We start from the raw sequence: 144,179 nt of genomic DNA on the forward strand, positions 1-144,179 counted from the left end.
CCCCAGTGAAACTTGGATCGCCACCCCTATCTGTGTTTTTACCATGGAGATATCAAATATATTTTCTATTTGAGAACGAGTATGATAAGCAGTGTCACCTTTATATTAATCCAGTAGTATTTTAACATAATATGTACCAATTTTGAAGGAAAACATAAAAAATACTATACTGACTATCGATTTGAGCTGCTTTGAATCTTATCTGAAACATTTATGCTAGTATCCAGGTGGATGTTTCATAAAGCTGTTCGTAAGTTAAGAGTGACTTTAAGAACGACTGGTGAACTTTCCTTACGCTCTAACAATGAACATTTAATGGTCAATATCATTTACCACAAGAAAGGATCACCAGTCGTTCTTAAAGTCGCTCTTAACTTACGACCAGCTTTATGAAGCGGCCCCTGGAAAGAAAGTGGTATTCTCAACGATCCAACATATAATATACAGATGAAAAAATACATTATTGCATAGGTGAACCTCTTCGTTTCTTCATGACTTAATTAGAATAATCATGCTCTCATTAACACTAAAATGAACATCATCCGCTGTCCATCATTAGAAAATACACAGACATGATTGCATTTTTAGATATGCAGTTCTTCATAGTCCGAGTCTGCATCCCATATGGTGGATATTTGCATTCGTTTTGGAGGGGTTGTAGCCATTATTACCGACGATTCATACTGCGGATGGGATTTATTGTTCGAGTGACTAAGATCATGGTATTCGTGAATGAGTTTCCTGGTGCTTCTTTTTGCCCGTTCCCTCGCAAACTTCACGGGATCTGCAGACTCATAGAAGGGGAGACCCGTTGATAGTCCTGATGGCGTGAGGTAGCCAGTCTCGTCTTGGCTGACATTTAATGAATTGCTCTTTGGTGTTGTGTTCTTATCGCTTTGGTCTTCTTTACCGAGCTGTGCATTTTCATAGTCCCTGCGGATGGATTTTCTGGTATGGGATAGCTCTGTGTATCCTGGGGACGACCAGACATCGCCGCTGACTTGTATTGTTGGGGGTATGATGCGAGGAATATCGGGAAGTGGCATTGTAGGTGTCTCTGGAGTGAGAGATTCCTTGCGCCTGCCTGTTGGTGGCACAGGAGAGGGCGCTTCTGGCGTGAGGGACTGCTTGCGTCGGCCCGGAACTAAAATGGTGGGTTTATCCGGCGTCAAGGGTTGTGTGTCGGGTGTTAATGATTCTTTTCGTTTACCAACATCTGGAAATGCTTCTGCGTCTTTGGGTATCAACGATTCCTTCCGTTTGCCAACCTTCGGTGCAACTGGTGTTTCTGGGGTTAGCGATTCTTTGCGTCTGCCAGTGACTAGCATGACGGGGATCTCTGGAGTCAGGGATTCCTTTCTTTTGTACAGTGGCAAAGGGATTTCCGGCGTCAATGATTGCTTTCGTCCACCACCTTTAGGAGACAGTGGCAGGTCAGGGGTCAATGATTCCTTTCTCCTACCACCAGGATTAAAAATCACAGCCTCCGGAGTCAAAGACTCTTTCCTACCGCCTCCTCTAGGAGACAATGGCAACTCAAGAGCTAAGGATTCTTTCCTCCTACCATGAAGGTTAAATATCACAGAGTCTGACGTCAGTGTTTCCTTGCGAAGATTCGGTATCAGTGGTGGTTTCTTCGGCGGTGGCGAATCGGGTTTTCCGTCATCAGAGCGCAGAGACAACACTGGTTTCAGAGGTGCTTTTCGTTTCACGGAATACTCCCTTGGAGGCTGGTCTTGCTCCAGAGAGCTTATCGTCTCACCTCCCTGTTGTCGGTTCTCCCATGACCCTTCTTTCGAGGACGTCCGAACAAGTGACAATCCGGTGTAGTGCGTCTCAGAAGATCTATTGGTGTCGCATGAAGTGGATGTGTCCATGAAGGAATCGCATGTATTCTCCAAGTCGTCGGTACAGAAACCTTCATCGGGTACGATATAGTTGTCTTCATCGATGTAGCGCTTCTTCAGATGATCTACAGGGATGGGGTCTTTCTTGATAGCCGATTCGGTATCGTGCGGCTGTTCGATTTGGGCTTTGCTCTGGCGCCTCAGACTTGCCTGTCTTCTTTTACCATTTTTTACCCTGAAAAAAATAAATAACGACAGTTACCGTTATGAAATATGTATCAGGAATGTGTCTGTTTTTTTTAAATGTAAATGCATACGTAATTTGGTTAGTCTAATCGGTCCAAGGAAAAGCTTGTCTTAAATTCATTGGCGTTTCGCATCCGCGTTTTTGATAACTTTGTTTGACCATTTAACGTCATCGTAAGTCTAAACTTTAGATAATTCCCTTTCTGTTTAACTACTAATATCATAGTCTTTCGCCACTTGACGAATAAAAATGTAAGATATTCCTCTTTTCGCATGATATAAAAATAATATTCTCTGCATTTGAACTTTGTATAGCTCATAACGTGTAGCACTGGGGCTCTGGCGTTGATGCTGGTGATTGGAAGGGGGGTGAGGGACTGCTGCACTTACAATCTTCACAAAATCATAGTTTCTTGTGTTCGTTGATTTATCATTATATTGCATAATCAATATTATTATCTTTTGAACTGCTTCCCGATATAAAATTTCACTGTCACATTTCCACGTGCAAAAGCTAAACATTATTTCAACGATCTTCTTGCTCGCTTATATTGTTTAATATTACACCGTATCTGTCTTTTGCCTACATCATTCAACTGTCCATGATTAGCTGATCCGTGCTTTTCCAAACTCCAACTTTTCCTCAAATTCTTCCAAGTCACTGTTATGAACTCACCACCATCAATGTAATCAAGATGACTTCATTCGAATCTGATTATAAAACCTAAAATTATACCAGTCACCATGGCAACTTATGGCAGTATAATCAATGACTTACTTGAATCTGAGGATGATGAAGATAAGGAGATTGAGTAGGAGGATGACGAGGATGATGCCGACTATAGCTCCGATAGTTGGACCAGATACTGCAGCATGGGATACAAACCAGTTGGGAATAAAACGAGTATTAGTTACCGTTCTTGGGGGCATTTTGTGAAAAGCTTTGTCAGAGATCTTCACTCACCTGACAGACTAGAAAACCTTGCATCTGATTAGCTGAGAGAAAAGCAGCTAGTGAAAATGTCTGACTAAACTTCTCATGAAACCCTCCCCTGATTATACCTAAGTGAAGTTTCTTTAGGATTCCTTGAAAATTAAGTTGGGATTATCTATCAGTTTAAACATTAATGTCCTTATTAGGGAGACTAAAATAATCCATTGAGCTACTATTTTGAAATTGGATATACAGTATTGTCCAACAACAAATTTTCACTGCAAAATATATAATTATGAGGGTTGAATGGAGGGGAGGGGGGGAGCACCCAGGGGCGGCCCTTGGATATTTTGATAGGGGGAGGCGATTAAAATATAATTTCTTTGCAATTTCAACAACCATCGTGATAACTTATATAATTTCATTACTCAGTTCTATTATTAAAATTCGTCTATTAAAAAATTTCTTTTCTTTGGTTTTAATTTTGTGTTTTTCCCCATTTCACTAGGCCTATTTGAAGGGTGAGGTGGGAGCAGTGAAGACGATTCGCATCATGTCCAACTGCGGCACCCTTGTTCTTACTCCATATGCCATTTTAGTGGCTTTGACCGATTATAAAGTGAATATAGGTAGAAAAAAATATATAGGGAGAAAGCATTGCTTACGTGTGATAAGAAGGGACCTGTCGATCGTGTTCCCCTCTGTCGTTGTAGTAGGAGGTGATGTGAATGTTTCGTCATAGTGGTCGAAGGAGGATGACGTCACTCTGTTCTGAAAATGGTCCTCTATTCGCAGGAAGGGGGTGGGTGAGAGAAAAGGAGCAAAACAATGTGGAATAATGGAATTAGACCAAATGAAGATTATACTTATTGGGTGATAGATCATGTCTTCACTGCAAAAACTCCGGTGTTGATTTAACACAGGCCGGAATCTATATGTCCACACCAGATAAATATTGAAACAACACCAGTTTGTAATCAAACCGATGCTATTTTAATACATATTGGTGTTGTATAAACACCTTTCTGGTGTTAGACCAAAACGAAACTGGTGTTGTTTAACACTTCGCTGGTGTAGACATATATAGATTCCGGGCTGGTGTTAAATCAACACCGGAGTTTTTGCAGTGTATTGTAGACCAACGACACTTAGTAGGCCAAATTGTGGCCTACTAGTTGTGGTATTAATTGTGGTATTAGACAATCTGAGAAGTAGACCGGCTGCTTGCCAAAGACCAAGTTATCTAGACCGATAAAATGACTGCATGTATAATGATTCTTTTATAATTATGAATGATGAACTTGGACATTGACCCGTCAATAAAATTAGCTAACACTGACAGGAAAATTTGCTAATGACTGTTACTAATGACTAGTTATGACTAGTCATTAGTACTAGTCATGGTTATGGGACAAGGATGGTGCGATAGGTAACAGGGATCTCATTAGCATTATCTTAAAAAAAAAACGTTTACACATCATTTTTTTTCAAGGGGGGGCGTTATAGAATCACACACATTTGTTACCTTAGAAACAGTCAATTTGCCCTCGGTTATGCTTCGGACGTGTTAGAACAGTTCCATAGTTATCTCGGTTATATCCTTACTAATAGCCTCGATGATTAGCATTTTGTATTGTGGGCACGTCGTGGTCTAGTGGTTCTGGCTCTCGCCTTTAAAACAGAAGTTTAATGGTTCGAATCCTAGCCATGGCGTATTTTCCCTCAGCAAGAAATTTATCCACACTGTGCTGCACTCAACCCAGGAGAGGTGAATGGGTAACTGGCAGGATTAATTCCTTGAATGCACGAGCGCTGATAGGCATCTCGAGCTCAGGCCGTGGTAATAATGATAATGACAACGCGCCTCGGAATAGATTGTTTCTAGATAAATGGCGCTATACAAATGCCTATTATTATTATTATTTATTTTTATATTATAGGGAATTTAACTTACTCAGATCAAGCATACTTGTGACCCGGATATCGTCCACAGCTACACTTGACCCCGGCATCCGGTGAATGGCCTCTAACACCAACTGTTGCAAAGGAGGAAAATGAAATTAATCATAATATATCATGTTGTCTTTATTATTTCAAAATGTTGAGTGAAATAACAGCAGGTATATTTCAAGAAAAAATGTTACAGTTACCCACTCTTTCGTATCCTATTTATAATTTTATTTCACTATAAAATCAATAGACTTAAATTTTTTGTCAATAGTAATATTAAACCGAACGTTGACCAATGTGGTTCAAATATTGTTTCACATGCTTTGTAATTACCAATTGGTTGCAACAGGTTATAATTGTTCCATAGGGTCTATAGCCGATCTATAGTATGGATAAAGAGAGTAAGGATAAGCCTCATAGAGTATTGGGTAACGATTGTGTCTCACATTGAGTTGATTACTTGGTTAAGTTAGCTACTGGGCAGACGTTATTTAAACTTTTTACTAAATTTTCTAATAGTAGTTTATTCTCAGTATTCTAGATAAATGTAAGTAACAGTTTTTCGTATCATATACGTGTACTTTGAACGTTAACATAATTATGATTAATACACAAGATTATTTTTTAACATAATTATGACTGTAATATCGTTCGTTAACATTATTCTATGTTATGTTATAATCATGTAAATCCTTTGTAAATGTTGTAATTCTTGATGATACATTTTAATAAACACTTGAATATGAAAAATCATCGCTCGTTAACGAGAAGATTAATTACAGGAAAAATACCAAACTGATTTAATCACATTACGCAATAGACCGCTGATTTAATTTCCCTTGATAAAAATCTGTCAAATTGGGATCGGAACTCATTCACCCCCCCTCCCCTATGTCTTACATAAATCATCACGGTGATAACGATGAAAGAGTGACAAACACACTATTTGTCACACCTGGGCCACATCTTACAAAGAATTACGATTGACCACAGCCAATGGAAAGCCAGCAACACCAACATCTAAAATGGACATTTGTTTAAATTGTTTTCCAGATATGATGCATATTAATACATTCATCAGTGTCTTGATAACTAAGTGTGCTCCTCTTTGTTCACAAAAAAATAAACATTGTGCATATTTCCTGAAGAAAAATTTCTGACAATGATGGATTTCCATACGGTGGACATTAGCGTACCTACCCCCTGACGAGTCACAACCCATGCAAGGGACGTATCTCTGCTCCCCCCCCCCGAGGAGCCACCAGTCTCCCCTCATTTTAAGTTGAAGACCTTTTTTTTGCTTGTAAAAATTTTTTTCTGGTGCGAAATGTCCTTTATATCCTGTTGGGGACCTTTTTTTTTGCTTGTCAATTTTTTTTCTGGTACAAAATCCTTTATTGGTGGTAGAAGACCCTTTTTTTGCTTGTCATTTTTTTGGCGGAAGATTTTGCCCCCCCCCCCTGTGGAAAATCCTAGGTACGCTACTGACGGTGGATGTTGATCGGATCAATCACAACTCTTTCTAAGACGGGACCCAGGACGTTTAGGCACCGTATGTCTAGTCTCTATTGGTGACCAGCCATTTTTTTTTATATCATTCCATTCTTAAAATCAACGATTGCATTTTATTAATCACATTAACTATCGATGATTTACCTTTTTATATGAAAATCCCCCTGAGTTTGTTCAATAACAAAATATATTTCTTGATATCAAGATATTTGATTAAATAAGCGGCTTGCCATACGTGCGTCGGCACAGGTTGGTTAAAACGTTCGAGATTGACAGCCACTTTAGTTTGCTTAAAAAATAACGGGATCGGGAGTTTGAAGAGAAAGCATTTATGGGTTGTTTAGTCTAAATACTATACCACTGGTAATGATTTCAAGCCTATGACATCTACTCCTGTGATGGGTAAAGAGTAGATTTTGAGTGAAAAAAATACTGACAAGACGCTTCATGGCAATATATTTGCACCGATTGTATCTGCTAGGATATTGTAGCAAGGATCATTAATTATTCACTTAATTAGATAAAATATTTTCATGTAAGTGAGGGGTAGATAGACTATCATAATGGCAAAAGTTACACGGAATTTCTTATGAAACAGTCTCCCTGATGATAGAAACAATAGAAAGTCTTTGCTCCACAACGCACGACAGATCAAAGAACATAGAAAATGTATTCTCAAATGCTCTTCAGGACAAAGTACAACCAACAGGTCTTTGTCGAAAATTGGTGAATCAAATCAGCGTCCTGGACTCTAGACAAACGGCAGATTTGCATTCCGAAATTTATGACGAAACTGCTATTACGGTTCACCAATTTTTTACAAAGACCTTCCAGCTGTTCTTTATCATTTGACGGGCATTGTCAATACAATAACTGTGTTCTTGAATCCGTCATGGGTCGCGATGTGTGTAATTGAGTTTTGTCAGACGTGTATCAATCAGATATGATTAGTTACGTCTGGGACCGACCTTTAGCGTCATCATCCGAAATTCGTGACCAGGGCTCGAACCTCTGCATCAATTTGTGACTTCCCCAAAGCTTGGATTACAAGCGCACGCTAAAACGCCCAGTGTGAAACTCGTTTCTTCCTTTACCTGAAACGTCTTGTTGCAGTTGATGGTTATGTCCACCTCCTGCCAGGCCGCTGTGCGTCCCTGCAACGACCAGCTAATCTCGTCGCCACACCCTCGCACCCGGAACGTTGGTAGGTTGTCCGCTTTCCGTACGGGGTGTAGGTGGGTCCAGAGGTAAGCGCTGAAGCTCAGTCGACCACGCCCACTCGACAGGACCAGACTCGGAGACACTATCATCACCCGGAAGCTGTAGAAATACCTTCCGGTTTGGTTCGTCGCTTTGGTGTACCCATAGGACCCTGGGGATATGTAAAACAATGTATGTTAGAAATGCCAATATAGAATGGATTGTCCAGCTCAGAGTTTATGAAATCAAAATATAAAATCGAGTTTTAATGCATATGGTATTTTAAAGACACAGATAATACACTATCAAACTATCTTTTAAAAGTTATAGTGCACGGTGGAGACAAACTGAGACAAAATAAGTTTTGGTGCATTTTTCATGCTAATCTCTGAAATATAATTTATGTACTGGCATAGCAACGAATGTGATTCATAATCATTAAATAAGAGACTGGATGTACTTCAGCAGCCAGAGTGAACAAAATGGTGTATTAGTAAAACTCTTTGACCTATCAAGAGATATAGAACAATGGTAGTAAGTGAAGCATATCATCATTGTCTTGTGGTATTCTGTGAATATATTGTTTACATGCGGCTCAAATCCATAGCCTGAATAGAGGGGCTTTATCGAGGGGAAAGCTGACGATCTATCCTGTTTCAACGTATCGTATCGTATCTTGTACGGCGTTTAGCGACTTTTGAGAAGCAAGATATCCCAGGAGCATTCAGAAACAGTCGTCTGTCAGTAAATTGAAACGAAGTAGTAATATTACAGCGATCTGACGCGGAAAATAATTATTCCGTGATCCACGTCGTGAATGTATGCGTCGTTTATCAATACGTCGTGTATTAATACATCGTGTGTCCATACGTCGTGTACCAGTACATCGTGTTTCCACAATGTCGCGTATCAATACGTCCTGTATACGACGTGTATCGTTTTCATGTACGACGTATATATATCAATATAGATCGTGCATCTTTATGTTGTCCATCAATATATCGTGTGCCTATACGTCGTATATCAGTACGTCGTGCCATACGTCGTAGATCGATACGAGAACTTTGATTAGTCGATGGTGAACTGCTGTTCTTGTTTACCTTATGGAAAGCCTGTATGTTCTAGATATGCAGTTTATATTATACGAGAACTCTTTCAATTCGGACGAATGCAGAGAATGATGATCAGCTTTTCTTCTGATCAGATGCCTTCCAATTATAATGGAGGATCAAGTTTCTACGGATTCCTCTATGGCACAGGTAATTGAACACTTTCTTTCGAACTGCATACATGTACAAAATATCATCATCATCATCACCATCATCATCATCATTATTGTTGTTATTATTATTATCATTAAAATTTCTATTCTTATTATTATCATTATTATTATTATAATTATTATTATCATTATCATTTTCATTATCATCATTATTATTATTATCATTGTTACTATATTATTATCATTATTATTATGATGATGATGATGATGGTTATTATTATTACTATTATTATTATGATTATTGCTGTTGCTGTTGTTGTTATTGATGTGACATTTTTGTTGTTGTTATAATTATTATTTTCTAACAAACATCGATAACTATATGCATACAGGCTTTCTCAATGGGGCAGGATCTCGGAATGATTCATATATTTCTTTAAAGGAAATTGCATATTATTAAGTGAAATCAGTGCCAACCAAAATAAAGAAGCACAAAAAATATGTACTGGAAACCATACATTATGCACCCGCATCTGGAGTCGATGTACTTTGCATATATTGAGATTCTGTAGAAAGTGAAGTACAGGTCTAGACTATAACTCTCGTTAATGTAGGACTCGGTTATTTCTAAAGGATATTACAATAAATAATTCTTAAAAAATAGAAGGAGAATAATGATAATGACATTCAAGAGGGAGAGTATTAAAATATATTTAAACAAATGGAATAAATTTGGAAGGGCATTACTGGATTCGTCAGACATAATACAGTGGAACATCAGAAACAGAAACGACATTGTATAAGTGGATAATGTAAATCTATTTTAGAGTATTGGAATGCAATATACGAACTTGCTTTTAGGGTCTGTCATGACTCATTATATTCCCACGTTTAACAGTGTTGCATTCTCAACTGGCGATGCGCTAATTTCAACAGTCATTCTGAAACATGACATCATTATCCGTGTTCATCATTTAAACTGAAGGAGCTTAATTGACGGGTTCCCTTCTCTTAATGAGGCTAATGGATCCGACATACAAACCTGATTGATTTTCAGATTGGATGGAAATCATGTTTTAATGGCCCATTTTTTGTAGATTGATAATTTCTACTTTCATAAACATAACGATTCGCCGTGAGATAAAGTGATAATGACGAAGAAATTAGCGTCTGTTTTGGCACCTTCCACGAAACACGGGCTAAGGTGATTCACCAAAATGGAGCATGGGCGAAGGGAGGGGGGGGGGATGGGTTGACTTACCCCTTTCCCCCACGATTATCCTTCTTAGTTTGTATAACAGACGTTGAAATAGTATGAAAACTACGCCGTTTCAAAGTGTTAATATTTCTAGCAGGGGAGGAGGGGGGGGGGGGTGAGGAAGTCATAATCACAGGCGTCCCGTTCCTTTGCAATATGATTGTTTTTAATGATAAATGATTTGGAATGAATAAAGTGTATGATTCTGGGCACGAAACCATGATACCAGTGAGGAACTCCCAAATCTATCAAAACAGATTATACTCCATGAGAGATCGAAATAAAGAGACGGAGAGAAGGAGGAAAAGTGCGTGTGTGTCTGTGTGTGTGTGCGTGGGTGTGTGTGTGTGTGTGTGAGGGAGGGGGGGGGGAGGTAGTGCACATGAGAGAGAAGGGGGATTATTTTATTGAAATTTAATCTTCAAAACTTAAAGAATATTTTATATTCTCAATTAAAATTCACCTTTTTTATATTTCAAATATATCGACTTCAAATATCACTCATTAATTAAATGCAGTTAGAAAGTTTGGGAGCAGGCAGAAAGCCCATCGAAATAAGCTATTTCCTTTTAATTTCTCATAAAATGATTATACAGTTTCCCATGGACTTGAGAGTCCCCTTAACTCACTTTAAAGTTGTCAACAATTACGTATCTTCCAGAGGGATGAATATTTATGGTCTAGGCCTATATTAGACTTATTTTGGCATTTTGCAATAAAATTACCTTCTGGAATGAGTAGATAAGGTCTCTAAATGTATAACTTGGATAATAAGTACTTAATTATGACGGGATATAATTCCCATTTTATTGAATAATTATTTGGGCAATTTTGAGATTGTGTTAGGCAATTGATGCTATTTCAACAAATCATGGACCTGCATGGTTATGAATAATCCCCACATGCCCCGGTGTGTTTGTCCTCGCCCGCGTTTATGGCGACTTCCTCCCAAATATAATTTTGTTTCTAAATATACGTTTCATTTGAAGTACCGTGCTGCAGTTATTTGGTCTATTTGAGTTAGATAGATTGTTTCCTTCCCCTCTCCCATATTTTCTTCTCTCTCCTTTCTATCTTCCTCCCTCTCCTTTTTTCATATTTTCATCATTTTCTCCTTGGTGTTTATTATAGTGTAGTTTGAACACCTACAATGACCTACATCTCTTCTCTTATTCTCCTAATTCATCAAATCCTTCTTCGTTTCCTCTTTCTTTCTTTTTTTTTCTTTCTTTCTTTTTTCTATTTCTTTTTTTTCTTTCTTTCTTTCTTTTTTCTTTCCTTCTTTCTTTCTTTCTTTCTTTCTTTCTTTCTTTTCTAAATTTCCATCCTTTTTTTGTTCTTTTTCTTTCTCCTTTTCTCTTTTTTCATTAATTTCTTTCTTTCTTTCTTTCTTATTTTCTCTTCCTATTTTAATCTCATTCATTCATTATTTTTTGGGGTTTATTTATTTCATTTATCTATCGTTTATTTACCTTTTAATCTAATCATTCTCTCTCCTCTTTCCCCCTCTCACGCACACACCATAATACCCCTTATTATCGCTCGAATATTTTCAATATCGCTGACTTTTTTTGTAGCTTGTTTATTAATAACCCAAGTATGTGTCATATCCATGGCAACTAGAAAGCCTTCGAAAACAGTAGTTCTATATCCATGCCAAACAATCTACTTCAATCACGGGTCTAAAAATGAAGATGTTCCAGGGCTTTACCCGACGAGTGTGCGTCACGAGTGATTTAAGTTGTCACCTTGTGCCCTCGAAACAGATTAGTAAGACTCTAAAAACTTTGCCGATTCTTTGTAAAGATCCCCGCTTGACCTAGACACTTCGCCTAGATTTATTATCTAAACGTCGTTGTCTAAGGTCTGATATAGTCCAACTTTGAATAAACAGATAGCTCAATTCAATGTCAACAGCAATGATAAATAAAACTGCATTATCTTAATAATTACATGCGTGTAGATGAATAAAGACGTAACACTTACATTTAACTACAAGTGAATCTACAGGTTAAACAACAAACAAACAAAAAGTTAATATACTTTAGACTAGAGTTTACAATGATTACCGTTTGGGCACAATTTTTGCAACCAATACACAATATCAATTCATACTTATACAAGTATGACTGAAATGTTAACTATATTAAGAGTTAATTAAGAATAGTGATTTTTAGTAAATCTATATCTAAAAATACCTTATCGATTACTGACGACCCCCATGGATCCCTAAAGTCAATCATATACTCGCAAATATACAAAATCACTCTTGAGTCACTCTCCTTTAAGAGTTAATATTTTTATTCTTTCAAGAGTGAACATGTGACTCTTTTCTGAGAGAAATTAATTATGTACTCCTAGGAGTGAAAATTTTCACTCATTTAAGAGAAAATATTTACACTTCCTATAAAGAATTCAAATTTTCACTCCTTTAAGGAATTAACATTTTCAATCCTTTTAAGAGTGGAATTTCCCTACTCGTCTTTTAGAGTAAATTACCTTGCGGGGTGTTGAGTGTAGTATCGGTAGTGGGCCCATCTCGTCCACCCCTGCTCGCCCAGGCACGCCTCACATCCCATTGTTCATCCCGATGCTCTAAGCTCTTCTGGGGGAATTGAACCCTAAACCCGCAGAGTGACGAGCGTGGGTCCTCAAAGTCGCATCTGAATATCTCTGGAAATATACAAAAACAAAAGTCGTATTGATTTTCGATGAATGTAAAGTAGGTATAAAGATATGTGATAGAAAGACAGAAAGTGAGGAGGGAGGGAGGCAGTGTGTGTGTGTGTGAGAGAGAGAGAGAGAGAGGTGGGGGGGTAGAGAGGATTAGGGCGGTGGGGGAGGGATGTGGAGCGGTAGATAACTTGTTTTAATTATTCAATTATTAATCAATAATAATCATTGTAATGATAGATTCATAATGATATCATTTAATTGTGATATTTTCCAGTTTTCCTATCGGGCCTTAAGTGGATAAGTTGCGAATTCCTTCAGATCCTTTGAAATATCTACCCTAACAACCACTATCACGGCATATTGGAGGCAGGGGCACATCGCCCACCCCCTCTTCTTTACCTGAATAGTGTAACTGACAAAAATGGGGTAAGAGCCCGAACGAAAGTAACATGTATGGAAACAGGTCTATATTGCCCCCTCCCTGCTGGCGCCTGGACATGGTTTCCACAACCTCTGTCCACACCCGCGTTTCTTTTTCGTAAACACTTGTTGACAAAATGCTTGAATGTATGCGTGCAATCGGAACATAACAAGAACAATCTACTTCGCTTCATCTCAACTCACGGTTTGATACGTGAAAGGTTCAGTCAGTGTACGTCGGGCAAGGCAAGCCGATGACTGAATCCACGTTACGGTCACACACTAACGAAACCGACTCAAGCCCGACCCATGGCAGGCCATTGGTAATAATATAATATCTTTGGTCGGTCTGAAGGCGGTTGCACATAATGTGACTGGGGCATTAACGATAGAAAGGGAGTCTTAGCTTGGGAATAACTTTCAGGTGAAACACTTAATCTAATCCGGAAGTGTGTGTACGCTGAATAGTTCGTGCGTGACGCCATTTTCCGGCAAAGAGTTATATGTTTTAAAGCATGCTTCATAAATACCTCTAGCTGACCTACTTAAGGTGTCAGTCACACCGACGAAACGAATCCAAACCGACCCAACACATGTCATTGGTTATAACGTATACTACAGTGTAGCTTTGATCGGTCTGGTGTTGAATTCACCTGTGTGACTGCACCGTCGAGATATATTTTCTATGGACTGCACATACTGCAGGAGTACATGGATTACATGGAAGTCATGCAGTCGCATGCTGTGACTGGATTAATGATTATGTTTGTCAGACGTTTATAAATCGGATATAATTATTGATGTATGGGGTCGACCTGATACATCACCATTTGAAATATAAGATTTCGGCATGTTTGGACCACTGCTTCAAGTTGTCACTTTCACAAGTCTCTGGATGTTGGGTGCATGATATTTCGCAACTGCAATTTTAATCACACTGAATGATATTTTTTGATGATATCAAGCATACTGGGAAAACATTATTAGATTCATGCTTTTAGCCAGTCCTTCTTCCAACTGACTACCTATGCTTACTTGTTGCTAAATCAACTTAACGAATCCCAATTCAAAATTTGGATAGCAAGTGATATGAAAAATGCAGGTTAGTCCAAACAATATAACAAAAACCTTTGCCAGCTTGAGGATTGACGAAATGTCGGGCAGAGCTCCCATCTCGACTTGCCAACTTCGGTTTCGTCAACAATTCCACTTGACGAATTAATGATTTTTTTCAGTTTGTCCAATATCCTGTAAAGTCAAGAAGTTGATGCGAAGTAACATTCAGTTTTATAATGATAATTGTAAATTCAGACTATTGTGTTTAGCTTTGATTGTGCTTTACCCGGTATTTAGTTTCATTACTGTGAATGAATTTGATGTAGCCTTATTTTTTTGTAAGTTTTTGTTTCGCTTGGGAATACTCCATCACATTTATTCTTCATATCTCACACTGTTTATTCTGTTATTATTTGGGTTAAATATCGTTCCGCGGCGTCACATTCGTGTTGACGAGGTGCACAAGCCAAAGGGACCCGCCCCGCCCACTCGCGGCATCTCAGCTGAACTTGTGACCAATCACAAAGCGGAAATGCGGTGGGCGGTGAGTGCACGTCGGCGAAATGGATGAGGGCTCCGATAAAGAGCGAGTCACCATCAACGGTCCCATTAACCCTCGATCGGGTTTCCCGTGATGGGCATTCGGCCAAATCCGCAAGCTCCCCGAGTCTTTCCGATGACCGGGACATTTACGCAAGAGAAGTGCACCTTTCTTTTCTCAAGTCCTACCTACCTCCCCCTACTTCATCATTAACCCATCCCCTTCCCGCATCTGCAGTTGTTTCAATCATAGACTATTTTGTCGTGATTGTTTTGCAATCAGCGGGCGAAGAGCCAATTCTGGTTTAAAAAAAAAATCACGGGCGAGGACGGGATTGGTTACAGGGCCACGCGGAGTTCAACGAGACCGGTTTACAACGGCGATAACTGTTCGGAAGACGCTAGGCAGCGTCTCGGGAATACCTTGTCCGGGAAGAAACCCTTTAGATGTATTGATACTGTGTCCCCAAAAGACAGATCTTGACTAATTAGGCCTTGTTTGGGGAACTGCCTTGACGTGTTAACATGGTTAACGACTAATACTGTCATGTTATACAGAGGCTGTTTAAACCTGTTTGACCCTTACAAAGAACAGACGGTCAAATACATTTTGGGTCCTGGATGTTTCGTTAATTAATGCAAGACTTTAAGGACGCCTACTACGTTTATTGTAAAGTGAGATGTCCCCAATATCCTAACCAATTGCCTACTGAAACCGGTTGGTTGCTGTACAAAGCCTATAGAAATTACAAAATTCAGTCAACAGGTTAATAATGGCAATCATGGTATTGTGTTGGTGTATTTCCAATTATCCAACTAAATCTAACTATTGGTTCCAATTACACCCATGCATCAACAATGATTGTTGAATTTGGTGTGACGTAACAAGTCAAACGTTAGACTAATTTGTTGTCAAAACGTACACCGATAAGTTACACATTTTTATAGACAATATGCATAATGTGAAAACCCTTAGATCACGTTATACAGTTGTTTGTGCTTAAAAAAACATACATGTAAAAGAATTGTATATAGCTCACCTATACATACATCTTGCTATGTGCTCAATGTGCACCTATATCACCCCGGTTATAAGCTAGTCTACCGCATGACCAATTCCGGTGCTCACAGCTCTTTGAAGAATTACTCACTGCCCGTACCCATTTACTCACATGGGTTGAGTGCACTAAAAGATGGGTAAATTTCTTACTGAGGGAATCGAACCCACGTTCCTCAGATCGAGCGACTAAAGTCTTAACCACTAGACCACGACACCTCCACAGATTTAATGACAAATGCTGGAATGACAAACATTGTGTAGCTTTAAGCCGTTCAACAGCAAAAGGTTGACTGATCATTTACTTGGCGACATATTGTATCATATTCATTAATAGGGAACATGAAACAAAGGATTACAGTAATCAAATCGCGCAGACAAGATGTAGCACTACCCGTCTGAATGGAATAAATGTAATTTGAGCCAGTTTATCAAACTAGATCTGAATAAAGCACGTTGTGAGTTTTTGTATCTGAACTACATCTAATTCCGTGAAAACTTTGAATTACTTGGCAGCGAATTCATTTTTTTTAAAGATAGGCGATAATCTGTGTTGAAAATCCAGCAATCTTAATCTTTACTAAGAAGTTCTAATATAGGACTTTAACAAAATCGTGTAGGTTTATAACAATACGTGAAAAGATTTAGCAATTTGTGGTCAATGAATAATCAGACCCTATATGCATGATAATGTGGGTTGTGATACCGTGTAAGGGGAGGGGGGAGGCACTAATGAAAGAGTTTCGAATTTTAAAAGGACAAGTCCACCCCAACAAAAACTTTATTTGAATAAAAAGAGAAAAATTCAACAAGCATAACACTGAAAATTTCATCAAAATCGGATGTAAAATAAGAAAGTTATGGCATTTTAAAGTTTCGCTTATTTTCAACAAAATAGTTATATGAACGAGCCAGTTACATCCAAATGAGAGAGTTGATGACATCACTCACTCACTATTTCTTTTGTATTTTATTATATGAAATATAAAATATTTTTATTTTCTCGTCATTGTCATGTAAAATGAAGTTTCATTCCTCCCTCAACACGTGGAATTCCATTATTTTAACATTTTGTGCTTCAGGCAATGAGGTCCTAATCATCAAATTCGTAAAAATTGAAATATTGTATAATTCAAACAATAAAAAACAAAAGAAATAGTGAGTGAGTGACATCATCGACTCTCTCATTTGGATGTAACTGGCTCGTTCATATAACTATTTTGTTGAAAATGAGCGAAACTTTGAAATTTCATAACTTTCTTATTTTACATCCGATTTTGATGAAATTTTCAGCATTGTGCTTGTCTGATTTTTCTCTATTGATATAAATCAACATTTTTCTGAGGTGGACTTGACCTTTAACAACCAATGGAGGAGCGTTAAAACAAAACAAAACAAAACAAACAAAGAATATCTCAGGGCCTCAGCCCTACACACGTAAAACATGTAAAATATTGGGCAACATACTGTCAACTTTTTTGGGTAATGTATGTTGGTATATATTCTGGGCAGATATTATATATATATATATATATATATATTCTGGGCAAATATTATCGAATTGAGCAAATATGTTACCTAATTTGGACAGATTTTAACCAATAGTTGTGTGGAAAATTTGGCTTTTTTGCCTAACCTTTTACAAAAAAGCTTAACATGCTTCTGGTAGTCTCAAATAAAAAGAACGACGGTGTTCTGATCTCTTTCGTCAGAATGGATTAGAACTCCCGTATGCTTGTCATTACAGATCTATAATGGTTGTTGATGTGCAGTTGGCAAAGTCAGGAGCAAAGTCGAAACAGTTGCCCATTCAAACAATAATTTGTAACAGCCAGTGCACAAATGCTTATCTAATTTTGAAAGAAGTCTGTTGTTCATATTTCTTTCCAAAACTGACAGATATATAAATTACATTAAACAGTGAGAGTCCAGCCTATTGTTTGAAAATGAAGCAAGATATTTTTGATGGGGGGGGGGGCTGTCGGCAGATTTTTTCAGTTCATGAAGATTTGTAAGCAAATCTTTATAATATTAATTGATATTCAAAATATACATAGAGAGAGGTGTTCAGGTGAGGAATACAAACGCAATACTGCAATATGAGATTTCAAACACAGCTAGTGCTTTGGATATGGAAGAATAACTCAATGCTTTGAGAGTTTAAAATTTTTCGGTGAATAGCGTTAGACCTATTCAGTTCCTGAGAGAAAGTGGAGATTAGCAAGTGGCTTCTTTTGCGAGTTGCGAGACCCAGAGCCTCGTCGCGGGCAGATAAAAAAATGAATATGAATTTAGGGTCTATGTATACTATGAGAATAAGAATTAAACCATCTACGATATCATTGTACCCTGCGCGAAGCGATGGTGATATATTTTATTAATTCAAACAAAATATATATGTATTCACGAAAATCGTTTTAAACACGAGTCTCTTATGACATGCCATTGAAAAGAAAAGATATTGAATATATTTTAAGCCATTTTCATAGGTGTACAAGGACAAACACATCAGACAAACATCACCACGGGCAAACACAATTTTCCTGCTTGTTTTCAAGCCGTGATGACAAATGAATATAGCAATGTAAACTTCTGGCACGTTCTGTGTAATCTATCGCGGGGCATCGAGACTATCCTTGTGTCAGACAATAACTTTGAAAGAAAATTTGGCGCGAACTTTGCAATATGATACAGTTGCACGAGAATCCGACCGATTATGTGACAAATGAGATGAAAGAGAAGAAGGTTTTTTTTTCAAACTTTGAAGGAGATTATTCTGATAGAAATTGTCTGTTTTTTTTTATTCCGATTCAGCATGTTCAGTGTTCTGCCTGTGTACCCCTCGAATGACACACCTGATGGATGGGAGTCATTAATGTGTCAACTAAAGAAACATATATCAAAATTGAATATGTACAATGACACAAACCACACGAATGCAATCATCTTGTCATATATCTAAAATCATCTAATATCTTCAAGGCATTTATTAGGCCTATGAATAATGAAGATTGTATTATTTAAATGTAAACAGAACTTTTGGAAAACAATTTTCAATAACTCAACATACCTCTATTTAAAGAAAACAGAAAACAAACCGATAAATAAATGAATGAATGAATGAATTAATTAATCAATTCATATTTAAATAAAGTATAAGACTACGTTTTGCTACAAATTCCATGTAAATTATGTACCAAATTTTCATCCGATTTCACGGGAGACCACCTTTTTGTAAAAAGAGTGATTTCTTTTAAAGATGAAATTTACGGCAGTTTTATTGAGATCGATTTTATTTTGACACATGCAGAGAGACAGTTCGAAACATTTTCAAATCTCATGTTAGTGCTTCAAAAATACATATCACAATCCAATTGTATTTAATGTTTTAGGATTTCAGTGTCATAATGTTATGAATGAAATCATCTACCCGTATCCTTATCGATATTTATCGACAGATTCTAATGATTCTGCTTTAATTAATACACAGCAAAAACTGTTATGTTAACCGGTGTACAAAGAGGACCACACCAATTGTTTTACACCGGTGTTAGTTTTACACCCATAGGTGTTATTACAACACCTTTGGTTGTTACATTTACACTCTTTGGTGTTATGTTCAATCTCTAGGGTGTAATTTTAACACCTCAGGGTGTGACACCAACTGGTGTCAGTTTTAACACCACAGTTTTTACAGTGTACAGTTATGATGCAGCTAGGCAATAACTAAAGCACATGAATAAATCTTCCTTATTTGAAGAGTTATTTGTCCATTTCAATGTTCAAATACGTCACAAAAATAGTACCTAACAAGACAACAGGTAAATTATTTTAACCGACCCTCAAATGACAAAATATGAATCTACCAACTGTTGGTTAAGAGAATCTCAAATCACTTTGCACGCAATTTGTTTTAACAAACAATTTGTAAAGTTCATATTTGACAATTTCATAGTGTTATTGTCAAATACGTTACACAATTCAGTTAGTCAATACCACGTAATGACAACTGTTGGAGACTTAAACACGAGTGGACAGAGAGATTATCTGCAACTTCTAAACCAAATGTCACCGCTTGCGTCAAGTTCATAATACACGGAACCAAACAGGGTGCGTTGTCAGGCCGTTAATCATGTCTCTCTCGTTATTGTTTTGAATTGCACACAATGCGACTCTGGTGAACTTGGAGAGGGATATATAATTTGGTTGGGGGTACCGCAGAGATGCTATCTGGTTTTGTTTTCTAGAAAGTCTTGAACATGTGCCCATTAAACGTGGAAATGATCAATGAAAGCCCTGACTCTGTGCGATGACATGCTAGGTACATCGTCAGCAAGGACAGGCCAGGGGGCCGTTTCATAAAGCTGTTCGCAAGATAAGAACGACTTTAAGAACGACTGGTGAACCTTTCTTATGCGCTAAACTATCACCAATGAATATGCATTTATCACAAGAAAGGATCACCAGTCGTTCTTAAAGTCGTTCTTAACTTACGAACAGCTTTATGAAACACCCACCAGGTGACGGTATCGTTTGTTTTTAACCAACGCACCATATTGACTACAATTCAGTGGCCGACCCAGGGGAGGGGGGTTCACATCTAGGCTAGCCAATGCCCCCCTTTGAAAGCCATAATCATTATTTTTAATGTAAATTTGCCGTTCTTACACAAGTGTGCCACCCTTTTAAAAGTTACAACATACAGTATATTTTTAATAGGAACATTCATAAAGAAACGAGGACCTTTTTTCTGCTTGTCAAATTTTACATAGAGAAAATAAAGTTCTTTTTTTTTTTCAATTTTTGGTGAATACCTTTTTTTGCTTGCTTGTCAAATTTTCCATGGGCAATAATGCCCTTCTTGGAAAATCCTGGATCCGCCCTTGCTACCAGTCTTTACCCAATTCTCTCTTAGACGTATCAGGAGTTTATGAGATTTGATTATGTTGATCAGGGAAATTAATTGCAGACGGTGTCTCACAAGATCTTCCTCATGATTATGTCATTGCAGGGGTCGTGATACAGGGGGAGTCCGGTGACTCGGTCACAGGCCGCCATGATATCCATGTACTTATAGTGAGGAAAGTAAAAAAAAAAGGTAAAGACGAGGGGGGGGGGGGTAGAAAGAAAAAGATTTAGAGGAAGTGAGAAGAAAGAAGAGCATGAAATAGCTTTTTTATTCCTGTAACCCTTTTACCCCTGTAATCAGATTAAGTAAAAAAAAAATAAAAATAATAACTAGAATTTAATTCGTCATGCGGACGAATTAGGTGGTCTGTCATGATTTTTCATTCAGAGTCGGCTAATGTATAAAATGAATCACTTAGATATGATTGATAATCTTGATTCTAGACATCCTAAGAATAAATTTTGACCATTGCTCAATGTGATTATTAATGTGGTGATGACAATCGTCAGACATACATATTCACACAGATATATAGAAGATAGATCATGACTATATATATTGATGGATGGCGCGATGGATGGATCAAGTGATGGATTGAGAGATAAATGATAGGTGGTTATATTAATAAAACATAGATAGACAGACATATAGATAGATTGATAGATAGAGACAGATAGATTGATATAGAAAGATAGACATATTCAAATAGATATATATGATAGAAATAGACAGATAGATAGATAGATATATAGATAGATAGATAGCCAGACAGACCGACATACATATAGAAAGATAGATAGACAGGCAGATAGATAGATGGATATATAGAAAGATAGATAGATATACATATCTAAACAGATTGATATATTATATTAGACAGAGAGAGAGATAGATAGACAGATACATATGCAAAGTAGGTAGATAGACAGATAGACATATATATAAATAGATAGAGTGAGAAAGAGAGACATATTCAAACATGTAGATATATATTTGACAGTGAGATAGACATGTCATGTAGGTAGATAGATAGACAGACAGATGGATGGATTGATAGATAGAAAGAAATATACATAGATTTATAACAGATAGCGGATGGACGGATATGATTAGATAGATATAATATGAAAAAAAAGTGATTATAATCTGTTTTATTTTGCAATATTTTAGCTATTATTTATTAAAATTGTTATAATTGATCGTGCGCAAGATATTAAAAAAAATCATGTTCACCCGCGGACTCAAACCCCTGCCCGCATGATTGAATGAGATGCAAGTCTGACGCCTAACCGATTGAGCTAGAATATTTCCCATAGACTTTACACGTAAGCAATTTTGAGAATTACAATTCCAATATTGCAAGTGAAAAACGGGCATGATCCCGGCATCTGATCAAAAAGTGAAGGGCACGATTCCGAAAGCCCAGAATCTCAGCTATAACATATTAAAAGCTCAGGCAAAACTGACACGAAGAAATGGAGATATGGCTCACGAAATAGAGGAATGTCGAATCTAGTTTTGAGAAAAAGTCATGTCCCATAGAGATTACACGCAAAATACATGTGATATCAAAAAAGCAATTATAATCTGTTTTATCATACTAAATTTAAACTTTTATGCCTTTTAATTTATATCATAAAGGATCATGTAAGAGGTGGCAAAAAGAAAAAAAAATTGAAAAAAAAATCATCTTGTTCACCCCAGGACTCGAACCTCCGCCCTCGAGAAAGCAAGTCAAATGCGTTATCCATTGAGCTACGATATTTCCCATAGAGATTACACGTAAGCAATTTTGAGAATTACAAGTCCAATTTTGCAAGTGAAATACGGGCATGATCCCGGCATCTGATCAAAAAATGAAGGGCACACTCCCGATAGCCCAGAATCTCAGCTACAACATGTTAAAAGCTCAGGGAAAGCTGACAAGAAGAAATGGAGATATGGCTCACGAAATAGAGGAATGTCGAATCTAGTTTTGAGAAAAAGTCATGTCCCATAGAGAATACACGCAAAATGAAGAAAAATGGCATGCCTCTGTTCATTGCTGTTTTACGCAATGATGCGATTCTCAAAACGAAAATTTATGAAAACTGATCAGAAAGAGTACATTCTAAACTACAACATATTTAAATCTGGGCGAAAAGAAATCGATATATGAGAAGTTACAACAAAATTTGCATAAATTTGATGACGTCATTTTTAAAAAAATGAAATTTCTAGTTTAGGCGCCATTTTGATGACGTCATGATATAATTTAGGGACATTGATGACATGAAATCAAATCTACAACTCATACTCTATCGATATATGAAAAAAAAGGTTGGGGGTCAACGGACTATTTAAAGAGCTACAGTGAATTTACAATAGGCATGTTTTTGCCCATACATGGCCTATAGTGAGAGCTCGCGCGCACACGTGCTGCAAACTTTAACGGGTGTTAATTTCGTTATTAATGGTTGTAGAAGGTTGATCAAGGTATCAAATTGCTCAGAATTTTATTAGCAATGCAATGATATTAAAAGAAACGGTATTTCTGCGTTGCGTTAAGGAGTAACGCGCAGAAACGCGCGCGCATACGTGCGCGCGCGCAAATTTTCGAAATGCTTAAAATGACCTGAAACGTACCCAAAAAATTTTATAGGTCATTTGGACGATTTTTTTACCTTTGACGCGCGCGTACGCGCGCGTCATGACCTCTACATGACCTTTGATGACATTGACAGTTGACCCTTGACATGAAATTAATGTCATGTAAATATTGTTAATTTTTGATAATTGATAATGAAGATATGATCAAATGAAGAATTTTACAAAATGGCGCGTAGATGACGTCATCATAACCATATGACCTTAGTTTGCCGTCTCTATGATAGATTCTATATATGACGAAAAAATCAGCAAAATTGATTCAGCCAATTTCGAGAAAAGTTGGCGACAAACATAGGTGCCAAGAATAAAGAAATAAAGAAAGAAAGAAAATTCTGACGAAATCAATAGGTGATCTGTTAGAGACAGAACACCTAATAATCTCACACCCCCGTCTTGCACCCCGTCTATTAAAATATATATTAAAAGTCATTGTGGCTGTAAGCTTAGATTCATGAAGACAAAGGTCTGTTACTACTTTGAACGATCTGACGGTCGTAATCTTGAATTTTAACATGTCTTTTAAGTCTTATTTTGCAATATACAGGGGGAACTGTATAATAAACTCAACTAAAGGTAAACATTCTATTTTTTATCGTAGAAATAGTGCAAGCTAAAATAAATCAAAGGACATATTGGTATCCAAGCAATTTTTTATATTTTTTTTATCAAATCAAATTGATGAAAATTGTGCTGCACTCAACCAAGGTTAGGGGAATGGCTATACCCGACATGATTGATTCTTTAAAAATGCCCCCACCCCACACCCCCATCATCTTTTCCAAGCTGCAACTGAAGCAATAGCAATACACAATGCGTCATGTAATAGGCAACTGTGATTTGGTGCCTCATAAATGCCATATATCATTATCATTAATGACCATGAATGCTAATATTATTTTTTCATTCGTCGTATTTACGTCAGCCTATATAGGCTTTCACTCTTTCGCCAATTTTTACTGAAACACCACTCTTTTCGCCAAAAATTGAAAGCCTGCCACGTCAAATTTTGGTAGACAGACAGCAAGGTTATTAATTTGTGACGGTTTTGGCAACAATCATTAGGCTTTGAAAAACGTTTATGAGCTTCGTATAATGATTGGAGTGTAGATTCGTTAAGATTGGTTATATATATTTATTGAAAGTCATGATTTACATGACATGATTGATATATATACCATGGAAAACAGGGGCGGAAAACTCTTGCAAAAGGTAGAGGGGACAAGGGGCTGGAAAATTTGACAAGCAAAAAAAAAAGGTTATCACCCAAAATTAAAGGTCATTTAGACGAAAATACATGTTTTATATCGATTTTGAAAGATGTATTTCTTACCATCACAAAAGAACAAAAATAGTAGGGGGACATTTGATATTGTGTCCCCCTACTATTTTGAGTAGGGGTGACACGTCCTTCTGCCCCCCCCCCATCCTGGGATTTCCGCCCATGATGGAAAATGATGTGGCTTGTGCAACAAGCTAGGGCCCTATGGTTCTAGAGGTTATTTGAATACGGGATATTTTCATGCATCGTGAAGAATCGGAAAATTTCCGATGAAAGTTGGATGAGATCGGTTATTAATTCCATGGATATGATTGAGGATTTATGACACATTGGTCTCAAAGTTAGGAACACAAAATCCATATGGAGTGCGGAGTAGACTACTATTAGAAAAAAGACCATTGTGTCCCATTTTTTTTAAAGCTGCCTTCCCTTCTGAAATTGATGATACGGTCCATTGGTGTTTAATCAGGTTAAAAGGTAGGTAATAAAATAGTTTTCCATATAGTCATTCAACAGGTGTTTAAATCGGCATGCAGCAAGTTTCCATCGGTCGTTTTGTGTTATTTAAAAAAATGAGAGCATCCACTTCCCCGTCAAAATACTAATTGATGTGAAAGATATGGACCGTCTGATTAAAGCAAACACGTGTGCGCCAAACTGAACGTTAGTCACTACGGCGACTAATTAACACATTGCCGCAGTTGTTTTACCGCATGGATCGCGGGAGTGTGCAAGGATATGAGTAACAAGTCATCGTTTAATAACTCAATGAATGTTTCCAATATTAATTGATTGGGCACAAAGTAGGAAATTATAATTTTTCTACTTAATTCTCTGAACTTATCGTCACTTATACATTGTGGGTGCCCCGGGTGGGTGCGTCTATACTTTTCCAGCTATATGAGGGTGTGGGGCACTTTGAACGAAAAAGTGGGCCAACCACATGACCCGCCTTGTAGGACAGTGCCCTTACACAGAAAAAAACTGTGGTGTTTACCGGTGTACATAGAGAACCACACCAGTTATTTTACACCGGTGTTAAATTGACAGTGTTAGTTTAACATTTATTGGTGTTATTACAACACCTTTGGTTCTTACATTTATACTATGTGGCGCTATGTTCATTCTCTAGGTGTAGTTGTAACGCCTCAGGGTGCATGTGGTCCTCTATTAACACCAACTGGTGTCAGTTTCAGCACCACAGTTTTTACAGTGTACGTTTCTAACTCTCACTGGAGAAGAAGAGGGTTGTGGGTTCGAATCCCATAATGTTCAATGTTCTGCACTCAATCAAGGAAGGCATGATGTAATTCCTCAAAACAGTTATGAGGACCGGAATTGATAGCCTTTATAGCTTAGCCTGTGTAATATAGGAGCACCTCGACCACCTTACAATGTGGATATGTGCGCGAAACAAATGTGACGTATATTCGTTACGCTCTAAACTGCAGGGATTTGAAATAAATCCAGTTAGACTGTAATTAGAACCAATAGATTTCTGGATTTTGTTTGAATCCTAAATTCACATTTTCAAATTTCAATGGATATGAATTCAGATCCTTCGAGATTTCAAATAAGCTACAGTCTACCTGTATTTATTTTAGATCCCTGCAGTTTAGAGTGTAGTACTGTCATAATTATCAATATATCATCTGAACTGTGCGGGAGAATGAGCAATAAACCTATGTATCTACATACATGCTCCATCATCAAACTTATCGGCAGACATCCGTTTTTTAGTGCATGAATACGATTAAAAGAAAAGAAGAAGGAAAATCTGCAGTCCTGCGAAATACGATTTTAGAAATCTTAATAATGATTTAACTTTACGATTAGTAATAAGGATCGTTGGATCGTTGTTTTTTTTTTTCTTCAAAATATTCTAAACACTTTTATTTTATGATATTTGCACTCCAATGACTATGATTACTATTCAAATTTTATATAGAACGCTTTCAAAAGATCTTGATACTAAACTTCTTAATATTCACAGCTTCATTCATTTTATTAAAATGTATTAAAACACAAAGGGTCACATCGGGCTAACATTCAATCGAATTATGACTACGTTGCTCTAACTGAAGCAAATGACTAAGAAATTACATGAGTTAATTCTTCGTAACTATACTAAAAGGAAATTTATTGCAACGTAATATTCACTGTTGGCTCCACTATAACGTAATATTTGGCTCGGTAAAAGAGATTGCGCCATTTTTAGCCTTACCTCTCTTGGCGGTAACATTCTGCACAAACAAACAGAGAAAAACAACTGCAAACACGTATTGAGACATCGTGGATTTGGTCATCATAGCGAACAAGATTAATCCATAAATGTCTTCACAATAAAGTTGCAGGAGGTTGGTCACATGGATTGAAGTAAAGATGAACAGAGTTTCAGAACATTTGAGTGAAAGTTAATCCAACTCAATTTAATTGCGTGTATTGTAGCATCCTTTCTGTCCTCAAAACGTTTCGCCCCCTGTCGGCTTGAGAAGCATTGGTGAACATCCAAACGATACAGGCTGGATCGAGAGAGGGGGAGAGTTTCGAAGAAGAAGGGTAATCGTTGGCTAGCAACCCTTACAATGAAACTAGCCCGCTTTTATGACTCGTGTGCCCCCCTCCCGTTGTTGGCTTTTGAAGGGGTGACGTCATCCGTTCTGGCGGCCGTGTTCCCACGAGGACCATTTATAAGTGTCTCGATTCTAAACACGTTCTAAATGGTTTGTTTATGAAAATTTAAATTCTTCCATATTTGACTAAAAGGTTGATTTTCGATTTTCACAGCTATTACTTTAATATGAATTCATCTATATTAAGTGAAAAAAATATTAATAGTGATAATAAACACTGATAAATTTTAAAGCAATATTCGGAATTTTATGATACAGACTGATTTATATGCCTGTAAAGACACAGTGAGAAGGCAAACGCTAATTGAAATCAAATATTAGGACAATAAATTAACTTTTAGTTGGTCTTTTTTGTATGATTTAAACATACCCTCCTGAACTTAATCATATGATGTTAATTTGATCTTGAGCTACTCTCTCTAATAATAATTCAGGTATTCTATAAAAATTGCATTTTCGTCAACCGTAGCATGAAAGTATATATTTGGTAGGAGGCAGGAATAACCAGAAGAAGAAGATTCACATTTCCACGCGATTAGGGGCGGATCCAGCATTTTGCAAATAGGGGCGTTTGACCAGTTGGTTTGACATAACCTAATCATGAATGGCGATAAGCTGCGACGCGACAGACTGCGTCCTAACCTGGCCCTAATAACCCTCCCCTCCCGTAGTGCTTAGATACGCCACTGTCCTGCTTACTTGATAGCAGAGTAGGGGGCGTTGGGGGGGGGGGGAGACGGTGATCCCTCTCCTTTTTAAGACAATATGCCAAAAGAGATTTCATAAGTGTAATGTATCTTAACAGGTATTCCAGTCTCGACAAATTCTACCTTAATTGCTGGTTTTGAGGCATGTAATTGCAAAACAGTACATGGCAACCTGCTATTTTATACGACGGTTATATCTATTATTAGTTTTTGGTTTATATTTGGCGCTGCACCAATCAGAAGGCCGGAAAGACGGTTGAAGCTCTCATGATGGGTGAAATCAATTTGATTTGAAGGCTATTAATCACCTGATTAAAGTCAGAGATCTTTAAGGAAACCACAGACCCTGTTAAATTGAAGTCACCATTAGTAGCGTACCTGAGACGGAATTTTTTTTTCTTGTCAGAAAATTATGTATGGTTTAAACATGGATCCCGCTTATTTAATGAGAATAAGCATTTAAAGGGCACAGATAGTTTGGCACCTGTATTTCTTAAATATAGATCAGGCAGTCGCCTTAGTTCACCAGCTGTTTTCCGAGTAAGAATTTCAAGTCACATTTCCCCCAAAAGTCTTGAAAGAGTTCATTTCCCGCCTACAGTGTATGGGATCGTTATTGCTTTGTGTTGTCTAGAAATCGGGTAATACGCAATCTACATCTTCTTTACATGACTATGAAAGTAAAATCGAGGCCTTTGAATGACCTTTTTCTAAAAAAAAAAAAATCATAATTAATTTTGTCTGGAGGACATGAAAACCGATTACACTGGATACATTGCCCGAGCATGGCCCTGAGAATTAGCGGGATTGCTTGGGGTGTTGATCATGTTATACACCAGATGCAGCCCCCCCTGGAAATCAGGTTGGTACGCGAAATAAAAAAAAAACCTGTCCAAAATCACTGTCATTTTTAAGCGAAATCCTCTTTTTAATGCTTTTCGATTTTTTTCTTAACAAAATCACCTCCATTTGGGAGTAAAAACCTTAAAGAATCCTTTTGGGGGCTTATAAGATTACTTCCAAACTAGCACCGCATTTAAAAAAATCGTTCCAAGGTCCATGTGCCTGAGCGATGTAAACATCTTTATCACCTTTATGTACCCCTCCCCCACCAAAAGAAACAAACAAACATACAAACTAAAAATTAGAACGAACGAAAAATAACAACAAACAGAAATAGTCACCTTAAAAAAAACGCAATCAAATTGACTGTTGATGAAAGCAGGTGTGGTAAAATAATTCTAATTATTTGAAAATTTGAGGTATGTATACAAAAGTAGAATTTTTGGCGCTTTTAGAGTGTGGGAATTTTAAGAGAGTGTTACTCAAGTATCGCATAATTAAGAAGAATAATAAAACCTAAACTTATTTTTATACAATTGCTTTCGAAAAAGGAAAGTCGTCAACAGTGCCATCACTTAAACCATAAATTTACCTTTTTTGCAGATTTCCTCCTTTTGACGTCGACTTGGTGTTAAAGAAAAATTGAGAAATGTGGATAAAAAATGGTTAAAAGCTTCTGAAATCCTTTAATTTGATTGACGATAAAAGTGTTATAGAAAATTTTGCATTTGTTACTATAACAAATCTTTATGAAACAAGACACAGGAACTCATAATAAGTGGCATACTATATGCATGGAGCTATCTGTTGATAGCTCTATACTATATGCATGCTATAGAGAGCTGTGTGTCGTCCCAAATCAAAACTTTTGAACCATGGAACTAGCTCTATGTTTAAACATTCTTAATGCTCTTTGATGGGGTATCAACGTACTTTCATTGCTATTTTTTCCAATGCAGTTCTGTGTCCCCCATCTATTAAAGAAAGAAGAAAAAAAAACACCTTACGTAGACTCTTATTCTTTAAGGTTTAGCCCAGTATAACGATGAATGCATCATATTATACAATTAAAGTGCTGATCCAAGAGTATTTTTGTCTTCGAGCGGTTACGTGAGAATTAATTCTTTGGAAAGACCTGGCGCTCGTGTTTGGCGAAATCCTCTGTTATTTTAGACTGACCAAATGTATAACTCGATCAATGCCAATAGAAGCCAACCATCCGGGGCTCTTGAACAGACACACCAACGAAACCGACACCACACCAACCGATAGTATATCACTGGAAATAATGCAATAGATTTAGCTGTCTGACGTCAGCCTAGCTGGTGTGACTGGGGCCTCTAAGTGGTTATTTTTAGAGGTTTGGACTCGACGAACTTGGAACAAAAACTGATGAGAGATTGAGTTGTCTTGTCTGATTCAAGATCACAAGATGAGAGGTGGAGGATATCAGTGATGTCTGTTTCCGAACGATCTTAGCTTGACCCTTCCTAAAACCAATTACCCAGCTAGATCGAGTGATCTGAGCTTTCATTTGAGCCAAGTGACATGTTGGAAGACTGAGGGACCCATGATGGAAAGAACAACGCGTTCTGCAGTGTGCTCCACAGTGTATTCACAGTGTATTTGCACTATGCAGAGATGCCAACCAGTACGATTTTATCGTATTTAGTACGATAAAACAAGTAAAATACGACAGTACGATTTTGGCCATCAAAAATACGATTTCCCGACTTTCTGTCATAGTCCTGTTTTTTCCCATATATGTGTGTTGTGTATGTATGCGCCCGCCCGTGAGAGTGAGCAGTGAATCCATATCATACATGTAATTTAAATATCTGAAAAGCCAATCAAGTAACTTTAAATTTACGATAAGCACAGTTTCAAATTGCCAAGTGCGTCTTTTTTTCAGTACCATAAAAAGTGAGCTACGTCCGTCTTTTTTTTTCCTGTAATACATGTACATCATACTACTTCATCACGTGCAATTTCTAATGCACACATTTCCAATCAGGATATCACAATTCTGTGATATAGTAGTTCGAATTGAACAGGAGATAAATCCCCGTTCACAACACAGGATATGCGAGTCTTGTATCCTCACAGTCGCCGACTTTGCTTGTCAAAACGGAGCCTTATTAATCCAAAATCAATAGTTGTGAATTATAGCTTTTTAATTTCTTTCTTGGTGAGGGGTAAATATCAGACAATAAATCATCAGACAAGGCTCCATCTAAAAAAAAAAATAGGAGGACGCCGTGCACGTGAGTGTGGTACTTGGATGCTGTTAGCTAGCCAGTTTGAGCTCATATTCTCTGCCAGAGCTCTGGGTGAGAATTCTATCAGTAATGGCCTAAGTGATGGTGATTTTCTGTTTCAGATAGAGTTTAGATTTCATGTTAATTTTGAAAACTGTAAAAAAACTTCATGATTTCTTCATTGTGATGAATATTTAAGTTATTAATGAATACATTTTTGTCTCACCGGCGAAGCAGAGTGAGACTATAGGCGCCGCTTTTTCGACGGCGACGGCGGCGTCAACATCAATCTTAACCTGAGGTTAAGTTTTTGAAATGACGTCATAACTTAGAAAGTATATGGACCTAGTTAATAAAACTTGGCCATAAGGTTAATCAAGTATCACTGAACATCCTGCATGAGTTTCACGTCACATGACCAAGGTCAAAGGTCATTTAGGGTCAATGAACTTTGGCCGAATTGGGGATATCTGTTGAATTCCCATCATAACTTTGAAAGATTATGGATCTGATTCATGAAACTTAGACATAATAGTAATCAAGCATCACTGAACATTTTGTGCAAGTTTCAGGTCTCATGAGTAAGGTCAAAGGTCATTTAGGGTCAATGAACTTTGGCCGAATCGTGGGTATCTGTTGAATTACAATCATAACTTTGAAAGTTTATTGGTCTAGTTCATTAAACTTGGACATTAGAGTAATCAAGTATCACTGAACATCCTGTGCGCGTTTCAGGTCACATGACCAAGGTCAAAGGTCAATGAACTTTGGCCGGATTGGGTGTATCTGTTGAATTACCATCATAACTTTGAAAGTTTATGGATCTGATTCATGAAACTTGTACATAAGAGTAATCAAGTATCACTGAACATCCTGTTCGAGTTTCAGGTCACATGATCAAGGTCAAAGGTCATGTAAGGTCAATGAACTTTGGCCATGTTGGGTTTTTTTGTTGAATAACCATCATATCTCTGTAAGTTTATTGGTCTAGTTCATAAAAAGTGGACATAAGAGTGCCATGTATCACTGAACATCTTGTGCGAGTTAGAGTAGTATTCAAAGTCAGCACTGCTGCTATATTGAACTGCGTGATGCAGGAGTGAGACGGCCAGAGGCATTCCACTTGTTACAGAATTTAGACTCTCCCAGAATGAAAGGCATTTTCTGTGAAGATCTGCATTTTCAAATAACTTGTGAAATACTTAAGGTACATGATCCTACAATACATGTACATTTAAAAATTTGCATGTGGCCTGTGGCTATGTGCTGGAATTTGAATAGACTGAGTTAGATATTGATTTAATTTCTTCATTTCTTTTAACATAATTTATATGCAATCTAAGTTCACCTCACAGTCACAATCATACACAAACACCCACATTCTAACCATGAAAAAAAACCTTAAATTTTTTTTGTAAATTTATTATTTGATCTGAAAAGACTGAATTCTCTCTTTTTTATATTTTTATTTTATTCATTTATTTCGATTTTTTTTTTTTTTTGGGGGGGGGGTTAATTGTTTGTGGTTCATTAAAGATGAAAAGTAAATAAGCCCATGTAAAGGGGATGTGGAGTGAGGGTGTCAAAACACACTTAAACATTTAAATCTGATTTCTTAGTTGTTTGAATAAGCCTATTACTTAGCATGCTATTTCTGTACTAATTGAAAAATTGCAGGAGCTGCGCTTACTATGAACAAATTTGGAGTGTGGTTCACAGTTATATTCTTTTTCTTTTTAATTGCCCCTGGTTCCAAAAAAAATTGCCCCCGGTTCCTGTAAAAAGCTCGCGAGCCGGGGGCAATTTTTTTTTAAAAATTGCCCCCGGCCTGCAGGTGCTTAATTCAAGGCTTGCTCTGGTCATATTGAGTTTTCGTGAAAATCTGATTTTTCACTAAAAAATATGATTTTTGAGGATATTCAGTCTGATTTTTTGTGTCAAGAGGTTGGCATCTCTGGGTGGGGCACGCAATCTGAAATCATATTCCCGTATTGAAATTGTAGAATATTAACGCAGTGTGTGTAACATATTTTTTCACCTGACTTTCTCCCAATAGTCCACCATGTGAATACTGTCAAGTTGTTCACGGTGTGAAGTCACTCTCACATTGTTTTGAATCACACCCTCTCTCACAGTCCTCTATGTAAAGACAATGTAAACACACTGTGTGCCATCGTGTTCTGTCCACACACCGACTTTGACTCTGTTCTGTACATACACTGTCTGCAGTTGTATGCTGTCCACATACTGTGACACAGTGTTCTGTCCACAGACCGTTTGACAGTGTTGTGTATACACACACTGTGATATAGTATTCAGCCCACGCAGTGTGTAACACATGATTCTATCTACACACTGTGTGATATAGTGTTGTGTCTACACACTGTGACACAGTGTTCTGTCCACATACTGTGTGACATCGTGGTCTGTCCACAAACTGTATATGATACAGTGGATTGTTCACAAACTGTGTGACATGGTGTTCTGTCCACATACTATGTGACATAGTGTTCTGTCCACATACTATGTGACATGGTGTTCTGACCACATACTGTGTTACACAATTTTCTGTCCACACACTGTGGAACACAGTGTTCTGCCCACATACTGTGTGACATGGTGTTCTGTCCACATACTGTATATGATACAGTGGATTGTTCACAAACCATGTGACATGGTGTTCTGTCCACATACTATGTGACATAGTGTTCTGTCCACATACTATGTGACATGGTGTTCTGACCACATACTGTGTTACACAATTTTCTGTCCACACACTGTGGAACACAGTGTTCTGCCCACATACTGTGTGACATGGTGTTCTGTCCACATACTGTGTGACATGGTGTTCTGTCCACATACTATGTGACATGGTGTTCTGACCACATACTGTGTGACATGGTGTTCTGACCACATACTGTGTTACATAGTGTTCTGTCCACATACTGTGTTACACAATTTTCTGTCCACACACTGTGGAACACAGTGTTCTGCCCATATACTGTGTGACATGGTGTTCTGTCCACATACTATGTGACATGGTGTTCTGACCACATACTATATGACATGGTGTTCTGACCACATACTGTGTTACATAGTGGTCTGTCCACATACCGTGTTACACAATTTTCTGTCCACACACTGTGGAACACAGTGTTCTGCCCATATAATGTGTGACATGGTGTTCTGTCCACATACTGTGTGACATGGTGTTCTGCCCACATACTGTGTGACATGGTGTTCTGCCCACATACTATGTGACATCGTGGTCTGTCCATATACTGTGTGACCTGGTGTTCTGTCCACATACTATGTGACATCGTGGTCTGTCCATATACTGTGTGACAAGGTGTTCTGTCCACATACTATGTGACATCGTGGTCTGTCCATATACTGTGTGACATGGTGTTCTTTCTCCATACTGTGTGACATGGTGTTCTGACCACATACTGTGTTACACAATTTTTTCTGTCCACACACTGTGGCACACAGTGTTCTGCCCACATATTATGTGACACAGTGTTCTGTCCACACACTGTGTGACACAGTTTTCTTTCCACGCACTGTGTTACATAGTGTTTCATCTAGACACCGTGGGACACGGTGTTCTGTCTACACACCGTGTGAGATGTTCTTCTAAACGCTCGCCTTTAATGTTTCTGTAATTTCTGCAAGGTGATTTTGTCAGTGACATTGATAATTTTATTGATAGTTTTAGTTGATATGGGAAGTAAATTTCTGTGTGGTTTGCCATTTTACTCAGCAATTTTCTTTCTTCATTCAATTCACAATTTCAACATTGTCTGCGTCAATCTTTCAAGGCTGGGGAAACGGCTTACATATCTTCGGGCCCGGTTGATCAGAAGGAGTGCCGGAGAAACAAGGTTTGTTCTTCCGTTGGAAGCACACTAGAAAATCCCCTCATAAGTGTGTGTCTGGCCGTTGACACCCGGGACAATGAACGAGCACTTTTTATTCCAGTTTACTTCCGGTTCATGGGAAGTTAACTCGGTTGTCAGTTCCCTTGGTTCCTGTCACAAATTTTTTATTTTGCATTCTTATTGTCAGATGTTTATTTCCTGTCATGTAATGCAAGTCTAAAAAACAAGAATTCATACACTAAGATCACGGTTGGTTCTTGACATTGGAAATTTTCGGACTTTTCGCGTTTATTACGGGGAAACTCTCTACAACGCACCAATTCCTTTGAAAATACAAGTCAAATCACAACGGAGAGCTCAGAGGCTTTTTTTGTCGAAAGTTGGTGGACCGGCACAGCATCGGAATCTCTTTTCTCTGGAAAACGATTTGCAATTGTTCGTCCGGTGCAAATCTTCGGATGATCTGCGGTCCCAGTCCACCACCTTTCGACAAATGCCTCTCAGCTCTTCATTGTGATGTTAATTGCATCTTCAAAAGAATCGATGCGTTGTTATAGAGAGTTTTCCCGTAGTGAATGGGAAAATTACCTATTGAGAGTAGGGTGAAGGGGGAGGAGTTGGGTAGGTCAGCGACAGTAGAGTGTACCCGCCAAGCATTGGTATCACTCTCCCATGAGAATAACCTCTTTAAAAAAGTCGTATTTTAGGAATTCATTATAAACATAATATGCTACTGACATATCACCATAATTTATGACATGTTTAATTTTTTTTTTTTCTGGGTGCAATAATTGTATCAGGAATAAATTGGCACAAATTTCGAAGCATCAGATAGCGAGTTTTCTGGTGCAATTTTTCTTGGCACGTTGTTTCACTCCGTCATTTTAAACTTTATATAGTTGTTTGAGTGACGGGCTTTAACAACGTGCTAAAATTTTAAACAGCGTTTTTAAATGTTATAGCCAATGGCTCAGAATGTTTTTTTTTAAGTCAAATCGATGACTTTGATTATACGGGAAAACAGAAGAAGAGGATAGGAAAGAAAATTGCATGTGTAAAGAATAGGGGATGATCTTTATCGAGGTCAGCATATTGTCATCACTATACTGTAGAATGAGTCACCCATTCTTAACAAACTGGGGACTTCCCATTTTCGACACCCCCGGCCGAAGTTAATTCACGCCGCGGGTCCATTCTTTTTATCTTTAAATGACTTGCCAATCATTGTACACTAATAATGGTGTTCGATTTGATGAACGGATGAGTAGGAGTTAAAGAGCGGAATGTATTGTTATGAAACAATATACTCATATCGCTAAGTAATTTAGTTTATTTTAACAATAGTGAATCCAATTAGAGTCCCTTATCCACTTAGCGTGGTAATGTTTCCCCGTGGCACTTCGTTAACTCTGTTTAACCAATCACCATGATTGCTCTGAGCATGAAACCACATGCGTACAGATGGGGCTTGGGGGCAATGGACCCCCAATTCTTCACGACCAAGGAGGAACAAAAGAAAAAAGAAAGGGAAATTTAATATAATTTTTTTAAAAAGTAGGCCAATGGTTTGTAGAAATTTTGCCCCATACATCATTGTGTGCCCCCCTCAGAAAAGATTCTGGCTCATAACGCTACTGAATGAAGCTATTCTGTTGATAGTATATCCATAATTTGGATAACTTTTTCACTGCTCAAAGTCGTAATGACGTGGCAGTTAATATAGGTTAGATTAATTGGAAATGGAAATATAAATTTATATATATATCTCTTTAATCGCCATTTTAGAGGCACAGATTATACAACATGGCCAATGAGACCTACGAATGTCAGCGCAAGAATTTTATCTTTATATTTAAACAAGAAGTCAGAAGAAATTGTTTATCATAATTATCATCCCTTTGAAAATATAATAATTGATAATTTGATGAAATATGTTTTTCTTCTAGGGATACACATAATCTAAGCCTAGATTCTTAAAAGTGAATCAATTAAACATTATACCTTTTTCGCTTTAAAATATGTAAAAATAATCATTTTGTTAAAATACGGAGTAAAAATAATTGTCATTTATTTTTCGGATGCAAACATGCTCGTTTGGTATGGATTTATTGCAATACTACGTTTGATATTGTCGGTATTGGCAACTGAATTTGGTTTAAATATTTGGTGAAAGAGGATTTCCTTTTTTGTTGTTGTTAATTTATCAATACTTCTGAAATCAAAGGGGGATGGTTGTCCCCTTCCCACTCCCCCTCTCTGTGGCGCCGACGAAGTAGACGGGGATCCATAAACATGTATCCGTATCGACCTAGCGAGTTACACAACGCATTTCCCCCCGGAACCCACCGGTTACCCCACCAGAATGGGTCATTTGCGAGTGACAGAAACATGAAGAATATATCATCAAGGAATGATTATTGATTATGACTAACTTCAACTCACCTTCACAGGTAATCTAATTTGTTCCTCCCAAAGTCAAATCCCAGATACTTGTAGCAGCAGTTGAAATATGAATTGAATAATGGCGGGATGATTTGTTTTCCTTTAAGCATTACCACTGAGCAGCTCATGCCGCACTTTCACCATGTTCACCTTCGCGAAAGACTTCATTTTTGCATGGAACGAGAATATAAAACATGAAATTTAAGTTTTGACAAAGAAGTGCATTGTTGTTAGAAATGATACATGTACGTGGATCAGTATAAATGTGTTGTTGCCCGTATATACCACAGTTTCATGGGTATCTGCATGTCTGATACTGCGGTCTGGGAATGATTTTCTAATAAGAAGAATATGGGTAATGTGAGGAAAAGATAACGTAAAACAAGATCTTCAGTCCCTAATGTATATGATTTTTTTTGTCCATGAAATATGATGAGCAAAATAATTAAGTAAGAAAGGAAAAGGTTTTCACATCCAAATCGAGGTCATCTTTGACCCCTCCCCCTAAAAGAATGTAAAAAAACCCGGATATGTAACTCTCGTCTATCATTGTCTATGTAAACGAAACCTATTATGGTTAACATTTTAGCATACCGACCAAATTTCCAGGGGGTGCTGCTCACCCCCTGCATCCCCGCTTTTCCCAGGGTTATGGTTACCCGGGAGGAACTGATTTTAATTGCGTTGCGTTAATCTCGAGCTTGTCAGGGTAAGAATAGCTGCACTTTGTATCTGCAGAGAAGAAGCACTCTATAAATCCTGCTATCATTTCTTTGTGCACAATATTATCATATAAGACAACATTCTAAAAATAGTTGGGCAAAAAATATGCAAAACTTTTAACCTACCCTGGGCAACATACTGTCCACACAACTATTGGTTAAAAATCTGTCCAAATTGGGTAGGCCCTAATGAAAACTAACAATTTGGTAATAAATTTGCGTTGGCGGGGGGGGGGGGGGCAGGTTTGTCGAGCCTAAAGTTTCCGCTTAATGTTATACTGAGTGTGCATAACATTACGATAATTACGGTGGTCATTTTCAAATACGATGGCCCCTGTTTCTGTTGTGTCAAACGAGGTGCTTACATTGAATTTTATTTCTATGTGAAAATTGTAGTTTCGAATTTCACCAACATGTCGTATATTTGGGTATCTATGGAACTGTTTACTTTTTGTTTATCGTCCCGTATAACCGATCATTTTTATTTCAAATATCTGTAGATCCAGTTGTACGATCAGTCAACGGTGACAAATTAATGAATTAATTAATTAGATGAAATGGATTTGATAAGGGGTATGTGATACCCCTCTGGAGATGGCAGGGGTACTTCTGGTATCCGCCCCGCGTTGAATGAAGAGAAAAAGATGTAGTATTAATAGTATTATATCGTACTTTCTCTTCCATATACCTGCATTACACCCCTCCCTCCCTGCTCTTTGCTCTCCCTTTCTCCCCTTCTTTGTTTCTTTCATTCATTCTTTCTTTCTATCATTCTTTCTTTCGTTCTCTCTCACCTTCTCCCCCTCTCTTTCCCTATCCATCATGTCCATGCTATCTCTTCAATCACCTCAGGGTGATAGTCCGGTCAAACCATTCCTCCCATTACCTGGCCAAGGTGTGATATCTTTGACAGTTATCCCGCCATTAAACACGACCATCACCTGAGAGGAAGCTGGCCCCAGGACTCTTGGGAGGGATGCAGTGTCCAACCGTATCAATGGCAGGACCAGGGACCGAAAAATGGGAGTTTGGAGGTGGGGGTCTCGGGTGTTATGAAGACACCGCTAATGTGCATCCGAAACCTAAAAAATCCAATAAAGGCCGAAAAGTGTTTACTCTTCTATTTTATCTGCCGGCCCTCATTCTCCTAATTAGACATTCATGCGCTCGGTTGAAAAGAGAGAAAAGTACCGGGGGTTGGGGGAATATGCGTCTGTATATGAACAAATCAAGTGAGAGGGGGGAGGGGGTCTGGAAAAAATAGTTCAACAAAGGCCAGAGTATAGGGTCACAGTATAAGATCAGAAAGGCTGCATGATGGACTTGAGTGGCTCCATGGGTGGCACCAAGGTGGGGAGGGGGTGGCCTAAAAATTGAATTACAGTGGTATTATGGGCATTACAAGACCAAAACTTCTCTGGTCATGCTGGTTATGATTTTACACCTATTCTCTTCCATATTTTTCTGCCTCTTTCTCTTCTTCCCATTTTGTCGTTTTCATCATTTAAAAAAAAACGAAGCACCGCCCCCTAGTGAGACTAGTATAGTATTCATGAGCGATGGACACAATTTAGAGAAACAAGTATTCAAATTAAATCTTTATTTCCACAATAATATAAAAACATTACAAATATGTACAAAATAGGAAACAAACATAATTGAAAAGGAAAGTAAACTGAGTTGTTCAAAATAATACAAAGAATTAATGTACATAACTGTGGGGGGAGCCAAAGAAGACAAAATAAGTCTTAAAATCAGGCACCCAATCTAAAATAAACAGATGAAAGTTATCAAAATATAGCATGTGAATATGGCTATCAAAATATAGCATGTGAATATGGCTATCAAAATATAGCATGTGAATATGGCTATCAAAATATAGCATGTGAATATGGCTATCAAAATATAGCATGTAAATATGGCTATCAAAATATAGCATGTGAATATGGCTATCAAAATATAGCATGTGAATATGGCTATCAAAATATAGCATGTAAATATGGCTATCAAAATATAGCATGTGAATATGACTCTTATTCATAACTTCCAAAATAATAGATAAGAAAAATCAACACAGTCATATAAAATCAAATAACGTTACGTATGGGAAAAGAATTTAGAATAACTTAAATAATGACATAAACAAAACCAAAAAAAAGAGAGAAACAGGTAATAAACCAACAGAGGGGATAAGAGAAGAGCTGTTTTGCCTTGTCCAATCCAGTGATCGAGTAAAGCGGAGAAAAGGGTGATGGGGTCCTCGCCCTCTAAAGGTACTGTGAAGAGTCAATCTATGTAGAATCTCCTCGGTTTATCCACATGCACCATTAAAGATTTCTTTAATCGATAGTTTTGTGGCCGATTGTTTTGTCATAAACCCTCCAGACAAGACAGATAATGGAATTTATTCCGCTGTTATCAAGAAATCGAAATCAAACACAAGAGATTAAGTAACACATCCTAAGAACTTTACGCTTGTTGCTTTGGCGAGCTTTCATCTATCATCCAGGCAATTGACGCCAATTTAACAGCTTAACTCCCAGGTTTGCGTATTTTATAAGAAACCTAAGTAGATGGGCGTCGAATTTATAAACAGTTGGGTGTCGAAAAGTGAGCTTGATGCTTGGAATAAATGGTTTTAAAGCAAAATACGAATTTATTTCGGGTGTGTCTCATATTTGCGCCCTGAATTAATCATAAGAATACGCCCACGTTAGTGTGTTTTAAGTGATAATTATGTTAGCGATATGCAATCATTGGCGTCAATCTTAGATGTATTATTGATACGAGTCATTGAAATGATTAAGCTTATTGCCGGGGAATCTGGATGAAGTTAATTGATATTCATGACGATAGAGACTTATTAAATGCAAATGTCTGAATTTGGTTACATCACGAAAACGATTGGAACGATTTAGTTTTGATAGAACCTCCAAAGTGCATTTCATTACTTGATTATGTGAAGTTGTATGCCCCCAAACCGTTATCGATCGCGTGAAGGATATGAAATAAGAACGTGTTTTAATAGATAAATGTTCCGAATTTACATAACAACTTCTTTTGAATGTTTGGCCGATCAAAATAGAACTGCGTATCGTTGTCTTGTTTTTATAAAAACTCTTCTCATACAAGAACTGAGTTAAAAATATGATGATATCTCCCATTGAATACTTGAGCGACGTTACCAAGTTCTTAATTAGAATGGTAAAGTTTCCCTAATCGTTATAGTCCATTATGAAATTAACATTTTGCATTGTTCCATTAGTTTAAAGGGAAGTTCACCCGAAAGAAAAAGTTTGTTGTAAAAATGGCAGAAAAAAATTATGAAACAATATTGGTAAAGGTTTGGTAAAAATCAATTAAAGACTGAGTAAGTAATGAAAAATTTAAGTTTTGGATTTGTGACTACATAAACAAACAGCTGCACAATATTTAATTTAAAGGTCAAGTCCACCGCAGAAAAATGTTGATTTGAATCTATAGAGAAAAATCAGACAAGCACAATGGTGAAGATTTCATCAAAATCGGATGTAAAATAAGAAAGTTATGACATTTCAAAGTTTCGCTTATTTTTAACAAAATAGTTATATGAACGAGCCAGTTACATCCAAATGAGAGAGTTGATGATGTCACTCACTCACTATTTCTTGTGTTTTTTATTGTTTGAATTATACAATATTTCAATTTTTACGAATTTGATGATTAGGACCTCCTTGCCTGAAGCACAAAATGTTAAAATAATGGAATTCCACGTGTTCAGGGAGGAATGAAACTTCATTTCACATGACAATGACGCGAAAATCAAAATATTTCATATTTCAAACAACAAAAAACAAAAGAAATAGTGAGTGAGTGACATCATCGACTCTCTCATTTTGATGTAATTGGCTCGTTCATATAACTGTTTTGTGAAATGAAGCGAAACTTTAAAATGTCATATAACTTTCTTATTTTACATCCGATTTTGATGAAATTTTCAGTGTTATGCTTGTTGAATTTTTCTCTTTTTATTCAGATCAAGTTTTTGTTGGGTTGGACTTGTCCTTTAAAAGGCACTTTTTTTAGTGGTTAGTGATGACTTTTTTATTTTCTTTTTATAAACGGTAGTGAAGTGATTTGTCTATCGATATACTGAAGGTACAATGAAACTATTTTCAAATTTCTGAGAAAATGACATTTCATTGATTTTTTACCATCCGATATGTAGAGAAACTGTTCGCATATGACGTCACACATCAAACAATTAAAATTCTAGTAACTTTCTTATTCTTTGACGGATTTTTCTCAAACTTTCAACAACAAAGTTAGATTATTTTTTCTGCTATTTTGACAATAAACTTTTGGTCAGGGTGAACTTCCTCTTAAATAATTTACTGGTTTTCAGTGACGACGCCTGTGTTTTAGAATAGGGAGGAGGCATGAAGACCTAGGTGTGATATCATTTTATATTCAGGTGTAAACAGGGGTAAAGGATGACACGGTCCAGACTCCTTTTTATACTCTTCTTACTTTTTACCCATCCTCTAATTCGTCACTAATTGGAAAATCGCAGGGGCTGTCGACTCCCTGCCCCTTTAGCTCCACCGGGCTTGTTTCAACTCTGCAATTATTTATATTTCCGTTGTTGTTACTTCTGCTGCCCATTCAATTCGATACATAGTTGATCCATTAGGGAACATGTAAATATTCATTTCAATGAAGAATAGTTTTCTTCACCAACTATCAGGCATGAGACTGCATAGGCCTATATTTAATAAAGTTCGATAATGAAATGGCGCTATACGTGAAGTTAAAAGTCCAATATCAGATCCATCTAACCTTTTATTTTCTCATAATCTTTGTTGGTTTTAAAACCCGGGAAATCTCCGAAGGCCTATATCAGTCTTTTCTGATCGCGAATTTTCCTCCGATCATAAACAGCTCGAGGGCTTGCACGATGACTCCACAGAAATATCACCACAGAGATGGAGAGAGTCTAATAACCGACTGCGGTGACGAGGAGTGCGAGGTGACGAAAGAAATTCTGGAGAGGAACTCGGGGACGAGGGAAAGGGAAAACCTTCAAGAATTTTAAAGACGGCGTGCCGCAGCAACATTGAACAGCGTCATCTTGTGTTCTGAAGGGCTCTCACGTTTTATGGTTCTTTTTACTAAATTGCGACGTTTCGATTATAATAATGATGATGATGATGATGACGATGATAATAATATTAATAATAATAATAATAGTAATAATAAAAGTTATATATTCGGTCGCATGTCATAAGGTGGTCCAATTTCGCGAACAGGGTAAAAATGGTTTAATTTTTTTTAAACGTTATAAGTATTACGATTTTGTAAATAATTAAAAGTTGTACGTCTCAAATACCTTTATTTTTCCTAATCCGCAGCTAATTGTTACATAGACGTCAATGTGGATATGAATTTTGAATTGTGTTTTTCTCAAATTGGACCTGCTGCACATAAAATGGTGTCAAAATTCAATGCAACATTGGATCACCCTAATATTGTGCACTTTAATCTTGTAACATCAATAATCAATTCTGTAACAAAAATTGAATAATTATATGTTATTGCATGCACATTAATTACAATACTTAACAATATTTAATTTCACATTTTTGCCCCCAAATGCCTGTCACTGTTTATATGCTTCGCAAAATGACTACATCATGGTGTTTGTTGCAATGATACACAACATTTGTACTAAAGATTAAGGTTATAAATTAGATAATTAACCAAATTTCTCCAGTTTACTAATTGATTAGGTTGCAGATCTGAGCTGATATATAGGCCTACATGTTTTTCATTTCTGCATATTTCAAAATTGTCAAATTTTTATAACAGTTAGTTGTTCCTTTTAAACTGCCTTAAAACATGAGGCTGACAGTCACATTACATGAAGTTGTTAATTAAGTTTAATCAATATTTTATCATTCACTGCATCCACTGGCTCCGCACCCGCCGGCTCCGACACCCCATTACTTCAAACTTAATGTGCTATATTTTTTGTTCCTGATATTGTATTGATCTAATTTATAGTAATGTATTTAGCATATAGTTCTAGCTTCAAAATGAGATCTTACTCAATAAATTTGGTGAAGATGCTGAGATGCACCAACAATTTATCCATGGCACCGTGTGGAAAATTGTTCATCCGCCACCCTTTTTGCATACCCAACTTATGAAATGCAACCATTCGTAATCTTTTAAACATGATTTTCCAGGAAATATTACCATAACCGGTGCGTTGGCTCAGTTGGTAGAGCATCCGTCTCACAGCCGGAAGGTCGGCATTTCAAACCCCGGCCGCGTCAGACCAAAGGACGTTAAGAGAGTTGGTGCTATATGCTGTTTTTTGTGTTCAACAATTCAAGGGATAGAGCTTCGTCGATCTGAGGCTGCCGGGCTCACGATCAATTAGGCAAAACGAACTTTCGTAGGTTTCTATTTCTGATTTCTGTTTCGACCCCCCCCCCCAAAAAAGAGAAGATTTTTTATAAAGTCATTCCATAGAAAACAAAGCCTTCGAAGAAAATACACATAATTTGAAAAGAGATCATCATCTGAAATAAATTAGAACCATTTCCATAACAGTACAGCATAAATAAACTGATATGTTCCCCAAGGAACACAAGAAATGTCCATGGTGCTACCACTCCCGTCCATTATTTTCTTCTGAGCTCATTGTATTTGATTGGTAGTGTAACCATGGCAACTGCAAACTCTCTGACCATAAAGAGACGGTACCTAACAGTAAACACATTTATGAAGAAAGGAAATAACGAACTAAGACGTATAACCATGATAACGGTCGATTTGCAAGGTTTAGACACGGGTTAAGCCACCGAACAAGTACAATTGCCAGTTACAGGCATGACGGGAGATATAAATCGCTCCTTATCCTATTTTTTTCAACTATATAGGCCTTTTTGTGATCACAGTTTTTTTCTTTAATATCACCATGGTAATAGTGCTCAACAATCAATTATGCGACGATGATGATTATCATCGGATGACAAAAACGTCCAAGTCGCCATAAGTTACTCTGTAGGCTCAATGACAGAAAGTTTGTTTCTTTATCAATCACTGAATGGCTATGACCAAACAAAATCAGTTTGACATGCGCATTTTGATCAAACACTAACTTTAAACCAATCGGGGATGTGCTTACATCTTAAAGCCTTGCTTGCTTACGGAGCCTCTGTAATTTTGAATGATGTATTTAATAATGTTGGTATGGACATTTCAACAACTAAGTATTTTCCAGTTGCCGGTCAATTAAAGTAGTCATTCGTTCTTTTAAAGGGTATCAAGGTGTTTAGAAGAAGTCGTAGGGAAGTAAAAGAAGAGTCCACCAGACTTTGGGTGAATTACTTCTTTAGTTTGAGTGGGATTGACGTTAATTGGTGGGGAAACACTGAAAAGGATAACACTATCCACCATGGACTTGCTGGTCAGCTTATCAAAGGTTAATGAACTCGTTAAACAATCAATCTTCGGACATGTAGGTAATAACTCGGTGACGTTTATATCGGTGGAGTGGTCAGTAGAACTGTCAACTCTGTTTCCTTTTCTTGTAATTTCAATTGGCGTAAATCATTGTCCATTCCGCCGATAAAGGTCTTGTCCTAATCCTGGAAGATGTGGACGAAGGCAGTATCCGACCACAGAGAAACAGGTTCGTCCGAAGAGCATACCGGGGTCATTGGCTAGCTGTATCGAACACTAGTTTTTGTCATTTTTTTCAGAAGCTAACACCGAGTCCTGCTCATCGTCTTACAAGGTGTTGCAATTGCTCGAATCAACCATAACTTTGCAAAGCTATAGTTACCCTTACATCTAAAATGCATAATCTTTTACAAATCTTTCCTGAATCTAGTGAATATCAATATGTGTATCATTGTCTTAACCAGTGGCGTATCGTGGGTCACGGCATGGGGGGGGGGCACCAGCGAAATTTTTGAGTCACTTAGTGAGCGCAAGAAGCGCGCCCAGTTGCCAGGTATACTGACCTTATAGAGACATTTTAAGGACAGTGCCATTAAACGGATATGTATCTAACTGGTCAAATAATGCGAGCGCGAAGCGCGAGCTGAAATTTTTGTAAATATTGACCCTCCAAACAAGAAGATTTCAAGGATTATATTTTAGGAATCCATTAAGAGTATACACATCTCACCATAGTCATCTAATGCGAGTGCCAATAAGCGCTTGCTGATTTTGTTAGAATTACATCTAAACATGCACATAAAGCACTTGTAATCATGATTAACATACCCATCTCACTAATCAAATCTTGCGAGCGCGAAGCGCGAGCTGAAAATTTAGGAAATTCAGACCTGAAGGGGGGCATTTTAAGGCTTGTTTGTAGGAATTCACGAAGACCATACGTAGTTCACTAACCAAATGATGCGAGTGCGAAGCGCGAGCTGAAAATTTTTGATATTCAGATCAGAAAAAAAGACATTTTAAGGACTGATTCTAGGAATTCATGGAGAGCAGACATATTTCACAAATCCACTACTGCGAACGTAAGCACGGACAGGAAATGTTTTATATTAAGACCTTAAAATGGGGCAATCACTTTTAAGTAGTCATGAAAAAGAAGCATACTATTGTACACAAACAATAATAACTCGAAGTGTGAGGAAATATATTTGGCAGTTTGGTGTATATTGCCTTGAAAACGGGTGGTTTTAGTATAACAGGATTATATATCTCGGTAAATAGACAATGCGAGCACCAGGAACAATGAAGACTTAGGCCCTATGCAAATTATTTTTCATATTAGTTACGAAAAAAATGTTTCTTACGTAATATAACATAACATAATTATGATATAATATAACATTATAATAAACAATAATGTCTTCTTTCCCAATACGTTTCTCTTCCTTTTTCCCTCTTTTTCTCCTTTTCCCCCGTTTTTTTTGTCAGCCGATGGGGGGGGGGGCACGTGCCCCCTATGCCCCCCGTAGTTACGCCACTGGTCTTAACGATCCAGTGTGTCAATTTTTACTCATAAAGGAGCATTGTGCAAATTTCCTGAATGAAATGATTCTGAAATTGATCAACTGCATCTCTTTGCAAGACGGGACCCTACTCTGCACTGAGCAGTAATTAAAGAAATACCCGTATCAAGTATGGAACGCCAAAAGTGCCCATTCCTGTTCACTGAACAATATGATACTAGTAATGCACTGTCCCCATGTAAACGACTTTAGGAGCAACTAATTGGTTAATCAACAATCGTAAACGATCGACTCCCTAAAGCGTACTTTGAGTTTACATTTTTTTGTCGCTTTTTACCCCACAGTATAGGTACTCTTAAACCAATCAAATTTTATAGGATGCATCGAAGGATGTGTTTAATACGACATGAAAATTTCAAGCATTTTCCTGTTGCAGGTCTTTAGCAGGCCCGGGCCGCGGAACGGTTTTGAAGGGGAGGGGGGGGGGGGCTAACAATGCAAAAAATCACAGATCAGAATGTAATTTTTATGTTTTTGCACACGGTTATGGAAAGAAATTGGGGGGGGGGCTGAAGCTCCTAGCCCCTCGGTTCCGAGGTCCCTTGATATTAGTCATAAGTTCTCTTTATCAAAAGGGAAAGGCATTTTGAAGAAGTTTTAAGAAAGTAAAAGAATAGTCTTAACGGCATGAATGGACAGTTTATTTGAGCCTTTGAGATAGTTTTTAACGATCTTAATGACACCAGGTAAAGATATAACGAATAAGAACAAAAGAAGGGATGAAACATACTTAACAGGGGAAAGAAAGGAGATTGTTAAAAAAACAAACATTTATTAAGATATTTAATTGGTTTCTGAAACAAAATGTCAGTGCCACGGACATGGCGATAGATTATCCTGCGGTCGAGTATTCTCTTGTGTGTAAATGACATTGGCAGTGTCCTGTAGTAAATCATGTGGCTTGAAGTTGAACTATATTTGCCGCGTCCTGCTTTTTGTTCAGAGAGAGAGAGAGAGGGGGGGGGGGAGGGAGAGAGAGGGAGGGGGAGAGGGGAAGGGGGGAGAGGAAGAGTACGAGTGAGGAGAAGGCGGGGGGGGGGGGTAGTACCGAAAAAAGAGATAAAAATTATCGAAAATTGATTATGAAATAACGAAATAATGACCGACAATAAGAAGACTTGTCAATTTCAATAATTTTTCAACTCATTTAAAAATCACCATCCAAAGTTGTGATTTTTGTCGGAGAGGGCGTCCCAACCCCAAGGGATAAAGGTACATTGCAAATTCGTCAACTGCCATATCGTCCACTCGCCACATGGTCTACTTTCATTTCGTCTAATGCAATTTCGTCCATCAACATTTCGTGTTATAACCACGTGGTCCAACCATCACTTTGTCTAATCATCATTTCGTCTATGACCATTTCGTCTCATAGCCAGTTGGTCTAAGATCAATTTCATTTTCATTCATTTTGCACAATTTAACACTTAGTCCAAGTATGAAATATAGACCAAATAATAATGATGTAATAATAATACTAAACATATAGGTATATTTACCCAGGGAAGCTGGAAAGCCACCATTTACCAAATGGTAAATGGACTAAATGGCTATTGGACCAACTGGTTATTAGACGGACTGGCATTAGACTAAATGAAAGTAGACCATGTGGTGAGTGGACGAACTGATGGTAGACCAAAATGATAGTAGAAGGGTTGGCAATTGGACGAATTGGCATTAAACACATTGGAAATAAACCAGGGTCATTCCTGGGGACGCGAAGACGATCTTATGACGTCACGAGGATAATTTTGCGGAACACATTGGCTCTATCATTTCATAAATTATCATTATTACATTTATCATCAAAGAGTTTTGCTCGCTCAGATAAAACATTGTCTCTGAGCTCAACAGCTTCAAATTAGTTATCCCCCAAACAGGAGTTCCACTATGGTAACGAAACCGCACATTATAACCTCATTGTGGTGCGAGTATATAACCTTTTGCTCGCTTTTCAACTGCTCCTGGGAGTTCGCCTCAAATGAGGGGAATTTCCGAAGAAAAAAAAGAAAGCTGCCCCAGAACTGCGTCAAATTATGACATCGTGGATGCGCCTTAGATAAGGACCAATACTCGCACGTCATACTGGGGTATTTACAGGGACTGCTCGGAATTTAAAGTTGAGATCGACAATTTTTAAGTGAATGCAAGTGGAGGAATACCATTGCATTCATAAGCATTTCTATCAAATATGTGTTCAAAAGGATGAATTGCATAGGCAGCGGGCTGGTTGGGTGGGGGAGGGGTATCATTTTTTTCAGTAAACTTGTTCAGTAACGTGAAAATGACTACCAAATTGTGATTTTACTCATTTTATTTGATATTCTGCAGCTCTAATTCATAGGTTTTACTGAATTTATTTTTAAGCGAATAAGAAAGGTCACTTGGGATAAATAAACGTATAACAGCAGTAAACACTGATTTTGTGAGAAAGTCTGTAAAACCATATTGTCACCACACCTTTCTAAATCTACACATGTTTACATTATTATTACTTGGGAAAAGACCCGATATCGTGCTTGAATGTCGTGATTTTTTTTTTTGGGGGGGGGTGGGTAATTGTGCAACAAAATTACCTTTGCCACATTTTTTTTTTCAAAAGGAAAAATGTAACCTTCGTCGCGAGCTTCCTTTTGATATTGTTACAACATCAACACAGGCAGGAGATCGGTTAATTCGTACTGAAGCTGAGAATCTTTTAATAGCTCCCCGACTAATGAAGGACGGGTTGTCTGTCTATCAATGCTCCTCAATAACCCAATGATTTCGAGCACTTCCTTCGATGAAATGCTCTTCTTGAAGCCCCTGTCACACACATCCTACCGTGTAACTATACCCGCGACGTCTAAGTAATGTCCAGTCACATAGGTCCCACCTTCTCCAGACCGACCGAAGCTATTACGCTATTTCCAGTGACATTTATCGATCGGTTTGGAGTGGTTTCGTTGGTGTGACTTGAGTACATCTATTTTGCCTTTTTTAACAATAAAAATAACCCTGTATGTATAGTGTTCAAACTACAATACCCATGTTAACAGAGTATAACAGCAAGCATATTACACCGGTGTTAAATACATTATGTTGAATGATTCTACACCTTGTTATTTGACAGTATCTGATGTTATGTTTGAGGTCCTTGGGGTATTTTAAACACCTGCAAGTTTGGTTTTCTCAGAACACCGGGTGACATGATTGAGGTTGTTTTGAACAAAATGATTTCTTGCACCTTATGATCAAGTTGAATGTTGAATTCTTTTGTTAGTTCATGCACTCATCGGTGTTAAAATGGTCTTTGTGTAGAATCATGTTAAAATTTTATTTGCGTCTGTCTAAAAGTTGAAGGAGGACAATATTCTTAGGAGTCATATGAAATCGCTCATGCCACAGTTGCACTGGCGATACCGATTCCAGACAGACAAGCTGCTACATGACTTGCAATGTCGGTAAACTATAGTTGATGTAACTGTAGCATAAGCCGGTAGGTTGTGACAGCGCTCTTCGAAGGTGTTCGTTGCTATCAAGACTATCAAATCTGCTTTATCATCCTAGCCAAAGATAAACGTCTGAGGCTTAGTTGGTGTAAAATGATACTGCATACATAATCTACCATCGCATACGGATTATCTAAGGATAGAATACACAGACTGTAAAAAAAAATATTGGGTAGAATTTTAACCAGCACGATGGTAATCATGTGTCCAACAAATTTGGGGCCCGTATTTTACCCAGTGCGGGAAGCATATTGTCCAGTATTGTTAAAAAAAATAAGCAGCAGTTACATTAGAATGGGCAACATTTTCATATCACTGGATAAATAAAAATGCCCAAAACAAATGCCCAATTTTGGTTGAGATAATAATCTCACGGAGCATCTTTCCCAATATTGTTTAGAGTGTAGGGGTACAAGGTACAAGATTAGCAAAGGGGAAGGGAGTGCTTTTTCCTCGAATCCAGTGCTTGCCCTTTTTATTTTGCATCCCCCCATATATGATATAATCTTTCCACCAAAATCGATTTAATCATTCACTCCTGGGGGGAAATGAAGACAAAATAGATTAAGAGTGACTATCACTTGTAGAGTTAATTTCCATCGTTTGAACTATTTTTATGCAAAGCGCTTTCGTTCTTGTAATTGTGCTCACTCTCAAACACAAACTCCAAATAAACTGAAATCCACTTATTTTTCAATCTTCAAGCCCTCGTGAGTGGTATAAATTTGTCATAAAGTTTACCCATCGCTTTTCCATATTTCACTACAAGTACAAGGCTTTCTAATGAATCTAATAATTTGAGGCAATAAAATTTATGGGCCTAATTTTCTATTTTTCACATTGTTAACTGCATGCGTTTCAAAGGAATTTATAAATGACATAAAATAATCAGGGCCCCGGCTTACAAAGAGGTACAAACCTCAACTATATGGAGATCCATCAGTGTCATGATTTTTTTCTCCAATAAATGTTCACAACCTCCTTTTTAGACAAAGAGAAGCACAATGAATTTTTAAGAAAACAATGATTTTAAGAATATACATATCTATGAAAAAATTGTACATTTTAGATGTTGACGTTGCTGGCTTTCCATAGTTGCGGTTGATCGGATCAATCGTAAATCGTTTTTTTTTTCAAGATGGGCCCTGATCATTTTACTATCCCATTATATGTCTTATATTCTCAAACTCATTTCCATGTGTCTCAATTAATCTTTTGATTCATATAATTATTTTTCTTTTAGTATATTATTTAGAAAAGAAAAGGCAATGCTTTTCAACCAAAAACCTATAAACTTGCTCTATCGGATACTTTGGCTGCATTCCCCTAGTCTTTATCAAGTAAATGGTGCACTTTAGAAATAAATCTTTTCCTATTTCGTCTCAAGGACTCTTTCGTTTATTCATCTGAATTTTCTAATACCCTTTCCGTATTAAATAAATCGCTACCTTACCCTTTTGTGTACTGCTCTGTATCAATCATTAACACCTGTATTATATTTTTCTTGCCTCTCTTCCACCTCGCTCTCCGTCTATCTCCCCCGCCCCCGTCTTCCCTTCTCCCTCACTCTTTTGCTCTCTCTCCCTCTCTTCTTTCTCCTTTCTCCTTTTCGCTTAACATATATTTCGAACATATTTCATGAAATGGAGTATCATCTCCATGAATGAAATTTGATCAATTTCATGATATCATCAACTAATCTTCCTCATTGCTATTTCAAATCTGTCAAATCTTCGACTGTTCAGTTGATATTTTGTTCGGGAAAACCTCAATTTTTTAAGTATTGTCGCTGATGGCGCACTGCGTAATTGCCTCCTTCCAAAACTTGATAGGGCAGTCGGTCAGTGAACTGTCATGAAATTCAAGTTATTTATTATATCAATGGCCAAAACAAAGAATAATGGCATACATGTACAGTAATTTCGTGAGATAATTGATCCATCAGGGGGGGGGTCGACAACCCTTTCAAGTACGATACTGTACAAAATTCGAGAATGGGGGACACGACGCGTCTGAAGACAGAGCTGTTATACTAAACAGCTCTGAAATGGGCTTTCAAACCGTATCACATGATTATTATTGTTGTTTTGTAAGTTATCGTGTATGCTATATTGTGTTTTTATTATTTCGGAAATAAAACAAACAAAAACCGTATATCGCCGCCCATATACGAATTGAGAGACCATATTTGAGAGTAAGACATCAGTTAGCATCAAACAAAGATTTTTCGTTCATAACCAAACATTCAATAGCCAACAACTAAATAATGATGAATTGATGAAAATATCCTGTAAGAAACTTTTTATCTGTTGTTCATGTTGACTATGAAATTTGATTGCTATTAGGCCGCAGACTCATCAGAATTCCTGTCGCCTAATGTGGTTGAATCGCTAACGAATCTGTTAGATATTTATATTGATAATGATGAATGTTCGGGGAGAGGAATAAGTAAGCGTCACATTCGCTAAAAAAAAGAGAGAGCAAAAAAAAAAATCTATGAATAATTCAAACGAAAACAATCGAAGATTATTTATGATGATGAAAATGGTAAAAATGACTGGTTAAAAAATAGAATAGAAGAACATTCTCATCCTCGGAATAGGGGTAGTGATAGGGGAAGAGGTCTACTTCCTTCTATACCTTCTATATTCGGAAAATATATATAAATGCGTATAACAGAGGAAAGAGGAGGGGGGTGGGGATTATAATGAGAACATCTTAAACAACTTCAAGAGAGAATTTCAGAACTATAGCACTTATAGCTAATGTTAGAAGATTGTAATCAAGGATGCGTTTTTTTAAAAGTTATTTCTTTATTACTTTTGCGACCTTGGGATATATCTTAGTCAAACAGTATTACACCGTTGGAGTCAAATTGACTAGGTTAGCTGCAGGGAGACAACTCTATTACGTCATATAATGATTCCGAATTAATTTGACTCGGAACGGTGCAGCACAAATTGTACATCACTCAGTTCCAATTGAGTAACTCAGAAAACGAGTCACTTTTACTCAAAACAGAGTCGTCTCCCAGCTGACACCATTCTGACTCGAACTGGACACCGAAGAAACTTATAGTGAAAGCTTTTACATATTCACGGACACAGTTTAATCACATAGAATTGAAATAGATTTCATGACTGCATTAAGTAATTTATCTTTAGAATGTGAATCTTACAAAGGTGTTGTCGTTTATGAACATCAATGTACAGTTCATACAAATAATAAAACAACATCATATCGAAATACATATCGGATGTATAATCTTAAAAGAAGAATAAAAATCAGAAGGATATACATTTATAACTTCATCGGATAAAGAAATAAGTAACCTGGGCAAACAAGGAGACTTCTATTCCTTTGGTCATTTATTAACCAACTTAATGTTTGCACTTAATATCATGACTAGAACTTAATCGCAGAAAAAATTACTTTGATTTCAATACATTATTTACACATTCCATTATGTACAATGCGGTATTGAAATTTGGGATCAACACCCCGTTTGGCAGTGTATTGTTTGCGTTGTTTTACAATTTCGGATACAAAACTTGCATGAAATCTACTCCTGGGGCCTGTTGCATAAAAATTTTTACCTTAGAAAACTCTGGTAAACACTGAAAACTAATACCCCTTTCATAAACCCAATTATGCGGCTAATAGCAGCATATCGAGTAATCCGCATTATTTTGATGCTGCTATTATCCGCATAATAGCAGCATCGGGACAAGATTTTGAGTTTATGAACGCCTTTCCAAATAATGCGGATAATTGCCATGGTGCGGTCACAAGATCACCCTTTTCCAACACAACCGCATCGGAGGGGGCGTGTCCAGTTGTCATGACGATTATCCGCCTTTTTCAGGACGAGCGCTCGTAAAAATAATGCGGCTTATTTTCGGAGTTTGTAACGCATTTTTATTGAATTATCCGCATTACTCTTAGGCGGCTAACTGGAGGATAGGTTTATGAAAAGGGTATAAGGTAAGTCTGATTTCTGCCATTGACTTTAACACAGGGCAAAAACTCCGGTAAAAACAACCTTCTCAGGTTAAAGGTTTTATGCAACGGGCCCCTTGGCCGCGTCTTACAAGGAGTTACGAATGATCCGATCAATCGCAACTATGGAAAGCCAGCATAGTCAACATATAAAATGCATGTTTGCTCCCAAAAAATCTAGATATGAATGTATATCCATAAATTCATTGATTTCTTGACAATTTGGGGTGTTTTTTTTTGTTTACAAAGGGCATTTTGCAATTTTTCATAGAAAAAATTATGACACTGATGGATTTCCATAGATTTACGATTGATTGGATCAATTGTAAGACGGGACCCTGACCTCCGAAAGGACTTTTCACAGTATACACTCTAAAAATGAAATGTTAAATCAACATTTGAAAGTTTGGGGTGACAACCTATTCCAAATGTTATATCAACCATAGAGATATATACTAATAACGCCTAATTAGTATACATCTCTATGTATCAAACCTTGTATGAAGCTGAATCCAACATTTTAAAGCAGATATGAATCGTGAGCGCCATCTCGAGTCCTCAACTACTCATACCTGGCCATTTTCCTGACCCCATAATTCTAGTGTAGTCTAGTAATAAAGACCCACTTGAATGATAACATGCTAATTAGCTACTCAATACATTTATATACTGAAATAATTATGTTACCAAGTAGCAAAACAATTACTTTCCCTCTCAGAACAGTTTAGTTTCTCTATACAAATACAATTATAGTTCAAGTTATTCTCTGTAGTATGAGTAGATATCTGAAAATGTATATTTTAAGACTATGGCCCGTATTCTGAAGTCGGGTTTAACTTAAAAAGTTTTGGTTTAAGTATGGACAGCCAATTGTTACATAATCACTAACAGTTAGAGGTATCATACTTTCAGCTCATTCGGCTCTCAAATCATTCATGATTATCTAAGAAGTATAAATAGATGGTTGTCTTCACCATCGATGAATCAGAAAAGAGCACAGTAAACATAATAAACATACAACTTAGTGAACATTTTGATACTTTTGGCTTCCCATACCTAAAACACAACTTTAAACCTGAGTTTAAGTTAAACCCGACTTCAAAATACGGGTCTATGTATTTATAACACACAGTCAGCAAGGTCAGTGAGAGACCACACGCAGTTCACTCCCCCTTTAAGTGTTGGGTCGAACTATTTAAAGTGGTAAATGCAACATTAAGAAAAGGCTGTCGCTCCTCCAAACTTTTAAATGTTAATTTAACTTTTCATTTTTAGAGTGTACGATACAAATTATGAGATGAATATGATTTCTATTAAATATACAACATGGATGCTTGAAAATCATTTTTTTTTCTGGGAAGGGGGGGGGGGGGGGTGGGGTGAAATGCTCAAACAAGATGCATCATTGCACAGCCCGTTGGCAATAATATACTGCGCGCGTTCTGATCACTCAAGCCGCTTTATGCACATAATTTGCTTTCTTCTGTGGTAAGACATTGAGCTACAATGATACTATACAGCTTTATAAATAAACGATTGATTTGTATAATTTTGGGAAGGTGCCAATGACACATACAGTATATATACATATCTATGCATTTGTGCTCAAAACTTAGTGGACCCCACTACAAAATATACTCTTTCATGCCGAGTGTTGAATGTTGACAACAACACTACAATTATCGGCAAGCCCAGAGAAACAAACTTCACTGAATGTAATATTTTATCACCTTACTTTACAATTTAATGTCTTAAATATGGCCAGAACTTGAACGCTTTAAATATTTTTTTTTCTGGTAGGGTTCACTTATTTTTCAGCACCACTGAAGAGAGAAAATGGATGGATTTGGTTATGTACGGATATAATTGTATCTGTATTACAATCACAATGAATTCACATTTTGGCTTGCAACATTGTCTATACATTGGTTATGACTATTTCGCAAAGCTGTTAAACATTTTTTTAATATAATCATAATTAGTTATTGTGTACAAACCATTAATTGGTTAGGCTACAAAATCATTTTCATAACACAATATTCTTGGATTCAAAACATACCCAGTTCAACAGGTAAATTATTGTTCCATATCACTATTTGCCAAACTAAAATGGTTGGACCTGCGTAAAGCTTAACCCCAAACGTTTTTTATGATTAATTTGACTGTTTACGAATCCCTTTGTTTCATTTGACAAAGAAGAAAATGATTAATGGGGGCGTTGTGGTCTAGTGGGAACGTGGGTTCGAATCCCAGCCATGGCGTGTTTTCCTTCAGCAATCCACATCGTGCTGCTCTCAACCCAGGTGAGGTGAATGGGTACCCGACAAGATTAATTCCTTGAATGCACCAAGCGCCTTTAGCAGTTGGAGCTACAGCTGGGGAAACATATAGTGCGCCACTGAATAGGAAATTAGATAAATCGGCGCCTCATAAATGCTATACAGTGCGTATCAAAAAAAAGTTTACACTTTGAAAAAGCCCTGGGAATTAAAAAATATAAAACATATGGGTATTCTTTTCACATATAATCTTGGGTTTGGGTCTCATCTATCCAACGAGTGTAAAAGTTTTGATAGAATGTCACACTTGAGTGAGCACTGTCCATTTTTGTAAAGCTCGCAGAAATCTGTTTGCGCAGAAATGCTCGTTTTCACGCTGTGTCAAGGGGAAAGGGCGAAATCAAACTTACCCTGCGAAACATTTCTCATACATATCCCTTGCACTTTTAGTCAATAGAAATAAAATGGATACATTCAAGCATTTTGTAACAATTTTGCCACCCAAATTGAAATTTCAACACATAGTAAGCACAACATTTACCCTTTTTGTGCCAGCTGGATCTCAGGACATAACTGAATCTGAACAAAAGTTTATATCAGACATCTCCAGCATTTTTTGACTAATTTTTTATCATTTAAAGTGGGTTTACAATTTATTTTTCATTTAATACTTGTTTCTCCACACTTTCCCCAAGCTTGACAATGATTAACAAAATGAAAATCAAGCCTAAGCCACTTGATGTAAATCACAGCTCAGCGTAAAGCAAATATCGTCACGATGGCCTCGGTGTGTGGGGGAAAGGGGTGGGGCGCAATGCACTCTTCAAAGTGTTTTGGACAAGGAAACAATTTTAAATAGGTAAAATATATCTTCAAATCAATTTTACTAGCTAAATACCACGTGTTCTTCATGATTAAGGTCTACTTTTATTCGCAAAAATATTTCAAAGTTCTGCGCAAATCAATTTTCACTGACTTTTCAAAAGTAAGTGGTGGTCACTCAAGCGGAATTTTTTTTTCGGCAGTTATATCGTCATTTGCTTAAAGGGACCTGTACAATGTTAAAACGTGGAAAAATCTTCAGGATATTACAAATATAAAATTTTACAGGATTTTTTCTAAGTGTAAACTTTTTTTTAATACACACTGTATATCATTATTTGTAGTAGTAGAAGTAGTGGTAGTAGTAGAAGTAGTAGTAGTAGTAGTAGTAGTAGTAGTAGTAGTAGTAGTAGTAGTAGTAGTAGTAGTAGTAGACGGGGTGGAAATCAGACTATATGGAAATTATAATGAGTAGGAATTACAAGAACGGCGAATGAACCAAATGGGTTTATCCCATATGGTGTAAGACTATGTGATACATAATAGGCCAACTGCTGTTAAACCAAGAATCATATACCTGTTTGATCGAGAATAGCATCGGTTGAAATTTTAGGCGCCAATCAATGTTGGATCATTTTCGGCGCATGTTCTTGCATTCGCACATCATTCTAATACCATTTATATTTTCCAAATTCATGTACGGTACCATAAAATCCTTAGATCCGTATACATGATCTTGCTCGAGTACCTTTCTGACTATAATTTCTTCCTTCCATCGAACCTCAACACCGCATATTTATCATTTATCCCACAATGGGCGCAGTGCTATGTCGTGAAACACAAGAAGGAATCATTCTTCAAGCAAAGATGATTCCCCATTTTCTATGTCAAAACGCCCTTGAAAGTCGCTTTGCTCACTAATGATGATGATGATGATGATGATAATAATAATAATAATATTGATAATAATAATAATAATGATAATAATAATAACAATAGTAATGATAATGATAATTATAATGATTAGAATAATAATAACAATGATAACAATAATAATAATAATAACGTCATATTTTACCCAGGGTAGCCACTTCAGTTCCGAAAACTGTTCTCCCAGCAGGCCCTGCTTAACATGATAATGTTATTACTACCCCAGCTTTAGCACGGCTATACCTTGATCGGGCGCTCGAGCATTCGAGGAATTTCTTCCTAACGGGTACCCATTCACCTCACCTGGGTTGAGTGCAGGACAATGCGGGTAAATTTCTTGCTGAAGGAAAAAATTGGCTTACAATCATAATTACCTTAATTTATTTTTTTACACATTGCCCAACTGAAAAAAAATAGTAGGGCATTTAACAAGAAACAACAACAACTGCATATTATATCTACATTTGAAGATAAAATTATTATTCGTAATGCAAGTCAATTGTGATGGTTATTATGATATTCTAGATAAATGTTTTATCTCTATTAACACATTTACTATTCATTAAACATTAAAAATACGCTTGAACAGCGATCAAACACAAATTAATCTACATTCAAAGTTGAAGTTATGTACATAAACAATATTAGTTATATTAATCACATTTAGGACTAGTCGACATATTGTACAGTGTCACTCACGTTGTTATAGTAATTCTTGTATACAAAATAACTTCATCGTAGTATTTCTATATTTTATAGCATGTAATTATTGGCTATTGTCAATATATAATTTGTTGATACAAAACAATTTTTTACATCTTTATCATAATATACACTACAACCCACTTCATTGTGAGTTAATATGATCACTCTTATTGGTTTAAACGCATATACATATATTAAATAAGGTCCACTTCTCTCGTTACTTCTATAACTTATCATTTTTCAATGTCTTTCTGCCCCTTTATATATTTTTTTATCTGCTTGAAAATGCACCTTTAGACTGACGTGTTTGCGGTCATCGATATCTGCTCGGTTTGGGAATTGGACGTTCGTCGTCCGTTCCGATGGAGCGAATGTGTGTAATTTGTCTTGGTGCTGGCCACTTCCTGTTTGCCTCTGGGGTGGGTGTAGCAGATCTGCCGGAAGTAAACCTGGAAACTGTTTCCGGCCAGGGCGTACACCACAGGATTCACGCAGGAGTTGGAGTAGGCGAAGATCAGGCAGAAGAATCTGAATACGTAGATGGAGTTGGAGTCGTGAGGATAGTTCGGGTCGACGTCGTTCCAGAGGTTGAGGGCGTGGATGGGTGCCCAACAGATGGCGAAGAGCATCACGACGATCAACACGATCCGAGTCGTCTTCCACTTCTTAGTCGCCGTCTGCACCGAGGAGCCTTCAGCCAGGCTGGCAGATTGGCCTTTTCGATTTGCAGCCTTGCCCGACGTAGCAGTGATACCGCCCTTGCTCAGCTTCCAAAGGTGCGCCAAAATGAGGCCGTAGCACACGCTGATGATTGCCAGAGGAACAACATACGTTACAGCGATGACATACATGGAATAGAGTCGAACGAACCGCTTTGATTGATGAATGCTGGTGCAAAAGATGACATGTTCGTTGTTATAAACATATGTACCTGGCTCAGTAGTGCCGTAGATCAAGGCACTAGGTACGTGCATCAAGCCAGATACTGTAATGAAAGAAGAAGAAGAAGAAGAAGTGAAGAAGAAGAAGAAAAAGAAGAATGAGTGAAGAACAAGAAGTGAAGAAGAAGAAGAATAAATAAAGAAAGAAAACAAATTTCGTTAAGATCAGTAACTAGTCTCCAACTTCAGGCTCTGCATTGAGTGAGTTCAAGTCCGGTGTTGGCCTTGGTGTTGGTGTGGAAATTTGGATCGCTCCAAAACGTATTCAGAGTTTGTGAAACTGATCCAGATCACATTATTGACATCTCAACAACCAGTGAGTGACTTTCGGGACCATCTTCATTCTATGCTTGGTGTTATAATCGTGTAAAAATTGACCTAACGCCAGCACCAAAAGGTCAACACTGAACTTGAAATCACCAATTGTGCACTATAACACTAAATATCTGTGCCTGCAAACCACTTCATCATGCATCAAGAGAATTCTTTTTACATTATTTAATTCCGTAAGAGGTGGGGACACATCCAACAAAACCAAAGCTGCCCTCTATTTCATGTTTTAAAATTAGAAACACAACTGTAAAAAAATCTGGAGCCTTAAAACTGACACCAGTCAGTTTCTCTGAAGTGCCATACCCTAAGGTGTTAACCCACACCTTAGAGATTGAACATAACACATAAGAGTGTTAAAGTGGTTGTTACACATGGGAGTTAGTTTCCATGTTACACATGGTTTCACATGGTACCATGTAACACATGGTTGTTAGTTTCCATGTTACAAATGGTTTCACATGGTACCATGTTACACATCGGCGTTGGTTTCCATGTTACACATGGGCGTTGGATTCCATGTTACACATGGGCGTTGGTTTCCATGTTACACATGGTTACACTTGGTACCATGTTACACCTGGGCGTTGGTTTCCATGTTACACATGGTTTCACATGGTACCATGTTACCAGCTCTGTGATGTTATACATTGTTTCCATGTTGGTTTCCACACTGCAAATTTAACACTGGAGCGAAATAATTGGTGTGTTCCTCGATATATACCCAGGGACGTGTCCCTGGTATACCTGTGTTAAAACTGCACCGACTTACCGATCCAGACAACACAGCAGATGACCCCAGCTCTCAGGATCGTTCGGGTTTGACGGGAAGTGAAGGGGTTGGTGATTACGTAATAGCGATCCACCGTCATGACAGTCAGCGTCGCACACGTGGCTTGAACCGTGACCTTTCGGAAAAGACATTGGCAAAGAATAGGAAAGCGATTAAAAAGAAATCATGCATTCGAAATAGGAAAACCGGAGAAGTTAATTGTGAAAGTTTGAGCCAATCGAAGCTAGTAGAGGTCGTCAAACAACATTGATTGTTTGGAACCCTCTACGTTCGTTAGTTTGAAGTACAAAATCAAATTTTACTCGTATTTCTGCGGAGTAAGATTTGATACGGACCTGAGTGATTTTAATCTGATGTGACACCATTAGAGTCAATTGATTCAGCATCTGAGTCACTTTGACTCTAAATAGAGTCGAATCCATGCATCAGGCGCTATTACGAGTCAACCCGACAACGCCGAATGAGACGAATAATAAGAGATTTCTGAAAATCTATGTCATTCTTGGTACGTAAGGATTTCACGTAAAATAACATTTCTGTTACACAAGAGATAAAAAAACAAGAACAAAGAAATGACTGAAATTGCATTTTTGACATTACTGAATTAATCCGAATTAATGAAACATTAGTTATTCTTTTCTGCAAACAAATAGGAGATTCGCCTATCGTAAAGAAACAGCCGAATTACCAATCCATCAATTTGAGATTTCCAGATAATATGCAATTAGTAATATTATTGTAAAGCATTTAATTTCCTGTCGTGTATCCCATTAGCTTTGATGATAAATAGAACAAGTGAAAAAATAAAAAAAGTTTGGGAAACAAATTTGCTATTGACGGCATCTATTTTTCATTTTTATTCTTATCTAGAACAGTGATGGTACTAAACGTTCTAGGGAATGTCGATGGGGGTGGGGGATGACGTAACATGTTTTTTTTTCCTCATTTGAATTATAGCGGTTTATACAGTTACATGTTGAAGACCCCCCCTCTCTCTCTCTGATATAAACTCATTTTTTCTCCTTTTATGCTATTTTTTTCTAATACATGAAAAACTTGTAGGGGCGCTGCTTCTATTAATGTAATGAATAAGCTCATTTGAAATCGCGTATCCTGCAATTTACACAATGCTTAACTATAAGTATGTCACATTATGGAACGCGTGCTTAAGCCATATTTTGTGTTTTTATTTTCAAAATTGGCATTTTACAAAAAACATTGAAGTCAAGTAAGACAAATAACGTTCACTTCTAATTTTTAACATTAAATTCCAATTCTTACGATTAATTGCCTTTCTATGATACGAAAGAAGATAGCAAATCGTGAAATAACATCATCCGACCTTGCATTTCTCCTGAAAGTGACTATTTACCTTTCCCCATTTCTCTCTCCTCATTTTTCTATATTCAGTATATAGAATTCTGGTCAAGGCATTTCTTCTGATAATCTTGAATCAGCACACTTTAATTAAACTAATTAGACGTTGTATCTTCAAGTACCCGTTTGATAAAAAAAACACATCAAATTTCAGTTTGTTCTTATTCAGTTCTTTGCTATGAGTACGTTGTAATCAGGTATTCATCATGTTCACAATGGACAATGGAGGACAAGAAAATATGAGAGGAGCGTTTACATAACCGTATTTTATTGTTCAAGTACCATACGGACTGTCGTTACCTATTTTCAAAACGTGAAGGGCAGTATTATGTCAAGCATTATACAATGGCAGGCATGGCAGGGACCGCTTACATTCGTAATTCCGAAGGTTCGTTATTCCGAAGGTTCGTATTTCCTAAGGTTCGTAATTCTGAAGGTTCGTAAGTCCGAAAACGAAATGAGGTTCGCAATTCCGAAGGTCCGTTAGTCAGAAAACAATGTGAGGTTCGTAATTCCGAAGGTTCGTTAATCCGAAAACGAAATGAGGTTCGTAATTCTGAAGGTTCGTTAGTCCGAAAACGTAATGAATAACGAACCTTATTTCGTTTACGGACTAACGAACCTTCAGAACAACGAACCTTATTTCGTTTTCGGATTAACGAACCTTCGGAACATCGAACCTTGTTTCGTTTTCGGATTATCGTACCTTCGGAATAACGCCACAAAATTAAATTAATGTTCGGATTAACGAACCCTTTTACGTTTTCGGATTAACGGGCATCGAGGTATAGGCAGTTTACGTGTTTCGGAATTACGAACCTTCGGAATTGCGAAGTGTAACCGGCAGGGACAGAACCTGGATATGTTGATTAAAGAGAGAGGGGGCGAAGCGAAAATACGGTGATGTAATTTTTAATCACTAAAATTACTAGAGGAATCAAGGTCTAAGATACTGTCATTGCATATCCATCATTTAAATGTACTTAATTTTTATATCTTCCTCTCTCTTCGTCTTTATTAATATATACCATCACCTTTTTGGTTCATTTTATTGCCGCTCCCGTCACGTCGCCCCGGACCCCAGTAGTCTTAGAGAGATGCCAAGGCTCCCACGAAAAATTAAGATGAATAAGATCGATGGCATGCAAATAAATATACTCACATATTATTAGATACAGAATAGATTAAAATAGGATATATACACTCTAAAAAAATGAAGTGCTAATTTAGCTCTTAAAGAGCGTGTATAGAGACTGCACTTCGGAGTGCTGATTTGTCTAGTTCAAATTTGAACTAGACGAATCAGCACTCCGAAGTGCACTCACTATACAAGCTCTTTAAGAGCTAAATTAGCACTTCATTTTTTAGAGTGTAAAATGAAATAAATAAATAAATAGATAAATAAACAAATAAATGAATGACTAAATAAATCAATTAATCAATTAGTTGATTAATGAAAATTAATGAATGAAATAATGAATGCATAGATAAATGAAACAAACAAAGAAACAGATGAATAAACTCATAAATAAGTAATCATAATAATTTAAGTAGTATTGATATTTACTCACATGCTGCAGAAACGCGTTAGACTTGCACAAAAAATTCCCCAGCTTCCACTGGTAGTCCGCATAGAGCACGGCAGTGAGAGGGACGCAGGCGAGCACGAACACGAGATCGCCCACGGCTACGTTCATGATATAGAAGTTGGTCACACTCTGCCTCATCTTGCGGTAGCGCAGCACGATGAAGACCACCATCGAGTTTCCGGCGACGGCGATGAGGGCGATGATGACGAGAATGAGGGGGACGATGACGGATTCGGGGCCGAGACTGGGAGGGCCATTGTAGTAGGTGTAGTTTGAGTCGGAGTACGAGTAGGAGGACGAATCGTAATTATCGTAAGGAAGTGTTTCATCCATGTTGATTAGCCTACTGACTACGCGGACGATGCAGTATTCTGGTTAATCCCTAAGAGGATAAAAAGATATAAAGAAAGACATTGGCTCTATTAAACAAACATTAATGTGAAATCGGCTTCTTAAATATTGTTATAACTAACACTCAAAAAGGATTGGTCAAAGTAATCTCTTGGTGAATGTTATGTGTCCGACAAATAAAAATGTTCAAAATCAAACAAAGTTCTTCATGATTAATAAATTAAATTTTAGGATAATGTTTATCATATAGTCGGTCAAGAGTGTACCTTTCACTATTCTATTCATGTTATTTTTCGTGACCTAAACTAGATGGTCATCCCAATAAATCGAGAAACGGTTTCACCGTACAATTTCTCAATCGAACTTGATTTTGGTATAAAATCAACAACAACAATAGCGGCAACCATTAATAACAATAACAAAATGTTCACATTCAAACTTCCCCAATACGTAAGGTCAAAGCATACAACATGTACAAGGTGAAGGCCTTAATAAAAACAGAGCCCGTCAAGGGGCTTTCACACTTGCATTTGAGATCATTTGCAATCAATTTTGGTCACAATTAGAGTTGCACACGATCGCAACGGTTGTAAGCAGTGGCATCACCAATTATTGTGAAAGGGGCTGAACACCAAGCCTTGCGATTGATTTTATAATTGATATATACAATTGATTGTACATTGTGGTCAATGAAATCAATAAAAAATCATTCTACGATCGATGTTAAATATTTGTGTAACGTGGTCCTGATATAAAGACGTTCCTTTATTACAAGACAGCGGCTTGAAGCTAGAAATAATCTGAGTGCTTTCACCCGGGACGAGACATACATGAATATAAACAATGATTCCCAGGTTACCGAGTTTTTTTTCGGTATGGCCCTGCGAAGGATATTTTTTTTTCTTGGAGGGGGGGGGGGGCTTAGATAATACGTTAAGTCTCCAATAACATAAGCGAGGACATGGATAATGGGAACCGAGCTTACCACGTTAGTCTTCTTAATAGTTGGAAAAGTAAAAAATCTAGTTCACCGTAAACATGAATTTATGTACAAAATTACAATAATAAATTTATGAGGGCATTTTTTGTAAACACACGCACACATTATTTTGAATCAATACTGCATAGCATTTTTTTCATTCGTAATATCGGATGCTAGATAAAAGAGCAGTGTAAATAAAATTCCTTGTTCAAAGAGTTCCATGTTGTAGATTTGGCGCCTTACTCGGCAACGGCACCTCCCAAGTATGTGATGTAATTCAAAGTTTACTCTCCGATAGGTAAAGACATTTAGACATTAATAGCTGACTGTCATTCTCGATCACAAATTTGGCAATAACCATCGCCAACTGCCATGGAAAAAATAAGCAAGATTTAATATGGAATCGACTCTGGTTGCGGAAATAAAATATGGGTATGATAAAGAGGATTATAGTTCTAAGTTTGATTTACATTTTTGCTGACACTTGTAAAAATCCATGATCCTGTTGATAGGATTATCGATTGAGCCTAAATTGGAATGTCACTTCAAGATTGATTGTGTAAATTTGTTAAATACGAACAAATACGAAATTGTAAACACGAGTCAATCAAAGCTCGTAGTCTCCTCATCAAAAACTGTGTGCATTGCTCTGACACGGTGTGTAATCACTCAGAATGAATACCTACGATCGATAAATAAATCATCATAATATCGGGTTAACTATCGATCGGGATACTTCAACTTCTCGACCAATCAGACTCGTGTTCCCATTGACATGATTGATGCGTGCATGATTCCAAGTATGACTTCAGTGTGTTGCCTATATTAAAATCTAGAGCATCATTCATACGGCAGTCACACCAATGAGGCCGTCCAACAAGACCAAGTCGTTACTCGGAATCGCATATCGTCGGCAGTGGCGGCATCAAGGGGTGGGGCACGGAAGCAGGTGCCCTCTCCAAGTCAGGATCGTTGCCCCCTGCCCCCTCCACTCTTGCCCCCCCCAGAACTTTTGAAAACTGAAAAAAAAATATATAGTAAGTGCTGTCATAAGCATGATAAGCATCTTACTCAAGCTGTAAAGTACTCCTAAACAACATTTCCAATTTTGGGAATTTTCTCTTCCAGTCACCGTTAGCACAAAGCTCTCAAGTCATTATTATTTTAAATTCGAAATTTCTCTCGCGCTTTGCGCTCGTAGTGGCTGTTGGTTGAGATGAATAAACGATCTGTTCAAAAGGATAACAGGGGCTTAACATTTCAGTATTGAAGTCAATATGCGCAAATTATTATTCTTTGCGAGTTTTCATTATTTGTTTTAGCAAGATACACATCCTGCATGCTCATAATTCCAAGTTCGAGATGAAAATTGAACATTTTCGTTTCGCGCTACACGCTCGCATCAGTTGACAAAGAGCTTATACACTGTAAAAAAATGAAGTGCTAAATTACAGTGCTAGTATAGTGACTGCACTACGAATGTTGATTTTCTTGTTTAAACTAAAACTAAATTTAAACTAGGAAATCGTAGTGCAGTCACTATACAAGCACTGTAAGTGCTAAACTAGCACTACATTTTTTTACAGTGTAAAGTACAGTAATCGTTTCAGGATATTACAAATTTTCAGCTCGCGCTTAGCGCTATCGCATTAGTTATTTGGTTAGGTATCATCTTCATGAGTCGCTGTCCTTACAGTCCTTAACAGGTCCCTTTTCAAGTCAGTAGGACCTGCATTAAAGAATTAGCTCGCGCTTCGCGCTTGATTTTGTGAAGCAGGCAAAAACAATTGCGTCCGTCTTTGCCCCCCCCCATTTGCCCCCTGGTGCCGCAACTGATCGTCAGTCGGTATGGGGTCTGTGGCGTTGATGTGACTGAGCTAGCGTCGCGGACGACAAAACGAGAGAAAGTCGATCGATAACGGCGATCGTTCTCGCAATCAAAAGAAAAAAAAATCGAGAGGGAACATACATGTGCATGTATAATGGTGTACACTGAGAAGACTTTGATTAATTTGTTTCCGCGAAATTACAATATCGCCTTCACCGAGTTAGGAACATGGCTAGAATATGGGATGTACTATTAATCAGATTAGCCGACAAGTCAGCAAACATTTAGTTTATTGGATTTGAGCGGGGCAATATGAAATTAGATCATGACGAAAATGTCATTTCTTGAAGTCATCTTGCTTCTGTGAACTACTCGTCATTGTTAACTAAATATAATGTGTACATTTTATCGAAAAACAAAACACTTGCAATGTTCGCTATAATTTCCATAAAAATATTGTCAATAATTTTTGTTAAAATGCCACTCAATATCTCTGCTCAATTTTCAAAACCATTTTCGTTTGCAATATAAAAACTGCAGAAAATCTTATGAATCTTAATTGCTTTGAGAAGTATTCCAAATATCCAATGCCTAGGATGTTTAAGAAAGATCGTTCACTTCGAATATTTGTAATCATACAATCTTACTATTATCAAAAACAGCCATTAAATGCTAATTTTCATGTAAGTTTACCTTAAATTTTGTTTCTGAACCTCATTGGAAGGTTTGTGCAAAAGATGACGAATCGTGTATATATCGTGTGTGATATTTTATAGTTCAAAGTTAAATGATTGACCTGTAATGTGTAAATGCATTAATATTTTCTTTAATCGGTGAAACATAAATAAAATCAAACATTAATCCTGGATTGATTAAAGAGAAAGGGCCACCAGAAGAGCACCATATCATAAATTAGGGACCAGCAGCTCGATGACCCCTCCCCCACACTGTTAGAAAATTTATCCTTAAACTAAAAGAAGTTCCTGCAGCAGAGTCTCGAGAACACCTGTAATCTTGCCAGATTGCGTAATCTTACAGGAAATTGGTATTTGGTGTGTGTAATCTTACAAATTTCCTTAAATAAAACACTCTTTTCCCCTTTTTCTAACAGACCTGTTCTGTTAAATTCAATTCAATTCATTTATTCACCATATAAAAATATTTAAATACAATGTAAAATACAGTGTAAAAAATACAATGTAAAATAACATAATATGTAAATGCATAAATATAACAACGCATATAACAAATAAATATACAACAAATAAATACAATTTATACATTCAAGTAAAGGAAAAATCAACATATGGTAAGAGGCAACCAAAAAGATTAAAATCTTGTAGGCAGTTGCCCCTTTAAAAGTACTCTACTAATCACTAATAATCATAACGTAATCAAAATACATTCACACATCAAACACAGAATCACCCACATTCAACACACATCCATGACCCACTGCACTCAAACAAAAGAGAGAGAGAGTAGAAAGAGAGAGGGGGAGAGGAGAGTATGTTTAGACAAGGGAAAAAGAATCAAGATAAATAACCACTAATTAATTGTCTTTTAAGTAAAATTTTAAATGAAGAGGCAGTTGAACAGGAACGAATTACTGAATCTAAATTGTTATAAATTCTAGGTCCTGCATGTTTAAAAGAATTATGAATTTGATTATTAGAGGTCAGTGGAAGATGAAAATGAGAAGCTGAACGATCGAGTATTATACTGGTGAAAATCATTATTATAATTAAAAAAATTCATAATGTTTACAGGGGCCATTTCCTGTTTAATATAATACATAAGAACGGCAACTTTAAATTCATAAATATGATAAATATTTAGTGTTTTTAAATTGCAGAAAAATTCCTGTTTCATGAATTTAAAGAATGATTCTGGTATTGCTTTCTGCAAAATCTTCTTTTATTTTTCTGTAAAATCAGGGTTTTTTTAACAGTGCATGACATTGGTCACACAGTCGTGATAAGGTCTCAAAGGCAACAGAAATAAGTCCACACTATCTAAAAAATCAACAATAACTATCTCAATGAATTATTCGAAAGCAGTATATGCTCAGAATATACATGTTTCTTTTTAAAAAGTATTTTTTCAGAAATAAATCATGTACATCATGATTGAAGGATCAATTTCTTGTGTTTTATCCGTGTAAATATCACGTTTACTTCTTAACACCCCGTGTGTCATATTTTGTGGAGGAACTGTGGTGTAGTGGTTCTGATTGTGGTGTTACAGAGGGTCGTGTGTTCGAATCCCACCACTGTCTGGTGTCCTTTGGCAAGACGTTAACCGACACTTTATCACTCTCGACCCAGGTGCTAAATGGGTACCCGGTAGGATGTGAAAGTCATTGTAGCTTGTCCAGTACTGTTTGTGCCTCACCGGCGACTGTTTGGAATACTCCCCAGGGAGTGGAGGATGTGCACATATTGTGTGCGGAAATGACTGATGGAATCCGATGACCGGGGTAATAATATTATGTAAAGCGCTTAGACACGTCGTTCCGATGTATTAAGCGCCAAAAAAACGGATTATTAGGATTACATTTTCACATTTTTCTTGGTAATTGCGTTAATAATACATGTAATTATTAAAGAAAGACCACTTTATTCCTCTTATTGACGAATTATTTCTCTGGTTTCTTCCTTTTGTAATGCCCGTCTGGGATAAACTGCATAGGGTTCTATACATGAAGGTACATTATACTATACAACACAAGGTATCTTCGCTGAAGTTTATGAACTTTGCAATATTATGTACTTAAAATTTCTCATACAAGTACGCAACTTATAATTTGTATGGTTAGTGAAAACAAATAGTTTTTTGTACTTATTTATTCATTCATTTAAATATTCAAACAGGATAAAGAAAATTAGCACAGAGGCTGTTTTAAGTGCAATCCTGTGACAAGTAGAAGAAATCAAAATCACAATTTAAACACGTGCAGAAATAATGTACGATAATTTCATACTTGAGTAGCCATGTACGTTAAAGTATTCTTAATATCCATTCAAATTATTATATTCTATTCAGCTTGTGACTAACTTTCATGAAACTGCTTTTTGATTGAATGGAATTGCGTGATCATAATTATTCAGGGGTAAACTGCATATACACCAACACATTGATATATGGGCCTATGGTGTGAAGAGGGTAGAAGGGGAAATATTAGTCGTAAATATGACTTCATAAAATCACCCACGACACAAAAAAAGAACAGCTGGTCACCCTATGTTGTCTACAGGCCTGCATATAACCCACCATCAATCAATAAAGTAGATTGGTACAAAAGTTTGATTTTCTCCCTCGAGACAAGACGCGTCAAATCGCCAACATTTTTTTGTTTTTATACGAGCACGCCACGAGCTCGTCAAAATTGTCGGATACGTACAGGCTTATGCCCTCTAAACTATGTTCTGTGCTTCGGTTATACTAGTAGATGCACAGAACACTTCACTAAAAATTTGAACAAATAGATTTTTTTCTCTTTACCTATCTGGTATGGTATGCAAATCTTAATATTGGCGAGATTTACTGTCTGTAAGAAGCGTACATGTTTGAAAAGAAATTGAAGATTATTCCTCTAATACTAAGCAAAAACACTGCTGAAATTTTATACAACGCTTTTTATTTAACAGTTTAACTAGACGTGGTTAATTTATTTAAGATTAAACTAATAAATCAATTCATTTTTTTATTCCATTTCCATTCAAAATATAATACAAAGTAACATAAATCAAGTACAATTTTACAGACAAGCATTCTTACTTCGTAAAACAAAAGAAAAAAAACAGTATAAAATTGAGCATAAATCAAACCTTGCTGTTCAAAACTTTAACACTTGACCGTTTTTAATTGTTAAAAAACTTCTGTAAAGTTCATATATAGTAAACGCGTTCTATATCAATGTTTTACTGTTAAATACGACTGGAAAATATGTAAATATGACTAGAATAACAGTTGCACCCAGCTGACCCGATTAACTAGTCATCTTGACTGATATGTGGGCGCGCCGTGGTCTAGTGGTCTGACTCTCGCCTTTCGAACAGAGGGTCGTGGGTTTTAATCCTAGCCATGGCGTGTTTTCCTTCAGCAAGAAATTTATCCACACTGTGCTGAACTCGACCCAGGTGAAGTAAATGGGTACCGGCAGGAAGTAATTCCTCAAAAAGCTGTGCGCACCAGAATCGGTAGACTAGATTAGCCAGGGTGATATAGGAGCGCCTTGAGCAAGGTGGATACGTGCGCTATACAATTCCTATATTATTATATGTTTTGAGAGTGTACAGGGGTGACATAAAGTCACACACCTTACATTATAACTGTCTTTTACACCCTCATTTTATCTCTCCATTTTCCTTCTCTTTCTTTTCTCCCCCTGTTTTTTTTTTCAGTACATACGTTCTCGTGCCAGACGTCATAAGTTTGCAATAAAGTAAAAGTGCCCGAGAAAAAGAGTTTGGCAGGCTGGTAGAATGTCATCCTCAAGGGCGATATTGTGTCGTATAGAGCGAATCAAACCCGGGATCCCGGATACGAAAACAAAAATATTTAGCATCCCGAAAATCAAAGGGGGGTACTTTAACCAGTCGCCCATAATATACTTCATTTCTTCCATGTCGACTCGGCGATGCTTTCCTGTCGAGAAAATTGACCGGTGTTGACCTGCATTCATCCATCATTTTACTCTCGATTAAAAGTGAATAGTTGGTTTGATAAATTTACATTGTCATTCACCCATAGACTTGTCAAGCATGCCTTCTTCGGGCGTCATAGAAATCGTAATACCATGGAAATACACACAAAATTACACCTGAGTGTGAATAAGCACACATGTGCTGAAATCCTAGCTGTCACTACACAGTGGCAGTTACTCAATGACAATCGATAAAGTGATACATTGAATTTTCACTCAATTACCATGATTCCACATCGCCTCCGCGTTATGCTTAAAATTTGAATGCGGTGGAGCGTTTGTGTTGTGCATCCCCAATGTTACAGGCTACTGAAATGCTGGAATCTGATTGGTTTAGAGTGAATTTGTGCATGTAAGAACAATATGTAATAAAGAACGATCTTATCTGATTCAGTTGGTTGTAGAAAAAAATAAAAGGGACATAAATAGAGGAAGCGAGAAATAGGCAGGGGTGGGGCGGAAGGGGGGTGTTTCATGATGCCCTTTTCAGTGATTTACGAGATTTGCTGAAACGCTTGAATCTGATTGGTTGAGGGTAAATTTGTGAAAACGCACTGACAAGATTACGTGAATAAGTGAGTCAAATAGCTAGATCATGGTCCTACTACATAGACAGATGTATAGACATAGCACATAGCGTTAGGAAATGGAATAGAGTGAGATAGGAGAGAGAGATAGAGAGGGAGGGGGGGGGGCAGGGAGAGGTTCGAGCGAATATTATTAGTTCATTGACCGCGTTTTGCTTCAGGCAGTCTCTTTCAATGGCAACATGTATAAAGTATTGTTGAGCAACATTCAATTATCCATCTTCCATGATTCATTCTTTTAATACACTTTCTAAATATCATCAATTACAAAATCGCTTTAGGCAAAATGAAACCTCACCTTCCACAATCGACTCTTTTCTTTCTTGTAAATGCAATATGAATACTTCTCACTATAATTCGATCGATATGTTTGTACGTTTTCAATTTCTTTTCAAAGTATTATTTGTGTTTAAATCAACAATGATTAAACCTAAATCTGATATTCGGTTGGTCCAATCTGGCTTTATTTTAAACATGTTAAATGCTCGGAATTTAGAGTGCAAAACAGATCTTGTCTTGCACATTGTGCATGTTGTGCGTAATATCTATTTCCTTAAATCATTCTGTTGAAATATTGAATGCAAAAGAGGCTCGTATTATGTATTAACTTGGTACGGTTGATATACTGTCATTGAATTGTTGTGTATTGTATTTCTGTGTATACTGTATGCAACCGGAAGGAAAGGGTGCCTACGCAGTGCACTGGAATATATTAGATGGATAAAATTAGTGCTGGTTAATATATACGCTCTATTTCATAGAGAGGGAAATTTTTCTTTTTCTATTATTTGTGTGTGTTTATTTTTCTTGAAGCGCCATGAGCACCAAAAGGGGACCTGTGCGCTATATAGCCACCGTTATTATTATTATTATCATCAAATTTACCCCCGTAACATGCTCTTTTAACAGGTAATTTGGTTCAACGTATAGTAAACAAAATGTACCGTATATTTTCATACACATTAGTGGGTATATTCAACCAACTATTTTGTTTAGAGTGTGGCGCCTTTTCATTGTTTAACAGTGTATGTGGCTGTGTGTATTACCTGGACATTCTTGAAACAGTATATATGCCGACGCACGTATTCCTAGCTGTTTTACCATTTAATTTTGTTTCTTGATATAAAAAATTCACAAAGTCACTGCTGTCGTTTGCACCCTGTACCCCTCCTTTAACATCAATCGGAAATTGATTCATTCAGAATGAGGGTGCTTTACCAGAGAAACGACTTTTAAACAAGGTCAGATTAAAATCCCTCTTCACTACCTTTGCGAGTTATCAGTAAGATGACTGAAATGAAAATAAAACTGTACCAGGCGTTATCAGAGGTATTGCTTTTAAACAAGGACTGATTGAAAACTCAAATTTCGTAAGGTCGCAACTTAGCTTTCCATCTATCAAACCTGCCCAAACGCTTATCTGGTTTGTCGCTTAAGTTTAGGGATACTTATTTAAAACTTACCTTTTGTATATTTTGAAAAACTTAAGCTCATCTATGCAACTTTACTAATATCAAACTTGGAATGGCTTTATAGTTGGCCCCTTTCTAAAAGATGCACAATTTACTGCATCTTTAAAGGTGCCCACCTTCTTGAAAAATGCAAAATAGATGCAAAAAAATGTGTTCCTGTTTCCTGTTAGTCTGCCTCTTTCACAATAATATCATCATATTGTTAAAGGTAATGAAATGACAGAATAATGATAAAAGCTTCCACTTTCATTTTCAAGTTTCTACACAAGTCGTTTATGGTATGCCGCAGTAATCATTGTTTTTAATCTGCCATGTATGAACGATATAGTATGAATTCGACATCAAATCACAGAAGATATTTCACTCATACTACAGTCAATTTCAATTATTTTCATATTCACCTCTTTAGTGAAAACTGGTTTCATTTTTCTGAGACACACTAAGTACATTTATAAGAGTAAAGTATCACTCCACTTTGACAGAAGTGTAAAAAGGATTTGGCTCTTCGTGTAACTCTTCCTAAATCCCGAACAGAGAAATTAAACCAAAGTCAAAAGCAAAATGATACTCCTTCCTTCGTCATTTCTACTTGCATTAGCCGTAATCAATCCTAATGGCAAGTACATGTCACAATTATTACAAACCGTTTTGGGGAGATTGACAGGAAACTGGAAATGACATTGATTTGAAACAAACTTTTTTTTCGCGCGGAAATCTGTTTTATTTATAAGTTTGATCTCGGAATGAAATGATGGACTATAGGTCGTGGGTCATCTTTATCTGGAAATTCATTTCATCACGTCCATTATCATGATTATTGTCCATTACCTGCTACTTTATGCAATCCATGTTAAGTAAACTTGTCATGCTTAAGTCACAGATCTCACCCAATAATATTAAGCTTACTATCATAATGTCTTATCTTATTCTGGTCATTGTCTCGAACGCTCTTTTTCTAATGACATTTGTTTTCTTATAATTGCATTGTCAATTATTTTAAGTTGCGACAAAATAGTCCTGTCGAGAACAATACACGAAACCGAGCTCAGCTGTACGGAGTTTTGAGCATCTCGGTTGCATATATTTCTGAGAATGGTAATATCTTCTTTTCATCCTTCAAAAACATAAACAAAATAACCTAGCGTATGTCGGCACAGTATTACCAACGAAACCAACCGACATGATATCATTTGTAATAACGTTATAACCTTTGTCGGTCTTAAGTTGATTTCGCCGTTGTGGAAGTATAGCCTAAAGAATGTCACACTGTTGGTACCTTTTGCTGGTCTGCTGGTGCAAGTTTGCACCTTTTTTATTTGAAAGGTGCAGCTTTGCACGATAAGGGTCTCTCGAGACCAGAAAGGTGCGAACTCAAGTTGCATCTCACAAACAGTGGCGTACAGATGGGGGCGGCTGGGGGAGGGGTCTTGCCCCCCCAATTTTTCACAACCGTAAACAAACAAAGGAAAGAGAGAATGGTAATATATGATTATTTTCTAAATATCAAGTCAATACATGTATCTATCACAATATTTGATTTTTGTAATAAAACTGGCGAATTTTTTTTATATACATATACGTGATACGCCATATCCAGCCCCCTCAACATTTTGTTGCTCATGTTTTTGCGCTTTCAGCGCAGCACGGGGTTGCACATTTCCATTGGTGCTAATTACACTTGAACATCCTTTTTCAGAATACACTTACTAATCTTTCTTCGTCTTTAATCAATGGGGCAAAACTTTAAAACTGTAAACCAAAAGAACGTACATAAAAATATGCAAGGAAATTCAATTACTTCCTTATTTTGTATGAATGATGTTTAACAAGTATGCGGATATTTTTGCCATTGTGTTTGATGTCAAGGTAATATTTCATAGTTCTTATAGGCTTGTAGGATTCTACATTCTTTCAAAAGGATGCAATCCATCAATGTCATTTTAAAAATCCCCTTTGTGAAATAATACTGAGTGGGATAATCGTGGCCTAATTCAAAGTCGAGTAAAAGTTGGTTCGAAAATAATACAAATGCGTGGTTTTAATCTTCCTTTATGATATATGAGTGTATATACTATAGGCGTTTCACGGTACGTCATATTCTTTCGTGGGCATTATGTGAGCAAATAAGAATACTTGGTGAACCACTACACTCTACTCCTTCGACATATAACCTTCAGAAATTTATGATATATGTTTTTTTTTTCAAATCCAAATGTTACCTCACAAACAAAAGTTATGTCATTTTGGAAGATGAATGAGTCAGGTGAACTTTCACTGGATTATTCTTTAAAGGGTTAAAAGGAGAATTAATTAGCTAATCAATTAGGAGACGCCTACGTGTCCTTTTAATATTTGTGAACTGCTAAAGCTTCACAGACAGAATGATCTCCTTATAAATGTTATACAGCCCACAATATTAAGCATGATATAATAATTTATCATGTTTGGCAGAAGTGAGAGACAAATAGAACATGTTAGGGAAACAATATATCAGGGAAAATCATTCTAGAACTGTCTCAGGAAATGTATTTTTAACAACAGAACAAATTATTTTTTGACGTTTACGCGATGATTATCAGAATAGTGACATTAATTGAAGGCATTGTTAATATGTTTAGGACAATCTATAATTCATTATAGTATGAGCAAATCTATCGGAGCTATAGCGCTTATTAAAGCCGTTATCAAATCAGAGCGTTCCTTATCTATCCCGGTGTCTATCATGGTTGGCAAAAAAAAAGGAAAAAAGAAAGAAAGCCAATGACTCAATGCAATATTTTGAAAATGATTATTTATTCATCGACTTTTGGAAAGCCCCTCCTTCCTCGGGGCTTTCAAAAATAGCAGACAAAAGAGATGATTTACAAAAATAACACCTGCTTTTGAATGATTGGAGTTTAATTTTGTACAACCGGAATAATACTTTTTAAAAACCCACCATAGTCTCAACTTACATGCATTTGATTCCTTATTCATACGAATGAACAGAAGATCGGAATTAGAATCGGCGGGGGGGGGGGGGTTGGGGTGGAATGAGAGGAAACGATAAGGGGAAAAGGAAAACAGAAAATTGTAATCCTTATTTATGTCAATTTTTGTAGATCTTTTCTTTTTTTTCCATTTCCTGCCTGCTTTCGCAAAGTATGAACTAATGAGGGATGGGAGAGTTGTGTAATGATTAAAAAAAGTATGGGGGCACGACATGATATATAAAAGAGCTAATCTAGTCTTTAATCACACTCCTACACAGCAAAAACTGGTGTTAACCGGTGTACATAGAGGACCACACCAGTTATTTTACACCGGTGTTAAATTGGTGGTGTTAGTTTTACACCTATAAGTGTTATTACAACACCTTTTGCTGTTAAATTTACACTTTGGTGCTATGTTCAATCTTTAGGGTGTAATTTTAACACCTCAGGGTGTGGTTCTCTATTAAAACCAATTGGTGTCAGTATAAACACTACAGTTTTTACAGTGTATTGAAGTGATACTAGGGCCCAATCTCTTTAGAGTGAACTGCATGTGCCTCGTCTTGCAGTTCACTCCTATAAGAGTCATAATACACTCTAAAAGGATTTACAGCTCACTCAGAATCGATTGGTCCCTAGTATCACTACAAGAAGAGTGTGGTTATAGGGACTAGATTAGCTCTTAGCATTGATAGAATGGGGTAAAAATTCTCATTGGCATGTTAGAAAAAATAATAATTTCGTAATAGATTTGACTAAAAGATAAAACCGGAGTAGTGACATTCGTGTCCTTTGGAAGCGAGACAATATAATCAAAATGTGATATGCGCTATACAAGAACCGTTTTGTATTATTGCTCTTATCATCATCATTATTACATATATATTTCACCCCTTTTAATATAATGATTATTTTTTTCTTTCATTTTGTTGTAAACTTTGGGGGAGGGGTGGTGCAGCGACCCTGTCTATACGCCAGTGGAAAGAGTATTATAGAAAGACTGAAAAACGCGCAATGTGAACACAGAATCAATCCTCGTGCAGAGTCAAGAATTTTAATGTAATCTGTAATAAGTAGAGACAGATCGTCGGTTTTGAAGTAAGTGCTAAGTGGATACGCGAAACAGAAGAGGAGTTGGATGAAGAGGACACATAGAAAATGAGGGATCATCTTTACTTGACGAATGATTCCTTCTTGTGCGAATCGATGATGAGTCTTTCACGACCTAGCACCGCTCCCCATTATGGGATAAATGACAAATATGCGATGTCAAGGTCACTTATATTTCGATAGAAGGAAGAGATTATATAGCCAGAGAAGTACTCGAACGAGAAATTGTACGGATCGAACGAGTGGATTACCGTACATGATTTCGGAAAAAAAAATGGTATTGGAATGATGTGGGAATGCAAGAACATGCGCCGAAAATGCATGATGCAGCATTAGCACCTAACATTGACGGCGGAAGCCAACAATTTTTTTGGGGGTCCACCTGAAATTTTGGGATGGACACAGGTAAAAAATTTGACAAGCAAAAAAAAAAGGTTATCAAACAAAATTTTAGGAGGGACCACAAAAATTTAAAGGGGGGGGGGGGTCCACTTGATTTTAGGGGGACGCAGGAAAGAAATCGACAAGCCCCCCCCCCCAAAAAAAAAAAAAAGTTATCAACCAAAATGATAAGGGGGGACCAAAATTTCTTGACAAGCAAAAAAAATTGGGCTAAACCCATTCGTTTTACTATCTATTTAATCTATAAGTGCCATGCCGTCAGTTACCATATTTCCCACTCATTTTAATTTTTGTGAAGTGTGATATCAAGGTGGTCCGATTTCCGTTTCGTCTGCTAATCTTTGTGAAATGAAAATTTGATTTATAAACAATTCAATTAATCATAAATATGCCTACCAATGGGGGGGGGGGAGGTTAGACCAAATAGTACGGTAAACCAAGCCATCATTCATGGTCTTATAAAAAGACATTTAAAGATATAAAATTATAATTTGTTTCCTTGTTTCAAATCTAAACAATAAATAAAAAAAACAGCACAAATTTGGATTTGGGTTAACACCAGATATGCGTTAAAACAACACAGATGGTGTTATGCCATGATTCCATTCTAAACAGATGTTGTTGTGTTTTTCCTATTTACCAACTTCAACACCGGCGTTATTGCAGCCTATAAAATAGGCAGAGGCTGCAGTTATTGTCTTTGCTGTTAAGCTGAACGCAAGAGATAGGTCTGATCTGGCGAAGACTAAGGGGGGGGGTTCTTATTTTTATTTGGCAACCAGTCAATTTGACTATTTTCGCCATAGTATATATCATATTATTAACGTTTGTTTTCTTAAAATGGAAAAAAGTAAAATTCAAATATTTATTTCCTTTTCCTTTCCGTAGTGTTCTCCGGATCAGCCGTATCTCTTTCGTTCAGCATAACAGCAAAGACAATAACTGCAGCCTCCGCCTTGATTATAGGCTAGCGTTATTGCAGTGTACATTATATTATTTTCCATCTTCCGTATACACGGGAGTTGTCTTATTGATTCTGTTTATTGTACATTTTTGAAGCATCAACCATTCTTTTTTTCTCTTATGGAAAGGAAAAAAATCCATCCAATTTAAGATGTCAATCAGTTTCATCTTTGCGTCACAAGAGTTCAAGCTGTCAAGAGTTTTACGACGAATGTACTCTCCTTCTGCATATTAGTGACCAGTGAGAAAAACAAGTCATTATTTCTGACCAAATTGAGGCCTTTATCATTGTTCATAATGCGTTATTACAATTGTTCGGGAGCAGACGAATAGTCTATAAACGTTTGATATAATGGTATTTTCATTTCTGTTTCGCCTTCAAAATGCCTAGACACTCAGTGACAAATTCTTTTGAAATCATATTTTTTACCCATGCATGTATTATTACTATAGTCGATCATTATCTTTCTAGTCTTCGTTAGCCGTCATATTTAAAAAAATATTTATGACAACATGAATATCATAGCTATGAAAGCAATATTCCAAATAGAGACATAATATCATTTAGCAAGTTTAGGGGAGGTTAGTAGCCTATAGTCGGGAAAATTCACATTACTTACAATATCATGCGTCTGATTATGAATAGATCGACTTTTCTCACCTTTTCTTTGTTTTCATTTTTTCTCCAAATATCGTCGGGTTGTTAATGAGAATCATATAAACCTCCTTCTTTAAATAGTGCTCAACGCATTTTTTTATCATTCGTTTATAAGCGCTCTAAATTAGAGCAGGATAATTACCAAGGCTTTACCCTAAATTCGGGCTGAAATCTACGTAAGATATGAAACAAGTGAGTTTAGAGGTGAACACTCGGGCAATGTGTGTCTACCTAACATTACATACCGATGGCCATTACTGATTTTAGTAGTCCAGGAAAGAAACCATTTTGGCAAACCGATTACCCGGATTTATGAGAATGTTAGCATTTTAATCGTTTTATGTCTGGTTTATGAACCTCTTGACCCGTTTCCCGGTAGTCAATCTTTGTTCAGGCGACTTGCAGGCATGTGGGTGAATCCCGGGGTGAATTCAACCACGTTGTCATTGGTATTATAATGTCGTTCCACAAAATTGGTCGCATATCAAGAAGTTCACGAGAGGAACTCCGTAGATGGCCTTGGTAATGATCTTAAACAAAACAACATATGGCATGATTAGTGATTCGATCACGTATCAAAGAGTTATCGATATAGGCCTACATGTTTTGCTAATTTGTCGGGAGTAAGAGAAAATATATTTTGCGGGGTGTCAGCGCGGACTTCTTCAACACGCATGCGAGTATATCGCTATCACCTGTTTGTTTTCCTTCTCAATTCGCGGGTGGCTAAAATGGAAAACAGAGAACACACTTGTAATTCGGTATCATTAACTAATCACATTAAAACACTATAGCATAACACTTGGGGATTGATTGTGAAGTACGCCGGAAGGGTAAGGAGATCGCCGGCTATCCTGCTTTGATTACCGGGTGAGCGCCGGCGTAACATTTCCTTGCGAGGCGTGCTTGCACCGTGTCACATCATGTTATATTCATGTCATGTCTGTTGCAAAAAAAAGCGTCTCGAAGCATGTATCAGTGCACATAGTAAAGAGCAAAGCTGAGGTTGATGTCAAAGGGTTGAATGCTCCGAGGGCGAAGGCTTGCCGAAATACTGGGCGCGTGGGGTGCTATTATTGCCCCCTCCCCTGATATACTGGTAGAGATTAAGATACATGATGTTCTAGTCAGTAAAACGCCTTTTTAATACAAGTCAGTTTATATGCACTTTGCAGAACTTTCTATAGGAACAATACTTATATTTAAAATCTTAAACAACAACGTTTAATTTCTAATATTTTAATCTTGAATTAACAGCAACGTTTAATTTCTGATATTTAATCTTTTTTATAAGTGTGATCGTTCTAACTAGTACAATGTACTATAAGTTTCAAAGTAAATAACGTAAACGGTGTAAGAAACCAGAAACCATATAGAATGATTGAATCACATAATAGCTTTAGAATAAAAGTAGATGGGAACTCATTAACGAATTATATCAAGACACCTAAGTGTTATTTGTGCTGTTCATTATTTTCATTCATGATTTAAGTAGAATCATCACGAAAATATAGAAATACAATTTTAAATAGTTTGTTTTAACAAGATTCAAATGAAAGAAACTGCATAAATATAATTCCAATTTGGAATAGGCCCTGCATGCATCATTTACGTCAAAATCTAAGTAATTGTTTTGGCATATATTTTGTTTTTCTACTAAGCCTAGATCTTACCACCTCCCTTTTCATCTCCTCACCCAACATATAGGCCCAATACGCCCCTAAAGATGGGCACACCTCTATCCGGTGTAGCATTACACGCTGAGCGGGTTGAGCCTTCCATTCTAGCCCACCTCTCACCCATGCATGACGCTTACAGAGGAGGAGAGGTGAAGCAGACAACCGATATTCACCTCAGCGGTCGCGATCCCTGGTATCGCGAAGGAAAATAGTGCAAGTGGTCATCCCTTTCTCGCGAAAATACTCGCATCTCGATTTCCCGCCTTTTACGTGCGGAGAAGAGGCGGTATCAGTCTGGTATCAATTCACCGTGAGATTGGTAGAGAGAAAGGGAGGAAGAGAGAGAGAGGATAGGTGGGGAGAGAGGGGAGAGGGGGGGGGGTCCCAATTAGTGTAAGAAAAAACGAAACGGGGACAAAGGCAAAGAAAATCAATACCTAATCTACAGGTTGATAGACGAACAAAATATAATTATGAAAAGTGACAAGGGGATGGAAAATTGAAAAATAAATTGCTTAGAAAGTTAGATCTATTCGCATTCCACTAATTCATTTTGATCTTAATACATTGATACCCTTTTTAAAACGGGCCTTGAAATAGAGTGAGGAAAGATCATGTAAGGCAAATTAATAATGACGAAAAAATGTGAAAATAGTGCACGAATTTAAAATGGAATCAATAAAGTGGTACAAGATTGTTCAAAATTAGCCGCCCAAATATTCATATTATCTCAAACTTCTTAAAAAAAAATATGAAAATGCCAGACTCTGTCCGGAACCATTCCAAGAATGGCCAGATATAAATATGAAATGACCATTTAAATAGCAGGTGTGTTATTCCATATTTGTTTTCAAACTGTAATGTCAGATTATAATAACTTTCAAACTGCATAATAGTTACATTACATTAGATCAGTAAAGGGAGAGGGGTGGATGACATCATCCCATGAATGCCTCTTCAGGTCATATCCAGGTCAAGCGCTTCCTCTAATAAGTTTTTATAATAATCTAATAAACTCTCCTGGTATTTTCGTCAATTTCAGCTCATTTTTTAAGCGTCTGTAAAGATATCTTATATCTTCGCGGCATCCGAAAAATATATTACTCAATGAAATATCCGGATTTCTCGCTGTACATATCAGTGAATGTAGTCAACCAAAACGTTGCCATTGTCTCCTTTTTCACCTCTGCCTTGTTGTGTGGCGATACTCCGGTTACCCGAGGTACTCAGATCGTAATCCGACCGATTAATTTGATCTCTCTAAAGGCACTTGTTACAAGTCAAGTATAATGATACATCTCACTCGCATTCCGTTCCCCGAAAACAACGCAAGGGTTTTTTCCCCAATGTTGTTGTTTTTTGCACCACTGGCCGGCACACCTCTCACGCTAGCCTATGGAAATCGGAAATCGAATATGTTCGAACCTCGAGTGTTACAGTAATCAATACTTTATAACCTTAATGGAAAGGGTTTATTATGGGTATCCGACAGTAATTAGTTACTAACATAGACACACGCAAAAATAAATTAAAACGAAAAAAAATACGGGGTAATAAAAAAATATCGATTTGCACGAAAACTCAATTCTCATCAAAGGATCAGTGCTACAAAATTCATATCAAATGAAATTCATTCAATTCATTTTAATTAAATTCAATTGAATTCAGCTGAAATGAATTCAATTTAACTTAATAAAAATGAAATAGAATTCTACTGAATTCCAATCAATTCAGTTCAACCCAATCCGATTCAATTTAATACAATTCTTAATTTATATTTTAGTTGGTGACCATACCTGTATTGTTATTTTGTTGTAATTGGACCGTTTGTATGGCACGATGGTGTTTTCATGATGAGTTAGTCATTAAAGGGGAATCCAACCCAAATAAAGACTTGTTTTTTATAAGAAAAAGAAAAATCAGACAAGTTGATAGGTGAAAGTTTGAACAATATTGGACAAACAACAAGAAAGTTATGAATTTTTAAAAGTTGTAAATATTGGTAATCACTATATTCATGGAGACTTCAAATTGGCCGCATATGGGATGGCATAGTGATGTAAGGCAAGGACTACTCTTCCATGTACTCCAATACATATTATGGCTAAAATGTCATTTTCCCCAAAAGTTTTATTTCAAATTATATTTTTCTTTCATGAGGACATAAAACAATATACTACCTGGATTATATTTAGATTACTGCCCCAGGGAAATTGGTACTTAGGAGAAAACCACAAATCCCTGATAATAAAGTACATGGCCTATGGGAAAGTTGTCCTTGCCCCTTGTCATAATTTACTTACCCTGTTGCCAATTTGAAATCTACATACTATTAGTGATCTCAATTTTAAAGCAGCTATAACTTTCTTATTGCTTGTCCGATTTCTTTCAAACTTTCACCATTCTGTTTAATTTATTTTTCTCCTTCCCAACACAACATTTTATGGCCAAGGCTGGATTCCCCTTTAAGGTTAACAAGTGATAGTTTTTCAATGTACCATTTTTTTTCTCTTTTCTCATAATTCTCGTTTACGTACACATCTATCATTTCAAACGCAAATTTAGGGTACTCAGTTTTCCACTATAAGGAAAAAAAATCTAGGAATTTGCATTTCAAAACATGAAAATTTGGGACTCTACTTACAATTATCAAAATTTACCATTTCATTAAGTTTTAAAGTATTGAGTGTGTTGGGTGGAGATAAAGAAAAAAAAAACACCTAAAAAATCTGAATCCTAAACGGTTTCATTATTTTTTTTTGTAAATGCCTTTTTCTAATAACTGTTATATAATTGCAATATTTCCTATTCCTACTTCTTTGGTTACTGCTAATAATACTCATTTTCTTTTGGTGTTTTTTTTTAAGTATTGGTGTTTAAGTATTGGGAAGGGCGTCTATACATTCACCGAAGTTGGAAATTCATCATTCTTATAATAACGTCATACGACACCTTACCCAACTGGCGTCAACCCCCACTTTTGCCTCTGCCCTTATACAAAACGTATCAAACTCCCATTACAGGTATTAATATTTAATATGAAAGATTAGCTTTTTAAAAGTTAAGATATTTCACCCAATTCATACGCCCTCCGTATTAATGGTAGGGCTTTAGCTGCGGTGAGATACTTCGACAGTCTCTTTTAGACCACTCTTCTCTTCTTACACAACAATTAAGAGACAGAATATTTTCTCGTGATCGATCAATATTTTGAAACAAAATGCTTGAATCTCCTTCAATATCGGCAAATAAAAACCATGATTTGCCATTGTAGTACATAATTCATTCCACCAACATGTGGTTAATAATCTCATATCATATAAGAAATAATAAGTATTCTACCTCAACATAAGAAATAGTTCAAAATGGTAATTTCTTTTTTAATCAATGGCTGCTAATCATTTTGTCTTTTCGTTGCTACGAGAAATATGAAAAGAAATTAATCCACGGATGAAATATTTTATAAATTACACTTCAATGTATGACAGGTGTTTCGTGGGTTTCTTTTTTTTTTCTTCTTCTTTACCTGTTTACCTATTTTGATTTATTTCGATGAGCTGTCTATTTATCTTCCCCATGCCCACTTTTTACCACAAACTTTTACTTATCATGTTTATTGTTTGGTTCACGGAAGTAGATCGGAGGTTTGGGGAATTAGACCCCTTCTTGAGTCTTTAAGGTCCAGGAAAATAGAAATAGAAAAGGAAATAAAAGGAACGGAAAGCAGATATCCTCTGACAAAAGTTATCACAATGTAAGGTTTTCATTTTAAAAAGCTAACGAATTTTGCTCGCTCGTTATTTCTTAGAAGATTTTTCCCCGCAATACACAATTCCCCGCCTCCTCAAATCTTTTGATTCATTGCGCTACTGTTAAGTTGTAACTCCTAGCAGCACCATAGACTCATGAAAAGTGGCTTTCCAGCTGAGAAGGGTTTCCCCTTTGAATTTTACCTGTTTAAGACTTCCGCTGGATTCCCGGTCGTCTGGTATACGATACAGTTTTGACTGGTTATGTTTTTTTTTCCAATTTTAGTAACATCCAACTTGTTAGTTATTATCCCAATACATGTAACGTGCAATTTTCAGTTGCACATAAAGTGACACACTTTAAAACAAGAAGAAACTTTATTATTCGAACAATTCGTTACAAAACTTATATACCAAGAACGGTTGTTTCACTGAGTACTGTGTCTTTCAGCTACATCTCTTTATAAAGAGCCGTCTAAAACTGGTGAAAATAGTATATTTTTAAGATTTTCTTTCAGGGTTAGATCTCTTGGGAATACTCGGATAATGTTGTACCTATGTACAACCGGGTTGTTTCTGAACTGTACAAAGCCTATGGGAATTCCCGAGTTCTGCTGACAATTGTTTGACAGCTAAACGATAATCAGCCTTGGAGCTACTGTTGTTTTGTAGGGTATACCGGTTGGGAAGGCTCCCATGCCTACATACACCCCGCGTGGTTACAATGGCTTTTCGAGTTTAATCTAGACCGCGTTTAATCAGACATGGATTCGATACCAACTCAAAAAGAACATCGCCTACCCAGAACATCATTAACGCTGGGAAAAAAAATCGAATTACGACGAAACCGATACGCTTGATGACTTATGTAAACTTAGCCTCGAATATCGGCACGCCATATCGGATTTTCATTACGGAGGCTTTGGTGGCCCCCTCTCCACCGTTTTCTGCAGCGTTTGTGCCGATGGATGAGCATGTGAGATTAGGCGAACCACCAGATTTTTTGTTGTTGAATTTTTAATAAAATAGGACAAATAATTACAACCTGAATCTTGAAGACATGCACGATCCAACCTATCAAGAGAGGCTCACCCGCGTGTTCCTCAGTTTGGTGTCGTATTTCATTCTACACGTGATGGAATTCCCGGGATGGAATTTTACTTTTAAATTTGGTAAATACCAGTAGAAACGGCAATAGGAATGATTAGAAGAAGCAACAACAAATTGCAAACCACGCGGCCCTTGACAATTCCTGAAGAATATCATGACTATAATTCACACAATCCCTTTGTGTTTGAGTAGGTTTTGGTATTCTGAGGAACCTAAATAGCTTAGTTGGTGGAGTAGACTCAATGTGGAAGGATTGTAATGCAGCGGTTCGAAGTTTTAGGGCAGGGGGTGCAGGTTAAAGGAGAACGAAACCTCTGGAACAAGATAGCTTGTGTGAAAACAGAAAAAATCAAAGAAACGCAGCAACAAAAGTTTGAAAAAAATCGGACAAAAGAGGAGAAAGTTTTGAGTATTTGAATATTGCGATCACTAATGCTATATGGAAATCCTCAAATTGGCAATGCGACAAAGATGTGTGATGCCACTTGTGAACAACTCTCCCCATTACTTTAGTATATATTTCACTTAAACTGCCTCTGTTATCACAACTATCAGAAGATCATATGTTCTTTCTACAAGAGGGCAAGTAATACATCGAGTTTGTATCACCTTAAGAAAAAGCAAAAAGAGACATTTTGGGGATATTTTAGAGTCCATTAAAGGGAAAGTTGTTCACATGTGACATCACACATCCTTGTCGCATTGCCAAAGGGATGATCTCCATAGCATGCTCATAACTTTCTCATTATTTGTCCGATTTTTCTCAAACTTTCTTTGTTCTTATTCTTTTTTTCCGGTTCGACACAAGCCTAGTGGAGCGTTGTGGCCCAGTGGATAAGTCTTCTGACTTTGAAACAGAGGGTCGTGGGTTCGAATCCCAGCCATGGCGTAATTTCCTTCAGCAAGAAACTCATCCACATTGTGCTGCACTCGACCCAGGTGAGGTGAATGGGTAGCCGGCAGGATTAATTCCTTGAATGCATGAGCGCTGAAAGGCAGCTCGAGCTAAAGCCGGGGTAATAATAATAAAACAACGCGCCTCGGAATAGAATATTTCTAGATAGATGGCGCTATATAAATGCCTATTATTATTATTATTATTATTTGCTCCAAAGGTTTCATTTCCCATGCATGACAACACAAGGTCATATACTTTGTGTCACACCCTTACAACATACCCTGGTAGGTTGCGAACATCAGCATCGTTGGCTTAGAAATTTTGCGTCTTGACTGATTGTCGCTGGTGTATCCTATTCCTCACGAATCGGATAATGTGTGATGGGATAATGATGTATACGTATAATTCTAATTGAGTAGTCTTCTGCGACGTAGGCTTGAAAAAAAGTGAACGCACTAGTATATCTTACTTAGTTCTTTGAAAAGGTACGGCCAACTTACAAGCAGTAATGCTTTCTTGATAGCAAGATTACAGTGTAATCCGCCGATGAAACACAATAAATAAACTTAGTATGATGACGTCACAAAATGGTACTGTTTATATAGTGAGTTGAATATTTACGATAGAAGGCGACATGGCGGTCACAAGTATATTTCGAAAGGATTGCACATTAAATGATGATGATGATAAAGACAGTATAAAAAGAGAAGTCTGACCTCTTTACATAATGCTTTACCCGCATTCTTGTGAATGGATCCCCACAGCACTATATTGCCATGTAACTCATGGCACAGTCACACCAACGAAACACGACTCCAGACCGACCAATACTCTGTTTGTATTTCGAATGGCATACGATCAGTCGGGCGGAGGTCGGTTTCGTTGAAGGGACTGTAGCATTATTATAAACCGTAATAGCCTTTGCCAATAGAGAGTTTTCGCATTTACTCCGGAGCCGCTCTATACAACGCACCAATTCCTTTGAAAGTCACAATGGAGTGCTGAGAGGCTTTTGTCGAAATTTGGTGGACCGGGACAGCAGCGTAGTGTCATGACTCTTGATGACAATATAATTTGCAGTTGTTCGTCCGGTGCAAATCTTCGGATGATCTGTTGTCCCGGTCCACCAACTTTCGACAAAAGCCTCTCGGCTCTCCATTGTGATTTGACTTGCATTTTCAAAGAAAATGATGCGAAAAATCTCTGGTATTGAAGTTATTACGGTCTGCATCTACTGGCGCACAGATGGGACGGGGTCTTGGAGGCCATAATGCCCCCCCCCAAAAAAAAAAGGGAAAACAAAAAGAAATGATCCACGAGCAAGACAAAGCGAGAAATAAACCCCGGAGATTTGTGGTTTTTTTTGAAACAAGGTAAAATGATGAGATATGTAATTTTCTGAACATTATGTCAAAATCTATCAAATATTTTCATTTTAAAAAGTCAAAGTATTAACTCGCTCTCACGGGAATTCTGATAAATTTTGTCACAGACGCCATGTTGTGCCCTCTCAATATTTTGGCTCATTACTCTACTGACAGTGCCATTACATAAGTGCAGAAATTTTTACACTATTGTCATATTCAACAAAATAATATCACTCCTTTTCCTTTCTTTTTTATGATCTCCTTCCTTGGTCATATAAAACTTAAAAAACACACACACACATCCTCATTTATTCGACTATCCTGAGGCGTTTTAAAAAGAATCCACTCCTTTTTTCAACACAGATAGTACGTATGCCGTCTATGGAACGCCATGACAAGCAGCAGACGATTGGACTGGAAATATAGGCGCTTCATCGACTGGCCAATATCATTAAATGCGTCAAGCCAAACATCGTGGTGGCAACTTAATTACAATAAGTGCGGTCTATAATAAGGGATGAATAATCAATCGAAGATTATTCCTACCGACGATTTGGTAGACTATAAATATGAAATATACCTAAATTTGACGAGTAAAGTAATGTAGGACTTTGAGGCAATTATTGATGCCAGAAGCCACTAGTTTCTTGTGAGAGCCAACGGCGAATTTATCTTGAGGAAATCTGGTTTTACGGGAACAACTACCCATATGAGTTCTGACGCTACGAATATAATCTATATGAATCAAAACGATCTCTCGGTATTCAGTAAACATGGTGTTACAGTAAAAACGCACTTCCAATAATTATGTTAAAAGGGGAGCATTTGACCAACTCTGTGTTGCATTACGGGTAGCGAACTCGGCCAGATCGGAGTAGTTGAGGACTTGCGGAGGTGCTATTAAGGTTACTGGTTTGTATGCCCTTTAAAATATGAAAATTTGGGAATCTTAATCAAGTCGTGTGTTAAGTCGTACATTAACTATACGAATAGCTTTATGAAACGGACATTCCCTGTAATTCTGCCATCTACATCATCGCAATAAGAGAAGTTAAAAATTCAGTCTTTTAATGGAATATGGATCAATATGTTTAAATTAGACCGGGGTTTCCATGAACATTGTCGAACAAGGACGGATCTGGTTTCGCCAATAGAGGGGCCCGAACAAATTTCTATATCCGATCGGCCGCTCAAAGCTTATTTTTGTTGGTTTCTATAGTCGTAACAGTTACTCTTTGGCTTTATTCTTATAAAATATAATCGTATCTCAAAAGCCATGATTAAATAATGAGAGCGCGAAACGAGAGCAAATGTTTTGGGGGAGTTTCGGGTATTTTGTCCTAAAAATTGGACGTTGGACATTCGGAGTAATGTATATGATGATGAACTAGATGCGTATGTAACAGAGAACTTTTTAAAAATCAATTTGTAAATCAAACAAATAATGAGAGTTTGATGTTCGACCTGAAATTTATTTTGAACATTGACTTCAAAAGGGATATTTTAAGCACTTTTTTATAATGTCCTGAATTATTTTCCAAGTCTCCCCCTCAACTCATTTCATTCATTCGTTTTCCTCCTATTATCTTTCCTCTTCTTTTTCTCCTCTCCTTTCGTTTCTTTTACTTTCCCCCTTCTTTATATCTCTACATCATAATGTGCGATTGCTAGAACGATGTTCGAAGTCAGTGCACATATTCATTTCTTAACGCGTACACAAACAACTAGTGAGCCTAATGACAACAATGAAGAGAATTCGGTTTACCGATATCTCTACCATGATGAAACATTCCGTTTAATTGACTATTGACAATGTTATTTATAGAAATGCTCTAAGGAAATGTTTTGCTATATAAAGTCGATATGTGGGAGCGTCGTGGTCTAGTGGTTATGACTGTCATCTCTTAATCTGTGGGACGTGGGTTCGATTCCCAGCCATGGCGTGTTTCCCTTCAGCAAGAAATTTACCCACACTGGACCCATGTGGGGTGAATGGGAACCCTGTAGGAAGAAATTCTTTGAATGCTTCAGCGGTTATACGACAGCAAAGCTAAAGCCGGGGTAATAAAATTGGCGCTTTTTATCTTCAGACAAAAAGTGCTTTTATAATTCCAGCTAGTATTCTTATTATGTGGGGCGGTTAGAAGGGGGCATCAATCTTTCATCGGCGAGAAGGCAATTTGATTTTCATCTCATTTCATGATGATAACCGTTCTTACCAAGAAATAAAATAAATCAAGTAAATACAGTTGCCATATCTATCACGCTTGTAGTTTCTCGTTCTAAATATCAAACCGCACCGTTTTAACATAAATTCTTAATAAAAAAGGGAAAGTCCCGACTTTTAAACGTGTCGTTTCATTATGTTTATTGTTTCAATAATATCATTTGGAGTCGATTTCTCTATCATTTTCCAGAAAATTCAATGCCGCTGAAGCTATTTTTTTTATTGCATTCAATATCATTGACAGCTTTGGTCGACTCTGACGTATTTATTGTATTTGGTTAACTTTGTAAGAGAAATTAAACAATCTAATCGAACAAAATTGCTAGTGGTCATATAAATCATCCAATCAATTAATAATAACATTTAATATGAGTACGGGCCTCCATTACAATACATTACTTCTCTTAATTCAGGCGAATCTAGAGGGGGTGGGAGGGGGTTCGGAGGAAATATGTGACTTTGGTTCATCTCAAAATGTCTTTGAAATCTTAATATGCTTAAGGAATCATTCCACATTATCATTTTGACAACGATTCTGGTGCTCACAGTTTTTTTTGTGTGATGAATTATTTCCTGCCGGTATCCATTTGCCTCACCTGAGCTGAGCGCAACAATTAATGGATCAGTTTCCTTTTGAAGGAAAAGACTTGGATTCGAACCTACAACCTTCTCTTTAAGCCACAACGCTCCATTGGGATTTTTTGCGTATTTTTTTCGCGGCAAAAATGTAATTCAATACTGTTTGTTTTTATCTGAAGGTCATAAAAACAGAAAAATGGTAATTATTATTATTTTAGACCTTATTTCATTTCATTATTGCGTGGTGTTATAATATTTTGATAAAAGAGTAGAGATAACCTTAAATTTGCTTCTTTTACGTAAATAAAATAATATTGCACAACCAAGAATTCTCATCTAAACTAACTTCTTTCTTTCTTCCCTGTTCTTTGATTTTCCTTGCATCTTTTTTTTAAAATCATTTTCCCCAATCACTTGAAACAAACATTTTGGTTTGGAGTGGTCGCCCCTCTGCGCCATTCTAGCGCTGCCCTGCATGGCCCCTTGTATCACAGATTCTTTGCTCAAATTATATCTAGCACTCAAAATTGTGTTGGTTCTACCATTGACTGTATCACTACAAAATCTAGTAGTAGTAGTAGTAGAAGTAGTAGTTGTAGTATAGTAATACTATTAATGATAACGATAATATTAAAAATAATAACAACAAAAATGATAATATTAACAATGATAAAATCATGATGATAATAAAAACAACAACAATAAAAATAATGATGATAATAATAATGATGTTAAAAATAATGAGGGTGTCATGGTCTAGTGGTTACGACTCTCGTCTTTCAATCAGATTGACGTGGGTTCAATTCCCACCCATGGCGTGTTATCCTTCAGCGCATGGGCGTAAATCCATGACGTCACGCTATTTGATACAATAGTTCCTCAACCTGAACGAGAGGTTTACCGCCAGTGCTTTCAGCATGAAATTTACCCACATTGTGCTGCACTCAACTCAGGTGAGGTGAAAGGGTACCCGGCAGTGGCGTACCTAGTATTTTCCAAAGGAGGGGGGGCAAATTCGTCCGCCATAAAAATTGACAAGCGCAAAAAAGGTCTTAAACCACAAATAAAGGATTTCGTACCAGACAAAAAAAAATTGACAAGCAAAAAAAAATGGTCTTCAAGTGGCTCGTCAGGGATCAGTTGTGACTCGTCAGGGGGGGGGGGAGGAGGCAGGGATACGTTCCTTGCATGGGTTGTGACTCGTCAGGGGGCAGTCTGCCCCCTCTGCCCCCCCCCCGTAGAAACGCTAATGGTACCCCGTAGGAAAATATGCCTCTAATTCTTGAATGCCATATCAGCTCGGCTACAGTCGGTGTATTATACCAAGTGTGAAGCGCAGCAGAATATATTAATATAGTAACTGCGCTATACTGCGTCCCACAAAAAAAAAAGAAATCCATTTTCAGATACAGTTTTTTCAATGTTTTTTTTTTACTATAGATAAAATATTTATCGTAAGAGTGGAATCTCTTTTTGAGTATGAGACAACAAAAGCTTAACAAATCTTTCAAGATTGGAAGATTACAGACAATAAATTGTGAAAAGATTTGCACAGAAACTATTTTGGCGAACAGTGATAGAAACCTAACAAAAAAAAACAAAATAAATGTTAATGAGCCAAATGGTCGAATAAACCAATAAACCAATCTTGACCAATTCTTCTGCGCAACCCGATTTCGACATTAAAATTTCTAGCTCGTCTCGCTCATTGATGCGTTTTTGTCTCATATTAGGTTTAAAACAAAAGCTGGATAACTGAATTTTATGATGGAGTAAGTGAAATATCACAATACATAACATCAAATCAATAAACATGATAAAAGGGCATATTTACGTGTCTACGCACTCATTTAAGAAGACCAAATATTCATGACTGTAAAACCAAAATATTCCGTAGTGTTCAATTGCAGATAAAATGTTGATATTGAGGCTCATATTACATATTTGACAAGCTAATTTGGCATTAAAAAAACCTTTTTTATACAATGACCTGTAGTTCAATAAACCCGGCTGGATGTGGGGGGTGTTTTGTTAAGTCACGTGGGTTTCTTCGTGTTCAGTCACATGGGATGATTTGCTTTGGGGCAAACACGATTTTATCGAACTATCGATTTCGAAAATAACAGTGGATACCATGAACTTTTGGCCGCTGAAGCGTGAGGCCTAGTCATGAATGATTGAATTTCATTCAGTAGAATTATTGTTGCCCCCTTCTTACCTTCCTTACCCAACATGCTAAAAATTTTCTTGGTAGTATGACGAAGAAGAAGAAGAACGGGAGTAGGAGAAGAAGCGGAAGGAGGCGGAGGAAGAAGAAGACGAATTAGCAAGAGGAGAAGAAGAACACTCTAAAAACAAATCAGTCAAACATGACTAGTTAATAGGGTCAGCTGGGTGCAACTGTTATTCTAGTCATATTTGACTATTTTCTAGTCGTATTTTACTAGAACATAGTTATTTCTGACTAGAATATACATGTACGTTAGAAATGGGATTATCAGTGATTGTCATATCAGTTGCACCCAACTGACTACTGGTCTAGTCAATTTGACTGATTTGTTTTAAGAGTAAAGAAGAAGAAGCTGGAGGAAGAGAAGGAGCAGGAGGAGAAAAAAGAAGAATTAGCTGGAGAAGGAGAAGGAGCAGAAGGAAGAGGAAAAAAGAGGGAGAAGGAGAAGAAGAAGTAGAAGAAGAAGAGGAAGAAGAAGAAGAAGAAGAAGAAGAAGAAGAAAAAGAAGAAGAAGAAAAAGAAGAAGAAGAAGAAGAAGAAGAAGAAGAAGACGAAGAAGAAGAAGAAGAAGAAGAAGAAGAGGGAATTCAAACTAGGAGGAGGAGGAGGAGCAAGAAGAATCAAAATATGAAATGAATGGGCAGAAAATATGATTAGACGAAAACGGAAATGACCAGAAAGAGTGAGAACAAGAAATGATTTAGATGAAAAAGGGAACACGTTTTAATAGAATGGCTACTTCATCCCCAAAAACAGGTGCAATCATCAGTGTTTATGCAAAATATTGTCACTAATGCTGTTAAAAACTCGATCAGAACTACACAAGATCAAGTCGCAAGGGTAGATGACACTTTTGACAACATTAATACAATTTTGTCGCCGTCCGTCCGCAAGTTAGTCCTCCTGAGCCATCAAGAAATTCAAGTGGGAAGAACCCATGCGAGAGTTAATATGCGTTACTAAATATTTCAAGAATACCACACGTTCTCTTTTCTAGTGGTTTAATAAAACATGAAACTCTTGAAATAAATCGTCTCGAAAAAAAATATGACCATTGTCTGTCCTGGCATTTCCTGTGTTTGATGCCTTGCTGCGCTTAATCGCGATGGATAATATCACGTAAGGTGTATATCAAGGGTCTATTTTTCAACCATAATCTTGTGAAAATTGATGAGCACATGATCTGCTTAATATCCTCAAACAGGCGACTAATGTCTTCGTGTTTTTTTTTCAATAGGCAGATAGCCTTTAGATTTGCGACGCATCTTCTGTGACGTAATATTGCTTTTTTGGCAAAGATATTGTTATGCGCTTGCGCAGAACGTTTGCTCGTAACCTTGCGCATGCGCACAATGGATTCTTTGTCAGATCAACACGTCGTCGAAATTTCTCAGCGAATCTGACTCTGTATATTCAATTATTAAATTCCTCTCGTGAATATTCATGAGTATTCTAGATAAACAATTGGTCAATTCGCGATCATGTGACAAAGTAAAATTTCATAGGATAGCACATCGCTGCAAATAGCTTCGTATAGTTTTCCTCTAGCTCCTTTTATTTTTTGATATAGTTTCATGAGTAGAACTGCGCATGCTCCCTGACTTAATGGATCCAAATCCGTACCGCTTATCCGTAAAATATGGAAGCTTAAAAGTGCCACCTAGATGTTCATATAATAATCTTGTTGATGACGAGACCTCGGATCTCGTCTTGTCTACATCATGTGAGAGAGATGATGAGATGACAAGATCTTGGATCTCATTCTGTCTACATCCTGTAGGAGAGATGATCAGAAGACAAGGTCTCGGATCTCGTCTGGTCTACGTCATGTGGGATAGATGATCAGATGACAAAATTTTTGATCCATGATCATGTCGTCTTATCATCTCTTCTAAAAAAAAAAACGTAGACCTGACGAGATAGAAGATCATGCCATCATCTGATCATCTCTTCCATGGGATGTAGACATGACGAGATCCAAGGTCTTGTCATCTGATCATCTCTCCCATGGGATGTAGACATGACGAGATCAAAGATCTTGTCATCTGATCATCTCTCCCACGGGATATAGACATGATGAGATCCAAGATCTTGTTATCTCATCATTTTGAAAGGATTGTAGACAGTGGCGTAACTATGGGGGGGGGGGCTACCCAATCCACTGGCAAAAGAAATACGGGGGAAACATGGGGAAAGGAAGGAGAAAGCAAGAGAATCGCAGTGATGGGGGATTATAATATATCAATGACCTTGGTAATTAAAGGTGACAATACAAACTATCGCTCCCGAGGCGAATGTGATATAGATATTTTTAGAAAGCAAAGTTGGGGAGAGAAGATTGAAACAGTCACAGAGAAATTGAATCCACATCAGTAACGATTTTAAGAGAAAAATGAAATCGTAAAATTTATCAATAAATGAAAATGTTAATTTACGACAGATACTTAAAATCACCAAAAGGAAATTAAGTCATTCTGATTTCAAGCTCGCATAATTATTATTTTCATTGTTGCCCTTCTGGACACAGTGCAACGAACTTTTAACAAGAAATTCCACAACGCAACGCACTTCAACCATAGGTAATTCACAGTATAACGCAATTTCATTAATGTATTCCCCATACAGTATGTTCTATTCTAATTCGAATGGATGAATAGTTATACTTTTAAAGGCTATTACAAGTCAGGCAGAGAAGTACTTTGCCTTTAAGATACAAAAAACAGGTTACCACAACGATTCGAGTCTTCGACACAATTATTGGACCACCAGTTACCTCTAGGGATTTCCCCCATGACTCTATTAGAGATCCCGCCGTGACATCCAGTCTCTTTTGTCGCCAGAGATGCTGCATTGATCAAGTCTAAATTGACAAGATATACTTTGGATCCCACACGCGCTATACAAAACCGAAAGTTACACTTTGAAAAAGTACGAAATATCCTTTATTTGTGGTGGAAAACTCTTTTCTTTTTTTTTGGTTGTCAAACTTTACCGCGTACGAAATATCCTTATTTTGTGGTTGAAAACCCTTTTTAATTTTTTTTTTTGGAGGGGGGCTTTTCGATGTTTTTCTTCAAAAAATTTGCCCCCCTTTGTAAAATCCTGGATCCGCTCCTGACAACATGGGAATAATTTTGGTCACATAGTATTTTTGGAGTGGGTCTCATCTTTCAGATAACCGTGTAATAGTTGACTTTATGATACGCTTGAGTAAGCACTGTCTATTTTTGTAAATCTCGCGCGCACTCAGAAATCGCCTTGCAAAAATTATGACTTTTCACACTGTGTCAAGAGAGAAAGAACTTAAGTAAATGGAGAAAAAAACAGATACATTGTAACGTTCTAAAACAACTTTGCGTCTCGCATGAAAATTTTTACTCTGGACAAACCTACTTTTAGAATGTCAATGCCAGCTGGGTCTGAGGACATAAAAATAAAACAAATCAAAACTTAAAAGAAAAGAGAACGAAGGAAGTAAGTGGTCCATTCAAAGCCATTACAAATCACCTTATTTTTCAATGGGTAAAAAGAATCTTATCGAAAAATGACAAATTCAAATCGGATTACAAAATCAACAGACAATATCTCACTTCAAACTTTTTTGTGATGCTCTTTATAATCTACCACAATTTTTCTCCTCTCTTTCTGAAAATATACCTTCAGATTTAAGATACAATCCATATTCGCTTTACATTCCATTTTGATTTGACCAATATTAGGCTCTTTTACGAATAAAGCTTATTTTCTTGTAGAGTAAAGCTTTTCCTGTTCAAATACGTGCTAGGTTTCACTACATATTTATTCCTAAAATAAAGGGGTAATATGCTTCTATAGCCCCTGGAACACAAATCGGCGTACATTATCCCTCCTTTATGTCGGTCATCTTGGCTTACAGAAAACTGAAAAGAAATCCGTAATCTTGAATAATTCTGGAGTGAGAAATCGCTCATAAGGTCGGCCGTCCCAGTAATTGCCAAGAGAGGAAAATAATGCAGACGACACTTTACTGCATGTAGAATGTGTGATTTCTCGAAAAAGCGCGGATATGCTTCCATTCCCCTATGGCAGCGCCAGGAAGACTGAAGAGGAGTAGCAAAAATACAGAGAACCCCCCTTATTTTCATCGCCTGCGTGAACGTAACTCTCTGCCCTTTCACATAGTAAAAAAAAATCGTTATTTGAATGAAGATTCCAGTGAAAATTAAGGCTAATGACGAATACTTTGCACGTGTGAAACCAAACTAGAACATGCTTAGAATCACGAACGCTAATCAAAGTCACGATTACAATGGCAATTATCATTACAATCATGATGATTTAATATTTACGTGTGAAAAGGCCCCCTCTCCCGTTTTTCTTTGCCTCTTTCCACCTCTCGTTCTTTATTTCATTTTTTCTTTCTTTGTTTCCTTCTTTGTTCGTTTTTTATTTTCTTTCTTCCTTCCTTTCTTCCTTCCTTTCTCTTTCTTTCTTTCTTTCTTTCTTTCTTTCTTTCTTTTTTTCTGTCTTTCTTTCCTTCCTTTCTTCCTTCCTTCCTTCCTTCTTTTTTTCCCCTTTATTTTCCTTCTTTCATACTGAATTTTGACTCTTTTGAACCGCATGCCATGCAGAGGACGTGACAAGAAAGTTGTCCACACTTGGCTAACTGTCTTATTATCAGCCTTTGAAAGTACTGTTTATTCTTTGTATCGTGCCTCTAAGTTTGCTGAGCTCCTCGTTGCCTGGTTTTTATATAAAAAACAGAATTCTGTATGAATTTCCTATTACAATCATGGTCTAATACTGATCCTTTCTTACGAAAATGATATGTGAATGGTTTGGGGTTGTTTTTAATCAAAGAGAGCATGTATTGCATGGCTAAGCCAACATTTGGTTTATACTTCTGTTTATTATTAATTATTTCTCTCATACAAATAATAAAATGCACTTGTTTTCCTTTGAACATACATGCTAATCTACAATTTCGTTCTGTCATTGATTTTCGTGACTATAACTTGTAAATAAATCTATAACTTTTCCCTAGTGTGTCTCCATCTTTCTCATTCCACTCTCCCTCTCTCATTAAGACTTTGGATTTTCTTTTTACCGAGGCATTTCTGTATAATTAATATACGTCAATTACTGACTGTAACACTTCTATTTATACATTTCCTTTTCTCACACATGGAATGATCATTATACCGCGATTTCTATTTTTACTATTTAGCTACTGAATCCGATTTGCGGTCTGTCTAGCATTAGCAGATATGTTAAAAATAAAGTTGGACTTCACAAACTGAACCAACCCTAGTGGAAATAATACAGTGTTACACAGTGTGATCCACATTGTGTTCATATTCCACAGTGATGGAACACAGTTCACTTTAATCATGTGAATTTTAACAGTGTAAATCACATATTCACATAGTCGACCTTGTGAACACGTTATGAAAAGTCACATTGTCCATTGTCGAGTTGTCCACAGTGTGAAAATAACGTCCACAGTGTGAACATATTTTCACAATGTCCACATCCACAATGTGAGCAAACTACGGTGACCACACTGTGTGATTAAATACTCGAAAAGATGTCAATTTTTTTTTTTGAAATAATTACTTTAGAAACATATCTCATTGATTTGAACGTTTTGCAAACACCTTTGGAGCACACTGTATACCTTTCATATAAAGTTGTTTACAGGCTGATTTCAGTCTATATGCTACAAAACATATTAATAATAAGTAAGGAAATGCTGTATTGTTTTCTCCACAACAGACTTTGTGAAATTTTCGCTTTGTTGATGTGATTTGGTTTTCTTTATTGTCAGCTTGTATTAACATAAATCAGAAATTTGGGCGAGTTGGCCAACTAATACTTTATTACAGAATGATAAACTGCGAATTCTATGAATAATTGCCTCGGTTGGTTTACGTATACATTGAAAATAATCTTGCATAATTTTGTCGGCTGTGGTTTTAGACCAGCCGAACACTAGATTCAGATGGGTCTTTTTATAAGGTAGAAGGCGCCTTTTAAGATAAGAATTACACTATAGGCCTAAGTGTGTTTTGCAGATGCTTTTTGAATGGGCCAAGTGATAACAATATACACTGATATTGGAGCAAGTGTTGTTTTTTTCTGTTTACACTTTGCATGTAACTTTATGTGTTTGATCTCAGTGGTAAAATGACTTCACTCAATAAACCGTTTGAAGGTAAAGTCAATGGTATATACATGGATATACTTATGTTACTACAGGGATAGAATGAATTATTGTTGCGTCATCGTCATTTAAAAACTGATTAAAGATCGTTGCATTTTTCATCATATGAATAAATTTACATACATACATACATACACACACACACCCTCACATACACACACCCTTACACACACACATACATACATACAATGCGTATAAAAAAACGGGACAGATTTGAAAAGTCTATAAGAATTTTTGTTAAATTATGATCTCTATATTTTGGTGTCAATGGTGCTCTGAGGTCTTATCCTTCAAATGCCATTAAAATAATTTAGTTTCGTTCATGCTTGAGCGAAGACGGAATGTTTTTGTATGGTGTTAAAAAGGAGGCTTGAGCCAAAATGGCATAACATGATAATATGATGGTTGGACATCTTGCTAATCAGCAGACTTCCTCTTAACCTTTTCATTATCTTTGCCATAATTTTCGAATTATGCGGTCAAAATTCATTTCTAAATTTACTTATTTGCTTGAATTGTTCTTTTGTTCCTTTTTAATGCTCTCTTTTAGATTTGAATATTCCTTCTTTACACAAGAACATTTTTTTTAAAGCCGAAGTATGGGAGAGCGCGTTTTTTTTCTTCAAATCCTTTGATTTTGTGCTACAAAGGTTATAGTTCATTTGAACAGTGGTATACTGATGGATGGGGGCTTGGGGTGCTCCCCCCAAAAAAAAAATCATGACCAAGAAAAGAAAGTGGAAAGGAAAATAACAGAAAATATAGAAAGCGAAATATGATATCATTTTCTGAATATTATGTCAAAATCACAAAAATTTTTGTTTTAATAAAAAGGTAGAAATTTTTGCTTAATGGTTTCACAACTTTTTAATACATTTTACCCGATCTGCCATATCTTGCTCCTTCAAAATTGACTCAATACACCATTACCGTTGAAAGACATGAATCCTTTCCAATTTGTCCTGTCAAGCACATAAACTTGGTGATGGATTCCATAACCCATTGAAAATAGGATTCATGTCTTTTATAGGTACCATAACATAATTTGTTTCACATAATAAATGGATTTGAATAATTACAAATTCTCCCAAATAATAATGCAAATCTTCTTACTTGGGTTGACAAAAAGTCTTCTTTTCTTACTTATGAAGGAAAATTCAAAGGTAAAAGAAGTTTAAATGAAAAAAAAAATAATTCAGGTAAATAAATAAATCTGTAATCAAAATTTGACAGCGTAATTCAAAAATTATGCAAAGACAATGAAAAGATTAAGAGGAAGTCTGCTGAGTAGCCAAAAGTCTAATCATCAAATTTCTCATTTCTGCCATTTTGGCGCAAGCCTTTTTTTGAACCCCCGACAAAAACGTCCCATGTTCGCTCAAGCATGAATAAAATTTATTTTTTAAATGGCATTTCAAAGATAACATCTCAAAGCATCTATTAACATCTGTCCCGTTTTTTTTTATACGCACTATATATATATATATATATATATATATATATGACTTTTTATATATCATTATTATTACTATTATATTATATATGTATGATATATAATATAATATAATTACAGGCAATGTCGCTTTGAGATGTAAAGACTGTCAATACTATTTTTAATGATTTCTTTTATGATGTGCTTTGTTTATATATACTAAATACGTATTGAAATTTAATCAAATTTGCATTCTACGAATTGGATTTTTCTGCTGTTTTAAATTGTAAACAATATAACCACATTTTGTTTAACCCAGCAATCAATAATCTAATATATTACAGCAGGATATGTAAACAAGCATTATTAATTAATTTATATGACGCATCACATCTCTATACACACTGTTAAATTTGAGCATCTTAAAATTGTGAATCACCTTGTCGACCATGTAAACACGCTGTGAACAGTCACACTGTCGAGGTGTCCACATTGTCAAAATATCTCCACACTTTAGAATTTGAGCACTTTTACAGTACGAGTCACACATTCACATAGTCGGCCATGTGAACACGCTGTGAACAGTCACACTGTCGAGGTGTCCACAGTGTGAACATATCTTTACACTATTGAAGTTAAGCATTTTGACAGTGTGAATTATATTTCCACATTCACTGAATACACTGTGATCACACTGTGCTTACACTGTTTTTTTTCCAGCATTATTGTTGTTGCTGTTGTTGTTTTTTTACAATAAAATGGTAACAAATCTTTCCTATCTCGTAACAGGCAAGCGATACTGATTTCAAATGAAACTTACCACGAACTGTCAGTCCATTAGGTCACAGATTTATTTTTATGATTGTCCAATTGGTGAGACCTGTTAAAGATGCAATAATTATTTTGAGTAGTTTCAAAGTCCGTTCAAATTCGATTTGAGAAATAATGAAATGATTAATTTTGGGGATATACGAATAACTATATAATATTGAAGTTGGACTCTGGTTATTGTAACATTCATCCTATGGATAAATCTATCCAGGCATAACTAATCAAGTTCCAAGTTCAACGGTGAGTTGTAGAGGTAAACACTACCACTTTCTAATAACGCAATCTAATTATGTAGAATAATAACATTCGATCAGATATAGAATTCTCTCGCTAACCAATATTCGTACTGAATAGCGTTATAATGATTTAAACATTTGATAGAAAAATCTGTAAAAGAGATTAACTCACGTGTCTGCATGCCTAATATTTTTTCTTGATGAACTCCGACAAGACGAATGGATAAACGCAAACGACATCCAATGTTTGAATACGAGCAGACGGCACTGATGGCTCTTGTAAAGCGCGCCAAAACTCCACTGATTTTTTTTCAGCTCACTTTCTTTCCTGTCAACTTGCACTGAGAGTGCTGATTGCGCTCCCAACTTACTGAGCACTGATAAGATATAGCGGGGAATACACAAACAGTGCCGCCGTGGTTACGTGGTTGCTCGTTCCCCCCCCCCCCTCCTCCTTGAACTCCTGTAAAACACTAACTACTCCCATTCCTTCTTGTCCTCGTTTCACTTTTTATCACTGTATATCCTCTTCTCATTTACGTACACCTGTCTATTGAGTTTTTTTCTTTACGTTTTCATCACAACCACACACAAAAAAATATATGTATACCGATTTTTCCTTTATAGATAGACCGTCCCCTCTCCCTCTCCGCCCCTCTTTTACTGTCTTTGTTTTATCTTCATATATATATACATATATATATATGTGTGTGTGTGTGTGTGTTTGTGGTATTTGTTTGTTTGTTGCTCCTATATAGTCGAGCACTCTTAACATGATGTTTTGCACTGTTCATATGTGGATTACATACATATATATATGATCCTTTGTTATTCCGTGTATTACCATATGATTTCTCTTATTCTTTTGTTTTGGTTTTGCTTCAATTTGCTATTATTTACATTATGTTTGTTATTGTTATTGTTCGTTAAACACTGATTTTAAAATGTTTACTTTGTCAATTGTATGTTCCACACGGCCCAAATGGAAATCAGTCTGTGAACTGTTTGGGCTTTTTAACCGAGCATAAATAAAAAAATCTTATCTTATCTAATCTTTATCTTATCTGTTCTGTTGCTTATTCTATGATTTGCTTTATTTGTTTTGTTAAGCAAATAAAAGTCCAGGGCCGAAAGCTTTACAACATAGTGTATTTTTTACTTCATCCTTGATTCTACTCTACTCTTCACACATATACATATATATATATATATATATATATATATACATATATATATTGATAGATAGATACATATAGTAGTTGTAGTGCGTTCGTATTTATCCAATCGTGCATCGTCTTATCCGGTTTTTCATTCACCACTTTTTCCAATTTGTTTCCTAAAAACAGTTGTCCCAGATAAAATTCTGGGTAATAAAGATTCTTGCATCTTTACCTGCATGTTTCACAATAATGAGAATGATTAAATCATAAAGTGTATATATATACGTGTAATGAATATTGCTAACGCTTGGACATGACTTGTGTATTAAATTTACTCCTCCTCTATTGTTGACAAAATCTTTGAATTTCTTTTTTATTCATCTCTCTCTTATATCTATTATCAAAGCACATATCATATACCCACGATCCATGCACTTCTTGCCTATACTTACACACAATCTTCATATTCACATTTCGCTTCATCTCCAATCCGACAGATACTCCAAAACATGTCAATGTGTTTTGACAGTTAGAAAGATTCCATGCATCAAAACTCCATTTATTACACTCACCACCCACTCAATAATCATCCCGCTCTCTCTTTCTCATTTGTTTTCAAATGGAAGAATCAAAGACCAGAAACGGTCCTTCAAGGTATCCCATCCAAGTGCTAGGTCTCCGGTCGTTGGGAATGACGAACTAAGTGGAATGCTTATTGTTTTTCGTTGTATCTTTCTACTGATGACCCTCGATCATGGCTTCATTGTCGATATCGTATCTAGTTCGAGCCGATCGCCAATAATCACTTCGATCGGTTTTGGACGATTTTAGAAAGTTGCTTAGCTCAAGTCGTTGAAATAATCGAATTTAGTGTCGGCAAATCACGAGGGGGATGGGTACGTCTGTAAATTATGGTTAGAGGGGTGCTAGGGGAGCTGAGAAGAAATATACTACTGCACTCAACCAAGGTCGTGTGGTCCAGTGGTTAGAGCATTGGACTCATAATCGTACTGAAGGTTGTGAGTTCGAATCCCAACTCTGCCATTGTCTCCACTTTGATAAAAAGGCCCGAGAGTGATATCTGTCGTCAATAATGTCAGCAAATATGACTGATTAACCTAGATCTAAAATGTTTCATTGGTAATTGGTTATATACCTGCTTGGCGTTTACCAGCAAAATGCTGTCCTGGCGAGTTCCTACGGGAGTTACCACAAACAGAAACAGAAGGTGAGGTTAATGGATATACATTATGAATTCGGTCAATGAAATGCTTGAGCACTGTAAAAGGCTCACCAGGATACAGCCAGGAAAACATATTGGATATGAATATCCGATATTAATACCCAAGTACCCTTGGTAGTATTTGTGTGACGACAACTATTACTATAGTTGTTGTTGATAATAATAATAATGATGATGATCATCATCATCGTCATCATCATAATCATAATAACAATGACAACAATAAGGATAATAATAATACTATTATTTGCAATAGTATCATCATCAACAAGGTATAACTATAAGGTATACAATAACTTATGCAGCTAAAAAAATCAATTGATAGAGATGTGGTCAACATGAACCATTTTCATTTGAAAAGGCATTTAATATCATTACTCGTCTCTCGGAAACTAAAGCCGTCAGTCGTTTGGTTGCATCCGTACGATAGCTATTCATGACTTCTTACACTGTAAAAAAGGATGTGCTAATTTAGCACTTACAGTGCTTGTATATAGTGACTGCACTACGAGTGCCGATTTTCTAGTTTAAATTTGAACTTGAAAATCAGCACTCGTAGTGCAGTCACTATACAAGCACTATAAAAGCTAAATTAGCACTTCATTTTTTTACAGTGCAATCACTAAGAAGGTTTCCATGGTAATTACTAAAATGGAAAAATTAGCATTGTTGTAGCAGTCTTCTATGAAACGGGCACCGACAGTGGCATTTAATAAACTTAATGAACTTAAAGAGATTGCGACATCACTAATCACGGCTAAGCGAATTGCGCTGGTACAATGTATCAAGCTTGAGTCAAATATATGTTTGGACAGTAGGATATTCAAACATGTTAAAAGCACACCTTTATTCGCCTGGATCATTTTCTTAAGATAGCAGTGGCTTAATATTATTCGTGACTGAGCGGTGAAATAAGCCTGCATGGAGGATTCTTTTTTTTCCATCACTCATTGAGTCTAAGAAGAAACATTGTGAGGTGAAATCCACATCTTGAAAGAATCGGAAATGGATTGCATGTGACATCCGACATAGCAGTAAGCTTAGAACATTTACATGGATGGTAGTTGGATGCTCTCGCGGAAGAAACATTGGAGAATTTAGTGTAGGGTTTCAATGATCATTACCTAGCAATGCAGGAACATGCATGTACATGTATTAAATGAAACATATTAATTTCCATTATACGCAGGACTAGGAAGACATACCCGGCGGCAAGGCAAAGGGTTTTATTGGCAGGACTAATTGATACATCCATATTACGTATGAACCATGATCTAGCGTACAATAAAGCAGATTAAAAGAAAGAATGATGAGATTTTGAAAAAAGGCAAACATGTAGCAAGGATACTGAATACACTTTTTGGAAGTACCTGTCTATATCTTCCTCCGAAAAAACCCACCCACAGTGATAAAGTCCAACAACAAGTCGACCACAACATTGGCATTAGCAGAAGTGGCTGTTTGGTAAACAGATTTTTTTCAATTAATGGATTTATTTTTTTACTTTAGTCTGCCCCCCCCCCTGTGCCCTTAGCAACACCCGTATAAAGCGCCCTATAAATGTAATAATAATAATCATTATTATCATTATTATCTATATTGTGGCTGACTGTTGAGCCTTGTTACCATGATAGTTGCCATAAGTGCTATTTTTTAACACTTTTTAAGTCCTTTATGAAATTAGCCTCAAGTACAGAGGTCCTGTACCGACCGCACAGGAACGTTTTTAGCGCTAACATTGCGCTAACCGAGGCTCTGTTACAACCGGTTATTGTGTCATCGATGTTACAATGCATTACGTACGCATTGAAGTAATGTTTTAACTTCAAAGTCCGAAAGATGTGACTGGGTTTACGGTTAGCGCTCTGTTAAGGTTAACAACGTTTCTGTGCGGTCGGCACTGATTTATTAGGAGGGAAACCATTGATAAAATTGGGGCCATTGCACAATTTTGTTCTTAAGCACGATAGTGGCACATAGAGTAAAGTGATCATTATAAGAAAAGATTACAGTTAACTATGAGCATTAAATATATTTAGGCCTACCTTTATAAATAAAGTTTCGCCACGAATGTAGGTTACTGCAGCGCGGGATTGGTTCTACAAATAGGTTCCTCGAGGGACTAACTAAAATTTCTTCTCGAGTTGCGTCTGATATATTCCTATTTTTTATGTTTCTTTTTCTTTTATTTGGTTTATTAATTTATTTTTCAAAATATCTTTTATCTTTTAAAATATATCTTAATGATTAAAAAATGTGTTATATTACTATCATTTTTTTCTGTGCGGGGGGGGGTCTTTTTTGGTCGTTTTTCGTTTCATTGATCCAACCCAACTTTCAATTTAAGTGATATGTTTTGTTGACTTAATGAACTTTAAAACAGGCCTAATGGGGGTGCATCCTCAAGCTGTCCCGGGAGGCGAGGATGCCGCGTGTGTTTTCCCCTTAGGCAGCAATCCCTGAATTCTGTTAGGTGTGGCAAAATGATGGAGAAGTATAACTAAATAATCTACATTTTGTAATAAAACCCTTTTTTGTGCTTTCCAAATTATCAGGACCGAAATGACCTTCTTTCAATTTGTATAATAGTGAAAGCTTTTTGGTTCCCTTGTCAAATTTACATCAGCACCCCTTGCAAAAAAAAGGTCCCATGGCCCTGACATGCCTGAGCAGACGAGAGGTTTTTTCCTTAATTGCCAATCATCATTCACGTTAGTCAACTTCATTAATAGTACTTTGAATTTCAAAGAGATACTATATCGCTGTAGATTCCTGAATTCTTAACCCCAAATATATAATATGGGAGGAGCACGTTAAGATAGCAGAGATGTAATAAAAATTCGAGCATCTCATCTCAAAGATCTGTGCAAATAACATTACGCATCATCGACAATAGCAGAATCTATTTCACTCGATTTCCCGCCGGTGAAATGGACAAGGCCCTACAAATTTTCCCGCCAATTATGCGACTTTGAAGAATCGAGAGTCAGGTAGGCGCTAAATCCCCGCGGAGAAGACTGCACTATTTGCATATCACATCTTTTGATCTCGTCTCTCTCGCTGTCTTCCCCCGCAACCTCACGGGGATTAGCGAAGACGAGGGTTTGGGTGTTGCAGCCAAGATAGCAGGGTTGAATTCACTTTTAGAGTCCCCCTATCGCCTGTTATTCACCGCTTCCGTTTATCGTCAAGGTATATGAAGACCAAAGAATTCCAAACAGCTTAGAAAAGCTGACTGAACTGACAAGATTCCCCTGTGCCGTCTTTGTCCCCAATTGATGACCCTTGTTGGTCATGCAGAATGTGTTCACCTCTTCCTGGATGATACAACTTACACTTTGAAATCCTAATATCAGTGTCATGCGATTTTGATCAGCTTTGGACTCAATTCGGGAAACCCCGACTGAGCCAAGATGTAAACAGACAATCCCCGTGGTGCATGGTTGGCTTTCATAAGACAGTCAAAATGTCGACCGGGTGACTGGCTCTCTTTGGTAAGATAGTCATTAATGTCCACTGGGAAGTAGGCGCAGACTCATAAAATGGTAATTCATTAACATCATGATAATATCGTGATTGGCCCATTTCGTACGATAATATTCACCGGAAAACAGGCCAAAATTCTTAAAACGGTAAATCACAAACAACGTGATTGGTCAATTTCCATTATATATATATATATATTAGTTATTTTGGAGTGGTAAATCGCCAGCAGCGAGATTTCCATAACCGATTAACTGTCCGCTTTGTTCTCAATCAAGTTCTAATCAGTAGGGGAAAAAAAGTTTAATGAAGCAAAAAGAACGACCCAGTATGAATGTATAGGAACAGAATAACAGATATATATCCACCTAGAAGTTTAGTCTTCTTCAATTAATATACTATCCACAAGTTATTTTTCACTTTTTATAAGTAACGTTTATCCATGGTAATCTTCAATGAATCTTCAAAGATTTGCCTATCAACTGGGTCATTGACCCGTATCTTTTAGGCATTTGCTCAATGTCGATATACACTGGGTAAACTTGTATTTTTTTATTTTCATGCATATTTATTCATACGATGAACTGTGAAACTAAGACCGGTTTATCTTCAGTAGATAGTAAACTATCAGCCGTTAAACTGGTATATCTTCATAAGATATTAAACTATCCGCTGACTTTCCATCTACATTAGGTACATTAAGTAAACTTTTGACCGGATGGCCGTTCTATCTTCATAAGATATTGAATAGTTGAACCCATGATCGGTCTATCTTCATAAGATATTAAACTATCGACCCCATGACCGGTCCATAGTAAGTTCGATATCCATTAGTTGGTAATAATGACCCGTTCATCTTTATAGGATGGTAAATTTTCAATCGGATGACCAGTCAATCTTCCTAAGAAGAAGAACTATCGACCCAACCCGGGCCATCTGTATAAGATAGTAAACTATCGCCTGGATGATTCGTCCATCTTTACAAGATAATAAACTATCGACCCGATGATCCATCTTCAACTATTTACTGCATGACCGATTCATTTAATTATCGATCCGATCGACTATCTACCGTATGACAGAATCATCTTCATAAGATGGTAAACTATCGACCGTATGAACGATCCATCCTCATAAGATGGTAAATTGTCGACTGCATTGCTGCTCCATATTTATATCGACTCGATGTTCCATCCATCTTCAAAAGTTAGTAAACTTTCGACTGCATGACCGGTTCATTTTATTATCGATCGGATGACCGGTCAATCTTCATAAGATAGAAAACTCTCGACTGCATAATCGATTCATTTTTATAAGGTGCAAGGTGGTAATCTGTCAACTGCATACCTGCTCCATCTTCATAAGATATTAAACAATCGACCATAATGATCCGTTCATCTTCACAAATTAGTAAGCTATCGACTACATGACCGTTTCATTTTATTATCGATCGGATAACCGGTCGACTATCTACCGTATGACAGAACCGTCTTCATAAGATGGTAAACTATCGACCGTATGAATGATCTATCCTCTTAAGATGGTAAACTGTCGACTTCATTGCTACTCCATCTTCATATCGATTCGATGATCCATCCATCTTCACAATTTAGTAAACTATCGACTGCAAGACCGGTTCGAGTTATTATCGATCGGATGACCGGTCCATATTCATAAGATGATAAACTATCGACCGTATGAACGACTCATCTTCATAATTTGGCAAACTGTCGACAAGTTAGTAGAAATCGACAGCACAGACAGTCCTTCATCACAATATAGTAACCATCGACTTCATAAACTTCTGGGAATTAAAATCCGAACCGGGTTGAAAATCCTAGACCAGCTGAACATTGGATTCACTTTTATAATCCTGTGGATTAACGTTTAATAATTTACAATTCGCATTATTTTGGGGATCTCAATGAATATTCATGACTGACATCCCCCTTTTTTCTCATTCCACTTGGTATCGCCTTGTAACCTCCCTGAAACTACATTTATGATTTTGTTATCAGGGCAATTTTCTTACATGCCTAGTCAAAATTAAAGTGGAAACTATTCATTGGTGTTTATTTACAAGAGACAGCAATTAATGATAATAATATGGACAATTTATATAGCGTGGCTAGTATATCTATATACTACACATGCGCTTAACATTTGGTATCATTTACCCCGGCTGTAGCTGAGCCGTCATAGGCGCTCAAGCACTCAACCACTCACCTCACCTGGGTTGAGTGCAGCACAGTTTGGGTAATTTCTTGCTTGAGGAAAACATGCTATGGTTGGGAATCGAACCCACGTTCCTCAGATTGAAAGACGAGAGTCGTGGTTATTAGACCAAGACGCGACCACAACTTTTGAAGAAAATAAGATTTTCAGAGAGACGTCTGCACAACAAAATTGAAAACAAAATGGAAAGTTTAATAGTGAATTAAATATTATTATAAAAATGATATAAAATAATTTTCATACTATCAGGTCCAAGGGGGCATGAGTTAAACCTTATAGCAATGTTGCGTATAAAGGCTGATTTGCCATATATTTCGGGGATCTTTCTTTAATAACCAGTTAATTCTTTTAAGTGCACATATCCCTTCTTAGTAGCTATCTGTCCATCACGTTAGTACGTTGGCCTGGAATACTATATTTACTCGATTGCCCCTATAATATTTCCAATTACAAAGCTTTTCAGTAAAAGGCCGTCGTTTTCGTGTGACCCACTTCTTGATTGATTTTATATATAATATCATTTCATTCACATCTATACACCGGGTAAAGTTCGTTCGTTTTGTTGTTCTTATATAAGAACGCATCGCCCATTCCTTCATCGCGTTTATGGACAATATACACGACAAATACCCCGCATGCATAGCTCTGAAAATAAAAATCATTTACATTGCCTCTGTCCAACTGAAATGTATTTATTTGTCGTCATTTACTATTCGTATGCGATGTAATCTCTCCCCTTTCTCCTAGTCCGTAGAGGCAGATGAACTCAGCATTCCGCCTTCAGCGCAAATTTCATAAATCGCATTATTGGGTATTTTCTCTAGCCTTAATGGTTTATTTTCGGGATCGAGTCTTCTATCGTTGGGCGATTTGGACTCCAGACGATGCTAATTGAAAATAACAGTTGATAACGATAAGTGTCGCCAGTATCTTTGGCTAGAAAAATCCCCTTGTCTCTATCCAATCAGACTGTCTTATCTTTTTTTTCCAATATTATTTACAATTAGGCTTTTCTGACCGGCATATCTTCGAAATTCTTTATTAGATTTTAATGAATTCCAGAGGTTCAGAAAGGAAATATTTATCAATCTTCTATACATACACACAGACGCACAACATCGATTCCCTTTCAATAGAATAATTTTATTTAATGCTGCATAAAAAGAAGTGGTATTATTGTATTATATCTCGGCATTGTTTGGTTAAATGATAAATTAGCAAGGTCGTAACACTAAAGAGCTGATAAACTACACATAAGATTCACTGTGCTTCAAATACTACAGTGATTAAGTGGTTTATACCCACACATACTTTTATTCTAGATTGCTTAATCTTCTGTATCAAGAGGATTGTGGGGGTTCAGGGTATCCTATTGAAAAATGGGCAGTAATGGGACTGATACCATACTTTATTTCTTTACAATTACTCTGCTTTTACCTAATAATGATACAGAGGAAAATGATTAAAAGCCGACAAAACATAAAGGAAAAATAGAATATTACACTACTTTATCAAAATTATCTCAAATCTATCACTAAATTAGATTTTTGTATCAATAATCAAATCCTTGTCTCGCTCATTTCACTCTCTTGCAGCATTATTTAATATCATATTCAGCTTGTTTGACTCCATCGAATAGAGGAATAAAACCATACATGTAAATGACTCTGTACAGAGTGGTCCATCCGTGTCTTTTTGATTGTTTATATTATGTTAAAATGCGCATTTGTAATATTTGTTCTGTACACTGTATTTTTATTTTTTTATACGAAAAATAAAACCAAACCAGACCAAACGAATATCTGAATCAAACATTGGTGTAAAGGTGTATTGGCGTAAACTTTGATTTAAATATTCATTTGTGACTTGATTATGATAACAATCAGATGCCCCTGATCCATGTTTTTTTCAAAGGGGGGGGGGGCAAAAGAAGCTTTTCAACCCAAAATAAGGACATTTCGTCCACGAAAAAAATATAAAGCAAAAAAAAAAGTCTTAACTTTAAAAACAGGGGAGGGGGCACACTTCTGTTTTAACGGCATTTTGACATTACAAATTCTAATTGTGCCTCTCAGAGCGAGGGTGGGTCATGGGTCGGCTGCGCCCCCCCCCCCCCCGATCTAGAAATACATAAAATACACAGTAACAAAATAATTAAACAACATAACACAACCTGGTTTAGTTTGTGAACTTATCTACTTCAGCAAAAAATAAAAAAAAAATATGTGTGCAAAATTTAATAATATTGAACTTTAATGCAATGATTATAAAAAAATGAAATTACGGACATATATTAGAAAGCCAAACATCGTGTAATTATTGCAATTTAAACCACATCCTCGGTATTTAAACCTTAATTGAAGTAAATTGCTACCTGTCATTCGGGTCTTTTGATTAAAATCTATATACTTTGTGGTTAAAAAAAAGTTCACCGATAAATTTTTGCCTGGGGACAGTAATACTGAAAATGGTTGATCAGGCGCTTAGTTCAATGTTGTACACGCATTCAATGCACCACTCAATAAATATCAATGTTATATTCCCTTCAGCATACAATCAATTACTTTAATCATGTTCTTTCCAGCTTACATATTTAGCTTCGGTATAAATAAGCTTCTTTTTTTTAAAAAAAAAGCCGTTCTTCGATAGAGCTTGCTTATTCGACCTCTCATTAATAGCAATAGCGTTTCTAGCTCCGAGACCGTCTTATTGGATCACATAGGATTTATGACTCTGTGATACCAACGAAACCGATCCCAACCGACAGATGCTTTATCACTGAAAATAAAGCAATTCTATTGATCGATCGGGTGTCGACTTCGTTGATGTAACTGGAACTTTGGTGGCCAATGGCAGACATATTTTTTCCGTAGGATCAATTAGGCAGATTGGTATGACGGATGATTATTTTTTATACGATCGGCGAAAGTACTTTCGAAGATGCCAATGTTTTATAGATTCGAACGAATAAAATGGAAGAGTATAGAAGTACAACACGGTAGGCCTGTATAACGTATTGAGAAAGAAAGGGACTCCGTTGAAATATTGCCGTAGTAAACCCATATATCAACACTTTTCCTCTTCAATTCAAAGATCAAAACCGATTCAAACTCTCAGTTTCCCATTAAAAATTATAGTAAGTGGAGGAAATTAGCAATAAGAATCTCGTCATAAAAGATGTTATTTAGGTCAGATCCCATGAAAGCAAATTTTATTTTAATAATAATGGTTAAAAAAAGAAATGACGACTATCTCTTACGATAAAAAAAACAACATTTCCTAAAGAAAGAATTCATCAAATCAAATCAATTTCTAGATCAGTCACAGACCTTCAGTGTGAGGTGCGTGGATGTGGATGTGCGTGTGTAAGTGAAGGTGTGAGTGTGATTAAGTTTTACAGGCTTTACAGGCAGATACGACCATCTACGTCTTGGAATCTACGTTTAACGTCACCATCCGAAAGACGTGACCAGGGACCTGGGAACGATTTTTTTCAGTGGGGTGCTGAAATCTCTCTTCAAAGGTGGTGGGACACAATTGAGTTTTCCATAATTGCACACACACACACACACACCATAGGTTACCACATATACCCTAACACCCTCCACACACACACATAGGCTCGATCCTCTGCATCAATTCGTAACCTCTCCATGTAACTTGCAGATATACGCATATAGAGATGGATATCTCGTATTATGTATGGGCGCACGCCACAGCGTCCAGCATTTCTGCTAATACGTCAAAAACTAACGATTTATCACACAAGTGGTTCAACATTTCCCTTGTTTGTACTGCATGGACATTTATCTTTCATATATCACCCATGAATAGTTTGATACATATCCAGGATTGTTCTGAAGGGGTGTATTTTGTCCCAAATATTTGAAAAGACCACCCCCCCCCCAAAAAAAAAAAAACTTCTTATTCAATTGATAAACATGATAAAAACAATGCACTGCAGAAGAATTGCCCCTTAAATTGAACAAATACATTTTTTTTCTAAAAGAAGAAGCCAGTCGACAATTAATGTTAGGGACCAATATGCCTCTTCTCTGCCATACACGAATTTTTACATGCATAGCTAACGACTCGCAGCAGAACAGAGATTATTTTTTATAGGTTTGCTGGGGGGTTTTATTCTTAAAGGTATTTATACACCTTGCAATGCATATAATAACTAGCCATTCCCATGTAAGGAGCCTTACAACAACACTGCTTTTGCTAAAGCCAGAACACATTGAAACATGCGATTACAATGTAACTGAAAATATAGAAAGGAAAATGCTTATTAGATATACCATGTATATACAGTTGCGATCAAATGTTAGTGAACCTCTTCACAAAATGCACTTCTTTGTGCGGAGTGTTGAATGTAGACAAGAATTCTGCAATGTTTTGCGAGCCCAGAGGAATAAACTTTATTCAAAGCAATATTTTATCACCTGACTTCACAATCAAATATCTAAAACATGCCAGAAATTAAAATCTTTAAATATGTTCATTTTCTGGTGGGGGTCACTAACTTCTGAGCACCGCTGTGATTTTTTTTTTAATTTGCAAAAGCTCAAGATGATACAGATGCCCTCGAGTGTCTGTCCTATGATCACACACTGGAACTTTCCAAAGTCTATAGCAAGATGGCGGTATTCACGTAGAGCAAAAAATAAAGATGGACTGCTTCTTGCATGCTTGGGAGTCAGAGAATGAATCTGGATCCTTCCTCATTTATATCTTAATCTGTCGTTAACGTATTCTAAATAATATTTCGAATGCAGTGACTGCGTAATTAGAATGATGATTCCAATGAAAGGTAAGGCTATTGACGAATTTTTAGCACGTGTGAAACCAAACTAGAATCACGAACTCTAATCGCAATCGCGAATTCAAATTCCACTCTGGAGGTGAATTTCACTTAAGTTTCACACAAATTACGGTACGAACTTTCCGTGTGAAAGGTCCGATGATTCTAAAGACGAATTGCAATTATCATTACAGTTATGAAGGTATGATTCAGGATTCAAGTCTGAAAAGGCCCTAGTTAACTTTCACATAAAGAACAAGCTTCACGATTTCCATTCCCGTTAGGTAAGAGACTGTCGGATGAATACTGATTGCCAGGGTTCACGCAAGCTGGTGGAGGGGTAGAATTTGACCACACTTTTTTACGGATTGCAGTTGTCAAATAATTTACCAAATAAAGATTATTTTAATCCTACAGCAAAATAGTCGCCATCAAATTAATTCAATCGTGGTATTAGAAGACTATGAAAATACGGGAATATAAAGAATTTTAATGATTCGATTGGATCATTATCTTTGTCATGAATATGAAGAGGTATTATGCAACCGAGCCTTCTACAAGAGTGTGGTTTAAAATTCTAGTTTAGACTATAGTTTAAACCTAGGTTTAATTATCAAAATAACACCTACATGTTTTAATGTACTTTTTACGCTTCCTGCGTATGCATATCATTGATTTATCTATTGACTATCTATCTATCTATTCATTAATCGATTAATCCACCCAAACTGAAGAATGTATACACCCGTCGATATTTGTCTATATTTCTCCCTCCTTTCGTCAAGCTAGATTCGTCCATCAGTTCATGAAGTGAAAGTTCCTTTAAAAAAAAACATCTCCTATCATCAAATACATATTTAGTTTTATCTTTATTCATTTTTTTTCAAATCTTTCAGGCAGTAAGTGATATTCTCGTAAAGTATTAGCCGGCGTTCTTTATCATCTTAAAAACCATCGGTCAAATTAAGCAATGTGTTGTTGAATAAGTAAATAAGAATAAAATGGTCGATAGCAACCTAAATTCTGATAAATGCTATCCAATAGATTGGTTAATCTGAAGAAAAAAATCGAATGAATGATTCACTCCGCAGAGGGAGCGAATAGAATTCACTATTAGGAGAATCTTTACTTGCTATTGGATGAATTTAAACCTTTTAGGAAGTAAGGTTTATAAGTGCATGCAGTTATAACGCTCACTTGTCCCTGATGTCAATATTGCACTGTAAATTTCAATGATTCGAAAATGTGAATCCACATCGGCCGTGAATTGGGACCAGTCGAATATTAGATTTAGATTTAAAACCTTGTGGATTCAATCATAAAGCAAAAAGGTTTGAATTTCAATCTCTTGAGGTTTGAAAGTTAATCCCTGAGACTTAAAGTAATCTTCTGCAGGTCCCCGGGCAGGTCCATATTCACAAATGGGTTTATTTCAAATCTTTGAACTTTCGAGCGTAAAAGGAATGTAAAGCAAATGGAAATTCACCATTTTTAAAGAGTAGACATGCAACTTTATATCGATGAAGAAGAAGCATGTATTTTCTATCACATTTATTTATTTCAGAAGTTGAAATAATACCACTATGATTTTAATTTTTCTCTTGACTTGAATAAAATGAGGCTGATTGCCTTCAATGGAGCAGTGCATTTACCTAAAATGTTTCGGTGTCATTTTCATATTGAAAAAAAAATGACCGCATTGGCATTTTAAAATTTCTCAGCAGTAAACAAAATACTAATACTAACTTAATAGAATCAGCAATACGGAATAAAGTATACAAGATTTTTTTTTCAAAAACAAGTTTTAAGTATTTTGCGTGGAAGTGGTTTATCGATTGCAGAAAATGTATTTACCCGTTGAGAAACGCAACAGAATTGGACCAAATTAGCATTCCTCCGTTGTGTCGTGGCGTTATTATCAAGTAAACATGATGTGGTCAGTATTGGATTTCATGTGGTAAATCATTGATTTTTTTAAATTTCATTTTATTTGATTCATTTATTAGCTGACGACAAATCCCCTATCCAGCTACTAGATTGGTTTACAAAGGGACAATAAAGAGAACAACACAAAGAACATACAGATACGGAAACAAATGAAATAGAATTACAGATGACACATTTAACAGAGAATTTTTTTTTATAGATGGAGACTTAAAATTGCTTCGTAAAGCATACGATAAAAATACTTAAACCATGTAACGTAACATACTTTATAATACATAGAGGTTTGCCCCCCTAAAAAAAAACATTGTTAAACGCGTGGTCTCTACGTAACTCCACGCAGAACCCGGTGTGAAACACTCTTTTCCGTCATCAATCACCGAAAATAGAAGAGTTAGAAAGATAGAAAAGTATATCCAGCGTAATTAGGATTTTAAACAGCTTAGCTCAAAAATATTCATGTCTATAATAACACATGCAGTTTTTCTTCACGTTGTGAGAATAACAGATTCCTCTGGCACGTCGGGCATAATTTCGTTTTGTCTTTATTTTTTACATTTACCTTTTTTGCTCAACCAGCCCCAATGCGGTCAATTAAAAGAACATAGGAAAGCTGAACGGTAGGTGGTTAAGGGGAAATGAAGTGGTTCGGCTGCACGGCTATGGGGCTTTTGAGAAAACGTGAATTGAATTCGTTTGTTAGAACTCCTATCGTGTTTAAAGTATGATGATTGGACAAAAAGAATGACAAGCTTGGCGTGTTACACTGTAAAAACTGTGGTGTTAAAACTGACACCAATCGGTATTAATAGTGGACCACACCCTGAGGTGTTAACATTACACCCTAAAGATTGAACATAGAGTGTAAATGTAACAACTAGGTGTTGTTATAACACCTGTAGGTGTAAAACTAACACCACCAATTTAACACCGGAGTAAAATAACTGGTGTGGTCCTCTATGTACACCGGTTAACACCACAGTTTTGGCTGTGTACAGTCACAGCAACGAAACCGAATTTAAACCAACCGGTTGTATGTCATTGCAGTAGCGGATCTAGCTTCTTGCTAAGAGAGAGAGAGGGGGGTGACCTGTTGTTTTTTCCCATATATTTGGCAAAAGGGAGGGCGTTCGGTGTCAAGAAAACTGTATGGAAAATAAATCATCACTCCACGATGAATTTTGGGTTCTTTTCTTTTACTTGAATAATAGGCCTAAAACTATAATACACCCGTTCCCGGCATCCGCTATGATTCATGGTGTAGCTAAACGTGCTAAATGAACCCTTAAAGGTCGAGTCCGCCACATGAAAATACTGACTTGAATGAATAGAGAAAAATGAAACTAACAGTGCTGAAATTTTCATCCAAATCGGAAGTTAAATAAGAAAGTTATGACATTTTCGCTTATTTTTCACAAAAGCGTGATATGCACAACTAGAGAGGTGAGTCAGTCGACGATGTCCATCACTCACTATTTTTGTTTTTTATTGTTTGAATTATACAATATTTCATTTTAATAGAGTTGACAATAAGGACCAACTTGACTGAACTATATAGTATTAAACAATGCTGATTCTCCATGTTCGGGGAGGAATAACGTGGAGCGTTGTGGCCCAGTGGATTGGTCTTCGGACTTTGAAGCAGAGGGTCGTGGGTTCGAATCCCAGCCATGGCGTAATTTCCTTCAGCAAGAAACTGATCCACAATGTGCTGCACTCAACCCAAGTGAGGTAAATGGGTACCGGTAGGAAGTAATTCCTTTAAAAGCTGTGTGCGCTATGAACGCCTAGCTTAGCCGGGTAATATAGGAGCTAATTCCTTTAAAAGCTGTGTGCGCTATGAACGCCTAGCTTAGCCGGGTAATATAGGAGAGCGCCTTGAGCACCTAACAAGGTGGATATGTGCGCAATATAAATACCCTATATCATTAATTAATCGTTGTATCACTTGACAATGAGGAGAAAATTAGAATATTTGATATTCTATATAAAAAAAAAAATAGTGAGTGAATGATGTCATAGTCTCCTCATTTGCATACCAGCCAGGATGTGCATACTGTTATGTGATATTAAGCGATACTTTGAAATATCATAAATTTCTTAGTTTGCATCCAATTTGATGAAATTTTTAATGTTATGCTTGTTGGATTTTTCCCCTTTTTCTTCAAATCATCTTTTATTGGGGGAGGGGGGCGTGTCCTTTAATGGTGCAAAGTGCCACCCCAAAGTTCCACCTTCAATATGGAGTTCACATTGTTGTAGAAGGGTGCAACAATTTGCACTTAGTATGTACTAAAATGCTTTACAATACTCATCATTACCCCCAACCTTAACCTCATAAAAGACCTCCTCGATATTCCCCCACTCCACTCCCTGGGGGAATATTCCTGCTAATATCAGCTCTCACATTCGTAAATGGCTGGAAATGGGAAGCGTTCGCCCATGCATCTTCATCCAATGGACCCACTCCTGGGTGGAGAGTGGCATATTAAATAGAAGTGTGTGGTGTCCTAAGGTGCATGCTGCTGGTGTAGTGTATGGATTTTGCTATTGCCCTCTAATTAAATCCCATAATGATCTATAGCTTCCTCTGGCCAGGTGTCAATCCACACATTTGCTACTGCCCACCTAGGTGTCAAACAGTATATAATGCGAAAGCTATTTTAGTATTATGCCGATCATTAATGAGCTTGGAAGCTCTAACTGGAATGCTCCTCAGGGTGTAGAGAAAGTGCACACATGCATTGGAAAGTCAGGAAAATATTGACGAAGTCGGCCCCACTTATTAAGCGTGGTGTTGAAATGAGTGTTACTGTTGTTAAGTACTAATAGATACCAGCCTCTCCAAATGACATGAGTGCTGTGCTTGGACTCGAATCCTGAATCTCAAGGGAACAGCCGTTTTATTCATTTTTATTCAAATCGCCTATGATTTTATGTGGCTGTTTTCGACTCGCCGTACGACCGCCGTAGAGCAACTGTGACTGAGATATTATTCGTTGAATATTCAACAGCAATCTATTGCTTTTCCCGAAATTCGATAACGAATTGATATCCCCCAACAAAAACTGATAATTATGACCGATATGTAAGAATGCAACAAGAATTAATGAAACGGATTGTCTTTAATACTCCCAGACTCGGGCCCAGACTTTTTACGCGAATACTGGATGAAATCAACGGATGCAACCTGTAGCATCGTGTTCCTCTCAACAGATGATGATGCGGTGCGAATGTATGCCAACATTATCCTCGCATCGTCAGACTGAACATGATGCAGTCAACCGCCCCCCTCCCCCTGACGATAATTATTTCGCACGTCTGGAGATTCTTATGTCACCTTTCAATTTGTACCGCTTATTATTCAAAGTGATTCTATAACGACATTCTTTGCCTAAAAGTTAAGTCAACTGAGCGTCATTCACTGTGCGTGTTGTTTTCGCCGCATGTGGCGGAATTTAGGGGCGGGTAATGAGGCGGATTCTATCCGTCGGCAGATTGGGGGAAGTTAATAAACAAAGGATCTCTGATTGCATCCGAGTGAGCAGGTGGAAGGTAAACGCTCATCACTTCACTATTCATTAACGAAGAAAATGCACATGATTTACAAAATCATTACCACTCCGGTAACCATAGTTACCCGAAGGCACTAATCGGATTTAATCGCAGAAACGATTTTGTTGGTGTTTTCGACTCTGCGGGGACATCCGCGGACTTGGTAAGCTTTGGCTTAGAGTTTGGATTCATTTCTTTGGTGACGTAACGCCCGCGATGGAGGTGATGGCGTTGGAGGAGAGCATGGTCGACATGGACGTGATCGACGATGTCGAACTCATGGGATGTGGTCATTACTTCTATTCCGATTACTCGAGCTCGATTCTCTATTCGGACTGTACACTTCTGATTCAAAATCTCTTGGGCAATCAGACGGTCCATGCCCGAGGTCCTGGCTACCTCATCGTCCCCGTCGTCTTCGGCATCATCACTGTGGTCGGCCTGATTGGGAACCTGTGTGTTATCCTGATCATAGCAAGGAATAAAGCCATGAGGAGCGTCACCAATTTCTTCATCATGAACAATGCCGTCAGCGACATGATGTTCCTGCTCGTCTGTGCGCCAATCACCGCTTCGACGTTCGCCCTGCCCTCGTGGATATACGGAGACTTCATGTGCAAGGTGGTCGTCTATATGCAATATGTAAGCTTTATATCTATCTCTTTTTCAATGTATTACTGTACTTCGTTTAATTGTAGAAGTAGTACGGCATAAGTGGTATTTGTAGAAATAGTAGTAGTAGTAGTAGTAGTAGTAGTAGTAGTAGTAGTAGTAGTAGTAGTAGTAGTAGTAGTAGTAGTAGTAGTAGTACTAGTAGTAGTAGTAGTAGTAGTAGTAGTAGTAGTAGTAGTAGTAGTAGTAGTAGTAGTACTAGTAGTAGTAGTAGTAGTAGTAGTAGTAGTAGTAGTAGTAGTAGTAGTAGTAGTAGTAGTAGTAGTAGTAGTAGTAGTAGTAGTAGTAGTAGTAGTAGTAGCAGCAGCAGCAGTAAAGTAGTTCTTGTTGTTGTTGTTTTAGATGTATACAAGTAAAGCATTAATAGTATTACAAAATGATGATACAAGTTCATTTTTAGGGCAGTATTAATATCGTGGTATAGGCCTAGAAATAGGACGAAGAGAAGAAGAAAGGGGAGGAGGAAGAGGATGAGGAGGAAAAGAAGAAGAAGAAGAAGTGAAAGATGAAATAAGAAAAAAAAAAGAAAAAGAAAAGGAAGAAGATAAAATGAGTAGGAGAAGGAGAAGAAGGTGAGGAAGAAAAATAAAAAATAGAGAAAAGGAGGAAGAAGTAAAAAAAAGGAAGATAAGAATGGGATGATGAGGAAGAAACTTCGGGAAGAAAATAGCAGATTGCGGAGAAGGAGTAGGAAAAGTGGAGTGAGGAGGAAAAAATACAAAACATGAGCAGAAAATTTGTTAGAAGTATTAGGTCAAAACAAATTTTGTGTAATGTTAAAAAATGATTACGTATGCCCCACTCATGAAACGAAATTCACGAAATGACCGATAGCCATGTTCACTTTGGTCAGAGTTTGGGCTCCTTTTGCCCACAAAGGGATTATTCAAATCATCGATATATTTTCGGTTGAAGTACGGGAAATCCCTATTTGCAGATATTGTTACATCATGTCGTTTACGATTCGTTCTAGGTCTATTTTTAAAGGTCATTTTGGTTAGGATAGTGAGCATTATTTCGTACGAAGCGAAAAAAAAAACACTTATGAAGAATCAAAACCCTTTTTTACAATTTTTTTATTAATCACATCGAGGAGAGTTTGAGGAACGCGGTCAGAGAGAAGAAGAATATATATGTTGGAATCATCGGCATATAACATGAGTGACAAATATGCTTTTCCCACTGTATTTCCTTAACCCCATACTATCCTTAAACCCGGACTATCCTTACCCCATACTATCTTTTTTATATTCACACTTTCTTAACCCCATACCATTTGCTTAGCCGGGGTTAACTATCACACAGCTCATGAATATATTGATGATGTTATGCACACAGAGCGCGATTAACGTGCAATTTTGACTTATGTGATTGGCTAATGCTTAGCCCCACTATTCCTTAGCCCAGTTTCGTTTCACACTGCATCTCTTAGCACCGCGATTGTGGAACTAGCAGCCCAATAAGCCCTAACCCTGGTTTTTTGCCGGGTCAGATAGTACCATACTATTTACCGTGCTAGCCCACTTTGCTAAAACGTAGTGTGAAATCGGAGTGGGCTAAGCTAAACCCTGACGTGCTAACCCATCACCAATTAACATTTCAAGCGTGTACCTTTCACCATAAGAAAGGATCACCAGTCGTTGTTAAAGTCGCTCTTAACTTTTTTTTTCTTAACACCCAATAAGAATTTACGCACGACTTCAAACACGAATGGTGATGTGTTTTCTCGTGATTACATGATTGTTTCTATACGAATTCGGACAAAAGGAATGTGATAACTCTTTCCAAGTTTGAGCCCCCCCCCTCACTCCATTATCTTTAATTAACATGTACAAAAACGTAAATAATTGCCAGCTGATGATTATTTTGCAGCCCTCCATCTCGGTTTTCGGTTCAGTTCTCCCCACCCACACACACTTTCAAAATTGTTCCACTGCCTTTAGTATTTCACTGCTTTAATCATACATTATAAAAGAAACTTGAAGATGATCTATGCTAGATAATTCCGGCTGTTGTCTGTAGGTATCGGGTTGCACGAATTAATTTCATAGGAAACAGAAACATGAAACGTGATCTTAGCTGATATTTCATATTTCAAAAGAATCATGAATTGTTATCAAACAAGGGATTTCCCCCTTTCATTTTTTCGAAGAAAGAAAGGTGTATTCAATGTAGGATTCCAAACATGTTTTTGATCCAAAAGCTTTTTTGTGTGTCTTAGAACCTTTCATTCCCGAATCTTAAAAATTCCAATTTTTTATGTATTCTGTAATTGTCACCAGGTGTTCTGAACGGAAGGAGTGAAATTTCTACCCAACGTTCGATATAGATTGGGCTCTACTGGTCATTCCGTTTAATGCATCACTCATAAGCGTCATTTTTTTTATTACTCCGAACATGAAAATTAGGATTGTGACGCTTTCGGTTTTTTTTTTACTTTGCGTCCAGTGAATATAATGTAGGCCAAAAAATCTCCTGCGTAGGTATATTCAATTCAGTTCTATTTCATAATCAATAATGCTGTTATACAGTGCGTGCCACAAAAACGAAACCGAGATTTATCAATGATTTATCATAACTTAATCATAAATACAATAGACAAATGACCTACCATTGTCATGATTGTAAAGCTTAGAATCTCTTCTTTCTTCTGAAATTACCAAAAACAATCTAAAGAGAGGAAACCAAAAAAAAAGTCTTTTGGCGGGCTGTATCTGTGTTTCAAAAAGAAAACCACATTTCTAAAAAGTTCAATATCTGCTCTTCAATTTGATACCTCAATTACAGAAAATGGTCAAGAAATAACAAAGTTCTGGTTATTTGAAATAAGGTTTGAATTTCAATAATTTCATAAAATAAAGAGGTTTTAAAAGCTTGCGTTCAAACTAGTCGACACTCCTTTTTGTTAACGATCAGCAATGCATTAAGTCTTTTGTTAACAATGCGAAAGCTTATGTGGGAAACCGGTGAAAACACGTTTATTTAATGAAATTATGGAAATACAAGCATTTTTTTTACTTCTTGACATTTTTTTGTGATTAAGGTATCAAATGAAAGAGCAGATATTGAACTTGTTGGCATTTGATTTTCTTTTTGAAACCCAGATACCCCCCGCCAAATGAGTTTTTGGTATCCTTTCTTCAAATTGTTTTTGCTCACTCATACGTGAATGAAGAGTAATCTAAGTTATATCATGTCAGATGACAGAAGATTCTAAGCTTTACATTGGTAAGTCATTTGTCTATTGTATTTGTGATTAAGTTATGATAAATCGTCGCTTCATCTCGGTTTCGTTTTTTTTTCTGGGACGCACTGTATAGATTTATGCAAGCTATTGATAAGTCACATTTTTAAAATCTCAAAAATCCTACATTATAAAAGCATGGGCCTCGAAACCGGGGTGGGTTGAAAAGGGAATGGGGCCTCCCTCCCCTTCACTTTTTCATGAAATGTCTACATAAAGTACAAATGGTCATGATTGTAATACTTGCATGGTCATTCCCCCCCCCCCCCCCCCCCCCACACACACACACACACACCCTCACCATGCTTACTTTCAAAACCGTTGTTCTTCTCCTGAAAAGAGAAGAACGAAACCGTATTCAGTCCTTAAAAACTGAAAACCAGACCAAAGCTAAAACACACTTTGCGATATCATCGTCAATCGATAACCTGTCAAAATAACATACAGTATTCGAGTGCTTCGATTGCTCTGATCGCTCATGAAATTTCATGCTCTACTTTCGGCGCATCCGCTTTCGGCGTATCATTTTCAAAAGTTTCGTAGAATTACTGAAGAAATGGTTTAGATCTTGTAACCTTGTCTGGTAAGAATGCAAGGTGACCGTTTAGTTGTTGGCAAGAACGCTGTGTGATTTTTACATGTCTTCCGCACTATGAACACACTTTGGGTACGGTGTTTTGAAATTTTCTCTTAGAATTTTTTTTGTTCTCTAATCATTGAATCCAACACATTAATCATCCATTTTTTTCTTTCTCAATGCAAATGATCTGTGATCAAGCTGTCATGTCTCCCTTTAGCTATTTTCCCCACATCGTGTCTGATCAGTTTTTGTAAAACCCAGCTCGGCATACTGCATCGTCAACCATTTTTGTATTACGGCGGATGTTCCTTATGTTCGTTGCTCTTGCTTAATTTGTTTTCTCGTTTGGTTCGATTTTCTGTCGAAGCTCATAGTTTGCTCCAAGACATCGGAACTCGTTGCGAGATCATGCATTTTTTTTTAGGGAAATCGATTTGAAACTAAAGCATTTAAACCCGATAATGCCAGGTAATGTCATTAAGAAGAAATCGATTTATTCCAACGTGAAAGAGGACAATCCAGAGCCCAGGGTGATGTTCACGAACATGCAGACTAGAAAATACGCCGCAGTCATAATAATAAAAACCGTTTCAAGGGGGAGGGGAGGACTGGGTGTCGCTGTTGTTTAGCTGTTCTAATTAAGTTACGAATGATTTTGCGAAAGACTCGATTAGTAATGAAAAGCTACAGTTCAGTTTTATATGGTTTTGCAGGTCTTAAGAAAAAAAAGCATCGTTAAAAGACATAATTCAAATGTCTAAGCATAGAGAATTAGGGAAGATACAAAACAAGAACAAAATTGCGCGTCGGTAACAACTGGGGTCGCGGCGTGCGCCCCTCCTCCAAGCTCAGTCGGGGAAGTAACAAATTGATGCAAAGATTCGAGATTTGAGCCCTGGTCGAGTCTATCGGATGGTGATGTTAAAGGTAAATGCTAGTTTTGGTAATGATATCAAAATGAGTTCATACAGAATCCAATGAAATGACCACCGAAGTGTCTGTTTGTATAAATAAAACGCATTTGCCAAAGGATTCTGGAAGAAATTGTGTAATTGCTGAGAAATCAGCAAATAAGCACAGGATTCGGGTAGGGCGACGTGCCCGACGCTCTAAGCAATAATTATACATTGTCTCACGTGCGCTTATCTGTGTTGGGGATCTTCGGTGTGAACATTTTTCAACGTAGATTTCAAGATTCACAAAGTTCAGTTAATGTAAATGTACCAGATCTAGATCCTCGATGATATACGGACAATTAAGCCTTGTTTTACAGACTTTCTCATGAAATCAGTGTTTACTGCAACTACTGGAATTTCTCTTTAAAGGTCGGTCCCAGACGTAAAGATATGTATCTGATTGATACACATCTGACAAATCCCAATTACACCCACACCCACACCGCACCCCCACGCATATTGTGATACATTGTGTAATAGAGACAGAGTAACATATATAATTTTGTTCCTATCTGATATTGAAAACATAGGGACGTGTGTCAAGGGGTTGATAACTTCTTCTTCACTATACATTGGCCACAGTTCAGCTTTATTAATGATTATGCGTGAAAAAGGTAGCTCGAATCAAAGCCGGGTATAATCATTTTTGCACCTAGAAATAGATTACTTCTAGATAAATGGCGCCATGCAATGACCATCTTTAGTATCATTGTTACTATAATGTCTTATGGTTGTAACATGGACCCAGGGGCGGATCCAGGATTTTCAAAAGTTGGGGGGCACATTTTCCCGAGGAATGATTTGACAAGCCCCGCCCCCTAAAAATAGGGTTTTTAATAGTGTTAAAGGAATTTCGTCCACGAAAAAAATTGACATGCAAAAGAAAGGGGGAGGGGGTAACCAAAATTATAGGTATTTCGTCCACAAAGAAAAATGACAGCAAAAACAAAAAAAAAGGTCTTCAATTTCAAAAGAAGGGACACACTTATGTTTTAATGGTATTTTTACATTATAAATTTTAATTGTGCCTCTCAAGGGGGGGGGGGCGCATGGGCCGGTTCCTCCCCCCCCCCTGGATCTGCCATGCAGTGCATGGACCTATTATAGATGAATATTCAATGCTATAATTTCTTTGATGGAACGAGTTCCACCGCCTCGTGATGGTGTTTTGACGATAGCACCTATATACCAAGGCGTACATGTATCTTAGTAAGTTTTGTTGTTTGATGCCCTGTATTCGAAAATGCTTGACAGTCAACATACTTCAGATTTATGGCAGCTAAATTTATTTCTAAGCAAACGATTTATTGACACAACATAATGCAATTATTATTATTTTGATCCGCACACTTACGCACGCACATAGTGACCTCCATAACATTTAGAGATGAGATCTGTCAACACGATATGAGCTATGAATCTTTGGAATATTTGGAAGAAAATTGGGGGGAAATGGGATTATAAATAATAGCCAATCAATCACAATATTGCCCCTTTCTTAAAATATGCATACATTTTCCCAAATAAAACACACAGAACTAAGATCACCAAAGGTAAACCAGAACTGCACATCGATTTTCCAGGATTAAGTTATTTATCATCTACGGCTCATACAGTTTGTGCAATATCAATGTCTAATCACGAGTTGCTTCTTTCAACTCATGGCCTAATTGACGGCGGAACACGGTAGGATGAAAGTAGACAAATATGAAGAAAATGTTATTCAGAGCATAATGACGGTCACGTGTTATATAGGGAATTTATGAACTTATCGATGAGTGTCCATCTCTACACTGTTAAAAAACCCTGATTTTACAGAAAAATAAAAGAAGATTTTGCAGAAAGCAATACCAGAATCATTCTTTAAATTCATGAAACAGGAATTTTTCTGCAATTCAACAGAACAGGTCTGTTAGAAAAAGGGGAAAAGAGTGTTTTATTTAAGGAAATTTGTAAGATTACACACACCAAATACCAATTTCCTGTAAGATTACGCAATCTGGTAAGATTACAGGTGTTCTCGAGACTCTGCTGCAGGAACTTCTTTTAGTTTAAGGATAAATTTTCTAACAGTGTAATAGATCCATGGTTGTAAGATGGAATAAAGTATAATAAAGAGATGGAATGTTAAACAAACGAAAGAGAAGGAGAGAGAAATGGAGAGAGAAAGGAAGAGAGAGATGGGGAGAGAGAGATTGGGAGAGAGAGAAAATAAGAAAGATTTTAAAAGTCGATATAAGACTAAACCACTCAATCCGACAATGTTTTATATCGTTATCACGTGGGATCGAATCAATGAATCGAGGGTGAAGGACACCGTTCAACCTTTCGACGTCATGAATGATCACGGATTAACGGTGGCTCCGTCCCCTTGGGTCGAGATCGTCTAGCCTAAAGCTCGACATCGACCCGTGACATCGAATTTATTAGGTCCATCCTGCCAGCAATAACATTGTCCCGGTTGTACATTCAATCTCCGAGAGCCCAACTCTAATTCGGGTTAACGCAAAGAAACCAGATCCCATCATTTTGATTAATTTTTCTGCCACTTCACATTTGCGAGTCCCATGATGGCATCGTTTCGGGGACTTATTCGGAATGACAGGCCGGGGGGGGGGGGGATAAACGTTGGAAAATGATCAAACCCTATTCAAGAATTTTGCAGCCCATTTTAAATTAGAAAATTAGAGGGTAAGCCGTACATGATAGTGTATGGGAGAAAGAACAAAGTATACATTAATCAAGTAACTTTTCCTGTTAAATATGTGATATTTACAAATTTTAAATGTCAACTTTCATCATTTTCCTTCACTTCTCACATGCCAAACATCTCTTTCAATATTTTAGCGCTTTTGGGTTGGCGGAGGGGGTGCCCCCCCCCCCTCCATCGCCTCAATGGCTACGCGCGTAGATGAGAATACAAACACGAATTTTTCAGAAGATAAAGTCGAATGGATAATACCACGCCCGTCTCCATCCGCTTTTGCGATCCTCATTCGTGATTAAGAAGAGGGTGCAGAGGTAAATATTAATTACTGACACTTATTCGCATATGGAAAATGAATCGCTCGCCCTTTCGGTTGAGCTGATTGTCTTCCAGTGGCGAGAAATTATGATTTATAACGATTACAATCACCTCTTATTGAGCACCACACCCAGGGACCCGTTGCAGAAAGAGTTGCAATCAATCGCAACTCTTAAAATCACGCGCAACTTGATTTTCAACCAATCAACTGCGCGTATTTGGGACTTGCGATTGATTTTTTGGCTTGCGTTCAAACGCAACTCTTTCTGCAACGGGCCCCAGAACTACGACCCCGATAGATTTGCCACAATTCCAGAACACAGAATAGTGCAAATATAAATCAAAACTGGTGTCTATACGCACATAATCTGAGAAACCACTCAATAGCTTGCAGATTTTGTGTGGAGTATTCACGCCATTTTCTGTGTACGTAGACATTTAATCTAAAAAAGGAAGTTAATATTTTGAAATGTATTTGTCTTTAATAAAAATGTGAAACGTTGTTTGTTTGTGGTAACTCCCGTAGGAACTCGGCAGGAGAGCATTTTGCTGGTAAACGCCAAGCTGGTATATAACCAAATTACCTATGAAACATTTTACGTCTAGGTTAATCAGTCATAGTGGCTGACGTTATAGACGACAGATATCACTCTCGGGCCTTTTTATCAAAGTGGAGACAATGGCAGAGTTGGGATTCGAACTCACAACCTTGCGATTATGAGTTCAATGATCTAACCACTGGACCACACGACACGTTGCATGTACAGACAAAGCCGTGTCGTTTCATAATGTCTTTAGCTTTCCCAACTCATTCTTCCTTTGAATAGGTAGTTATACAAGGAAATAAGAAGCACGTAAAATATTGTGGTGATTAGACTGCCTTAAGCAACCAGAGAACCGATGACGAATGACAACATAAGGTACTTTCCGGGGGACCTGTATATAGCGCAACGACTATAGGTTTGAAGCCCGGGTAAACGATTTAAAAAGAATTATCATCAGCTTATACTGTCTCAAAAGTTATATTGTGAATTGAGTAAAGAGGGAAAATTATGCAATAATGTTTGGCTGTTTATCGACGAAAACGTTTTCGTCTTCTATTTTACCAAGCAGGACCCCGTTTCATATAGACTTGTTATAATAACCCCCCCCCAAAAAAAAGGCACGATTTTCATATAAAATTTCTATTAGCCAATCAGATCAAAGAATTTCGGTAGGCTTTGTTATTGCAAACAGGAGTGTATATTTCGTCACCTCACATTGGCTTGATTTTAAATCAATTTGAATTAGGGAAAGAAAGAGAGAGAGAGAGTAAATAATTTAGATTGGATAATGTTGGGATCCGTCCATGTGCATTATGATTACTTAGTACGGAAACGATGGTAATTGAATTCAAAATGATTCATAATTCAACCTCCACCTTTTTCACAAAGCTATAATGAGATCCAATGACTTTTACCAGATTAATACCAATTCAAACATTAATTATTAGTATATTTCGACCTTGAAGCTATATTCGAATCCAAGTCCTCACGCGCGGAATAGGGGGGGGGGGCACCCCTGGTCCGTTTTTTAACCAAAAGTTGCATGCAGATAGTGTCATACATGTAACATGGTATACGTAGTGCCCCCCCCCCCTCCACTCCGCATATGAAGACGCTAGAATGGAAACGTATAGGCCCCTTTTATAGAAAATACCTTTTAGTTTTTTTTTTATGTCTCATAGGATTTACATTTTTCTGGAACCCACTATTATGAAAAATTATTCACTACCATCCCCCCCCCATCCCACGTTTAAAGGACAAGTCCACTCTATCAAAAAGTTGATTTTAATAAATAGAGAAAAATCCAACAAGCATAATACTGAAAATTTCATCAAAATCGGATGTAAAATAAGAAAGTTACGACATGCAAATGAGGAGACTGATGACGTCATCCACTCACAATTTCTTTTGTATTTTATTATATAAAATAGGGAATATACTATTCTTCTCCTCATTGTCAAGTGAAAAAAACAATTAATTCCTCCCTGAACATGTGGAATGAGCATTGTCTAATACTATATGATTCAGTCAAGTTGTTCCTTGTTGTCGAATCTATAAAAAAAACGAAATATTGTATAATTCAAACAACAAAAAGCAAAAGAAATAATGAGTGAGAGACATCATCGAATGTCCCATTTGAGTTGTGCATATCACTGTTTTGTGAAAAATAAGCAAAATATAAAATGTCATAAAATTCTTATTTACATCCGATTTTGATGAAATTTTCAGCATTTTGCTAGTTTGATTTTTCTCTATTTATTCAAATCAACATTTTTGTGGGGTGGACTTGATCTTTAAGTATACCAATGCGTACTCGAATTATGATGCATGCAGGTTTATACATACGCACCCTTATGTTATACATGGTATAAGACATTCATTCGTTGTATGCAACATTATGCTTTTCTTAACATGGTAATCCCAGTCCTCATACCTCAGGGGCTTCGGTAATTCGGTTACACTCCTCATTCTCTTATCTTACCCAAGCAAAACCCTCACTTTGCAATCCACCCCAAGATATTGGAACATAGAACGTAGACAGACCCCTTACGATAAATTATCGACATGGGTTTACTTTCATTGCAGATTGGGGACGAATTACAAGTGGGTAGTTTAGTTTGCGGCGCCAACTTAATTTTGCGACTGTGTTAGACAATCAAATATTTCATCAAAGTTGTTTTTCAGTGCTTATCCTGTCGAAATCTTTGCTTGGTATATCGTAACAAAATGTCCAACTTTTAATCTGATACGGACAATTCATAATTAGATCAAAGGCCTTATTTCGAAAGAATTAGAAACCAATCTATATCTGTATATTGATCAAAGTTTCCTGAATCTAATTATAACGTTTGTCCTGCTTGCAATTTTGAAGATCAATTTCCTCTTTAGAAATATATAATCATGTTAATGATATATCTTATCCGAACAAAAAGTATGATAGATATTTAAAATAAAAAATTGCAAACACTTGGATTCTGGCTCGATATTTTTTTGCTAAGAGTACGTATTGCCGAATATTTATTTTCAAAAAGCTGGCGTAACGGTTGCGAAAAATCGGGGAGGCAAAAGCAACATTTTTTAGCCCAAGACAATTAAAAAAATCAACATTTTATACAAAAAGTTAATTTTGGTCATATGATTGGCCTCTGGATCTTGAAAAGGTACATTATCAGAATATTCCTAACTTAAGAAATACAATGACATTATTGTTTAAAATAACTTGAAGAAGGGTTAGAGGGGAAGGGGCACACCCTATCAAAATATCACACCTGTATGTAAGTTGCCTAGCAAATAAAGAGGTATCAAGTAAATTTCATTCTATTTAATTCATTAAAAAACAAAGTGCAAGTCTTCAACACGCAATGTCTTGTTCAGATCTAAAGATAGACTGTTATTTTGTACATATTTTTTTTTACACTTTGTTTCTCAAATAACTTCCTTTATTTCCATTTATTGCACCTGTCATCTGCAAATATTCGCTTGGTTTGGATCGATATGATGTTTCCTATTCCATCAAACACGAGCTTCTTCTTTAGAACCTCGTCCTGGGGCTCAGGTATCGCTGCTTCCACATCTACATATAGGAGAAGTGGGAATCATGCAGAGAGAAGATAATGAGGGCTCATCTAAACAGAAAATAATTTATTGAGATTATTGACACAATCTTTGCGGAACATTCTTTTTTATTCTATATATTTTTTTACGTGTTTGATTTGTTTACAATAAACCAATGTGACTCCCCCTCTCCTACCTTAAACATATATAGTTTGCATCTCCCGCGATGTTTTATCCTGCTTTTTATGATTATTGTTTCTACATGTATAGTCAACAATTTCTCTCAATTCCTCCATTTCACACTTGTTTTACTACGAATATCAAAAATGCTTCATTAAGATAGAAATTTGTCACAAAAGAGTTATTTAATAAAGCTTTGCCAGTTTCCTATTCAATGCATACACACACGAGTCCCTGATTTCTTATCGTCCGGGAAGAAAAATGAATAAAACGGGGGAAAAGAGAGATAAATGGAAAATCTTATTATTCTGAATTGAATCCAACCGTCAACATGCTTTTGTAGTAGCGGTTAATCATTCAGCGATTTTCATTATCATGATGATTAAGATTACACTTTTTCACAATGCAAAATATTAATTTTATTCATAGTTACAAGTAAATTGGTTTTACAAGCTCAGATAAGAGTAGGGGAAGGCGGGGTTAGTTGTGACACTTTTTGGTTTTTGCATGTTAGAACTGATATGATTAATGATCTTGAAGAAATAAGTACCTTGCCTTAAAATCTGATTGTTCTGAAATATTTTTCACCTATATATAACTTTCTACCCCCACACTGACAGTCACTGTCACCTTTGAAAAAAGAGATGTCAAATGGCTCAACTTGCCCCATCTGTGGGGTAAATTGAGCCACCTGCTGGGGTAAGTTGAGCCACAAAAACTATGTACAACATGTATCGGGGAAGAACCACCATGTCAATTTGTTTATTTAAAGTCTTTTTACTCGCTTATTCTCTATACAAATACCAACATCCTGTAAAAGGAAAAGAACAGTCATGTAAATTTGTTCCTTTCTGTCTGCATATCGATGACTTTTAAAGGTTTGTTTGTTTGTTTTTATGTATACATTACAATAAGAATTACCATGGCTCAACTTGCCCCATGTTGGCTTGCTCAACTTACCCCAGTCCTAACTTAATGCAATAATTTCGCATCCACTCATTTCTTATGCATCCATCATGTAAAAAGCTACAAGAATGAAAATCCGTACCTGCACTGTAATGTTGTTCTTTTATCTTTATCATATTTAAAGGCATGTGGATGTAAAAAGCACTTATCTATTTCACACCCATTTTTTCTTTTTTGGCTAAAATTTGTATTTTTCCCTCTAAAAAATTACTTTTTGTTTCGAACTTGAAAAAAATGTAATGTGGTTAGGGGTTATGCAATGGGGCATGCATGGCACCACCACGATGTCCGACTCATTTATTATTGGCCTTGGGGTGGTGGCTCAACTTGCCCCTATGCTCAACTTACCCCGCCTTCCCCTACTTAGTTTCCGGGTTAGTTTCAAACAAAGCATAATGAAATGCTCGAAGTGCATAGTCCTTTGATAACGTAGAAAATAAAATTGAAACACTTAATATTTAATAAATTGTTTTATCCCCATCTTCTTTTGGGGGAAGGGGGTCAAGACTATATTTAATTTTCTCAATTCAATCTTCGTATTTTAGTGGCGTTTGATTAGATGTTTTGTTATTGTTTTGCCTTCATAATCCTATCATTTCCTCTCCCTCACCTCTTCTTCTGACTCATCCTCCCCTCTTCATCCTTTCTCCCCTCCCATCATTCTTTCTTTTTCTCCTTCCCATGATTAATGGTGATTTTTTTTCTTGCAAAAAAAGGAAAAAAAGAAAGGGTGACGTGAATTATTCTTACAATAACATGATCATCTTTTTCCGATTCTTTTATTCCCTCAATCGCCTCTCGTTATTGTTTACTTTCATTATATTCCTTTAGAGTTTCTTATTTTTCTGCATCATCAAAAAGATATAATCCATATTAAAGTCCCACCTAAGTACCAGCGGTTTCGATATCTTTGCATCGCCATACTCGGGGACTCAGTTCAGAATGCCAGGATTTCCTGCATTATACTGTTATATTTTATTGATAATTCACCCAATTATGTCTCTTCTAGCTCGGTTATTACAGTGTTTATTATTATAGTAATTTTTAATAATACCACAATACCAATATTCGCCTACGTGAGTTCACTATCCTCCGGGGTTTTGAAAGCATAGTTTCACGCTGCAATTATACCGTCGAGACAGACTCCAGGGGCCCGTCTTATACAAAGAGTTGCGATTGATCCGATCAATCACGACTATATGGACGGCCAGCAACGTCAACATCTAAAATGCAAATTTGTTGGAAAACATTTTCTAGATCTGATGTATATTCATACATTCATCGTGCTCTTGAAGATTCAGTGGGCTTCTTTTTGTTTACTAAGCAGATTGTGCAAAATTTCTGTAGAAAAAAATTATGGTACATGTATGGATGTATTTCCATACATTGGAGTATGATCGAAAGACGGGGCCCCAGACCAACAGAAGCTATAAACATGATAAAGTTATTATCAAGGACATACCATTGATTGGTTTGGCGTTGGCTGTATTTACACTTACACGTGATGCTCATATAAGGTGTCCTTGCTCACTCGCAAATTGTAAGTGGGTGCGTGCAAGTGCGATGGACGTTGGCAGTAGAGAGCCCGTACGGGTGTGAATACATAGCCCGCATCCAGACCGCACGCAGCAGAGGTTCCCCATGGTATTCATGCAGTAAAAGTGCTACATCGTGTCTGCGTGCTCCCAATTCCGTACGGAAGTAATACTCGCCAAGTACGGATCCCCAAATTTTACCCACGATTTATAGACACCACGCACTTGATTTGTCGTGGCAAGTCGTGCCATTTTGGGGGCACGAACTGGGAGGCTCCCGCACTGTTTACGACTTGTTCACGCATAGTTCACGACAAGTTCACGACGAGTTCACAAATAGTTCACGAATGCCTGCCCGTCAGTGTCCACATTTGTCAGATCTTGGGACTGAAATTCCCAGTCTGGTAATAGATTTGGTTCTGTTTGAAATGAACGTAGTTACCACTTGCAATAATCACACAATCATTCAATATCTATAAGTAACATAAATTTAATTCAGAGCGACCAGCTCTATAAATGTACATATAGTTAAAGAAATTGAATAATCAGAATTAGATCATGAATCACATGCATATCAACATAACATCAAACTGTATTCAGCAGTTAACATCAGCCTGAATTAACCTATACTGAATATGTTGCAATATGTATCTAATGAGAGTGATTTATTTATATTTAATAATAATTTGGCATCCAAACGTGACAATATTTTTGGTTATTAATTCCACCAATTAAGTTTCATCAAAAGAGGGTTTATACTTGGATGAATACCTACACTGGACCGTAGTATATCTAATCTGGTTATAATTTAAATAGTTCAGAATAAGGACCCCTTCGACATCGTCAATGACTATCGTTGGTCCGATGAATATAGTCGTCTAAGAGCGAGCTGCGGTGGCTTCGACGACGCGAAGTAAAGCGAGCGAACTCTCGACGAAAAGCCAGTCCAGATTCGCGGACGAAATGATGGGGGCTGAGAGCCACAAGATTGCTACGATGAATCACAAGTCACGAACTCTGAGTTCAAGGATGAAGTACGAGCCCAGCTCGTCCAGTTCTTTGGAACAGTCGTGCCTGGTGAGATGAGGGCAGATGTGGTGGCTTTACCTGGCCTGTGCTGCCTGGATCCAGCCTGCCAACGATGGGGATTAAGACTCCGCTGTGCCTGCACTACACAGCCTGCAACATACACCCAAAGTAATGGCCTACGAGAACCACACCCTCACACTCCGAGTTAAGACCAAATGTGGAAGGGTCTTCCTCTCCCGAGAATCAAACGATTTCTGATTTGCTTTTACTCAAACACCACTCCATCATGACTCTCACAAAGACAAAGTCATTAACATTCTCAATATTCCTCTGCTTTACTCTTCCACGCTGAACATATCCAATTAAAACTACTTAACTATCCAAGCTTTAATTTCACCTATTCAAAACTCCCATCTCAAACATTCTCAACAATCTTTTCCTCTCATACATAAAAACAAACATCTATAGAATTTTAGAGACCCATTGAACTTAACAAAATATATCAAGTTAAATGACCCAATGCTCATGACCTAAGCTTGTCAAGAAGTCAAAAGTAAAATTCTAATCCTTACACCCCAGCGGGTTTGATCACTTACTTAAAGATACAGTTGATTGACTCTGGGACTTTGACAAGAGTCAACCACCCAAATTCCTTTTATTATATACAAGCTGAATTGTTACTAGGGGTTAACACTAAATAGACTTACAGTCACATTGTGACAACATTGACACGAACTGGCACGACGGGTTAGCGCAGTTCGGACGGTGTCGTGCTTAACTATTCGTGAACACGACGTGAGCAGTTCTTGAACTATTCGTGACAGTCGTGGCATGGCGCGCACTGCCACGCACTGGCACGCATCCTCCCGCATCGTCCCGACGAGTTCACGACGAGTTTACGAACAGTTTGTGCATAGTTCACGACCCGGTCGCTAAATTTTGTCGTGACCAAAATTTTGAACATTTCAAAATTCTCGTCCCGACATGGCACGCAGTCACGACGTGTCACGACGTGTTTACGCACACTTCACGCCAGTTCACGACTAGTTTGCGCACTGGCACGACTTGAGTCGTGCCAATGCGTGACACAAAATCGTGCAAGTGTCAGGCTGGCATAAGGCCGGTTGGGACCGAGCCTCTAGACACGTGACCCGCTTTTCTTACATGCAGTTAAGAGGTAATCTTATTTTAAGATGTAGATTTCCAATATTATCTGAATTATTGAAGGATGATTATCAGCTTAAAACCTGATCGATCATGCACGGGAGACCGATGAATATTACTCACGGAAATGTAACGTTAAGAAAGAAGAATGGAAAAGAGGGAAAGAGTGGGAGATGGGAGAAAGAAGCGGGGGGGGGTGGGGGGGGAGAGAGAGGGAAAAAAGAATAGGAGAAAGAGACAGACTGGGGAGGGAGAAATATATTTTGAACCTGCTATCGAATCCAATGCAGATAATAAAAAACATGTACATAAAAACAACCACATTAATCAAACGAAATACAATATTTCATACAATGATTGCTTTTGCCCTGATAGAGCAGCGGAAATAAAGAATATTTCGACTTTACAAGTTAGAAGATAAATGGATTTTTTTTTCTAATGACATCAGTATTGTAAGATATTTTCTCTTTTCATTTGTATATTGCATGGAGTTTCATGTTGTCTTGACCGAGAAAGTATAAGGTGTACACGTGATCAAACCTTGATTGGATGTAAAAAAAAAGCATTTAAGACATCTTACGTTTTAAATATGGACTCATTTCTGATGTTCTTCGAATTTCAGTAACTCTTTAATATTTGTCTTGCCTTTACTATACTATAAGGGATGAGGAATACCTATATGCAAAAGAGACAAAGTGACTGTGTTTACTACATGTTTATCAAGTATTATATGTTGATAAGCTCTACTTCTTCTAATGTAAACTATATACACTCTAAAAAATGAAGTGCTAATTCAGCTCTTAAAGAGCGTGTATAGTGACTGCACTTCGGAGTGTTGATTTTCCTCTTTCAAATTTGAACTAGACAAAACAGCACTCCGAAGTGCAGTCACACGCTCTTTAAGAGCTGAATTAGCACTTCATTTTTTAGAGTGTAATAATGTGTATGCTGCTTTTTTCTTTCCTTATTTATTCTGTTATATGTTAAATTACAGGTATTGATTATATGTGATTTGTTATACAAAATTATGAAAATCCAATAAAAAAAAAACTAAAAAAATAATGAATTGAAAAAAATCTTTTATATTTGTTCGCCTTCCAGAAGCGTGTTGGAGAATAAATAGGTATCGAAGAATCTGCAAGTCATTTTTCAGTTACAAGTTTTACGATTGATTTAGAAAGTAAATCAGCATTTAAGAAATTACATGGATGGGATGGTTATCTTGAATGTTTTCTTGTTTTGTTTGTTTTTGCTCTTGTGTTTGTTATTTTTTTTTTTTTTTGGGAGGGGGGTAAAAAGCTACCCAGAAAAGTCATTGCCTCTTCCATCTTGGCATCCTCGTTCTATTTTCGTTGATCTTGTTCTCCTGCTTTCTATCTTCCTCCCTATTAACGATCCTCTACCATTTCATATTCTCCTCTTCCTCTGTCTTCTAATGTCTTCTAATCTTCTTCTTCTCTTCTCTTCCTCCTCCTCCTTCTCCTCCTAATCCTTCTTCTTCTTCTTCTTCTTCTCCATCTTCTTTTTTTCCTCTTCTTTTTTTTCTTCTTCTTTTTCTTCTTCTTTTTCTTTTTCTTCTTTTTCCCTTCTTCTTTCCCTCCTTTATCTTCATGATCTTCTCCTTTTGACATATACACTCATAAAGTCATTATATCGCATTGTTTCGATTTCAACGAATCCTAATTCCAATTAAAATAGTAAAACAGGACCCTGTCTCATAGACTTTTCATAAATCTTCAATAGATCATTTTCAAAGCTAATTTGAGATTCGTCTACTTCAAATGTTAACAAACAAATATACTCATAAAAAGGCTAGACGATTTCCAATCATGGTAAAGTAAGTGAAATAACCTTTCGAAAAACGCGCTGACCTAAAAATTGAGATCATTCTGGAATCACCTTTGCAGTTTTAGGCGTTTATTGAGGTGGTCAACGCTAATTAAAGAAAAGTCAAGTTTTGGCCGTCTACGGTTCCTCATATCCCCTTGCTGATCAACAGGGTTGATACCTTAAAAGGTCATGTTCATACTCACTTCTTTAAACGGATTTAGATCCGGATTACATTTTCATCTTCCTTCTCGATGACGACAATCACTGCCTATACCCCCGAAATAATTCATTACAGTGAAAGCAGATCGCTGCATGATTTTTTAACTAGGCCTGATAACTCATAATGGCAATTAACATCTTCCATATAACGTTAGTAATTCGAAGGTGACATTTTTGGTGCAGCAGGGGCGTCGATCCCTTTTCAGATGGGGGGGGGGTAAAATTATCAATCAACCTTACAAAGGCCCTCGATCGTACAAAACACCCATCCACATACATAGGCATATATATATATGTATATATATATATTTATATATGACTCATGAGACACAGACACGTATCTCACCAACAAATTAATGCTAGCGCGAAGCGCGAGCTGATTTTTTTTTTAGTTTACTGATATGAAAAGCGTGCCTGTTTAGGACCGTTTGTAGTAACTCATAAGAAGGATTCATATATCACTACACAGATGATACAAGTGCCGAGAGTGTCAAGCTGAAATTTCTTTATATTCTGACCTGAAAGCTTGATATTCTAAGCATTATTGGTACCAATGATTGGTATCTAAAAGAAGAATAGATGCGAGCGCGAAGCACGAGCTGAAAATTTTGATATTTATATCTGGAAAAATTACAGTTTTCTTGATAAATAACAAGATATATATTATACATCCAACCAAAGATTATTGCAAATCGAAGCAGGACTGTTTTTGAGGCTTAGAACTGAAAACGGGACATTTATATTCACCTATTTAATCATGTAAATATGGGTTTTGCTGCAGAAAATTTTTAAATTCCAATCTGAAAATCGGACATTTTGGGTACGATTTTAAATAAAGAACGAGTTGTGTGTCTCAATCTTGCTTGCTGTACATTACAATTTTTTTGCATATCGGGAATTATTGGGGGGGGGACGATATGTTTGCCCCCCCCATATTTTCATTGGGTGGGCGATCGCCCCCCCCCCTCCCCCTCCCCCCCCCCCCCCCCAGGATCGACGCCTCTGTTGGGCAGGTTTACCGATTTTAAGGCCAGCATCTATGAACAAGTAAAATACTCATGATGCGGTCGATGGCGTCTCTTGCTATTGGGGAAAATGAGGGGGTACAAGGGGGTGATTACCTATGATAATGTTTACTAAGATGCTTTAATTGTTAATTCATATTGGACATAACATGTATTTTATCTCAAAATTTCACAAGCATGACTGCCCTTTCTTTGAGACATCTGCCCCTTTCTACCCTAAAACGAAGTAAATTCTTCGATTGTTCATGCGCCGTATTAAAAGTATAGCCGTATTGAAACCGGGGTTATATTACCAGTATTGCGTGTGCTTTTAAAGGTCAAGTCCACCTCAGAAAAATATTGATTTGAATCCATAGAGAAAAATCAGACCAGCACAATGCTAAAAATTTCATCAAAATCGGATGTAAAATAAGAAAGTTATGACATTTCAAAGTTTCGCTTATTTTTAACAAAACAGTTATATGAACGAGCCAGTTACATCCAAATGAGAGAGTCGATGATGTCACTCACTCACTATTTCTTTTGTTTTTTATTGTTTGAATTATACAATATTTCAATTTCTACGAATTTGACGATTAGGACCTCCTTGCCTGAAGCACAAAATGTTAAAATAATGGAATTCCACATGTTCAGGGAGGAATGAATCACATGACAATGACGAGAAAATGAAAATATTTCATATTTCATATAATAAAATACAAAAGAAATAGTGAGTGAGTGATGTCATCAGTTCCTCATTTGCATACCGACCGAGATGTGCATATAACTGTTTTGTGAAATGAAGCGAAACTTTAAAATGCCATAACTTTCTTATTTTACATTCGATTTTGATGAAATTTTCAGTGTTATGCTTGTTGAATTTTTCTCTTTTTATTCACATCAAGTTTTTGTTGGGGTGGACTTGTCCTTTAAAGATTCAAATGCCTTATAGGTGAACGTTGCATAATACACATTACTGTCAGTGTTCTTAAATATATATTTTTTTCAATTCATGTTCTCAGACATATATACAAACTCAGACCATGGACCTATTACAACATGCTCAGACTCGAGCTTTCTTCGAAAATAAACTTCGAATATTCAGAGTAGCGAGGCATCTTATAAGGCGGCGCCGCAGAGTGAGAGGAAGGGGAATCGCCCCATGATTTTTAAATAGTTAAAAAAACGAGAAAAAAGGAGAAAGATAGGTAAAGGGAAGTAAAGGGAAGTAAGCATTAAGACGAGTATACGAATGTTAGGGTCAGAGTCGTATCACCTGATATTACCACCCCTGCACTGTAAAAACTGCGGTGTTAAAACTGACACCATCAAAGTTTTATCAGGGTGGCACAACACCCCATTTTTCCTTAAGTTACGATGGTACGATTTAGGTACTGGAGAAATTTATGTCCTATTTTACAATATTTTTGTGTAATCGCAAATATTGAAGAACACTACTATCATTCTATCATATGATTTTTATTTCATGCTTTGTTATATTTATATCCTGTTTATCGCTTGTGCATCTTAATGTATATTTTTCATGCTATAATTTCATTGTTATCTAATGCTATAATTTCATTGTTCCTGAATGATTTTTTTTGTCCTGTAAAATATGATTCCAATGCAAAAGGACCCCGTGATGATTAGTTTTCACCGAAAAGTTTACCATATTAATTAGACAAATCAATGAGTATAATAATCCATGTTTTTTTTTTCGTTTTCAAAACTTAAAAGTAACATATGATGACAAAACAGTATGAAATAGGACAATTTAGAATCAAAACAAAGATAAACACTTCCATGCAGACGCCCCTTCCTTCTTAACTGCACCAAGCACTTCAATCACGGATCGGGGGGGGGGGGGGCGGCAGGTGTAGAGAAGAACCCCAAATGACTTTAATTGGATCATTTTCCCCTTTTTTATAGTCGTTTTTTGTACATCAAAGGACCTCCATATGTGATTGATGAGATGTTTATTGATTTATTCCTTTTTTTATCTATCTTCATTTATGAAATGAATTTAAAAAGAGCAAATTTACATAATACAGTGTAAGCATAATATACAATTTCATCTGGAAAGTGTGATTTAAGTTCAGCCGCAGTGCACTAATTGCATTCATATCCTGATTTAGCTTGTGGCATAGCGTGGACAAAATAACTCAATTTAGTTCTTGGTCATTCTACAGCAAATGAAACCGACTCCTAACCGACCGACGGTATGGTGTCATTGTTAGTAACGTAATATAGGTTTGTCGATCTGGGGTCGGTTCTACCAGAGTGACCGTATATCTATAGCGGCGAACAAAATCCATCGACCGTATGAACACAATCATCATCCAATACCTCCATTTCTTGAGCTGTCAAAGATCTCATCGCCCGGCGAGTCATGTAACCTTTCCAGCTTGACCAGATTATCGCTTGAAACTCTGAATTTGAATCTCGGGCGCGCGTAATCAGAGCAGCCCGACGAATGAAATTGGTAAAAATTTTCATTTAAGACGCAATAGCTGCAATGTACAAATCAAAGTCCTCGCACAAGGATGTCGCCGACTGGTCGTGTGTACAGTCAATCTACGGTATTGGATGAGAGAGGTGTGATTGTGTGGGACGGTACGTGATCAAAATGTCTGCTATGATGTGAAAG

General features: G+C 37.0%; 3 protein-coding genes and 1 long non-coding RNA gene across 4 annotated transcripts; 1 reads left to right on the plus strand and 3 right to left on the minus strand.

Moving 5' to 3' along the window:
- Positions 1-313: 313 nt before the first annotated feature.
- Positions 314-27,366, minus strand: LOC121415775. The gene is made up of 7 exons (XM_041609104.1): positions 26,980-27,366; positions 12,669-12,842; positions 7,584-7,861; positions 4,982-5,063; positions 3,693-3,812; positions 2,872-2,959; positions 314-2,082 (listed from the first exon to the last, which is right to left on the minus strand). Exons 1-7 carry the CDS (start codon positions 27,062-27,064, stop codon positions 585-587), a joined length of 2,325 nt encoding a protein of 774 aa, XP_041465038.1. The 5' UTR covers positions 27,065-27,366; the 3' UTR covers positions 314-584.
- Positions 27,367-33,070: 5,704 nt separating this feature from the next.
- LOC121414827 lies at positions 33,071-49,746 on the minus strand. The gene is made up of 3 exons (XR_005969917.1): positions 49,737-49,746; positions 45,692-45,694; positions 33,071-33,150 (listed from the first exon to the last, which is right to left on the minus strand). It is a non-coding gene; the product is annotated as an uncharacterized LOC121414827 (long non-coding RNA).
- A 9,418-nt stretch (positions 49,747-59,164) lies between these two features.
- On the minus strand, positions 59,165-64,881 carry LOC121414829 (G-protein coupled receptor 54-like). The gene is made up of 3 exons (XM_041607884.1): positions 64,515-64,881; positions 61,546-61,681; positions 59,165-60,487 (listed from the first exon to the last, which is right to left on the minus strand). Exons 1-3 carry the CDS (start codon positions 64,863-64,865, stop codon positions 59,796-59,798), a joined length of 1,179 nt encoding a protein of 392 aa, XP_041463818.1. The 5' UTR covers positions 64,866-64,881; the 3' UTR covers positions 59,165-59,795.
- A 56,864-nt stretch (positions 64,882-121,745) lies between these two features.
- On the plus strand, positions 121,746-124,492 carry LOC121414967 (G-protein coupled receptor 54-like). Its single transcript, XM_041608012.1, has 2 exons — positions 121,746-122,171; positions 124,484-124,492. The coding sequence occupies exons 1-2, from the start codon at positions 121,746-121,748 to the stop codon at positions 124,490-124,492; spliced, it is 435 nt and encodes a 144-aa protein (XP_041463946.1).
- The last annotated feature ends 19,687 nt before the right edge of the window (positions 124,493-144,179 follow it).

The sequence above is a fragment of the Lytechinus variegatus genome, chromosome 5 (genome assembly GCF_018143015.1).
Source record: "Lytechinus variegatus isolate NC3 chromosome 5, Lvar_3.0, whole genome shotgun sequence".
In the NCBI taxonomy this organism is placed as follows: Eukaryota; Metazoa; Echinodermata; class Echinoidea; order Temnopleuroida; family Toxopneustidae; genus Lytechinus; species Lytechinus variegatus.

What these genes read in the sequence shown, in the direction of transcription:
- LOC121415775 (XM_041609104.1), bottom strand. Translation starts at nt 27,064, where the DNA reads ATGATGACCAAATCCACGATGTCTCAATACGTGTTTGCAGTTGTTTTT. An exon ending in CACAAGTATGCTTGATCTGA is followed by an intron (nt 3,813 to 4,981) that starts GTAAGTTAAATT and finishes TCCTGCGAATAG; the next exon opens with AGGACCATTTTCAGAACAGA. An exon ending in TTCATCATCCTCAGATTCAA is followed by an intron (nt 2,083 to 2,871) that starts GTAAGTCATTGA and finishes TATTTTTTTCAG; the next exon opens with GGTAAAAAATGGTAAAAGAA.
- LOC121414829 (XM_041607884.1), bottom strand. Translation starts at nt 64,865, where the DNA reads ATGGATGAAACACTTCCTTACGATAATTACGATTCGTCCTCCTACTCG. An exon ending in CTAACGCGTTTCTGCAGCAT is followed by an intron (nt 61,682 to 64,514) that starts GTGAGTAAATAT and finishes CTTTTCCGAAAG; the next exon opens with GTCACGGTTCAAGCCACGTG. An exon ending in CTGCTGTGTTGTCTGGATCG is followed by an intron (nt 60,488 to 61,545) that starts GTAAGTCGGTGC and finishes CTTTCATTACAG; the next exon opens with TATCTGGCTTGATGCACGTA.
- LOC121414967 (XM_041608012.1), top strand. Translation starts at nt 121,746, where the DNA reads ATGGAGGTGATGGCGTTGGAGGAGAGCATGGTCGACATGGACGTGATC.